At 46.4% G+C, this 144,179-nt stretch overlaps 2 protein-coding genes and 1 long non-coding RNA gene across 9 annotated transcripts; 2 read left to right on the top strand and 1 right to left on the bottom strand.

Annotated features, from left to right (window-relative positions):
* Positions 1–49,097: 49,097 nt before the first annotated feature.
* On the top strand, positions 49,098–50,409 carry LOC125098573 (uncharacterized). Its single transcript, XR_007126884.1, has 2 exons — positions 49,098–49,294; positions 50,133–50,409. It is a non-coding gene; the product is annotated as an uncharacterized LOC125098573 (long non-coding RNA).
* Positions 50,410–68,057: 17,648 nt separating this feature from the next.
* On the top strand, positions 68,058–68,769 carry LOC125097243 (serine/arginine repetitive matrix protein 3-like). Its single transcript, XM_047724869.1, is given in 2 exon segments — positions 68,058–68,425; positions 68,427–68,769. Coding segments are annotated over 2 exon segments (711 nt in total).
* Positions 68,770–82,685: 13,916 nt separating this feature from the next.
* AZIN1 (antizyme inhibitor 1) lies at positions 82,686–114,177 on the bottom strand. 7 transcript variants are annotated; one of them, XM_047726000.1, is made up of 14 exons: positions 113,825–114,177; positions 109,331–109,468; positions 101,998–102,143; positions 98,471–98,536; positions 96,495–96,693; positions 94,060–94,233; positions 93,457–93,629; positions 91,366–91,500; positions 90,118–90,199; positions 89,587–89,661; positions 88,537–88,699; positions 85,743–85,858; positions 85,225–85,439; positions 82,686–85,009 (listed from the first exon to the last, which is right to left on the bottom strand). In XM_047726000.1, exons 5-14 carry the CDS (start codon positions 96,594–96,596, stop codon positions 84,901–84,903), a joined length of 1,344 nt encoding a protein of 447 aa, XP_047581956.1. In that variant the 5' UTR covers positions 96,597–96,693; positions 98,471–98,536; positions 101,998–102,143; positions 109,331–109,468; positions 113,825–114,177; the 3' UTR covers positions 82,686–84,900. The 7 variants fall into 7 exon arrangements, with proteins under 7 accessions (XP_047581956.1, XP_047581954.1, XP_047581955.1 ...); XM_047725998.1 differs by lacking the exon at positions 98,471–98,536 and having other exon boundaries at positions 101,998–102,164; XM_047725999.1 differs by lacking the exon at positions 98,471–98,536 and having other exon boundaries at positions 101,986–102,143.
* Positions 114,178–144,179: the final 30,002 nt, after the last annotated feature.

The raw sequence follows: 144,179 nt of genomic DNA, 5'->3' as shown, positions 1-144,179 counted from the left end.
GTCAAGGGGGGTGGGGGTGGGGAGAAGAGAGACTTCCGTTTCCATTCGGCCTGAAGAAAGAGACTCTAGGAGTCCGCTGGTGGTGGGCTGATTTGGCTTCTAGCAGAGGGTGGTGACAGGGAGGGGACTAGCCAGCCACCACCCCTGCCCCCAGGGCCCCAGGATTGTGACGTTCCGAGTGGGCACACAGGAAGCCTCCCCAGGCCAGGCAAGGGCCCAATAGCTGTGGGACTTGGCCTCTTCCCAGCAGTGTCCTTCCCAGGGGTAGATACTTCGAGAAGGAGATTACCAGAAAAGCTCCACAGCCCTGCTTCTGGCTGACATCAGGGCCCTGGAAGATGTTGGGTTTGGGGGATTTCTACCTCAAAGGACGACTGGGAAAAGGGTTTCCCTCTCGCAAGTGCTCTGTCCCATTGCTCTAGGGCCCGGCTAAGTGGGAACAGTTGACAGTGTGTGGGAGGTAGGCATCTGAACTGGGAGACATGGAATAAGGACTTTGCCACCCTGGGACTGGGGTGCTTCCAGAGACCCTGGGGGCTTGTGCCCAGCTCCCTGAGGTTCCAGACCCCACCTCTTCACTCTGGCCCCTAGAAACCAGCCTCCTCAGCTTTCATGACACAGGAAAGACCCACCTGTACACTTGAGAGCATCTACCTTGACATTCATGAGGTTTCTTTGCCTTCTCCTCACCTCCAGGGTGGGGGAGGGAAGAGTCAGGGAACACCTCCCAGTAACTGGGATCTCCATTTTAGAAGTCTCAGAGGTCAAGCACCCTGCCCAAGGTCAACGCCCACACCAGGATCTGAACCCCCATTCTGTTTAATACCAAAGCTTTCTCTAATTAAGAGGGATGGGCAGTGATCCCCAGTTTAACCCCTGGCTATGTCCTGGTTTCCTGGGAAAAAATATATATGTATAAGTCAGTAGAACCTCTCTGATGGAAGGATGCTAATCCTGTTTTTTGTCTTTCTTAAGGGAAAAAAAAATGCAGAACCCTTGTACACATAGCTCTGTCAGCTGCCTCCGACCAGGACCTAACGGTTTTTCCAGGAGAATACCCCATCACCACCAGACAATTCAGACAGCCCCCCTCCTCTGGCTTCTGGGCTGCCCCCCAACACTCCCCTAGTCTCTTTTTCTAGCCAGGGTGGGGCCTCTGGGGCTTGTGGCCTTGGGCCCAGAACTCGCCTCGCCTCCTTTCTTGGCAGGGGCTAGGCATCTCCACAGTTTTTGGCCCAGTAAAACCATTTTTTGCCTGCCCAGGGGAGAGTTTTGATTCGCTTCAGCTGGGATGACCTCATCCTCTGCAGAATTTGGGGGTGTTCCCATTTTCCACTGCTCCGCCTTCATCCAAGGAGTTCCCTCTGGCCATCTTTTCTCTACAAGGCGCCCCCACCCCGACTTGCCTGGGATCTGGCCTCCCCCAGCCTTAGCTGAGAAGGCCAAGTATGTGCCCTGGATACCTGCTCTCCCCACAGACGGGTGCTCGGGGCTGTCTGGGCTGCCCCTCTGCTCTGCCCAAGCCCCTCCTGCGCTTTCCCTCCGCCCTCACAGCCTGCTTTCCCAGCCATGGGCCTCTGCTCTATTTCTGGGACACAGGGGAAGCTGCATTATTTTAAATAATCTCTTCACAATAATCCCGTGATATAAGGATTCCTCAGTTTGCTGATGAAGGAATCGGAGACTCAGGGAGTCAGTGTAGTGTGGATAGAGTCAGGAGCCACACACAGGCGTGTCCAGACCCAAAGCCACAACACCGTGCTTGTCACATGGAAGGACGCTGCTGGCTATGCCCACATGAGTGATCCTGCCAGCCACACACCTGACTTCCCTGGAAGGATCAACAACAAATCCCATGAGCTCTACCTTCCAAATATCTCCAAAAGGTGACCACTTGGAGCACAGCCTACGGCTAAGCCACCTCTGCCTCCCACACCTAGATTTGCCAAGATCCCCTTCTAAAGGGTCTCTGGCCCAGCCTTCACTCTTCCTGCTCATTCTCCACGCAGCACCTAGAGGGATTCTTTAAGCTGTTTCATTTGATCACATCTCTACTCTGCTCAGAGCCTGCCAATGGCTCATGTCTCACTCAGAGTCAAAGCCAAAATCCCCACAGTGGCCTAGAAGGCCCTTCATACCTGCAGTCCCATTATCCCCCTACAAAAGACTTCTGATTTCACGTCTTACTGTTCTCCTTTTCTGCTCCAGTTACACCAGCCACCTTGCTTGTCCTTCAACACAGTAAAGCTCCTGCCTCAGGGCCTTTGCACTTGCTGTTTCTGCTGTCTGAAAGGCTGATCCTCAAATAGCCTCATGACTCAGATCCTCACCTCCTTTAGGTTTTGCTCAGATATCACCTTTTCAACAGCCTTTCCCTATTCACTTTATTCTCTCTGTCCTGCCCAAACCCTCTCTACCCCCTGTTTTTCCCTCCCTCTGGTACTATCACCAAGTGACACAATTTTACTGATTTATTATTATCTGCTCCCCCTGCTAGAATGTAAATTTCACGAGCTTAAATATTTTTCTCTTTTTTTAAAATTGCTATATTTCTAATGTCTAGAACAGTACTTGGCACATGGTAGATTCTCAATAAATCTTTGTGGAAGAGAGGGAGGGAAAAAGATGTTGGTCAACTAATTTTGAGCAGTGCTGAACAGAAGGGAATCTGGACAGGCCTGTGAGCATCCTAGTCAGGTGTTGGCAAAGCTGTTTGCAGTCCAGTCCCCAGCTAGAGGAACAGCTGGACACTTGGTACCTCTCTTTGCAGCTTTAGGACCAAACTTTGACTTGAGTCTCTGATGAGGCCAGTCCCAGGGCAGGTTCCCAGAAAGCAGACTCTGAGACAGCACTGTACCTGGGGGCTCATGAGAGTTCACTCTTCAGAGCAACACCCACAGAAAGGCAGGGCAGGATGTCGGGGTGACTTGGAGAGGCTGAGCTCTGATTTAGGCCCAAGGGACAACCTCCGACGACACCAAGGGAATCTGCAACAAAATAGCACCTAAGCATTGCCCCATACTGCAACTCTGGATCTTTATACCCCAGCCTCAGAGGGTCACTGGTTGGGGGAGGAGGGGTCGGGGCGGGGGACAGGGCTGGCCTCTGGCCTAGTGATGCTCTGCACAGGGTAGGCACTCCCCACAGCTGGGGCAGCAAGTCCTTCCTGAAGGGGGGTCTGGGTGCACAGCCGTGCTACCCCAAGTCTCTCAGTGGGTCTGCCTTATTCAATGATGGCTTCATCTATCTTGAGGGGTCCCCGAGACCCCAGAAAGGGGTGATCTGATCCCAGTATTACCCAAGTGAGGTTTGGTGCACTGCTGTTCAGAGTTGATTGCCTTCTGGCGAGAGCACCAAGACAAAGTCTAACTGAGAGTCGTACTGATGGTACCCTCTAAATTAAAATTTTAAAAAATTAGCATGAAGGCGCAGGTACTCAAATCATAATGAATTGTGGAGCACTCTGCCTACCTTCCTTCCTCCGGCACCTCCTCCTTTGTGTCTGCCGTGTCCACGCTCTTCCCTGCTTGGCACACAGAGTGACAGGTGTAGGCTGTCACTTTGAGAACTGGAAAATGAGGGGTATCGTGCTCATTAGCGGGCAAACAGCAGCGGCTGCCTCTCTTCTCCAGAGGAAGGGCTGGGAGGGTCGGAGGTACACCAGTGGGAACAGGGCTTCCTGCAGAGGTGGTCGGTGGGGAAGCGGATAATCCTCGCTTAGAGCAAACATCCATCAGTATCTACGTGGGAAAAATACTTGTGCTGTCAGTAGGTTCCTCCAGAGCAAAGCACAGAAAATGCGAGATTATACTTAGGCAGTCCTCAAAAGTGGTAGGTGATCTCCACCACCTCTGGTCGCTGCTCCCCATGTGTCTGACTGATGGGGACCCCGGGAGACAGCCCAGTGGCCAGTCAGAGCCAGGTAGCCAGCAGCCTAGGGTTTGGCTAAGGGCTGGTGCCAGATTGTCTAGGTTTTGAATATTGGCTCTGTAACTTTTTTTTAAGATTTTTAAAAAATTTATTTATTTGACAGAGAGAGAGAGATCACAAGTAGGCAGAGAGGCAGGTGCGGGGTGGGGACGGGCAGGCTCCCTGCTGAGCAGAGAGTGCAATGCGGGGCTCGATCCCAGGCCCCTGAGATCATGACCTGAACGAAAGGCAGAGGCTTAACCCACTGAGCCACTCAGGCGCCCCATCTGTAACTCTTCAGAAGTGAGATTTTCGTTTCCACTTCTCTTCTCACCCCCCCCCCCCTCGAGAGAGAGGTCGTAAACCCCAGTACCAGAGAACGCAGTCTTGTTTGGAAATAGGATCTTTACAGATGTAATAGAGTTTAAAATGAGGTCATCAGAGTGCGCCCTAATCTGACAGGACTGCTGGCTTTATGAAAAGGGGAACTCTGGATACAGAGGCACACACCTGGGGAGAATGCCATCAAAGATGAAGGGAGAGATTGGGGTGATGTTGGCAGACATCAAAAGTTAGAGTAAGACATGCGTGGAACAGATCTCCCCCCCCCCCTACACACACAGAGCCTCCAGACCCAACCTTGTGGGCATCTTATTCTCAGACATCTAGCCCCCAGAACAGTGAGGCGATACATTGTTTAAGGCACCAAGTTTATACACTTTGTTGCAGCGGCCCTAGCAATCAAACATGCTCGAAGTTTTGGAAGCTCACTGATTCCGATTCTCTGCTTTCTTGTCTGTAGAATGGGGATGATACTACCTCTCACAGTTGCAACAATTCCATGCAATTAAACCATCTCTGTAGTAATTCCAGGCAGAGCGTGTCCTCCCTCATGTCCGTGGTCATGGGTCTTAGAAGTCGGAGCAGCTCATAGCAAGATCATGTCCTACACCTCATTTCCCAGCCATCTCTTACCACTGTCCCAGATGAAGAGAGCCCAGAGCAGAAGCCAGTTCTGAGCACTGAGCAAGTCACTTAGTTACCTAACAGGTACTGGCCAGGCTGCAGGGAGGGGAGGCCAGGCAGGCCTGTCTTCAGAGCCCGTACAACCAACCTGGAGTCTGCGTTAACCCTGTTGCTGATCCCTGCCTGCGGCTCAAAATCTACAGATGGAGGGGAAGGAGAGGATGCTAGGTCAGCCCTTCCAGATATTAAAATGACTTTCAAGAATAAAAATAAAAATAGGATAAAAATAAAAACAAAACAAAATGAAATAAACAAAATAAAATAGAAACAAAACAAAACAAAATAAAATAAAGTGACTTTTGGTCAAAGAGGCAGCATCATTATCAACTGCAAACAGAAACTTAAATCACACCCTTCACGCTCAGCACTGAGCTCTAAGCAATGATCTTAAACAATTCTCCTTGCTTCAGAGAAAGGAAAAGCATGAAATGGAACATTGCCCCACTTCCAAAGTGGAAAGTGAACAAAACTACTGTCCATTACATGTGTACTGTTTGTTGTAGCTAACCTACCATGCCTTGGGATGGTCTAAAAGTTGTGAAGTTGTGTATGTTGGCTCATATGTGATATGTATTCTTAAAAGTTCAGTGCAGGTTTTTAGAGAATCTATGTGATATGTAATTTTTGTAGAGCCTGGAAAATAATTTTACTTTCGGAATAACTGTGGAGATTTGTAGTTACTATGGCATTGGTTTTATGGTTTATTTCTGGCTAAATCTATGATTCATTTATTTGTTCAGGAACCTGCAATTATAACATTATTCCTTTTGGAAACTTTCTTCCTCCTTGACACCTTAAAGTTTATCTTTTTTTCCTCTTTGCTTCTATAGTTTGTGTTGTTAATTTTATATTTTAACAACATCTACCACAACTAAAAGCTTTTATGGGGGGGGTGGCAGGGATTGTAAATGTGATACTTGCCTTTTTTTTTTTTAGTTTTGGAAAAGACAGCAGAGTATAAAAAAGAAAGTAAAATCTCCCGGGATCAAAACCTCTTAGAATATTTCCTTCTTGTCTTTTTTCTGAGTCTGAACATAAGTCAGCAGTGCAAGAAGAACAGGTGGGAGTAGAGAGCTGTGTCTGTGGCCAACCTGGGACAAGTCTGGGCTTGCCTAGGGACATGATGGGACAGCTGTCAGGACTGATGCTACAGAAGGAGTGAGGAACCTTCTGGGTGAGAGCTCATCCCATGGGGAAAGAAGGTCAGACAGATGCCTTTGCCTCAGTGACTGGGCCTTCATTATCAAGGAGTGTTTCTGGATATAACCTGGGTCCACTCTGAGCTCAGAACCTGTGGAATCAATCTGAGTCATGGTGTTGTGTGGAGGGATGCGGTCCTGAGCCACTATGTCAGACACGGCAGAACTGTTTCCCTAAAAGCCCTGTAAGACACTGACAGCCCAGCTTTACAACTCCCTGACAAAGTACGACACTGGCAGGAGAGACACATGATCTGTGATGTCACCCAGGTCTAGGACCTGCTTCAACATCAGCTGTAGGAGCCCAACAGGGGTGCAGTACACAGTGCACCAGAACCGAGTAGGGAAGAGGGGAAAGCAATCATGGAAATTATGTGTTAGGAGCAATGTCCGGACTTAGACATGAGCCTACGTGAAACTTCTAGAAACACTTGGAGAGAACTTTCAGAAGCAGATGGGAGCAAGAACATGCAAAGCTCGGGTTCCTTTGACTGTGAGGACTTGCTCTATGACTCTCGCCAGACAGTGAGACCCCTGGGGTCATGTCATATTTAACTTTACTCCCATCACCTGGCTCACTGCCTGGCTTATAGTAAGTGCTCAGGGCATGAAATTTTTGCTGACTAAATATCATCTCAATCTGATTTATGACATGGTTTCCAGAAACATATTATGGTTAAAAATGGGACTCCCTGGACCGGAAAATGAAATCAGAGAGGCTGCTCACAAATTCAATATCAACAAAGCTTGATATTCTTCCCCCAAATTCTCTGGGCACCTGCAATCCATTATACTCAGAAGCATCTAGGTTAGAAAGATGGTGGAGTTCTCCGTCAATGAATGCCCTTGGGCTCGGACACTTCTCATTATTTAAATGGAACTGGGAGTAGAAGAGAGATCAGAACCAACCAAGCTACCTCCTTAGGTGAACAGGAGCCTGGAGATCTGGCCTTTGTTTTACTGGTAAACTGGGGGATGTTAACTGCGCACCAGTCGCGTGTGTGTGCTGTGTATCCTGGGGGTTCTAGACAAATGGATCTTGGTCCTTCCCCTTGGGGAGTTTGTCCCTAGTGAGAGAGATTAACAGTGCAAACACCTCTGTACACAGAGCTGTCTGGGGCAGTGTGCAATCAGGATGCAGTCGTGTAGAGGAGGTGGCCAGGAGGATCTAGCAAGACAGGGGCCCTGGCGGCCAAAGGAGAGGGCTTTGGGAAGAATGTGGCAACAAGTGAGCATGGAGTACAGTAGCGCCTTGAGGTTGAGAAGCAAGTCAACTAGCTGGGTTCCAGTCCAGCTCTACCCTGTCTAGCTGTGTGGCCTTAAGCTAGTCATGTCACCTTTCTAAGATTTAGCTTCTATAAAATAATTCCTACCTCACAGGGATGTCGAGGAGTAAACAATGCACATAAGGCACTTAACACAGTGCCAGGGACACAGTAAACACTCAATAAATAAAAGCCATTGCTTTTGTTATAGGGAAGAGTGGCACCGGGGTGGGGGGTGGTTTGGAGACGGTTAGAGACTGGGGAACCTGACTGGGATTCTGGAGTAGTTCTGTTCAACTGGAGAGGTGTTTACTAAACATCTACTATGTAACCAGGCTTCGTGCTTGGCTCCCAGTGGCAGAGACAGGGGCCCTGTCCTTAAAGAACTGACAGGCAAGTCGGGTTATAACAAGCAGGCACCATTCCCTACTGTATTCCCTACAGAAACGCAGGAAGGGTGTGGGGTCTGTGGCCTCACAGAGGAGGTCACGGGGCCAAGGCTACAGGTAGCCAGAGAGCCCTTTCCCAGGATATGTGCATCTCAGCTGAGATCTGGGTTTGAGCAGGAATTAGCCAGCGGGTAAAGGAGGGCTGGATGGGAGAAGAAAGGGAGAGTCTTAAGCAGAAGGAAGAACATTTCAATCATCTGGAAAGTTCAGTCCATTCAAGCCACTACAAGTCAGCTCAGTGTGTCTTGATCCAATTAGATGGGGAGGGAGTGAAACTGGTCATGAGGGCTCTGTCTGAGGCCAGTGGAGACTCTAAAAGGGAGTGCCACGGACTCATTTGTGCCTTCAAAGGATCGCCTGGATGCCCAGCGGGGGGGCGAGGGGGGGACAAGGCCAGAGGAGACTGGCCAAGATATTTTATGATCATCCAGGTGAGGGACTGGGGCCTCAGCTAGGGTGGAGGCGGGCATAGTGACAAGGGGACACATTCAAGAATTCCTTAAAAGCAAAAGTGAAGAAAGCTCTTTCTGCTCACAGTTCCTATCCCTGTGCTTTAATTAAAAACTCCTTTATGGGGCGGGGGCGGGGTTGTTGCTTAGTCAGTTGAGCCTCTGCCTTTGGCTTAGGTCATGATCCCAGGGTCCTGGGATCGAGTCCCACATCAGGCTCCTTGCTTGGCGGGGGAGCCTGCCTCTCCCTCTGCTGCCACTCTGCCTGCCTGTGCTCTCTCTCTCACACAAAAGATAAATAAAATCTTTAAAAAAGTTTTTTTAAAAAAAGCACCTTTTTTGCACTGGGGGAAAAAAAAGTAAAGAAAGTGACAGGAGCGAGTCCATCCACCTCACTTACAACAGGCATGTGAAAAACAGAGATGATGCAAGATGCCTAGCAATGGAGAGAACGCCTGGTACCGGGGGCCACAGGAAAGGGCTCAGCAAAGGTTGGCAGGTGGGCCCAGGCCAGAGGGAGGGGATAGTGGTGGCCTGGGAGCCATTGCACAGGGCGTGGTCTACCACTGGCCCTCCAGATCCCAGCTGGGTCGCACTTGATGGTCTGGGCTGTAGGGGCCTTTTGGGGGTCCCGAGAGGGAAGAAGGAAGTGGAAGTGGAGTCCACTTCCAGCAGTGTTCGAAGCAGCTGCTGGCAGGGTTCATTGGTATGGGGGTGGGGGGTAGCTGGAGCCCAGAAAGGCAGATGCACTGGTCTGGGCCCCGTGGGGGAAAGAGGAGGAGGAGTGAGGAGGAGGAACTTTGTAGGAAGTGACTGGGCCGACAGAGGGAAGGCTTCCACTGTGGCTCAGAGGATGAGAGGACAGCAGTGGCCCTGTCCAGACCCAGAACATCTAGCACTCCATAGAAGGTGGTCAGTGTAACGGCTCCCCTTTCCCGTGTGCCTCCTGTGGCTAGACCCGCATCCTGGAGACGTGCAGACATCATGATGTCATCTCACCCTCACCACTGCCACTGCCCATGGTGTCATTCCCCATGTGACAGAGGAGGCCACTGTGGGCCAGAGAGGCTAAGCAACTGGCCCAGGTGCCTAAGTGATGTGAAGCCATTCAGTCAGCGTAAACCTTCAACATGGACTGTGTGACTCAGGGTTGAACATGAAGTACATGAATGCATGTGGGGGGCACAGAACAGCGCCGGGGACCGAGCAAGCATTTTCCAGAGTGTTTCCCGTTATCATCATTGTGAGACACAGCATCAGGCCCTGGGGATACTGTGGTCAGCAAAACATGAGATTCCTGTCCCGTGGACCTTAGAGTCCTTTGAGGGAGCCGGACACAGAAGAAAGGTGCAAGGAAACAACACCGGAAGTGCCATGAAGGAAAATGGACTCCACGTCATGAAGCCCCCAGTCTGACCCCGAAGCCCAGGCCACTGGACCACAAAGGATCGAGGGATTTACCGTTGGAGACCTCGGTTCTCCAGCTGGTTCTACCAGTCACGGTGGTGCCTCTACACCAGGGTCTCCTCATGGGGAGAAACAGAGACAGACTAGTGCAGTGGGTACAAACTGTTTTAGCTGAGGAAGCTTTTTTGAAGAGATGATCTTAAGCAGAAGCCAACCCAATGTGTAAACCAATGAAACTCAGCTGCTCTGGCTGAGGGCACAACTGCTCCCAGCTCTGTATCCCCCTGTGCTTTCCTGTTCTCAACAGCCCCAGACGAGCTTCACAGAATTCCTAGTAGGAACACCATGGGACCTTAATAGGCCTTCACATTAAGGGAGCACTTACTAACAGCTATCCTCATCATGCTGCTAGCTCATTTCATTTTCTCAATGACCCTATGCAGTCATCATTTTATGAGGAATCTGAGCCTCAAAGGGGTTAATAATATCATTCAATCAATGGCTGCTTGAAAAGCTGTTTACCCATCATGGTTTGGCCCCTGTCCAGCTCTGCAGCCTCCTTGCTCCCACTCCCTCACACACACCTACACACACACAAACACCCCAACCACACCTTCTCTCTTTGAATCAGGGTACCCCTCCCGCATCCCTGGCCTTGGCACATGCTTTTCCATTCTTCAGCTGGTGTGTTAGTCCCTTACTGTTGCTGTAACAAATGATGACAAACAGTGGCTTAAAGCCCCACGCATTTATTATCTTACACTTCTGGGGGTCAGCAGTCCAAAATGGGCTAGCTGGACTTTGTTCCTTCTGGAGAGTCCAGGGAAGAATCAACTTCCTTGCCTTTTCCAGCTTCTAGAGGCTTCCTTGACACACGGCCCCCTTCCAGCAATGTCATCACTTGACCTCTGCTTCCATCTTCACATCTTCTCCGACTCTGACCCTCCTGCCTCCTTCTTATAAGGTGATTACCTTACGCCACCCAGAGAATACAGCAGACTCTCACATCTCACATCCTTAACCAATTCACAGCTGTCTTCCCACTAAGGTAACCTATTTCTAGGTTCTGGGGATTAGAACATAGACATCTTTGGGGGGGACCATTATTCAACCTGTCACACCTCATAACCCTACACTCATTCTTCACATCTGAGCTTAGAGATCATGTCCTCAAGGAAGCAGTCCCAGACCAACCAGGTAAGACCTTCTGGATAAGGGGTCCCACAGCAGCCTGTGTCTGTCCCTCACATGGCTTGTCATAGTCACGTTCGAACATCAGTTTGGACATTAATTGATTAATGCCATGCCTCTAAACTTCAAGAGTCAGGAGAGCCACTTGGTTTTTCCATTTGTGTTTTCAGCGGAGCCTGGCACATAGTAGAGGCTCAATTAACATTTTCTGAATAAATGGATGAACAAACAAAGGACCTTGCCCGAGGCAAGGAGCAGAGGCAGGATTTCCACGTGGGCAATGGGTTTACAGACCTGGGCTCCAAGCCTTACACCGACCGGATTGCATCTCATAGACCTGCAGTGGCTCAGGCAGACTGCCTCCGCCAGGACTGCCTCCTCCAGGACGTTCCACCGGGTAATGGGGTTGGCTGGCCGCAGGGTGCTGAACACCTGCAGGGGCACCAGTGTGACATCTAGTGATTCCGGACATGGGGCGGCGGTGGATTAAGAGTACAGTAAACCCCAGCCACCGGGACTGGGGCGGCGACAGTGGTGGGAGGCCGGGGGGGGGGGGCGGGGGGGGCGCTCCAGGGGAGCCCGTGGGCGCAGGGATGCAGAGCGAGCCAAGGGCAGCGCCTCGGGCAGGCCCACGGGGAGAGGCTGGGAGGGGGCGATGGCGGCGAGGAAACGAGCTGTCAGAAACTCGGGGGTGGCGTGGGAAAGTGCAGTGTCATGGAAACCAGGGGAGCGAGCAGGTCCATCCGGGAAGAGGCGGCTGTCGGAGCATCCGCGTGGGGCGGGAACGGGAGTGGGAGGCCCAGGGCCAGCTGTCCTTGCTGGGAGGGCCTGGTCTGTCGACCTTCAGCAGCGTGGTTTCAGCACAGTGCGGGGGAGGTGGAGGCCGAGGCGGAGGCGGAGGCCGAGGCGGAGGCTTCCAGGGCTCGGGAGGCAGCGGCCCAGCCAGCCTGCTTCCGGCTCTGGCAGGGGGGTGGGCGGAGGGTGGTTGCTAGGAGGGGCGGCGGCCGCGAGCACGCGTGGGCTGGCAGGCGCCGGGAAGAGCCTGGGAGGAAGCGGCGGAGGAGCCAGAAGGAGGGCACGTCGTGGGCGCGCACCCGGCTGGACGGGGAGAGTCTGAGCGTGAGTCAGCAGCTGCGGGACGCAGCCGGGGAGGCGGGAGACGCCCCGGCCCGCAGACCGGCTCGGGGCTCCCGCCCAGCTCCCCCGGGGCAGGGGAGCGACGCTTTCTCCCTTCAAATGAGCGCCCGGATTGCTTTAGAGAGGACCCCCACCCTCCCAGACCCGGGGCTCAGGCCACTGAGCGCAGAAGCACAGCACGCCTCCTGCCCAGGGGCCAGCTGTTCCCCAGGCTCTCAGAGACCTTGGAGGAACCCATGCCCTGGGGTGCAAGGGACTGGATGGGAGTGTGTAGCGCCTCTCCTGCCCCACTTCTCCAAAAGGTTCTACAGCTGCCTTCCCCATCCCAAGGGATCTGACAACCATAGTTTGAAGAGATGAGTCCTAGTTTTGTGCTTTGCACTCCTTTCACGGGCTGGTGAAGCCCATAGACATTTTTCTCAGAATAAATGCATAAAATACATCAAAATACTAACAACATTTCTCACAGAACTAGAACAAATCTGAAACGTGTATGGAACCACTAAAGACCTTGAATAGCAAAAGTGATCCTGAGAAAGAAGAACAGAGCTGGTGGTATCACAATTCCAATTGTTAAGATACACTATAAAACTGTGGTAATCAGAACAGCATGGCACAGGGCACGAAAGTGGACACATAGATCGATCGAACAGAATAGAGAGCCCAGAAATAAACCCTTGCTTATATGGTCAATTAATCCAGGACAAAGGAGGTAAGAATAAAAATGGGGGAAAATAATCTTTTTGATAAATGGTGTTGGGAAAACTGGACAGCTACATGCAAAAGAATGAAACCAGACTACTTTCTTATGCCGTATACAAAAGTAAACTCAAAATGGATTAAAGACTTAAATGTGAGACTCAAAACCATAAAAAATCTTAGAGGAAAACCCAGGCAGCAATTTCTTTGACATTGGCCCTAGAAACATTTTTCTAGAGATGGCACCTCAGGCAAGGTGAACAAAAGCAGAAATAAACTATTGGGACTACACCAAAATAAAAAGCTTTTGCACAACAAGGGAAACCATCAACAGAATGATAAGGCAACCAAGTGAATAGGAGAAGGTATTTGCAAATGATGTATCCTGTAAGGGGTTAATATCCGAAGTAGATAAAGAAATGATACAATTCAACACCAAGAAAACAACAACAACAACAACAAATAATCCTATTAAAAATGGTCAGAGGGCCTGAATAGCTAGAATCAAAAAGATAAGAAATGGATGTCAATCTCACCAACCGTTGTGCACCCACGGTGGGAATGCAAATTGGTGCAACCACTGCAGAAAACAGTATGGAGTTCCCTCAAAAAGTTAAAAATAGAGCTACCATATGCTAGTAATTCCACTACTGGGCATCTCCCCCAATAAAATGAAAACTCTAATTTGAAAGGATACATGCACCCCTATGTTTACGGCAGCATTATTTACAATAGCCAAGACATGGAAGCAACCCAAGTGTCCATTGATAGATGAATGCATAAAGATGTGAGATATACCTATATATAAAATGGAATGTTATATATATTATTACAATGTATGTTATATTATGTTACATTTGTATATGTGTGTGTGTGTGTGTGTGTGTGTGTGTGTGTGTATAATGGAATATATTGGAATAGTACTCAGCCACAAAAAAGAGAGATCTTGCTGTGGACAACTAGGATGAAGGTAGGAAGGTACAGGGCTAAGTGAAATAAAACAGAAAGACAAATACCATATGATTTCACTCATATGTGGAATTTAAGAAACAAACAAACAAAGAAAAAGAGGATGAACAAAAAAGCCAGACTCTTAAATACAGAGAACAAACTGGTGGTTGCCAGAGGGGAGGTGGGAGGGGGGGATGGTGAAACAGATAAAGGGGATTACGAGCGCACTCATCATGGTGAGCACTGAGTACTACATAGAACTGAATTATTATACTGTATACCAGAAACTAATATAACACTGTATATTAATTATATTTCAATTACAAAATACTCAAAATGCATAAAATACATGGGATTACAAATGAAACCAATTTTATTGAAAATCACATATTTTGAAAATCAAACTTCTATTTTATCCCAATTTATGTTCTTCTTTATCAAAGGCATTCAAAAATAAGATCTAGTGATAGGCTCTGACGTTAGAGTAGTGATAAACACAAATGACATTTGGAGACATCTGCAAAAAACAAACCCCCTAATGTGATAATGTGATAGGAAAATGTCTGTGATTTTTTCTGGTGACAAAGTCCCAGATCCCATTATTACTGTGGTCACTGTCTACAGTCATAATGGAAGGAAATGTTCAGTTTTAGGTAGAGGTTAGTGAAAATAAAGATATAATTCTTACCCACCCAACTTTTTGGACCCCCGTGAATTCTATCCATAACCTCTAAAATGGTGAGAGTTTCTATTCTGTAGCAAAAGTGCTTACAGGAGCCAGACAGGTGGCACCACAAAGCAGTAGGGGATGGCCGTGGACTTGGTGCCCAGGAGAACACACACCCCTTCTAGGGCAAGCAATACTGCTCAGCTCCTACTATTGCCCCTCTGTACATTTCTAAGAAATACCAAAACACCAATTTTTATGTGAGTTCTCCTAATTTTTAAATGTTAGCAAAAGTAGTCACGTTTTGGAGGATACTTTGGGAGCCAAACAGAACACAGCTGTTAGCCAGATGCTAGTGGAGACACTGGATTTTAGATCTCTACTGGGTGGGGTCTTCTGTGGGTCCTGGGCCTCACCCTCCAGGTCTACAGTCCTCCATAAGAGGCCCATTGGAGCCTACATAACCCATAGCTCTGGTCTAAAAGTGGGCTAAGCAATAACCCCAGTCCACACAAAGTCACCACATTCAAACTAGCAGTTGTCAACTATACTATCTCATGGGCTTTGCTTCCCTTCCTACCCCACTGAGCCCAGGGGCTGACAGTGTCAGAGCTCTGTTTCCATGTGCATTGCTCAACGAAGAGAACTGGACGGGAGCCAGAAGCCCTGAGTTTCGGTCTTAGCTCTGCCACTTATCAACCTGGTGACCTTGAGAAATTGTGACTCTCTTTCAGCCCCTACGAGCTCTCGCCTACAAAATGGTTTAATGAGTTAATGGCACATCCCGTGTTGCAGGATCCTGAACCCCATGCCAGGAGTTCTGGTTATTTCTATCCAGTTCCTTTTTGTCCTCTGCTCCAGTCAGCTGGGTCCCTGTGAGGTAAGCATGTAAGAAATGAGGGAAGCCATGTTTGTCCCCAGATGTTGCATAATGGACACTATCTGCTAAATGCCTAAAGCAAGAGCCTACCAACACCAGGTGAGGCAACTGTCTGACTCATTCCAACAATAATCACTCTGCAAGGGTCTAGCGATCGGGCAGTTCCCTCAGTTTTTTCTGGCATCCCTGAAATCTTTGCTTTGTAGATTCAAGAGGGGGAAAGAGAGGAGCTGCAGGCTTCAGGGATGCTGGCTGCTTTCATTTTGCACACACTGTCCTCATCTGGCTCCCGGGGGTCTCACTCTCATTTTCACACAGAGCAAAGGGATAGTCTGAGCAGCTCAGCAGCAGGTTCTCAGGGGCTGAGCTGTTAGGGGAGCTGGGCAACGAGATGCGATAAGATTCCTGCCACCACACTGTCACATCAGAGCTTTAAAAAAAAAAAGAAAAATGAAAAAAAAAAAAAAAAAAAAAAGAGGGCCCTGTGGCTCCATGGGAGTTTTGCCTGCGTTTTCCGGGTAATTGCCTTGCCTCTGCCCTCTGGGAGCTGGGCTGTGGCAGGCGCTCAGGCTGGAGTGGTGGCCAGCCGCCGCCTCTTTCCCTGCCATCGGCTGCGGGCCTGCCTGGGACGTGGCAGGCAGGCGGATGAGAAGAACTTAGGGCCCTAGGGAAGTGGGGCCACAGGGGGCCAATCCATCCTGGAGGCACAGAGGGAAACCAGGAGCCGCCCACAGGAGGCAGACCCAGGGAAGGCTCAGCGCCCATGTTCTGAAGGCGGGCTGCTGGGTCTGGTCCCAGCTGCGCCTTTGGGGTAGCTAGAACTCGAGCAGATGCTTCCATCTCTCAGTACCTCTGAACATCTCTCTGCCTCATGGGTTACTGTGAAGATTAACAAATTAATACAGGGAAAGCTTAAAAGGAAAAAAAAACCCTGTGTTTTCTTCTATACTCATGGGATACTCCTGACATCAAACGTGGGGAGCTTTTCCAGCTCTTCAGACACCAGCTGGGTGTTCTCTAATTCTGTTCTAACCCTAACTGCCCAGAGTTAGCATTGAGACCACAGTCCCGCAAGACGGCCCCCCACTTCAGAAGCCAGGCATACGTCCCAGGTTGTCACCCAGACTCCGAACAACTGCCTAGAGATGGGGGCTCCTGCAACCCACTCCTCGGGGTTGATGACCTGTTCTAATGGCGCACAGAACACAGGGAAACACCTTTTTATTTACATTTACTGGTTTATTATTGATTCCAAATGAACAGCCTGGTGAAGAGGCGCACAGGGCAAGGGATGGGGGAAGGGACCCAGAGCTTCCAGACCCTCTCGGGGCGCACCACCTGGCCAGCATCCCTTGTGTTCACCCACCCACTCTCCAAACCTCATACCGTAGGGATTTCTACGGAGGCTTCATCACATAGGCATGATCGTTATTCATTCCATCTCCAGCCCCTGTCCGCCCCCCACAGGACAGAGGGTAGGACTGAAATTTCCAAGCTTTAATGATGCTTGGTCTTGCTGGTGACCCCCGAAGAGTTGCCTCATCAGAGCAAAAGACATTCCCATAATCCCGGGAAAGCCCAAGGAATCTGGGACCCCGGGGTCAAACACTCCTATAACCCCTGTCACTCAGGAAATGACAGGAGATTTAGGAGCTCCATGTCAGGAACTGGGGTCAAAGACCAAATATCACAACAAAAGATGCCTCTAGCACTCCCATCACTAGGGACATCAAAAGAGTTTTAGGGACTCTATACCAGGAACCGAGGACAAGGACCAGATAGATGTCTTAGTACAGCACAGCGGTGCGTGCCAAACGCCCACCAAACAGTGGCTCCTATTATCCAAGCAGAAGCGTGCCTAACGGGCCCATGGAGACATCCCTGCACATCCAGGCAGACGCCTGTGTTCCCACCACCCTGTTTGGAACCTGGTAAACCTCTGCTTGTCTATAAAGACCCAGTTCGAATGTTCAAATGACACCTCGTCCGTGAAGCCCTTTTTCACGCTTATTTTTTTTTAATTTATTTATTTTAGAGAGAGTATACGTGTGCGTATGTGTGGGTGTCCTCATGCACGAGCAGGGGCAGGGACGGAGGGAAAGGGAGAGAGAATACTCAAGCAGACCCTCTACTCCGCATAGGGTCTGATGTGGGGCTTGATCTCATAACCCTGAGATCATGCCCTGAGCCAAAATCAAGAGTTGGCCACTTAACTGCCTAAGCCACCCAAGCGCCCCTTTTCATGCTTATTTATAAATACCTTTATTTATTTCATGCCTATTATTTTTACATTATTAAATAAATACATTATATTATCCTTTAAACGAGGATCTATGCTGAGCCCTCCGCATATGGTCTCCAGCAGAAGCAGATTCAGGTTTGTGGGGCCTGACACTTAAACAGTCTGGGAGGCTTTTCTTTTAAAAAAGAATGAAAAATGACCTCATTTTATAAAACAGAAAGGTTTTATAAAGTTTATAAAATGAAAAGCTTGTGAACACATGCTAGGGCCTTGGAAAAAGCCTGGGCAAGTAAGGGCCTTGATGCTTAAGCTTTGTCAGATTCATGGTAAACTCATCTCTGGTCTCAGGTAAACCCCACAATAGTCAAGTGAAGTGGTATGTATCGTTCCCATAAGTATCTCCACATCCAGATCTGGACAGCCAGACTTGGAGAAAAGTCATTCGCCTGAGATTGTGCCCTTGGCCATTGTACCTCGCTGGTATTCCCTGCTGTCCCTGATGGGTAGAGACTGACATCAGGCTCATCCCTCCATTACAGGGCGCCCCCCGTGAAGACAGGGCACTGTGAACACCAGCCATCCGGCGGTCTCCCCCATAATATCAGCATTCGCAGTGGCGGGGGTCAGTGGTCCACAGAAGGCAGTCAATAAAGGCATGTTGAATAGACACACACACTTCACCTTTTCTGTTTTGGGCCCTTGGTCTCCACCAACCGATCTGTTTCATGCTCATGGGTTCCCAGTCCTACTATAATATTTTGGATAGAGATACTAAGGAGCATGGGGTTTGGGGTGAGGGGGAAGAAACCTTTCTGTAGGATCTAACAGGGCTATGGAAGAAAATAGTCCATTTCTACCTTCAACAACTGTTTATTAGATACTATTCTTAAATATCTCTGCCTCCGAGAAGCCCACGTGCTACTGAGAGGAAATAGACTAGCAAAATAACTAATATCATAGTCTGACAGATGCTGATTTAAGTGCTACGGAGAAAAATAAGGCAGGAAAGGAGATCAGGTTTGCTAGGGGATGTGGAGTGTGTAGGAGGGCCACATGCAAAAAGTGACATATGAGAAGGCCCTGGAGAAGAGGAGGGAGTGAGTCATGTGGCTATTGGGGGAAGGGCCTTCCCAGCAGAAGGAACCGCCAGTGCAAAGGCCCTGAGGTAGGAGCATGCCTGACAAGTGAAAGGAACAGCAACAAGGCTATTGTGAGTAAGGGGAAAACATCTGAGAGGGATCAGAAAAGTGACAGGGGCCAGCTGAGAGGTACTGCGGGCCATCATGAAGAATTTGGATTCCACTCAGAGAGACCTGGGAGTCTAACTTATATCTTGGAAGGATCCTTTCATCTGCCACTTTGAGAATAAACTGTAGGAAGCAAGACTTGAACCAGAGAGACCAGTTAGAGATTATTTCAAGAATTCAGGTGGGAGGGGCACCTGGGTGGCTCAGTCTGTTAAGCATCTGCCTTTGGCTCAGGTCACGATCTTGGAGTCCTGGGATCCAGCCCCACATCAGGCTCCCTGCTCCACAGGAAGCCTGCTTCTCCCTCTCCCACTCCCCCTGCTTGTGTTCCCTCTCTTGCTGTGTCTCCCTCTATCAAATAAATAAATAAAATCTTAAAAAAAAAAAAAGAATTCAGGTGGGAGATGGTTGCAATGAGGACTGGGTTGGTGGCTGTGGAGGAATGAGAAGAGATGGTCTGTTTCCAGGTGATTTCGAAAACAAAGACAAAAGGAAGTAGGATGTGAGGGAAAGGGTAGAATAAGGAATAAGGATGACCTTGAGATCTCTGGCCTGAGTAACTGGAAAGATGGAGAAGTCTAGGGGAGAAGAAGCTCTTGGGGGTAAGATTACGATTTGGGATTTGGACATGTGAAACTTGAGACATTTCGTGAAGTCAAGTAGGCAACTGTGTACGCGAGACTATCTCTGGGGGAGACGTCCAGGTGAAGAAATAAAACTGGGAGTCATCCGCAGATGGTTGGTATTCAAGGCCATAAGACTGCATGAGATCACCAAGGGACTAGAAACATAAAAGGGGACCATGGTCTGACCTCCGGGGCTTGCCACTGCTAGGTCAGGGAGAAGGAGCCGCCCCAAGAGCAGAGGGAAACCCAGAGAGTGTGGTGTCCCAGAACCCAAGGAAAGGCGGTATTTCTAGGAGGAGGGAGTGATCACTGGATTAATGACATGAAGATCTTTGATGACCTTGTCACTAGAAGTTTCCACAGAGTGGTGGGGAAGGAAGGCTGACTGGGGTGGTCTGAGAGAGAAGCAGAGAAGAAGTGCGGACAGCAAGCACAGACCACTGTCCTGAGGAGTTTTGCTATGAAGGCAGACAAAGAAAAGGACAAAAGTTGGTAGGGGAAGTGGGGCCAAGAGAAGTTTCCTGAGGATGGGGAAACAAGGGTGTGTTTCCCTGTCACCGGGAACAATGCAGCAGGGAAGTGACGGCACAGGAAAGGAAGAGAGAGTGCGGGAGGGACAGCCTCCCATGGGTGGAGGGTGGGGATTTAGGGGAGCATTAGCATCAGAGTGGATCACCCAGTTGGGCAGCAAAGAAGGATTGGACCATAGACTCTAATACCAAGTGAAGGAGGATGGGGAGTTGGGGTATAAGAAGGAACTGAAGAGGGTTGGGTATGAGGTGTGACCATGAGGCAGGAACAGGCACGGTAAGAAGGTGATGGCTCCAGAGGGTCTGGGTCTGGGAGGGCAGGAGAATCATTGGAGACTGTGGAAGACCCCTGGTTGGCCCCCAATCCATTCTCCCCTTCATCCATAACTACAGAGTCCTGCTGTGCACACTCCTGCCCAGGGAAAAGGCATATTTCTCAGCCTCCCTTGCAGCTAGGCGTAGCCATGTGACTGAGTTCTGGCAGTGGAGGGTGACAAAAGTGAAATGTGTGAGTTCCAGATCACTTGCATGGAAGGAATGTGGTTGCCCCGCACCTGTACCCATCTCCCTTTCTGGAATGCTGGCATGCAGGGACCCAGTTTCAAGCAGTGGAGGGAACAACAACATGAGGCAGGGCCACTTGGGTGTTGGTCCTTGGACACCTTGGCCTGCCTGGAGGAGCCAATGGGTGCTTCTCAGAATAACGTTCTCAAATTCATGGAATAAACTCATTAAGATTACAAAGGAGAACAACTATATTGAAATATTACAAAAATATCAAAGACTATGATCTACTAGCTCATATTAATAACCACCCTGCTTTCAGAGTAATGCTAATGAGGATAAGTGGTATTTCACAACATCTGCAACAACTACAGGGGATACAAAAATCTCTGTGACTTCTGTTGGAGAGGAGGTCACGGGCGTTGCTAAGACTCCCATGCTTGTGGCCAGCTCTTATAATGGAAGGAAGTGCCAACTTTTAGGTAGACCTTGGTGGACATCGGGATATGATGTTCTCCCACGCAGGTTCAGAGAGCCCCTGGATTCTGGCCAACCCTGTTCAGGGCCCAGGTTTAGAATATCAGTCTTTGGGGATGGCAGAGCCACGAGCCTGGGAAAAAAACCACATTCAGGAATAAGGGCATGAGGCAGAGCTACCCTGTGGAGAGGGGGGCAGCCTGGCTGTCGCGTGACAGAGAGGGAAAGTCCTCCCTCATGGACATGATCGTCTTTTGGGGTTTTTTTGTTACGGCAACTTCCCCTGCACCCTAACACAGAGGTGGACGGTGACTAAGCACTTTTCAGTACGCAGCTGCCTGAGTCAGTCGATTGCCTCGTCCCAAAGCAACCTGAAACCCAGCTGAGGGCCTCTGAACTCCCCGGCCTGGGAACACAGAAGCGAGTCTTTCTCATCTGGCCCCGCACCTCCTCAAGCCCAGACATGGGCCTCTGCACGTCCCACCCCCATCTGGGCCTCGCCAAAGTCCACCTGTTTCCTGTTCTTGGCCTGGACAGGCTGGGCCCTGGCCTCACCCGCCAGGGACTGGTTGACAAAAGAGCAGCTGTCGGCGACTCCCCTCCCCCACGCCCTCCCTCGCAGGCGCAGACACACCCCGGACAGACCTCAGGCAGATCCCTGACTGCAGTGAACAGGAATGTTCGAGGAGGACTCGGGTTGGTCGGGGCTGTGATTGCTGGCAGGATCTCAGGACTCCGAGAGGGTCTGAACTGGAGTCCACAGCAGCTGGAGCAGCAGAAATGCCCTTAAAAAGGGAAGGGAGAGGGATGCCAAGGAGAGAGCTAACGCCTGTGCCAGGAACACAGAAATCTCAAGAGGTGGGTGGAGGGAACCGAGTCAACAGTCATAATGGCAAAAGCTACCATGGACCAAACACCTACCATAAGGACTGCTCTGGTGCTTTCCACAAGGGGCCCCCTGACCCTCACCAGTCTGTATTTCACTTTACCACTCTGCAGACTGAGGCTCAGAGAGGTTGAGGCACCTGCCCAGGGTCACAAAGCCAGTGAATTAGTAAGAGGTAAAGCCACCCCTTAATAATAAGGACAGGAGCAAAGCATAAAGTGCCTCTTCCTTCCCTGGAAGGAAGACCTTTCTGCTGATCCAGTAAATGTATGCCCTTTGCAGAAAAAGGCAAGTCTGCAGGGAAACCACTCTGCATCCTGGGGCGGAAAGGGACACCACATGGTAGCCATGCGGAGCCACGGGGTGATGACAGAGCCAGAGCTGGTAGCCTCAGCCTGGGCTTCAACCAGGCCTGGCCAGTCTGTCCGTCCTCGCCCCGGCCCAGGACAAGCCGGACAGGACCTCTGCCCTAGCAAAAGGCCACAGAGAAAGGCCTGTGGATTCCAGGAGGCAAGGAGTGAGATGGTTCCCGACTTTGTGAGAGGCCCTGATTTCTGGGGGAAGGGTGTGGCTAGGCAAGGACCCATAGAAAGCATTGCAGGGGGTGTCAGACAGACCCAGAATGTCCCAAGTGCGTGGAAGCATGTTTTTTCACCTACAAAGGACAGTCAGCATCACGGCAGCACCAGTGTCCACTGGATGAGGGAGGCTGTATGGTCTTTTTTATAAACAGACACTGAGGAGAGCACTGGGCACACAGTGATCTCTCCACGGCCACCCTAATCACTGAGTGAAAGTCAGGACATGGTGCGGCAGCTGTGCATCCTGAGAAACGGGTGAAGGCTCAGGGGAGATAGGCGAGCTGACTCACGCAGAGTGGGGCTCCCTGACCCACAGCCAAGGAAACACGAAGTCTATCTGCTCCCCTCAGTCCAGAGAGCATGTGGGACTGCGTGCGATGGGGACCTGCCACCCCCGGGTGCTCAGGGAAGGCTTCTCGAAGGAGGTAGTCTCTGAGCCAAGTCCAAGGGTTCAGCCAGACAAACATGGGAAGTACCTTGGGGTAAAGCACAGAATGACGCAAGAAGGTTATTAGAGGGAGCTTGGCATCACCTTAAAGATCCGCAAGGAATTCTGTGAGCAAGCTGTTAAGAGACGCCGTGAGGAGCAGGAACCAGGTCAACGGGGAACCACTGACGGGTTTTACGAAGGAGGAAATTGACTGAACCATTACTTTAGAACCAACCTCTGGCTGCAGCGGGAAGAACGGACGGGAGGACAAGACTGGAATCAGAATTAGGAGGCGGCTGCAGGAATCCAGGTGTGGGGCAGTGGCGGCTGGAACCAAGATGAAGGCAATGAGGGTGCGACCCAGGAAGGGCTGGTGAGCCGGCGTGGCTGAGAGGATGCGGGGTCAAGCAGAGAAGATGACTCCCAGACTTCTGTCCTGGGCTTCTGGGTAGATGGATGGTGGGGTTATTCTCAGGGATCCAAGAGAACAGGCTTGGACAGAAGGGCAGTGATGATCCCATTTGGGACTTGAGTGTAAGGTGCCTGTGGGACCGTAAGTGGAGGCAGTCCAGGGGACAGATGCATAGAAGACCCCCCTGGGGAGCAGGCCTAAAGGGAGCACATGGGTGAAAATGTCCAGGCTGCGAGGTTCAAGAGGAAGGGGAGACTCTGTGGGGAAAAGACAGGCAGAAGCCCGGCATGTTCATGCCCAGCTTGGCTGAGATAAAGCAAGACACACTTGGGAAACCAAAAGTGGTTCTGTGCAGCGGGGACAGGTTAGGGCAGGTAAGAGGGTTCCAGAACGATGGACCGCTGGAGAGCTGTACATACGGGAGGTTTATAAGCCACGTTACAAAACGTGGGCTTTATACTGATGGTAATGGGGAAACACTGAAATGTATTCACCTGGGCGGTTCCTTGCTCACAGACATTCTGCTCTCACCAGATTTCATGACTCGTGAAATGGGTGGGCAGAAACTAGTGGGCAGAACCCACTAGTTGCTCTCCAGGAACCACTCTTCCTTTCTTTCAGAAGGAAGAGTAATAGAGTTTGGGGCGGGAACGCGGTTGTCCAGCTAAGGACTACATTTCCCAGCCTCCCTTGAAGCTAGATGTGGTTATGTGACTGAGTGCTGGTGGGGGGAGGGGAGCAGGGGATAAAGGCAGAAGTCATTTCTGTTGTCGTGATTAGGTTAGTGCTCCTCTGACTCCCTTTCCCCCTTCTGTCAGCTGGGAGACCCCAAGAACTAAAGCAGCTTGGGAGCCAGCGGTCTATGCAAGGAGAATGGTAGGGTCTCCCCTAAAAGCTCTGGACCACTGACCTGCAGGCAAACAGACTCCTCTGTTTTGTCCGAGCTGCTGTGTTTGCCTGGCTCCTGCTACTGAGAGGAGCAGGGACGACAGATCCCAGTGGACTTCTGACTGCACCCATTCTGCACCCTTTCCTGGGGGGTATCAGTGTTGTAGGAAGACTTGGAGCAGCCTGTCCTCGAAGTAAGTAAGGCTGTTGCAGAGGTTTAAGGTTGGAGAGATGTGCAGAAATACTAAGCATACAATTTTCTCAAGTCCTTTCAGTACCAATGTGCCAGATGAAACCACATGGAATCATCATGGATCGCCCTTCGATTGTCCCTTTGAGATGGGAAGGGACTGCGGCTTATCCCTTTGCTAGCTTCTCCCTGAATTCCACCCTCTCCCTAATGGGGAGCCACACATCTAAAACAGCTGGAATTGGGGTGGCAGGGGAAGCAGAACACCCCAAAATCCAGAGCTGGGACACAGAGCTGCAGCCATTTGGGTTCATTCGCCCAGCAACCCACTATGGAGTGCCGACTGCTTGCCGGGCTCCAAGCTGAGCACGAGGGGTGAGCAGGCCTGCTGGTGTCTGCCCTCCGGAAGCTGGCTGCCTACGTGGGGACGTCCAAGGCCAGACAGAGAATCATGCAGCAGATACGTAATGCCAGAGAGATGAAGGGAAGGAAGGAAAAGATGACCGGGCCAAAGTCACCAGCAAGTTTGAGGCAGCGGGTTGGCCCCAGCTCTGGAACTGGGATGAACCTCTGGGAGTTGGAGAGATCAAGCAGGAATTGGTTCCCCCAACAGAAGACTTCAGAGTGCTGCTGACACAAGGAGGCCATCTGCGTGTACATTATGACCCACTCTGACCTCGCGTGCCGTGACTACGCCCAGAACAGGCCTAAGAATCTGTGTCCTGTGTCCTAAAAATCTGATGCAGACTTCCTCACAACTCCTTGGTTTTACCCCAAGATGATTATTTTCAAAACGTGTTTTAAAAAGAAAGAGCTCTGACTTCAGCTATTAACAAAAAGACTCCATTATGTTCTTACTAAAAAGGTGTTCTTTTTGTTTTGATTTTTAATGAGAGGGAGAGACAGCACAACGGGAGGGAGTGGCAGGCAGAGGGTGAAGCAGGTTGCCTGCTGAGCAAGGAGCCCAAAGTGGGACTCGATCCCAGGACATTTAGGACCATGACCTGAGGGAAGGCAGCAGCCACCCAACTGGCTGAGCCACCCAGGTGTCCCTAAAAACGTATGTTTTAATGATCCAACAACTCAGAGCCCACTTGCTGAGAGGCTAACTAGCCAGAACTGTGAGCAGGACCCCTTTCTCTCTGTGCCTTTCCTTGCAGCACAACCAGCCTTAGAAGTTTCTGGAAACCCGTTTGCTTTATCATTTAGAGATGGATTTGTCTGGGAGCCTCCCACTGATAAGCTAAGTCCCAAGGCCTGCACGTTGTCATTTCCCAGAGTTACTGTATTTGCTTTTGCAGTTCTCCAACATAACAAGGGAGTAAATAAGGTAGCTGTAGGTTTTATGAAAGAATTAGCAGTTTACACATTCCACATGCAAAACTCTGTCCGACCAGTCAACAGTTCAGGAGTGAGCTGCCAGCTATGGGGCACTTCTTGTGCATAGCAATGTTTAAATTGAACTATAATTGACATACACTGTTACATTAGTTTCAGGCATACAACAGCATGATTCACTATTTTTGAAATGCTCAGCTCCGTAGGTCCAGTTACCCTCTGTCACTATACAAAGTTGTTACAGTACAGTTGTCAGCCCAGACTCAGAGTTTGAATCCCTGTACAGGCATCAGCCTCTACCTATCTGGATAGTTACGGGGAGTCAGGGGGCTGCGGGTAAGGTTTCCTGGCGAGCGGTGATGCCACTTTTCTCTTCCACAGAAACCTGAGCCTCTGGTAGGAGAGAGGGAAGGAGTATACACGGAAAACATAAGCCTCTAGTTAGGCACATGGGGCGTGGGGTGTATCAGTGAGGCCAGGAGAAGGGGTCAGGTGGCGAGTGAGGGGATAGTAGCTATGGGAGTGACACAGAGTGAGGTCCACTTGGGAGCACTCCCAGGAATGGTCTATACTACATACAGAGTCACTGGAAGCAGACCCCACCTGTCAGCCCTGAGGACCGGAATACAAGGACTAGTGCGGGGTCTTCAGATGGGAGCCAGTCCCAGGCCTATCTGACTCCCTCACTTGAAGAAATCCTGGGGCTGACAGCATCCACAAGGGGACCAGCAGCCAAAGGGTCAGAGGAGTCTCCAAGTCTGTCTGCCCAGCAGCTGCCTGACCTGCGGGAAAGGAACCTGTGATGTCTCCCCCAGCAGCAGCCCTGGGACAAGGGAAACCCCAGCAAGCAAGCACATACACGCAGGTGCACACAGGAAACTCAGCTGAGGGCAATACATTCTACTCACGTGCTTCTAAAATTGAAAGCTGGGTTGGGATAGCTGTTTGGTAAAGGTTTCTCAATTGCATGGCCAAGGGCTACAGGATAGAAACAGTGGTCCTTTCCCACCCGGTTAAAGGAAAGAGAGGAGAGGATCCCAGGGGAGAAAAAGGAAGGAGGAGGGAAGGATGGGCTGAGATGAGATCAAATGAGAGAGAGGGAGCCCACAGAGCTTTGCTCATGCCTTGGTCACCATGCCCTGGCCTCCTTTCGTATGATGGAGGACCAACTATACGCGTATACTTCACTTCCAACATTGACTTTGACTTTCACAACAAACCTGGGAGTGTGACGAACCCCACTTGTAGATGGAATAGCTCAGGTTCGATTAAGTGGACAAAGCTATGCAGCGGATCCAGACCAGGAGCCAGGTCTGCCTGTCAGCCCAGCCCTCGCTCGCTCCCCCGCACCCTCCGCACACCGCCCTCACTGGCTTGGAGGCCAGCGCCTTCCTGGAGGCGCTCCTGGTCTCTCACCTGGGTCCGAACCTCCTGACGCCTGTCCTGGTGCCTGTGCCTGGAGACATGCGCAGTGAATGACAGAAGAGAGGGGGCGGGGGCTTGGGAGAGGGGAGGAGAGGAAAGCAGAAGTGACCGAGACAGGAACCCCATTGCCAAGGGGACTATTCTTTGGCCGCCCACGGGCTGGTTGGGAGACTGTGCTTGCGGCCTTGACGGTGGGCTTGCTCACTCTTGCCCTGCTCAACTCTGACGTGGGCTGCATTCAAGGGAAGCACAATGAGGAAATGGGAGGGAGGGAGGGGGCTGGCCAGGGTGCCAGGCCCGGCTGCGGGCGCAGATGCATTCCACCGGGCAGCCCTGGGCCTCTGCCCCAGCTGACTGCCCTCAGCAATCACCTGGGAAGTTGTGAAAACACCTGCAGCTTGGGCCCTACCCACAGACATTCTGCATTCATTGGTCTGGAAGGGGTCCTGGGCAGAATTTATTTACTTCTTTTTTAAGGATTTTATTTTTTTTTTAAAGATTTTATTTATTTATTTGACAGACAGAGACCAGAAGTGGGCAGAGAGGCAGGCAGGGAGAGAGAGAGGGGAAAGCAGGCTCCTGCGAGCAGAGAGCCCGAGCGGGGCTCGATCCCAGGGCCCTGAGATCACGACCCGAGCCGAAGGCAGAGGCTTTAACCCACTGAGCCACCCAGGCACCCCAAGGATTTTATTTATTGATTTGAGAGAGAGAGCGCACTAGCAGGGTGAGGGACAGAGGAAAAAAACAGACTGCTGAGCAAGAGAGCCCGATGTGGGGCTTGAACCTAGAACTCCAGGATCATGACCTGAGGCGAAGGCAGATGGCTCAGCTGACTGAACCCCCCAGTCACCCTAGTGAGCAGAATGTATCAAAAGCCCCCCAGGTGGCTCAAAGATACACTATGAGAACCACTGCAGAACCACCGAGGACCCAACCTACCACTTAAGGGGGAAGGAGGACAAAACTAATTTCTCAAGCCCCTCCTGTGTGCTGCCCACTGCCCCACAAGGTGACCTTAGGCCCACACTGCAGGTGACAAACCGAGTTGCTGGGACATTAAGGGACACAACAGTTAGCTCGCTCTGGGATTGTCACTCCCAAGAGGCAGAGGTGTGATGGGAATTCAGATCTCCCTTCAAAACCCAGCTTTCTCTATCCAACACACAAATGTTCACCATTTGGGATGAGCCCTGCCTGGCATCGCCCTGGCTTCCTTCTTCCCCCGGTCCACACGCCTGTGAGAGGCACAGTCCCCTCCTCAGTCAGGGAGGCCGGTGAGATTTCGTGCCATTCATGACAAAGCTCCATTTGCACAGCTCCGAGTGTCTCCAGAATTCTCCCACGCATTATCGATCCCATTTGGTCTTCACACCCACACCATGAGGTGAGCCTGACGAAATGACCATCAAGTCCACGCTACAGTGGACCGAACTGAAGCTCTGAGAAGCAAAGCTATTTACCCAAGATCACAGAGCTAATTAGCTGGCCCGTTGGGGGCGGGGGAGGGGTGGGCAGGACTCGAACCCAGCTCTTCTATCTCTAAGACCAGCCCTTTTTTCCTGCCTCCTTCCTGGATCAGAGTTGGACCATCTGGCATTGCTCAAGGGAGCCATAATTGGTGACAGAGCAGGCCACCCAGCTTAGCACGGTCAGGGACAGAGCTGTCCCTTAATGGCACAGAGCACTTTGAAAAATGCCCACGTGCAACTATTTATGAAAGTGTTGGTTATGATTATCATGATGTCGCACAGAAGTGTTGCGTGCCTTACTGAATCAAAAATCAAGAAATGCAGTCTGGCAAATTCAAGTCGTGGTGGGAAAATCATCTTTTTTGAAATCAAGATTGAGTTGGAGAAGTGTCCCCTCGGTTTCACAACGACCCTCTCTGGCCATCATCATTGGGGCACCAAGAGCAGGTCCTCTTAATGAGGTACTGTATATTGTCTAATTGAATTTAAATAAAAAATTGAAAGAAAAAAAAAAGGAGCAGGGCCCCAGCAGTATGATCTCAGCGCCTTCCTGCCTGATAGGAAATGTGTTCTCTGACCTTTGGCTGGTCCTGTGACCTTGGCACGGTGAGTCTGTCCTGTTGGAAGGGGCGTGGTTGGAAAGCAGCCTGGGTTATGGGTCTGACAGGGTGACTCGGCTGGTTGAGCTGGGTGTGGGCAGCATGTGACTCGGGGATACCCCCTGCTCACCACAGGTCCCGGGTACTTTTTGGCTCAACTGTCTTGGTCAAATGAGATGGTTAAGAAGCCTGAGAGAAAGGAGAAGAGGGAAGAATTAGAAAAGTGGGAGACCCATTCCCAGGATATCTGAGGCTGTTCTCGAGGCCTCTCCTCCCTGGAACAGTGCAGGGTGATGGCACAGGCCACCGCATGTCCTCGGCTGACCCAGCCAGAGCCGCTCTGAACTCCAGCAGAGGCTACAGTAGCCCAGTTGGCCCTTAGTGCAGCCCTAATCCTGGGCATAGCTGCTTGGATGCCATGAGAGCAGGAGAGGAAGCCAGGGGCAGGAGGGCAGGAGGAGGGTTTAGGCCACCATGGGGCCCAGACTCCCAGGTGAAACTTTGCCCCCTTCTGGAAGGTTAAAACCTTCCGCAGGGCCTCAGGGCCCCCCAAAGCCCTGAGATGCCCTGCACCCAATCTCTCTGGCTTAAGCTTTTTGAAGGCTTTTTTGGCAGGTTCCTATTTCCCAGTACAAGAATGAGTGTGTCCCCGGCGGGGAAACTGAATCCCACTACCGAACTCACTTTAACCAACACTGATTGAGGGATTAGGATTATGAGCTTGCTCAGGGAAGGACGCAGAGTGAGAGACACTCCCCCTCTGCACCAAGACCAGGCTCTCTACCTTCCCTTGCCTTCTTCCCATCTTCTGTGTAACCCCCGCACCCCTCCCCCTTGAACAGGCGTCCATGCTCTTCTTCCCTGCCTCTACCTCCCAAGGCTCCCAACCTCGAATAATTCGTGTTTCTTGAGGACTCACTAAGTAGTAGGCGCTCTGCTAAGCGTGTTGAATCATTTCCCCTTGTATGTTCAGAGCAGCCACACGCTGTTGGCATTATGAGCCCCCATTCTAAAGACACAGTAAATGAAGCCGGCACAGCTACTCACAGACGACTGTGTGTGCCAGGGCTGGGCTCCAAACCAGGGCTGCTTGAGTCCACACCTGTGTCATAACCAAACAGCCTCTAATGTGCCCCAGGAAGTGAAAGACTCATTGCACCCCGAGATGCAATTAATTAATGGACCCGAAAACAGAGTTCCCTCCTTGTCCATATACCTCACTCCAGTGCAACTACTGCTCATGACCGTTGCTCTGTGTAGAAACTTCTCCAGGGCAGGTGTTTCATATTGTCCAAGGCCTAGCAGGGTGCCTGGTGCACAGAGCGTAAGAAATGTTGACTAATGTTGAGTAAACGTCGAATGGATGAATAAAGATCAAATAGGCAAGGAACAATATGCTGGACAGACTATGGCAAATACTGGAAGAGGGAGCTGGACAACAATAGAGCAAGAAGTTTGGAGCAGGAAGTGGTTACGCCTGGGTGGGGAGTCAGGAAAGCTTTCTGAGGCAGGAGGAGGTGGCATGTGGTTTGAACCTTGGGCCTGGCTGGGTGTGAGCGCGTGGCATAGGGAGGAGGGTGGGAGGAGTCAGCCACTGGAAGAGCTCAGGCCTGGGAGCTTAAATGGCGGGTGTGCTAAGCTGTGGATTAGGGGGAAGTAACCGCATGCTGTGGAGTAGTGGGAGGAGAGGGTAAGTGGAATCTGACGGCATTTCCCCCAAAAGATGCAGAAATCCTAACCCCCAGTACTTGGGAGAGTGAGCTTGTCTGGAAACAGGGTCTTTGTAGATGATCGAGTTAATGAGGTCTTTAGAGTGGGCTCTGATCCAATAAGATGAATGTCCGTATAAAAAGGGGAAACACGGGCTGAGAGAGACATGCACACAGCATGCGAAGAGGAAGGTAGAGATCGGAATGATTGTTTCTGCAAGCCAAAGAACACCAGTGGTTGCCAGCAAACCACCGGAAGCTAGGTGGACAGGCACGGAACGCGGGGTGCCTGGCGGCCTCGGTCAGTTGAGGATCAGACTTTTGGTTTCCTCTCAGGTCACCATTTTCCAGTTGTGGGCTTTGCGCTCAGTGTAGTTTGCTCCAGACTCTCTCTCCCTCTCCTTCTCCCCTCACCCCGCTCTGGAGCAGTTGCCAGCCCTCAATCTCTCTCTCTTCCACTCTCTCTCTCTCAAATAAATAAAATCTTTAAAGAAAGAAAAGGCCTGGAACAGATTCTCCCTCACAGCTCCTAGAAGGAACCATGCCATCCACACCTCGATCTCGGACTTCTAGTCTCTAGAACTGGGAGAATACATTTCCGTTCTTGAAACCACTTGGTGGTACTTTGCTGCAGCAGCCCCGGAAAACTAGTACAGCTTGGGATGCTCTCCACAGGCCGGGGACTCGGCCCTTGCCAGCCAACAGGAATTCAGCATCGGCTTCCGGGCAGGAATGATCCCAGTCAGGTATCTTCCTCTTTGCTACCCAACAAAAGTAGAGGATTCTCTGGGTGGAAAGGTCATGGTAGGCCCTTGAAATAGAGTCAGGTTGAAAGAAACTGTCCCACCCATGTTAATGGATTGCAAGGCCTGGGCCCAGCTACCCCCACCTTGCTGAGCTAAGGGGCAGCGGCGGCCGTGAGCAGTGCGCAGCCCAAGTTTGGGGTCTCTGTGATCCCGTTTTGGAGGGAGGAAGGGTGTATGGCCAACCTGGGACAGCTCCAGACCACCTCCGGGCTCTGCTGGGTGTGGGGTGGCTTTACCAGCTCAGGCAGTTTGGGTTCCAAACTATAAAATACAATTCTAGGGGCGGCTGGGTGGCTCAGTGGGTTAAAGCTTCTTCCTTGGGCTCAGGTCATGATCCCAGGGTGCTGGGATCGAGTCCTGCATCGGGCTCTCTGCTCAGCGGGGAGCCTGCTTCCTCCTCTCTCTCTCTGCCTGCCTCTCTGCCTACTTGTGATCTGTCTCTCTGTCAAATAAATAAATAAAATCTTAAAAAAAAAATAAAAAATAAAAAAATAATAATAAAATACAATTCTAACTTGCGCAAAAAGGAGGAATTTATTGGTCACCTGTAATCAGTGTGAATAAAGGTTGAATCAATGGCGGTGAATTGTCAATGAAGGAAAGTGAGTCGGGAAGCAACATACACTAAAAGAACTCCTAAACAAAATGCCAGGAGGCAGGAATTGGTTACATCTGGCTGGGGGATCCAGAGCCACATCCTGAAGGACATTCACAGTTAAGAGGGAATGGCTGTGCTCAGGAAGGACAGGACCAGGCACTCTGGGGAGCAAGGTGGGCGCTCTGCTGGTGGCCTGTGATTGGCAGCTTGGGTGAAGGGACTAGTTCCTCAAAGGAAAAGAAGAGGGGTCATTCCCTAGCACGTGTTGGAAAAGCAAGGCAGGCCAACAACCGTCTGGACAGGAGGAACAACAGACACATGCGCAGAGAAGAGGAGGACCTGAGCTTGCAAAGAAAAGAGTTGGAATGAATCATGAATGAGACAGGGAGGACACGCCCCTGGCCAGAGCCCAGTGTGAGAGCAAAAGTAGCGGACACCTATTGGCTCATGGACACACCCCACACCCCTTCCCTCCTGAGACCTTTCTCCGCTCCTTCCCCGACCCCACCCACATCTCTGTGGTTGCTATGGAAGCCATTCTCCCATCCTGTCCTAGTGGATCCATCTGGGGGTGGCCCTGGACCCACCTTGGGCCAACCATGTATATTCTCAGCCCTCCATGCAAAACTCTTGCCTAGTAGGTCCCTGAGTTTGAATTGCGTTTCTAGTCCTTGAGGTGACCTAAACTTAGGGTCCTAGCTAATGTACAGTTCCTGCTCCCAGGGTGCTTACAAAGCAAGAGAGACCATTACAAACATAGCTAGAATTGAAGGTGAATATACTTAACCCATTTCAGTTGCTCCCCTAAGTGAGCACATAAATACACAGGTAAATCCTTACAAGTCATATTCATACATTCCCATACAGAAGTACTGGAAACACGGATGAAGACTGGTAGAGGAAGAGAGGCATTGCAGGGGAGAGAGCAGCCGGAGTGAAGAGAGTTTGCTGGAGCAAACTCCACAGTTGGGGAGAATTTAGGCCAGCACGGTGGGAGTGCCGGGTTCGTGACGGCCAGCGGCTGGAGGCAAGGGGAGGACTTGAGATGAGCCTCGCATGTGAGGTTCAATAGCGTGGACTCCATTCTTAGATGTGGGGAGACAAGAGAGCTAGGGTGAGAGCTGTGTTTTATGAACAGCACATGGTGGTGATATGGAGACGTGAACAGCGTTGGGGAACCTGGTGACCGGGCCTCCTCCTCTGTTGGGTGGGCAGGAAGAGAATGCAGAGCTCATGTAAGCACAGGGGGTGAATGGTCTCGACAGCCAGAGCTGTCAACCCCCACGGTGTCTGGAGACGTGCAGGTCAGAGCCAGCAGCTTCCAAACTGGGACATCAGTCCAAAGGGCTGATGGGAGTGGGTTGACCCGGAGTGGAGACCCAAAGGGGGTAGCCTGGCTGGAAGGGGAGTAGAGGTTGGAAGGAAGGGGAAAGCCAAAGGCAAGGCGTGGCCGAGCTGGTGAATAGGAAGTGAGCAGAAGCAATTCTGGAGTTAGCCCGGACTCCCACAGGCTCTCCATCACAGAACTTGGAGGAGCCCACTCGCCCCCCTCTCCAGGTCCATTTAAAGGGGCCTCAATGCTCGGGAGCTGAGCAAACAGCCATGGGAGCTCTTTTCATAGTTGAGGCAAGAGTTGGTAGGGATCTAGGGCAGTGGTGGTGGGGATTCAGGGGAGGAGAGAGCCCAGAAGCACTTTCAATTTAAATTTTAATAGAAAATGCATGCTCGTGGTTAAAAATAAAAAATATTAAAAAAGCATTCAGTACAAACTCTGTTCCTATCCTTGTCCTTCAATCCCCTGATAACTGACCTTTAGCTACATAATATAGTCCAGAGGATTTTTCCCTAATTTATCTACTTATTCTTCAATGAATATTTGTATTATTTCCAATTTTTCCTGTTACAAATTATGCCTTAATAAGCATCCTGGAACAAAGGTATTAGATTATATGAGCAAAAAAATATGCAAGATATATTTTTAGCAACAGTCAAAAGGTATGGATATTTTTGGTATGGTAGATATTGCCTAATTCTGCTCCCAAAAGGATATACTGATTTGCAGTATATCCTTGCAACAATGATATATGAAAGGGCCTATTTTCTTACCAACACTGGATATCACTGTGTCACTGTGATATTTCATTGTTCCTTTGTTGTTGTTGTTGTTGTTGTTCTAATCTGTCTTCCCTTGACTCTCAGGCTGACCATCTCTTCATCTGCTTCTTGGGCATTTATTTTTTTTCTTTTGCAAATTATCCATGCATATTGCTATCCACTTTTCTATATAGCTGTCTTTTTTATCAAGTTCTACAAGCCCTTCTCATGTAAAAAATTAGCACCTTTGACTGTCAAATGTATCACTGATATTTTTCCCAATTTGTTGCTCCCCCTTCCCGTGTGTGTGTGTCTTTTTTTTATTACTTAGGAGTTTAATTCTTCAGGGAAACCTATATATTGATCACTTCAAAATAATAACAATGCTCACCCAGAGTTTCTTCTAACACTTTAATTAATACTTTCATAATTCACACTTAAACTTTGATTCATTTGTAACTCATGTGATGCGTGGAATGAGGTAGGAATAAAAGTTTATTTACTCAAATGGCTATCTAGAGTTGTCCTAATAGCATCGAGTGAACTGTCCATTTTTCTCATTTGGTTTCAAATACCAGCTTTTTCATACACTCCATTTCACAAATAAGAAACAGAATCTCAAAGAGGTTAAGTAACTAGTTTGAGGTTGCACAGTAAGCGAGTTACTGAGCCCAAGTCTGAAAAACCAAAGTCTATACTGCTTTCAATACAACCCGCCTCCCACAAGGAGGGCAAGGAAAAATTAGCAAGATTCAGGGGCTGGCTGGAGGGAAAGCAGGAGGCTGCGTCAAAAGTAAGCCTGCTGATCAGGCCACTGGAAGTCGGGAAAGCTTGTCTTTTAAGACAGTTTTAAGAGAAAAGATGCATATTGTAGAGATAAATACAGTTTAGGATATATCAGAGTAGTTAGTAGCCAAGTAGAGGAGTACCTTGGTGGAAATTTCCAGAATTTGACTTTGGAAGAAGTGACAGAGCATGAGGAGTAAGAGAGGGAGGGGTTAAGGCTGATTTCCAGGTTTCTGGCTTAAGCACCATAGGGGCTGGAACTGCTGTCTCCCTCTCATGACAGGGTGAATCAGAGGAGAGACAGGCTGGCAGGGGGTGGGTTAGGGAGTTCACTTTGGGGCCCATCAAGCTTCCCATTCAGCAGTTAGATGCTCAGGCCGGGAGGTCAGCGTAGGCTCTTTACCAGGGGAAGGTAAAGGGGGGCAGGCCAAAAGGGAAGGAGGGAACCAAAAAGACAGTAGATAGGAAGTAGAAAAGGGAGCATTAACCGCCATAGGATAGAGCAGGGAGACTCAAACTCCTCATGAAATAGCCGAAAATGTAGGTGCCAATAGGTAAGGGCTTTAGCGGAAGGAAGGAAATCCAGAAGCTGACCCACCATAAGATGGCCCATCTTTGTTGTAAAGCTCTTCTTGTCACTCTCCTGGAGGCTAGTGGAGTTCATCATGCTATCCAAAGGAGAAAAAAGACAGCTGCCACGTTGCCTACTCATTTCTTGTACAGGGGTGGTGACAGGCAATCCCAGACAGATCACATGCTAGTCATGGTGGTACAGACCCTGTGGACAGGAGCCAGAGGAGAAAAGATATTGCTGAGGCTTGGAGTGATCACGTGTAGCCTCCGGAAGGCTGAGTCTTGATGGGTGGGTAGGATTCGAAGCCCTGTGAGCAAGTTCAATGAGGTGGAGTGAGGCCTGCCTAGGATACCTTGGAAACTCAGGCCAAATTCAGATCTGATGGGGTTAGGAAAGAGGGATCTGGGGAGGCTTTTCAGCCAAGGACTAACACTGAGAAGGTGGCATTCTAAGAAACATCGTCAATGCCAGACAGGAGAGGCAGGAAGCTGGGAGACACAGGGGTGGATTTTAAGGGGATGTTTATTTAAGAAACATGTCCTGGGAACCAAGTATACACCAGGTAGGAGGTGTAGACACAGAGATAAAGAGAAGAACAAAGATCTGGGAGAAGGATCTAGAAAGTCTTCCTAAAGGAGTTGGGTTTTGAAGGTTAAATACGAACTTACCAGTTAAATTCTCCACTGCTGGGAAATGCCTTAACTTATCTTTAGGAAGCTATATGAAAAAGTCAAGTGATACAGAGGGATACGGAGCAAAATACCTCTCCAACATAGTTTGGCCCTCAGTGCCCCGCTCCTGGAAAAGCCAGCCACTGCCGTTAGCTTCAAGCACAGAGTGGTGGCAGAATACATACATGTTGCCTGCATTTCAGTCACAGCCCCACTACTGGCAAGCTAGTCAGTTTGGGCCAACGGTTTAACTTTCTGCCTTAGTCTCAACGCATGAAGAGGGTGATGAGAATAGGACCTATCTCCAGGGTTGTGGGAAGCATTAAATGAGTTACGGATGTATAAAGAGTTCGCAACGGTGCCTGGAATGTAACGAGTGTACAGCACACATCCGCTTAATGTTTCTAGTATGCTCCAAGCGTGGAATGTGGTTGTGTATAATCACTTGGTACTGATAAGGATGAAATAAGATGACATATATCAAACGCTTAGTAAATGATCCAGAAAAAAAAAGAGAGAGAGAGATTGTTCAAAAAGGGCCAGTTGCTGCTGCTCTTGTCCTCATTCATGCAGCAGTGTGGCCAAATGGCCAATGAGAGCGAAAGGCCAGAGCCTCTACCTAGGAGGACTGCCTACATGCAAGTGTTGAACAAGGGAACGCATGAATGCGGGAATGAATCCTTCACCTTCTATCACAAGATGATCTAGATCCATCTAGATCAGTTCCATGCTGCTTGTCCTGATTTTAAGGAAAAGAAAAGTGCAAAAGAAGGAAGAGGAAGTTTCTCTCTTTGTACCAGCGCATCTCAGCATTCCCTACGTCCTACGTGTCCCCTCTGCGATGGATACCAAGAGCCTGATAATTACAGATCCCAGAATCCTTCGCTGTCAGGGATCTGGGTTCAAATGCAGTCATGAGAGGTGCCTATGCAAGATATGGAAGGAGGAACAGAAGAGTGAACATGAGAATTTGGAGTGGCCTCTTGGAATGTGCCTGAAAATCCCCTGCTGTGGTCTTTAGAGACCTGCAATCATTACTGCCATCTCCGCAGTCCCTGCTGACAGCCAACCCAACAGCTTGGGCTGGTTTGTCATTACTTTTGCTCCTCTGGCCTTTGCAGCCATCGCATAATCACTTAATTCCATGTCTTAAACTCCTGTCTGCTTGAAATACCCAGAATGTCCATCTTCCTGGCTGAACCATATACTAAACACATTTTTCCCCCCAGGGAAGAGAAACTTCCCTAGAAATCCACCATCAGACTTTTACTCACATCTGATTGGCTGGAGCTCGTCAAGTCCATTGATTGAAGATAAATGGGATTACCGTAACAGCTTTACCCCAGCCAGGATCCAGGCTCCCACCGCCTTCCAGGGTTGAGCACATCCCTGCCTCATGCTTGAACAAAGAGGGAAATGGCCATTGTGCTGGTACCTATAGTTTCTGCTTTGCAGGGTCCCTAATAAGACAAGTTGGACTGGGGGTGGGGTTGGTCTTCCAAGTCTGGCTGATGATAGAAATGAAGGTCTAGAGACCTGGGCTTCATGATCAGGCTGAGAACCCATCAGAAGAGAATCGGCTGTGTTTGGACTGATTTGAGGGGAACAAACATATTTTCTTCTCTCTCGAGGCTGGGCATTCTCGGGACATATTAAAAAACAAAAGCACAGCAAAGTAAAGCAGGAAGAAAAATTATTTGTATATTATCTATTGGAAGAATAAATAACGTGTCTCTCACAGCCATCCTATGTTTTAATAAAATCACAGTAATTACTTTCACAGCACTTAGAGTATGCCTGTTTCCCAAGTGACACTGAGTCATGTCACCCTCCCAATAATATGAAACGGGTGTCATAATTATTCCCCTTTACGGCGAGGATGCGGAGGCTGAGATGTGAAGCCCCACAGTCTGGGTCAGAGGTCATATTCAGGATGAATGAGTGAATGAGTGAATGAATGAATCCATCCTCTTGTAGGAGCTGGGTATGAGTTATACTGCTTCTGGAATGTTCGCAGCTACTGCGCCGTTAACAAACTATTAGTGCGTTACTGAGTTCGGCATGGCCTGTCGTCCTTATGTGCTCTGCTCATCAATACATGCTAAAAACCAATCACGGGCAGAGCCATGGCCTTCCCTCATGTTTGTATTTGCTCGCCATTGCTGCTGTAACAAATTACAAGTTCAGTGGCTCTAACCAACATACATTTGCTCTTTTACAGTTCTGGAAGTCAGAAGTCTAGAATCGACACGGCTGCATTCCCCCCGGGGAATCTGTTTCCTCGACTTTGCCAGCTTCCAGAGGTCGCCGGCCGTTCCTTGGCTCTTGGCCCGTTCTTCCATTTTCAAAGCCAGGAGGGTAGCATCTTCCCTCCTCTCTGACCTCTTGCCTCGCCCTTACAAGAACCTTTGTGATTACTTTGGGCCTGCCAGGTAATCCAGGAAAACCTTCCCACCTCAGAGTCCCTGACTGAATCAGACCTGCAAAGTCGACGTCACCTTGTAAGATTACATATTCCCAGGTTCCAGAGATCTGGACATGGCAGTCTTCAAGCGGGCAATGTTCAGACTCCCACGATGGTGTGAAAAGATCCTACCCGTGGAAAAGGTAGAAGAGGGCCCTACGTACATGAGTCCATCACACGGATAAGGAGGCCGCTGAGGTCCTCTCCGGAAGGCCCAGGCCCTTCTCTAACTCACGCCTGCACCTGACCAGTGGGCCCAGCTGGACTCCTGGGTCATGAGGAGAAAAGGGGAGAGAGCCCTGAGGGGCAAAGCAGCCGGTCTCCCAAGAGCGCCCCTGCTTTTGGCTCTACACAGCCAGCTTTGAGGGGCCTTTCCAGGGGAACTTTGCTTTTCCAGAAGAAAACGAACAGAGGCACAACAGTCCCGAAACAATAAGAATGAAGTAAGAGCTCTGAAGATATCCAGACATCCAGAGCTTTCCACTCCTCACACAGGGTCCCGTCCCTCAGACTTCAGCAGCCACGTGATGCCTGGTGTGGTTCCAGGAGAGGGGGGCAGAAAGCCGGCAGGAGAGGCTGCATTGTGTCCTCCTCGGGGCTTGGGGACAGGCTACAGTGGTCTGAGATACCATATGTTCAACAGGGTCCAGTCACACGGGGAGGGAGTGGGGGTGCTGCTCCCTGGCCTCTGAGGGAGCTCAGCCTTCTGCTCAGCCTTCTGCAGAGCTGTGGCTCAGGCTGTGGCTTCTCCTCCTCCCTGTTGTCCCTGACAACAGATATTATACACAGTTTTTTCCCCCAGAAGTCCTCAGAGTGGGAGTGAGGCAGTGGTTCCATGGGGGCAGTTGGGGAGGCCAGGGAGGTCGCTACCCACAGGCACCACTTTGGCTTCCTGCCCTCTGCAGCTTCCGGCCTATCTGAGGAAAGAGGTGTGAACACAGAGTGACCCCCGCGGGTCGGCCACACCACCGGAGTGTCGCCTGGCTTTCGGAACTCTCACTTGTACGTTGGAATTACAGAGAACCATTGTCTCTTGCTCTCTCTAGAGCTTGTTCCCAGACCCCCCAGCAAATCTGAACCTGCAGGAGCAGGCCCAAGAAAGCTCTTCTCCAGCGGCTTCCTGTCCTGCCAGCTGAAATAGGGAGTGCCCTGCTGTGCCCCTCTTCCTGGAGGCAGTGCTGAGTTGTTCACGCCTGCCAGGAAGTTGCCCCTCCAGCGTGCTGAGGAAGCCACCTCTGTCAAACCCCTGTTCAGAGCTGAGTGTCGCCTGCAAGCCCCTCTGGGCCAGCGCCCCACAGCTGTAGGCCACACACACTTTATTTTCATAGCAACCCTCTCTGTTCCTGACCACGACAGCCTGGAGCCCGAGTCCAGGGGACAGGGATGGCAGGGATCTGCCACTGTGACTTTGGTCCCCTTCACCCACAGCTGTCAGCTGGGCATGTCTGTCCCTGTCTCTTGTGAGTCTGAGTTTGGCTGATCAGACAAAGCAGAGGCCTAGGGCAGGCAGACCTGTGCCTGGGAACTCAGTCAGGGGGTGAGCAGGGTTACAGAAAACACGGGAGAAAAGAGAACACTGAGCGGGTGGACAGAGGCCTCCATTCCTCACGACGGTGGGCAGGGGCAACCTCAGCCTTGAGCCTGAAGGCCAAAGCCATAAGGGCACACCCTGGCTTACCTTCCTGAGTAAGGAATCCTGCTGTATGAGGGCAGGACGCGCCTGAAGGTGACGAAGACCAACCCTGCCATTTAATAGATGAAGAGACTAGGGCCCAGAGATGCTGAATGACATGCTCAAAATCAGAGAAGGGGGGCAAACCTAGGATTAGAACCTGGGACCTACGAAGGCAACAGCAGTGCCAATGGCCTTCAACCTCCACCCCCAACACACCTACACACACAGGCTGCAGATGACCCTTCTGTGACTTCCACACGCTAACGAGAATGCCTTTGACTCAAGTATGTTTGCATACAAATGTGGACTCAAGGGGTGCCTGGGACCCACTCCATGATGATTAGAGCAGCCCAGCTGTGTACCAAACATGGGCCCAAGCCCTGCCTGCATTAGCTCACATAATCCTTGCAGCCTCAGTGGAGTAAGGATGATTCCCAACTTACACAGGAGGAGCCTGGGCTTGGCAAGATCCCTCACTCACCCAAGTTACTCAGCTAGAAAGAGGCAGAGTCAAGGTTTGTGCCCAAGTCTGCTGACTCCAAACACATGCTCTTAGTATTCCAGGATCTGCCCCCACAGAGACAGGACCGGCTTCTATTGCTCCCACTAAAAGCCTCGAATAGGCTCTGGAATTCTCCCCTGGGCCTTCTCTTCAGGCAGCAGGCATAGTTTTTGGAAGCAGGGAAGGTCAAGGGTTGTAAAGTTTGATGAATATCAATCTAGACACAAACATGTAAGAAGCCCATGGACCCTCATGGGGGCCATGCCTCAAGTTTACCTGAACCCCGACAGCACAATAGCCTGAAGGAAGGGTAAGGGCAAGCCTGGGGCCGGGGTTGGAGGGAGACCGACCTCGCAATACATACCAACACATAACGGTAGGTCTATATATCTTTCAAATCTACCATCATGTGTGTATCTTGTCCTTTAAAAAACAAAACATGTTTTTTAAGAAGTTACCCAAATATATTCAGAAGGGGTTATGACCTCAAACCGACCCATAATGCAGGCTTTTTGTAGCACAAGCCCTTGGGACACCTGTCAGCCTCCAGAACCAGCCAAGCGTTTCGTGCTTTGGGGATTTATTGTGATAAATAATAACCTGTCACCGCCTTGGCTGAGTGGTACAAAAAGGTTCTCGAATCTCCTGGCCCAGTTCATGCTTTGACTAGCCCGAAAGTTCCACTTAGCGGAGGCCGAGTATCCTGGCCTCCTCCTTACTCAACCAGAAAGATGGGTAGAGATCGGGGAGATAGGGTGGCCATGAACCACTACTCACCCCACCCCCCAGCACGTCATCCCCTGTTATTCTCTTCAGAGCACTTAACACTACACGAGTCGACCCCCTTCAGGTATCTGTCCCCTGCTAATCGCATCTCTGCCCAGTGAGCGAGCACCATGGGGTCGGGGACTAGGTCCTGTTCCCAGCACCTAGCACAGTGCCTGGCACACAGCAGGCCTATTTTGAATAAATGACCACATAGACCTGTTGACTGTCAGTGGAGAACTGTGTCCCTGCCTTACACACCTGAACTGAGAGATGAGATGATCCAGGATACACGTAAGGCTCTTCTGAAGGAAAGTACTGTGCCTCGCACAATGTCCTGAACGTGGGAGCTTATGGACTGGCCCAGCCCAAATATTTAATTGAAGACAATTGAAGTAAAATGGCCTTCACTCACCTCAGGCTCTTTTAGAAAAGAGGAATGCTGTTCCTCCCTCTTTGGTTATGAGCCCAATCTGGAGATCTGCTAAATCAATGCCAAACCTCACCCGAGCCCCTGCCCCACCCGACAGCCCCCAAGAACATTCGGACCCCTGTAGACTGCCCTGTAGACCTCTCCCTGGGTATCACTGAAATAGCAAAGCAGACATGAGTCCCTCTCTCCCCACAGACTCTCTCTGCACAGACTCTCTCCCCACTGACTAACAGGGTTTAGAAAGATTGAGGCTGTAGTCCCAAGGACGACTGTCCCTAGAGAGTCATGAGTCTCTCTGTACTCTAGGCATTCCAGAATATTTCCAGGAGAGGCCCGGCTGCCTGGACAGGCTTTTCTACTGGGTTCCCTCAGGCTCCTGCTCTCCCAGGCTGGCTTCTACGTTGTTAGCTTATTAACCCTCATACCATCTCTATGCCACACACCAGGAGCTCAGCTCCCGTCGTGCTCTTTCAAATCAGATCGACCCCGGGAGCTGGCCTGGAGCTCCCGGGCTGCATTTGGGTTGGAGCGCCAACTGTCCAGCACTTGTCCTAAGATTGCCACTTTGGCCTCAGCATTCGCCTCTCAGTTTTGCTTGCTCCCCCACCTTGCCTCCTAGCGTGCCCCAAGCCCGGCAGAACACCCCCAGCCCTCCTGGAGGTCAGAGGTGGCAGCAGAGGGGAGGCTGGGAGAGAGGAAGTTCCTCCTGGGAGCTGTTATCTGTCCCTGCCTTTACCCTCTATGAGGGCCTCTGTGGTTCTAAGTATCCCGTGAGATGACGTGCACAAGGGCAGATTCCCAGCAAATCCCCACCGACTTGAGCTTCCCTTCTTTTTTGGTCTTCCCAGAAGTCCCCTCGTCCCTCTAATTCAGTTGCCTGGATGGTGGCGAGCACAAATCCTTCCTAGAGGCTAAGTAACTGAGTAAGACGACCGAGTCAGAGAGGAACTGGAACAAACATCCTGAGAGACTGTATTTTCTGCTTGCTCCTCCGTAAGCCAGCTTCACATCCGGTTTCCTGCAGGCACAGAGACCCGGGCAGGGGCAGGGCCTGGCTGCAGCCCAGGTGAACTCCCCGGAAGGAGGGGGCCTGGTTTCCAAATCGGAGGGAAGAAGTCTGTAAACAGGCCAAGTAGGCCAGAGGGCAGGGAGAGGAACCGCATTGATGCTACCCTTTCCAGATGTGGGAACAGGACAGTTCAGCCACGGATGGTGGGTGCCGGGGCCCTGCACGGCTGGGAGAAAACACTTCTGACTGGCATTTCCTGGCACACCTGAGTGGCTTGATAATTTTCTGCACCTGAGACATGTGGGTGCTTGGGAACATTTTAACCCAGAGGCAAGTAAGAGAAGGTTTTGTGTGGATCTAGGCTCTTCCAGCTGAAGTGACAGAAAATTCAGCTCAAGTACAAGTAATAATACGTAATGTTGTATAGCATTGACTGTGCATCAAGCTTTATCTTAAGTCCACCTTAAACACTATCCCTTTCAGCAGTTCTCTTCTTGTCCCCATCTGAGACAAGTCACCGAGGAACCTGCTCAAGATCACACAATGTGGCAAGCCAGGATTAAGCCTCAGAGATGTCGTTCCTCCTCACCCCTACCCTTTCCTGCCTCTTGAGACTGAACAGGAAGAGAGAGGTTTGTGCGAGCGCACGTCCCCTGGCCCACAGAGGCAGGATGCAGGTGGGCTTGGAGGACAGGTGACAGGAACAAGGTTGCCTCGGAACTCCCCTTCTCGGACTTTAGTTCCTGTTTTCCTGTAGGCCAGACTGATTCTCATCTACTGCAACTTGACTTCCTCTACCTGTAAAGGGGAACACGGCTTCTGGCAGCCCAGAGCTCCATTCAGTGCCCCAAAGAAAAACAAACTGCCCTCTCCCTGTGCTCCCAATTTGGAAACTTCCAGAAGAGGGTTCTGACTGGCTAGTCAACAGAGACCAAGGAGCAAGGGATCTCTAAGAAGATGGGAGTTTCTCTTCTAATTCTTGGTCAGAGCTGTGGGAGGGGCCAGTTCCAAGGAGAAGGGTGTAGAGAACTTTCTGGACCCATGTGCCCTCTGGGTACAACTGATGAGTGGAAAAACTTTCTGAATCCAGGCCCGCAGAACACTGTGGGCCAGAATCCTGGGGGGCTGACTGGGCATCAGGGTCGGGGCAGAGAGGAAATAAGCGGGGTTAGTTGGTCTTTTTGAAAGGAAATGAGGGTAGGTGGAGAGGGAAGAAGTCAAGAGTTGAAGCTGGCATGATGGACAGCGGTCCTTGAGACAGGCTGGGAGCCAACCAGTGAGTATGAAGGACAAATGCTCTTGGGTGGCATTACTTCCCGGGTTGAATGGTTTTGAGGATTAAATCTCACGGACTTGTAGATACTAAATGAAACATCCTAGTTATTTACTTAGTACTGAGCCTGGCCCAGAGAAAGTGCTCAGCAAATGTTAGCTCTGGTTACAGCTCATAGCCTCCACCAAGTCTGCTGTCTTATTACAGGTATTAAAACTACTATACAGGGGCGCCTGGGTGGCTCAGTGGGTTAAAGCCTCTGCCTTCAGCTCGGGTCATGATCCCAGGGTCCTGGGATCGAGCCCCGTATCAGGCTCTCTGCTCTGCGGAGGGCCTGCTTCCTCCTCTCTCTCTGCCTGCCTCCCTGCCTACTTGTGATCTCTCTCTCTGTCAAATGAATAAATAAAAAATCTTTAAAAAAAAAAAACTACTATACAGCCTTCGAGCAACTATGTTTTATGCTGATCGCAGTTCTTAACAACTAAAGATATTTGGTGAGAATTATCTAGGCAGAAGACTCAAAGCAGACCCGTTAGGGATAGACATGTACCCAGAAACATGTCTTATTAATTTGTTTCTTGTTATTTTCTGTTGGGGAAATCCAAATTTCTTCTTTAGCTGTAACATGGAAGTGAGCCTTCGCAGGCTGCTGGGGTGAATGGAATGGACCCCTCTGATAGTTATCCCTGGAAAGACAAACCCCATATTGATATTTTCCTTCATGTCACTCTACCAGCAAATGCATTTGCTCCTCCCATGTGCCCTGCCCTAGAGAGGTGACAGGGGACGTGGAGGGGGGGACAGAGCCTTTCCAGAGTTCTTGAACTGCAGGGCCCTTAAATATTGGGTGGGAACCCCAATCCCAGAGGGCCCGAGTCACCAGGTAAACCCTGTAAAGTGTCCTGACGGCTTCAGGACAAACACCTACAGAAGCCAGGTGGTTCCCAGCTGTTGAAGAGGAACCTGTGGATTTTCAGAGCAGACAACCCAGCCAGAGAACTGCCAGTTTTAACTGCGCTTGTGACAGTTAAGCAAGAGGCCTACAAACATATTGCTTAACACCCATCCATCAGCACGCAGCCAGTCCAGAGGCCTGGGCCTGCCTTCTCCCAAAACTTGACATCTCTATTTGGGCCGTCTCCCCACAAAAGGTTCCCATCCAGACAAAGTTCCCCAGGAAGCAAGAGGCATCGGGCTGGCAGTCACACTGCCCACTAGGGTAAAGGCCACCAGGACTGGCATTGAGCCATGCAGGGCAGTGGAGAGCCAGAGGGAGGCTGGGAGGGAGCTGGGGCATCCTCAGCCTGCAGGGCCCCTCTCTGCCTCTCCCTGCTCCTGGCACATAGAAGTACGTGCTCTGGACACCAGCGGCATGAGGAACCGGAGCCAGGCCATCAGTGCTCCAGGCCGGTGCAAACAGGGAACGTGATCCCGCCCGCCTAGACCGCCCCTCCGGCGGGAAGCTGCCTCTCCCATGACTCCGGATCTGTTGGGTGGCTCTCATACTCCCCTGGGCCTCAAACCCCCCTAGGGGGAAGGAGGGAGGGGATCCGAGGGGAGCAGAGAGGAGGCTCGTAAAGAAGGCAGATTCTCAAGTTCAGCCCCAGACCTTCAGCCTCTGTGAATGACATGCTGCACTTGAGAAAAGTACCCGTGTCAGAATCACATACTTCCAGAGAGCCCACTAGAACTGGCCCCCGGACAACGCTTTCGAAAACGACTGTGCCATCATCTATAAATTGGAAGCTTTTGTGTAAAAATCTCGTTTCCATTCTGCATGAGGCCCGACCCAGGTCTACACGACCACTTCGCAGTGAAAAAAACAAACAAAAAAACAGCTAGGCAGCCTCTTGCCTCCTCCCCCCTGCCCCTTCCTGACGTTCACCTTAGCACCCCACCCCCAGTATACCCACAGATGATTGTGCACTCACATACGGTCTCTCCCCTCTCACCTTTGACTGCAGCCTCTGCTCCATCCTGCCTGCGGGACCAGGGGTAGAGGAAGTCCAGAGAGCTAGCGTTTCTCCTTCCCCAGCTACAACCAAGTGATCATAATGTCTTCGCTGCCTCGTGGAGTTCTGTTTCCTGACTCCGTTCTCCTGTGTCATCCCCCTGCTCAGATGGAATTTCCACAAAAGCAGAGCCTTGTTCTGGTGTGCTCTCTGTACTGTCCCCAGCACTTAGCACAGTGGCTGGCACACAGAAGGGGGTCAGAAACACCTACCAGCAAATCAAAACCTCAGTGAGATACACTTCACACCCATGGGCATGGCTCTCACTAAAAAATGGAAACTAACAAGTGTTGGCAAGGATGTGAAGAAACTGGAGCCCTCGTCCATTGCTGATGGGAACACAAACCCGGGGAGCCACTGTGGGAAACTGTCTAGCAGTGCCTCAGAAAGTTAAACACAGAGTTACCATATAACCTAGCAATTCCACTTGTAGGTATATGTGCTAGAGAACTGAATGCAGGTGTTTAGACAAAAACTTGGACACAGATGCTCATAACAGTATTTGCAATAACCAAAAGGTGTAAACAACCCAAATGTCCATCAAGTGATGAATGGGTAAACAAAATGCCATACAGTCATACAACGGAATATTACTCAGCCACAAAAAGGGCTGTAGTATGGATACATGCTAGGACATGGGTGAACATTATCAGCTAAAGAAGCCAGACTCAGGGCCACCAGGGTGGCTCGGCTGGATGAGCATCCAACCTGGGTTGGTTTTGGTGCAGGTCGTGATCGCAGGGTTGTGAGATCGAGCCCCAACTTGGGCTCCACGATCAGCTAGGAATCTGCTTGGGATTCTCTCTCTCTCTCAAAAAATTATAAATAAGTAAATTAAAAAAAAAAAGCCAGACAAAAAAGGTCACATGTTGTATGATTTCATTTATGAAAATATCCAGAATAGGCAAATCCTTAGAGACAGGAAGTAAATCAATGGTTGCCAGCAGCCGGGAGGAGAAGGAATGAAGAGTAACTATGTACGAATGGAGGGGGGGTTCCCTTTGGGAGGGATGAAAATGTTCTGGAACTAGACAGTAATGACGGTTGTACAACATTGTGAATATATCAAATGCCACTGAATTGTACACTTTTAAATGGTTACGATGGCAAATTTTATGTTACATGTGTCTTACCACAATAAACAAAAATGAAGGAAGGAAGGAATTAGTTAGCCATGGCCGTGGTATTACAGCGCTGCCCGCCCCCCCGCCCCTCCCGCCAGAGGCAGACAACTCAGTCCTGGGCTGAGCCTCACTGAATATTCAGGCCAGAAGGTGAGCAAGGAGACCTATGATTTCAATGCAGAGGGAAAGCAAATGACCCAGGTGGAGAAAGGGTTTTCAGAAACAGTGAGCAGCTTACACGGAGGCAGGGGTGGGAGACAGCTTGGTGGTTTGGAAAACAGCTGACAGGTTGTTGGGTTGCCTGGAGAGCAAGGGAGAGGAAGGGGTTCCTGCAGTGGTAGTCAGGCCAGATTACAGAAGAGCTCAGGCACCCAAGCAAGGAGCTCCGACGTTATCCCATAGGCAGCCGGGAGTCGCTGAAGAATTTCAAGAAGGGGAGTTACACAATCAGATTTGCCGTTAGCGTGTCCTTGAACCTAAGGATGTTCCATGAGACCCCAAAAGCAGCTGTGATGCAATTTCCCCTTCACACCCCTTGGACCTTGTTCATTTTTCACTCACACATATATTAAGGGGTTTTCTCATAGGTCAGGTGCTCTGGAAACAGAGACTCTGGGGGAGCGGTTTGTATGTGGGGTGGCCTACTGGGGGGAGGTAGAGTAACACCCAGAGGGGAATAAAGGAAGCGAGACTGGGTAGAGGCAAAGGCTGAACTGGGGTGCATTTGCAACAGACACGTCGGCCCATCCCACAGAAAGCTCTGAAGCTGGAGTGTCCTTAATAAGGCAAAGGGCCCAGTCTTTGGTCCCCCATGGACCGGACAGTCATTGGATGCAGGCTGCGCTCCAGGAAGAGGCAGAGTCTTGAACGTAACATCTCCCTCCCTTCAGCGGGGCAGGGGGGTGGAGTGCACATCCTGGGGACGGACTGGGCGTGGGGTGCCGGGTTCTGAGGGGGATCTGGGCAGGGCCGCAGGACACCCACTGCCAGCCTCCTGGGCTCAGAGCTCTTTGCAGCCCAGTGTTCATAGAGCTACACCCCGTTAGAGAACCAGCCCTCAGCAGGGTTTCCCTCAAACGTTCCAGAACATCACCTAGAACATCGTTCCTAACTTCCCCTCTTCATGCCTCTCTGTCATCACCAGTTACCACCCCTGGAGCTGCTGAATTCCTCCCCTACCGCAACACCTGGCTGCCTGCTGGGGAACAGAGCTATGTGGTCTTTTCTGGCAAAAACCCCTCCCTTTTGTGACGCACTCCCCTAGAGGAGCCCTCAAGAACTCCTGTGCCTCAGTTTCCAGGGTTAGCTCTTTATTTGGCCCTTGCTGGGTTAGGGAATAAAAGCCTGGGAAGCTGCGGTTTTCAGCCCTGGCTGCCCAGTAGCATCCCGTGGGAAACTAAAAAATAAATAAATAAATAAATAAATAAAACACCAGCTTCTGGGCCCCACCCCAGACCAATGGAATCAGAAACTCAGAGGGCGGGGCCCAAGCACTGGGAGTGCTTTTCCAATCTCGCCAAAAATTCGGATATGCTCCCAGGGCTGAGAACCACTGACCTCGATTTTTATTTACAAAGATCAGTCAGGGAGTGTGGAGGACAGAGATGATTCAGGGGAGAGAAGTGAGGGCCTGACCTGGACCAGAGGGGACAGGAATGGAAAGAAGAGGGTAGAGATCACAGAAGCAGAAAGAGCAAGGGCCAGCCGGGTTGAGGCTGAAACGGAGGTGGGTTGTGAGGGGGCGGGGCGGGTTGGAGGAGTCACCCGAGGGGAGGAGCCAAGAAATGCCAGTACCTGGGCCCCACCCCCAGGGATCCTGATTTGATTGGTCCAAGTTGCTGAACGTGGCCCTTGTCGGGCCCGGGTGGGTGTCAAAGCCGCCCAGGTGGTTTTTTTTTTTTTTTTTTTTTTTTTAAGATTTTATGTATTTATTTGACAGAGATCACAGTAGGTAGAGAGGCAGGCAGAGAGAGGGGGAAGCAGGCTCCCTGCCGAGCAGAGAGCCCGATGCGGGGCTCGAGCCCAGGACCCCAGGACCATGACCTGAGCCGAAGGCAGAGGCTTTAGCACCCAGGTGCCCCTCGCCCAGGTGATTCTAATGGCAGGCCAGGCTGACAGCCGGAGCTCTGGGCCACGCCACAGCCTCTTGCCTTGGGAACCCCACCAAGCAGGTGTCCCAGGTGTCCAGGTGGCCGCCACCCATTGTTGACAAGGCTTCTTGCCGTCTGGACCCTGGACTGAGGTCTTGAGCAACTCGAGTTTCTATCCAATCTAAACTCTCACCCTGGCACGCCCAGCCTGCCTCCTGGGAGAATGTCTGAGTGGGGTAGCTTTGCAGATGTGGAGCTGGACAGCTGTTTAGGACTCTTGTTCCCCCGAGGGCAGGGGGCAGGGAGCTCAGCATTCTGGGCTGTCTGCCCTGCCCCCCAAATGCGCTGGCCTCTGGCTTATCCAGTTTAGCATTTTCTTACATAGGTGATTTGTTTTTCCCAGAAAGGAAATAGCTCTTTTTCCTAAGATAAATATAATACCTGATTGTTGTAAAGGAAAATTTTCCCCCCCAGAATATGAAGTAGAAAGTGAAAATCACCCTTAATTCCAACCCCTGGAAGTGCCCTGGTGGAGAAAGAGCAAAGCCCCTGACAGCTGGGAGCTCGCCTGCCCGCACAGCCAAGTCTCGGTCTGCTCCTGCCGGGAATGGCCAGCGTCACAGAACTACTGGATTGTGAAGGTCAAGACAAAAACAAGGCCATTCTGCAATCACGTCTGAAGGAGACAAAAACAAGAGCATTGTACAAACCGGAAAAATAACACACCATCCCCTCCATCCCGGCTAATGGATGACTGGTGTTTTTGTTTTCACCAATGATAGCCTAGTTCCATTTCTTTCTTCATTCTTATTGCTCCATTGACAAGAATTATTAAGCTCTCTCATCATAAAATTACCCCTCTTCTCAGCAGCATCAGACCCAGAACAAAGCCCAGCTTGCTCGAACCATCTCCCCAAAGCACCGAACACAATGGCAAACCTGGTACTAATTGGCTCTTAGCATCCTCGCTCTGAGATGCCCGGTGTTGCCCATGCTCTGTGCTCTCCCTCGCTACAACAGCAGAGAGACCCAACCACCCACGTATTCCCGGAGGCCCTTGGCAAAGAGCATTGAAATGGTAGATTTCGGAATATATCCTTCCAGATAGCATTTTCCCATGCATATAGTTATAATTTTACTTTAAAAATGAGAAAACACTATAATTCTAATTTGCACTCTACCTTTTGTTAAATCAACAATATCTTAAGAAAAACATCATTTTAAACAGCTGCATCTTACTGTATGGATGTTGTAGACTTGCTAATACCACTCTAATTGTGTGATGCTGTGTCTCTTTAAGCCTATGAGAGTAGGCTCGTATGCTTCTTTTTTTTTTTTTTAAGATTTTATTCATTTATTTGAGAGAGAAAGAGAGCACAAGCTTGGGGGAAGGGCAAGGGGAGAGCAAGAAGCAGACTCCCCGATAAGCAGGGAGCCCAGCACACAAGGCACTCAGGGCTCAATCCCAGGACCCCGGGATCATGAGCTGAGCCAAAGGCAAACGCCTAATGGACTGGAGCTGTCCAGGCGCCCCTCATATGCTTTTTTTTAACATCAGCCATGCTGGCTCTCTCCAAAAATCCTGAGAGGAGTCACCTCTTCTCCAGACGTTGGTGTGGGGAAGCCACAGGTGAGGATGGAGTTGGCACAACCAGTCTTCAGGGGGCAGAGCACAGGTCCTCCCAGGTGAGACAGGAAAGTGGCCAGAGGTAGAGCCAAGCTTCAGAGTTGGCCCCAGAAGGAGGTTCTTGCTCCCTACCCTACTCCAAGTGTCACTCGCCCAAAGATCAGGGACACAGAACACGTTTGACCCTCAGCTTTCAGAACTTCTCCTTTAGAAGGGATTCTCCTTTAGACTTCCTTTAGAAGGAGTCCATTTGGGATACTCAAGCTTGGACGCCATTTTGGTAGACTTATGTTTCAGAGGAAGTTTCTCCAGGGCGGCGAAGCCAACAAAATTCTTAAACAGCAACGTCAGTTCAGCTCTGAACTAATTAAGGCAACCCCATTAAATCAATGCCAGGAAACGGGCCTTGTTCTAGCTCAATGCTTCTCTAGTTTTGCTGTGCTCTCCAATCACCTCCAATCACCTGCCGATCCTTACAACCCAATCTGGAGTTCACAGGTCTGGGGCCAGGACTAAGAGCCTGCCTTTCTGACGAGCTCCCGGGTGATCCTGAGGCTGCCAGAGTAGACAGGTCCCCACTGTCATGCTGGGACTGAGCCCTAAAAACCCGGTAAGCCTGTTGCTTACCAACATGCAACAGAATGCGATGACCACCAAGGGGCCCATTAGACCTCTCTGCGCACCTCTGAGAAGTCTCCACGTCCCTCCGAGGGATAAAGCCACGGCCGGGTGTATGTCCTGCTCTACGGCAGCTAAGCCACGAGTTTTGACACCACGTCCTGCCCACACGCAGCTGCACGTGGGCAACAACCGGGAGGCATGGCCGGGGTGGGCTCCCAACCTTCCCACCACAGACGGAGCTGGGAGCTTAAACAGACCTGCTCCCAAAGAGCCTGCTTTCAAAAAAAGGAATGACCCTGAGGCCCAGGAACCCCTAAACTGGCACCCCCTGTCCATCTCTACGATTATTCCCATATGAAATTTCATCAGTCCTCGGGGCATCTGCCTGGCTTAGTCAGAAAAGCATGCGACTTTTGATTTCGGGGTCATGAGTTTGAGCCCCACCTTGGGTATAGAGATGACTTAAGTAAATAAAAACTTAAAAAAAGGAGTTCATTATCCCAAATTGAGGGTTGAAAATAAAAATAGGTTCAAGAGCTTAGCTTACTTCATGACTGACAGATTCATAAATGGTACTAAGGGATACAGGGAGTCAGCAAATTGGAGAGGTGACTCTTACCCCCTCAAGCAACCCTTTCTCTCTCCCTCCTTCTGCTTTTGGGTCCTTGCACCCATGCAGGGCTGAGCAATTCTCATGCTCTCTGGCATGCCTTGATGCCTACCACCCCCTCTCCACCATCCCCTTGGTCTCTGCTTGACACCCTCACCCCTATTCAACAAGGAGTGCATTTGTGGAGGGGCCTCTGAACAATATCAGTGGATAGTGGCAATGTGTTTGGTGACCAAATTTTGCATCAAGCTGTGATCAGTTTCCAGTTTCCTGTCCTAGAGCTGTGTGTCCAACATGGTAGCTGTCAGCAACATGTGAGCAATTATTTTCATATTAATTAAAATTAAATAAATTTTAATATTCAGCTCCTCAGTTGCACAAGCCACATTCTAAGTGCTCAAGAGCCGTGTGTGACTAGTGGCTACTGTATTGAATGGTGCAGATATACAGTGCTTTCTAGATTTTCTCACCAACATCTTAGAAGGCCGTAGGGTGCATTTGTGTGGTTTAGAAAAAGGTACCCCTTCCTCAAGACACCTCACTGACCCTTGTAGGAACAAGAGAGCAATAAATATTCAAACTACAACTGTACTATAAATGGCACCCCCACTGTTGTGCAGTGTACAACCTGCACCACCACATGCAGCCACCTTGATGAAAGTCCTTCACCAATCTTTTGAGTTTCACTACTCTCTGTCTTTCCCACTTCAGACCATGGCCTCTTATCTTTTCCCTTCTGGAAGCTTTTTTCAGTTGGCTTCTGTATTCATGCCCTAGAGCTGTAGTAACAAATTACCACAAATGGGGTGGCTTAAAACAACAGAAATGTATTCTCTCAAAGAAATTCAAAGCGCGGGTGTCAGTAGGGCTACACTCCCTCCAAAGTCTTCCTTCCTGGCCTCTTCTAGCTTCTGGTGGTTCCAGGCTCTCTTTGGCTTGCAGCCACATCACTCCAATCTCCAGTCCCACCTCCACACGGTCTTCTCATCTGTGTCCGTGAATCCTTCTATTCTGCTCAAAGGACACTTGGTCCTTGGAGTTAGTACACCCCTGGGCAATCCAAGATGCTCTCAGCTCAGGATCCCTAATCACATCCGCAAAGATGGTTTTTCAAAATAAGGTCATATTCACTCACAGGTTTGGGGCATTGGCCCTTAGACATATCTTCTGGGAAGCCACCAATCAACCCACACAAGTCCTGTGGTGTGAGTGGCTTGATTGCCCCCTCTGGTCATACTCGGCAGACTTCTGCCTGATGAGTTTTCCTCTAAACCAGCCTGGACCTAAAGTGGAAGTTGTCTCTCATGGCCAGGAGACACACCTCCCGTGCATGCCCCTGGCCCCTCATGCTTCCAGCGCAGAGGAGGCCGGTGTGCCTTTCCACCTCAGGGTCATCTGCAGGGTTCCCCACACCTGCTTAAACACCTGGCCCAGGTTCACTGCCCTGGGAGCGTCTGCAGGTTTCCAATGCCCCCACACCGGCCTCTGAGGAAGGCTCCCGCTCAGCCAGCCTGCCAAGGCTTCAGGAGGACAGTGGGTTAATAAAGGGGTGTGGGACAAAAGGGAAAGGGAGAGAGAAAATTCCTAATAGTAACAATAAGGAAGCCACCAACTCTTACATGGCGCCAGCCGTGGACCAAGACGACTTCCGGTCTTTGACGACTGTTAACACAATAATCCTCACAACAAGCCTAGGCAGTCAATGCTCTTATCCCACATCAGAGACAAGGGATCTTGGGCAGAGAGGGATTAAGTCACGTGCCCCAGTCTGAGAAGTCTCAGAGCCAGAATTAGAACTCAGGCAGTCTGGTTCCAAAATCTACACTGCAACCAAGAGAAGACATGGTGTAGGCTGGATGTTTCTAGAAACATGGAAGAGCTGCAAATGTGAAAGAAGAGTTGAGCCTCAGGGGAAGAGGCACAAGGAGAGCTTGCAAGTCCATTTTCATGACTTCACATTGACAGACGGTGAGCCTCTCTGAGCAGACTGTGAGCAGAGAGCTAGGCTGTGTGGGCCCTGGCTGGGATTTTCACGCCCAGCCTCCAACTCCTGCAGTGTTTCCCCACCCAGCCAACATATGGGCAGGGGCAAAAAAATGAACACACGAGTGAAGTTCATGATTGGGAGAATCCCAGCTCACCCTCCTAGAGCCTCCCCCACTTCTCCCCACAGCACTCAGAACAGGAAGTCTTCACCATCTTACTGCTGTGAGGGGCTGGCAGGGAGGGATAGCGATGCCAGGTGGCAGGAGTGTCCAAGAGCACTAGAAACACTCAAAGCCAAAAGGGGAAGACAAGGAAGGCTTGACCCCGCTGTGTGCAGAGAGATCTGAGGAGGGCTGATGGCAGAGACAGCACCTAGCATCCCTTGGTGGCGGGGGGGGACACCATGGGGGCCTATGTCCACAGTCTAACTGAACTCAACCAATCATACCGGCTAGATTTATGAATTTGATCACCAGGGAGCATGGTTTCCTGTCTCAGAATCTCTAGGTAAAGTGTACAGGGCAGGGGCTGGGGACAATTCCCTGCGTGCTGTGACCACCACAGCCTAACCCTGAGCACCCACTGGGCTCTGCGGGAGGTGTGTGCACAGAAGCACAGCTGTTTCCTTTTAGCATTATTTTCTAGTGCAAATTTCAATTACAGCCAAGTGTTGGAGGTGACAAGGCAGGCAGAAAGCTGTAAGAGCAGAGTAACAGAGTTGCTGGTAGGTATTTCCTCCCGAGCTAGAATTTTCATGGGCAGCAAAGTGGACTAGGACAGCCCAGGTTTCAGAGCCAGAGTGGTCTGGGTAGGATTTCTGACCCCACCACTTATCAATTGTGTGACCTAGGGAAAGTTCCATAACCTCTCCTGGCCTGCTTCATCTTCTGTAAAAATGGGATTAAAAGCACGTCACCAGATTATCAGAGAGATGTTCTGCTCCTAGGCTGTTCTTCCTTCCTTTCTCGGCCCTCCAGTGAATGTTCTGGTCCAACATACAAACTGAAACTTCCCAGGGCAGGCCTGCCCCTTCTCCCTCCCTCTCCCATCCCGTTCACTGGGAAAGGACACAGGAGCAGCTCCCACACAGCCCTGGGAGGAAGGCCCTGAGGAGGGCCTGAGCTTCATCCCTGCTAGCCTAGCAGGGGGGCTGGGAGGGGGTGGGCTGCAGCTCTCAGGCCGGAGAGCCCCACTGGCCTCTGGAAGAGACTGCTGGATTCTCACCCAGTGGTTTCTCCAGGGCCCTTAGGCACAGGTGCCCACACTTCCCTTTCCCAGGCTACCTTTGGGCAGTACACAATAACTCACCCGGCTAATGCCCCGGATTGGCACTCCAACCTTGCAGGAAAGGCCTGGGGAGATTCAGTGACTTCAGCCCCAGAGAATGTGGGGGAATTCAGCATGAGGCAGGGCCAACACAGCCAGACCTGAAGGGGAGGTCCTGGCAGGCTACGGAATTTACAGGGTCAGCTGAGGTGTGGGGCCCTGTTTCTATACCCCTGGGAGTCAGGGTGACCCCTCAAGCCCATGGAAGACAAACCAACCTGCTGCACTTACATGTTACCCATTGCCACCCTGAGCCCATCTTCTCCGTTGGCAGCTGCCCAGAGAAGCCCGAATTGCTTTCAGGCTGACTTCAAGGCTTCCTTCTGCAGCTGCTGGGCCCTGCCTCTTCCCTCTAGGGACACAGAGCTCCGAGAAGAGGTCCAGAGTTTTTTCCCAGCACCCCCCTGCCCCCCGCCCACTGTGGCCACTGTAGAGCCAGACGCCTGGCCTCCCCAGAGTCCCCATGACCTGGCCTAGTCTTACCAGCCTCCCTTCCAGAACTACCCCCTCTCTCTTCCCCTTGGAGGCCTACCCAAGGTTGCCAGATGGAGCAAATAAAAATACACAATGAATAGTTAAATCTGAATTTCAGAGAAACAATGAATATTTATTGTAGTATAGATATGTACTATCCAATATTTGGAACATATCTCTCCTAACGAAATATTTGTTGTTGTATCTGGCTTCCGATTTAATAGGTCATCTTGTATTTCATCTTATAACCCTGGCCCTACCTCATTCTTTAAATTCTAAGAATGTCCTTTTTCTCTGTACTTTATCTGTGGGGAGACAACTGGACAGTAGCGTACGTGCAAGGCATTAGTGTTTTTCATGTTATTACGGATACTAATCTGGTCTTAAAACTCTGGAACTCTACTGATGTTTGCTAACACTTCTTAAACTGAACTTTTTATTAACTACATATTTTGTAGTCACTTATTAAAATAAAAATTTCCAGTGGATAATTTTTTCCTTTGTTTTTCTTATTTTTGTTACCCATATGTGTTTTGGATATGCCCTGCTAGTACGTAGGAAACCATTCTTACCCTATTATCAATGTTTTTAGAAGAAAATACTATTTTACCTTTCTTCTGTTCTTTTTTTTAGATTTATTTATTTGTTTGAGAGAGAGAGAGTAAGGGCAGGGGGGTGTGCACACAGGGAGAGAGAAACCCAAGCAGAGTCTACACTGAGCACAGAGCCCGACGCAGGGCTCGATTTCATGAACCTGAGACCACAACCAGAGCCAAGACCAAAAGTCGGGCACTTAACCCACTGTGCCAGCCAGGCACCCCTCTTCAGTTCTTTTTAAGAAAATCCCAGCCACCATGTACCCTGTTTCCCTTTGGAAGGGGAAGCTACCAGGTGGGTCCCAGCTTTCTCGAAGGGGTGCTCACTGGTGAATGGCAAACACTCCTGGTATATGCACATTCTTGAAATTGTGCTCTGGACTTGGAGTATGTGAGACCCGAGGCCCAGTGCAAATGGCCAGGGCCACAGGGGAGTCTCCCTTTGGGCATGCTTGGGGTTATAAGAATGTCTCCCTTCTAGGTTTGCTGCCTTCTGCAAAAAGGTAACTGAAATAGCAATGTTCCAACGTCCAGGCTCACAAGAGTAGGGAGTGGCAAGGGCTCCTCCAGGACAGGCACAGAGCTCCCTGCTCTCAGCCTCAGGGCACGTGGCAACTACCTGAGCTACATTTGCCATGTCTGAGGTGTTCTAGTGCCCCTCAGCTTGGAGGGTCTGACCTGGCAGCCACCACGCCCCTCCGAGGTCAACTCCAGGTCACAGGGGAAGAATTCTTGGAAATACGCTGGCCCTCTCCGGGCAGTACCCTGGCAGGGGACCAGCTTGGTCCCTCCCTACCCTGGCAGGGGAGCCAGGCTTCCAGCTGCCCAGCCCCGCCGAGTCTAGAAGCTAGCAGCCAGACCTGGGACGCAGGCCTTCCTCAGCCACACCAGGCAGGGCCTCCTGGGTTGAACCCGCAGGGCTCCAGCTGCAGGTTCCCCCCTCCCCCCCCTCCCTCCCCTTCCCACGCCTCCTTCCCAGGATTCCCGAGGACTTTGTCAGTGTGCCTCACGCCAACATCACACCCACCCTGACTCAGAGCCCGTGAGACAATATACATGCCACTCAGAGCTCACAGCACGTACCCGCCTTCCCGGAGCACTGGCTGGGGAGGTCTTTCTCCTGCCTCTCATCTCCTTCCACCTGTTAGGAAGCACCATGGTTAAGCACTCAGTCACAGATTGAAATTGCTGGGTTCAAATCCTGGCTTTCCCACTTTCTAGGTTAGGTCACTTAACCTCTCTGTGCCTCAGTTTCCTCATCTGCAAAAGGTGGCCAATCATGATCCCTGCCTCGTAAAGCTGTCCTAAGGATTAAATGAGGCAATGCATAAAAAGAGCTTAGAGAAATGCCTGGCACGTTGTGAACATTGGCTAAATATTACTTACTGGCCATTATCGAGACTTGGCAGGTGTCCTCCATAGTCATCGGCATGGTGAGCGGTGGGCACACAATGCTAGGCCCTGAAGGGAAGGCATACAGAAGGAAAGCTGTGGTCTCCATTCTCAGCTCCGGTGTGCCCTTGGAGAAAACCTGAGAGCACCTGCCTGGTAGATTTCTGTTGTGCTTTGTGACCACCTTTATACAAATCCTTCGAATGTTCTACCTGTGTTTGGGGAAAATCCCGCAGTCCAGGTCCATGCCCCTCTCAAGGCAGAAGCCAGAAACTCGATCTCCCAGCATCCTTTGCAGGGGAGAACAGGCTCCACCAATCAGATGTGTTCACGTGAGACCTTGCAGAAGCAGGAGACCTTGGGCCCCTCAAGGGCAGACAACTCTCCTCCATGCTTTCCTCTGCTTTTCTGTAGGGGGTGTTATAAACTGAATGTTGTCCACCGCCCAAAGATACGTTAGAATTCTAAACCCTCGGTTCCTCAGAATGTGGGCTTTTTGGGAGATGGAATCTTTTCCGAGATAATCAAGTTAATGAAGTCATTAGGTGAGCTCTAATCCAATATGACTGATGTCCTTATGAAAAGGGGGGAATTTGGACCCAGAAACATGCACATAGGGAGAAGGCCATAGGAAGCTGAAGGCAGAGACGGGGTGCCGCCTCTCTAGGCCAAGGAAGGCCAAACATGGCCAGCGACTGTCCAGCAGCTGGGGAGAGGCATGGAGGCACGGAAGCCACCAGGAGGAACCACGCTGCTGAGACCTTGATCACAGATTTCTAGCTTCCAGAACTGTGGGAGGATACATTTCTGTTGTTTAAGGCTCCCAGTTTGTGATGATTTGGGATAGCAGCCCTAGAAAATGAATACAGAGGGGAAGTTCCAGTGCTTCTGTGTCAAATGGAAACTCCTAAGAACAGGCAATTTCATTTGTTTTACTTACTAGCACATAGAGGGCCCCGAAGAAATGCATGTTCAGTAAATGAGTGTCTTCTTCACAGTTCACAGCACAGGGCCTACAGGACAGAGAAAGGTCCGACAGTCACAGGGCCGGGGGGCTCTTATCTATTACCATCCAGCTCAGCTGTGGTCCAGGAGGGAAAGTACCTGCCAGATATCCGAAGGGCCCCCGATGCAACAGGGTCTCCGGCCTGTGTGGGCGGCCACAGGGCCTTGCACCTTCACCGGAGACACCTTAGAAATCCCATTTGAACTCTCTCATTTTAAAACCCACAAAGCCCATGGAGGCTCTAAGTGACTTCCTGACCCACGTCTTTCCATGTCGTGGCACTGCAACTCAGGGAATCCTCAAGGTCAGCCAGAACACACATCAACATGGACCCTTTCAATCAATCTGTCTTCCGTGCTATTTTGCTTTCCCCGAAGTTTCCTTCCTTCCTCCCTCCCTTCCTTCCTTTCTTCTTTCTTTTCTTTGCTTTCCTTTTTTTCATGCATAGAGCATGGGGCATAGAGCAGGGGCTTTTTTCATGCATAGCAAGGTCATAATGAGAAATCACTTCGTGGCAGGGAGAGACTCTGAGTTCCAGGAGAAAATGATAATCTTGCCTGCGGCCAGTGCAGTGGTTCCTGCTGCATATTTCCTAGTCTGATTTCTTCTGATTTCTTTGGACCTAAGCTAATACCTCTGCGACAATGGCTTGGGGATCGGGGCAAAGATCTGCACAGCATAGCGGACTAGTCTGAGTATGACTGGAGACCTTCTCTCATTTGGACTGAGTGTATGAGTGAGTGCATAGGACTGTGTCTGTATGAGAAAGAGTTGGGTGGTTTGGGGGGAGATGGAGCTAGGAAGGCCCTTTCCCAGAGGAAGAAGAGCGGCTGTCCCATGTCCTGTGATGCCAAGCTGCCTGGCCAGCTCTCTCTCCATCTTCATTTGCGAACCACATCATAATGAGGACTAAAGTCACCCAGATGGGTCACGGGGAGTCCACAGGGCCCTGCCCAGGAGGATTCAGCCTATGGGCCACACGGGGGCCTGTCTGGGAGTAGGCCTCCCTGTGGTAAGAAACGTGAGCCTCCCCATTGCAACTGCATAGGGGCTGGGCCTGTCCCTCACAGAGAGCCCTTTGTGCCTGAGAAAGGACTGGCAGACTTCCAGGCGCGGCCCACCTGCAGCCACCCCGCCCCGCCCCGCCCCGGAGCTCCCCACCTTTCCTCTCCAGCTAGGCCTCCCTTCCTCACAGAGTGCAGCCGCCACCATACCGAGGGCAGAACACTGGGGAGGAGGCCTGGGCTTTTCCAGAAGCGTGACCCTGGGAGCCCCTGGCTAGAGACCAGGGCGACTCCAAGGACTGCTGCCCTCATGCTGCAGCAGGCGGATGGAGCAGGGGCTGATGACAGGCTCACCTGGGGAGCCAGGGGCAAGAGAGAGCCCGCCATGGGGTGGAGGAGAGAGCTCTGAGGCAGAAAAGCCTTTCCTGCTCTCGTCCTGCCCCGATAAGGGTGAGATACAGTATCATCTGGTTTGCTGCTGGGGAGACACCATCACTGAAGGTCCATGATTACAATGGCAACTGTTCATGTTCCTTTAAAATATTAAATTTTTTAAAACCCTACAAGAAATCTCATGGGCTTGTCAGAGCCTTCCTCCCCCGCTGTCGGCTCCCATTATGAATCCGAGGCATCTTCCGCAGAGAGTTAATTACATGTTGTGTGAAAGATACAGGGCTTCCTTTTACATTTTTTTTTTTTTCTCCTTGATGGGTCCTAACCCTTTCAGCTGCCTGCCTCTGCCTCCTCCCTGTGCTGCAGGGAGGAGGGGCACGGAGGGAGGAGGAGGAGCAGGCCTGCCATCCAGGAGGCCCAGCAGGGGCGCCTGGCTCCCAGCCGCAGATGGCTCAGGGACAGCCCTACCCATCTAGGTGTCATGCTCCGCCACGGGGAGATCCTGCGCGCCCGCGATCATGACTGAGCGGATGGAAGATGGAAGGTGTTAATTTAGGGACCCAGCCCTTGGCCCCTCCCCTCCTCGATCTCTCTCCTTTTCCTCTCCTTCCCTCACCAACAGGGCGAAGGGCGGAAGGCAGCGTGAGAACAGCATCCCGAAGTCTGAGGGAAGGCACGGAAAGGGAACAGGACCCCTTCCAGGAAGCCTGATGCAGAGTTTCACAGCCTATATTCTTAGTTCCTTTTTCTGATTGTTCCCACCTGTAGCCCGATAGTTCATTCCTGAGATGGTTCATCTTTTCTCTTAAGAGGCGATGACCAACTCCAGAAGCAACAAGTGTGGACTACTACCTTGAATTACTGCCTCTTTGAGGTGTTGAATTTCACCTCCTGATGAGAAGGTTCCCAGCACAACTGTGGGGCCCTCTCTGGGCAAGCTACAGCTCCCCTGGGCTTGACAAGTCACAGCATCCAAGGGCCAGGGCCCTCTTAGCCATCCCCTGCCCCAAGCCAAACCACACCTTAAAGTGGAGAACCTTCTACCATCCTCCAATATCGCTCCAGTAAACCAGCAATAAAGGAAACCTCAAGGTTGTGAGTTAAAAGTAATCAGGTCTATAATTACGATTCTCAACTAACTGCCCACAGATTAACCGCTTTTTAATGGGGCAAACCTTTCATTGTGGACTGCTGTCCTCCTGCAACTATACCCTTCCTAATTCCAAATTAGGGCAGAGTCTGGGAATGTTAATTCATTTTAATTATTAGCCTAGCCTACTTTAAGAAACACAATCTGTTGCTCCTGGATTCCAAAATAAAATACGAATATGAATTTTTCTATTCTTTTGGATATCGTGTTTTACAGCTGCCCGTCTTAGTTGTCGGACAACCAAGAGTGGACTCAAAATAAATAAATAAACAGATAAATAAATAAACAAATAACTCCTCTGTGAATTCGGCTTGATTCTTCAAAGCACAGTGTAGGCCCAGAGGGCATAACTGACTGGTGTGACAAAGCACACTGGACTACTGATGAGTGGGTTGTCCATGGCCTCTAAGGCAGTTGGGGGTGAGGGGGGGGCAGGGAATTCAGCTCAAATGTGTAGAGCCTGTGAGAATGCTAATTCCCAGGCCCTGCGCCCAGACATCCTGATTTAATAGGTCTGGGGTGGGGCCTAGAATTCTTCATTTTTTTAAAGATTTATTTATTTGTTTATTTATTTGACAGACAGAGACACAGGAGAGGCAGGCAGTGAGAGAGGCCCAACCCACTGAGCCACCCAGGCGCCCCTAGAATTCTGCATTTATAACTAAGCATCATGGGTAATTCTGATGCAAGTAGCCCCCCAACTTCATGTTGAAAAACTCCAGAGGGGTTATAGCTGCGGCTTATAAGTGTAACAATCAGCCAGACAGCCAGCAGCTGCTATTCCTCTCCCAGCCATAACTTACCTGGAACGTATATTCCAGGAAACTATTTATGTATCTATTTTTTAAATAACATCATTTTTCCACCTTGATTATAAAGGTATTGCAGAGGGGTGCCTGGGTGGCTCAGTGGGTTAAGCCTCTGCCTTCAGCTCAGGTCATGATCCGAGGGTCCAGGGATCAAGCCCCACATCCTGCTCCCTGCTCCTCAGGGAGTCTGCTTCTCCCTCTCCCTCCTGCTCATGCTCACTCTCTCTCTCTCTCAAATAAATAAAATCTCAAATAAATAAAGCTATTGCAGAGAACTTATATAACGCCATAATTAAACAATAAATCACTCATAATCCCTCCATAAGGGGTGGCACTATTAACATTATGTTGTGTTCTTCCCCTCTGTATATTTTTTATAAAGCTGACAACATACTGAATATATCATGCCATTTTCACTCCCTGCATGTTACTATTTCTTTTCTGAATTATTATTTCTAAGGCTATATAATGTCCCCCTCGTTGGATGTGACTTATCTTAATATCCATCCTTAAGTGTTAGATGTTGAAGTTGTTCCCAGTAATTAATTATTATGAACAATATTGAGATGGATATCTCTATGCATAAAGTTTATCAAAATTTTGGCTGACTTTGGTAGCTGGATTCCTAGAAGTAAATCACTGGATTAAAGGATAGGAACATTTTTTTTTTAAAGATTTTATTTACTTATTTGACAGACAGAGATCACAAGTAGGCAGAGAGGCAGGCAGAGAGAGCGGGGGAAAGCAGGCTCCCAAGCAGGGAGCCCGATGCGGGGCTCGATCCCAGGACCCTGGGACCATGCCCTAAGCCGAAGGCAGAGGCTCCAACCCACTGAGCCACCCAGGCACCCAAGGATAGGAACATTTTAATTGATAAAAAGACTACCAACTTGCTGTTCCAGCTTGTCCCCTTGCCAGCATACAGAAGAATGCCCCTGGGCTGACCACCCGCTCAGCCTGAGCTACAGCCTGATAGCAACACACTCTTAACCGTATGTTATGGGTTGAATTATTTTCCCTAAAAAAGATTGCAGAATCCTAACCCCCACTACCTGTGACCTTATTGGGAAACGGTCTCTGTGGGTGTAATCAAGTTAAGAGGAGGTAATCAGGGTGGGCCTTTGTCTGATATGACGGATGTCCTTATTAAGAGGAGAGTGCCATGAGAAGACACAGACACACGGGGAGAATGACACGTGCCCATGAAGGCAGAGACTGGAGTGACATGGCTGCATGCCAAGGAACGACACCTGAACTAGGAAGCAGAGGAAGGCTTCTACCTAGAGTCTCAGAGGGAGCATGACCCTGCTGACACCTTGATTTCAGATCTCTAGCCTCCAGAACTCGGAGCTAATAAATTTCTGTGGTGCTTGGTTATGCATTCCTAGGAAATGAATATACATACGTTCTCCGGATTGGTGTCTGCTGGGCCAGAAATGGCTGAGGTGTAAAGGACAGTTCCCGCTCCCTTTCCGAAGGGTACTCTGTGCAGCCAGTTAATCTGTCCTTCCTGGGAGCATTTCCTGCTCCCGTGCAGGGGAGCAAGTGTCCAGGGCCCAGCTGGGACCCTGGGGACCATCAACCATCGGAGCATCTGTTGGCAGGTCTAGCTTACTGTTTTCCCTCAGTCACATCTCGCATAGTAGAGGGGCAAAGAAAACAAACTTTGCATTTTTCTTCAAACTCTTGGATTTGACTGAATGGAGTAAGTTATTTATTAGGCTCTTTCAACACTTCCTGGATTAAAACCTTGTTCAGCAGCTCAGTCATGCCTAGTGTCTGGGCAAAGGTCATCTTTGTCACTGATAGGCCTCAAAGTGAGTCTTGATCAGGTTTCTCTCAGATCCTTAACCCAGGATTGGTTGGTAGATTACACCGCTAGTACATTCTTTACCTCTCCTAGAATTGTTGGTCTTTCCTCCAGTGGCTTCTGGAAAAGAGCTCATTTCTCCCTTAAGCAGACCTTCTTGACCGTGGACAGAACCTGGACCTAAAGAATCCCCAATGGAGAAAATCGTACACAGGAAGAAAATTATATCAGGAAGGTTTTACCCCTACAGTTAGAAAGTCTAAAACACTTGAAGCTGCTCCTTATTGAGCGCCCTTTACTGAGCGGCTCCTCCTTCTTCTGGTCCTCACAAGGGCACTAAGATGTAGATGCAATGATCTCTATTTTACAGAGAGGTAAAACCCAGGCTCAGGCAGATCAGCAGGTGTCCCAAGGTCGCAGAGCTCAGCCGTGGCTTAGCCAGAGGTAGAACCAAGATTTTCCTACAGTGTCCTGGGCTCTCTGCTCTATTACGTGCCCAAGGATGGCTTAGAGGAGCTTCACTTCTCAGTGGAGTGATAAATGCCATCATTTATCCAGGATGCCGGATGTTTTGAGGAGTTATGCCAAACTTTTGGAGGCAGATATTTCTAAGTTAGCTCAGTTTCATGTCCAAATTTTCTGGTATCTGCAGTAATAGAGAATTTTGTTACATGATCCCTGAAAATAGTCTAACCTCTGCTAATTCATCTCTTGATCTTATACCTACTTTCAACGTATCTTTTCCCCCAAAGTTGGAAAAAAAAAAAAAGTAACCCCTCTAAATGCATACGAGGAATCTTACATTTAATGGTCTTTGAAAAAATTTTGTGAAGAAGCCTAGCCCCTCGGGGGGGAAAAAAGAAAAGAGAGAGAGAGAGAGAGAGAGAGCCCCTAATATTTTTTGTATTTTGTATGAATGTATTTACACATGACATGTTAGCTTTGATGACGTCCATCTGTCTTCTTGAGTGTGGATGTACACACAATGGGCTAGCTTTAGTGAGTTGCACTTAAATTCCATTGACCCTCTGCCCTCGTTCCAACTGCTAAGGGAAGGAGCAAAGACTTTCTGCTGAGTGGCCTCTGGAATCAGCGAGGAAGATGAACCTGGGGCCCTGGGGCTGGGCTAAACCATCAAGCAAGGAGCAGGCTGGGTCAATACCCGAGATGAGGCTCTCATGGAAGTAAAGACAGCAAGCAGGAAGCCCAGTCAGACACAAAGGAAGACTATGAGGCCACACATGGGGCAGAGGAGGGCAGAGTTGACAGCTCATTCATTTCCTCAGGAGCTCCACCAAGGGGGGGGGGGCTGCAAAGATGAAACTCTGGGCCTCCCAGCGGGCCTCTGGGTGGAGAGGGAAGTTGAATTCAGCAAAACCTCTGAGGCCATACAAAGCGAAGTAAGAGTTCCTTGGATGCATGGGCTGGGTGCACTCAGACGGTGGGGCAGGAGAAAGGAGCTTCCCAAAGAAGATGGCAACTGAATTGGGCCCAAACCAGAAACATAAGAAATCAGAATGTGAAATGCTGGAGAAGGTAACCCTTACCAAGGCAGTTCTCAGCCTGAAAAAAAAAAAAAAAAAAAAAAACAAATGTGGAAGTTGGGGGTGGCAGCGTTTGTGGCTTAAATATCCGGTCACAGCCCTCCTCCTGCACCTGGCCTTGGCTCCCAAGATAATCTCCACTGGTCCAGCCCTCCAGCTTACCCAAAGGGCAACTACACGGGGCCCAGGACCTTCCACCACCAACACTTTCCTTGCCAATCCCTGGTCACTCTTTCTGCCCTCCGATGTCACAGGCCTCTGCATCCTGACCCATCTCAGCAAATTACACCCCTTGATTTCCTAAGAGGATCATTTTTAACTCTTTTCTACAGAGGCCTGTAGCACAGAGCTTCCCAGAAGTCTGGTTCAGTGCTATTTTGAGTTGGACTGGATTGGCAGAGATGAGCCGCCCACCCGCACACTCGGGAAAAGGCTGCCCAAGGAGAAGGGGGCCAGGAGCTCCCGCTCTACGTGAGCTGGAATGAGGGTCATATGGGGCGAGAAGCAGCTCACATGGTCCCTGTCGAGGCTGTGCTGACAAATAGCTCTGGAGAGATCCGGGCGGGTTTTGTTCACCCAGCTGTTGTGCTACTTCTGCCTGCAAGATGAGACACGGACACCCCCCTCCCCGGGCTGGCATCACTTGTTGAGCCGTGGCTTTGGAAAGAACATCGAGTTAAATCCCGGAAAGAGCCCGAGAATGAAATCCAGCTGGAGGCCCACCAAGGACAGTTGTGTCTTGCTCATCCTGGCGGGCCGCAGCCCCCCTCCGGCACCTGGCCTTAGCTCCCAGGATAACTGCCACTGATGCCGCCCACCAGCGTCTGAGAACGACCATCACACAAGGCCCAGGACGGCGGGGTGAGGTGGGATGGGGTGGGAGTGGAAGAAACAGTCTGCTGCCCTGCTGTCCTGGCTCCTCTGCCTTCCTTCCTGTCAGCCACGGGGCGGGGAAGCCTATCAGGGCCAAAGCAACTTCCGGGTGCCTCTTAGGCCACTGCAGGTGGTGCTTTTTAAAGGGTGCTTTTGCCCTCCTTGAGCGTCCTAGAACCACAGGACGCAGCCTCTCCAAGTGGTTACTGAACAGGGCCCAGACTCCTTCACGTGTCTCATTACTGCCTGCCAAAAGCCCATCGTCTGTCTTCAGGAGGCTTGGGCCTAAATTCTCAGGTCGTAAGAAATCACCTGCTCTTAAACTACTTCTTTCCTCTTTTTATGCGGCTTTCTTCCATCTTCCTACCACCATCCCCTTCACTCAGCCGCCACCCACCCTCTGGTTACAGAGGTTCTGGAAACCCTGGGACGTACATCCCCTTTGAAGAGTGCGGGGTGGGGAGGGGGGTGGTCGGTGGTCTGCAGCCTGCACTCCATCCCACCGCGGTCAGGGGAGGAAATTAGGTTAAGGCAGTGCATTTCTTCAGGCTGGGCCAGAGCTGCCCCCATCGAAGGGAACTGGCCCTCCTACTTAAGATACACCGTGCCCCGGGGCCGAGGGTGTCCACTCGGGGGTCCCCCCCACCCCCGCAAGTTGCCCGGCGGCCTTTCTCAGCACGCCCCCCTTCCGGGAGCGGCTCGGGGCCGGCCGCCACCCACCCAGCGCCGGCTTCAGCACGTGGCTCTGGGGCGGCAGGCTTCCTCCCCGCCCCCGCAGCACCGCAGGGTGGTTTTCACCCTCTTTCGCCCCTACCCCCCCCCCCCACCGTGACTTCTTGTAAAGAGCTGCGCCCGTCCCCACCCACCTCCGCCCTCCCGCGGCTGCCAGACCCGGCCGGCCCCCCCACCGCCTCCCCCGGAGGCAGCGCTTTCTCCGCCCCTGGCAGCGGGCTCCGCTTCGGAAACTGTTGACTCAGAGGGTGGCCGGGCGGCCAGCGTCTGATGTCAGCTTGGAGCCGGGCCAGGGGAGAGCGGGCGGGAGCGCGGGGCGGGGAGGAGAGGCGCGGGGCAGCCGGCCCGGGAGCGCCCGGCCTCGGCGGGGGGGCTGTGCGGCGCGCTCGGCGGCGGCGGCTGCGGCGGCCCGGGCGCCCGTGAGTCACGGTGCGTCACCGGAGCAGATGCCCGGGGCGGCCGGAGGCTCCCGGGCTCCCGCTGACTCATCACAAAGTCCTGCCGCGCGGCCCGGGAGGCGGGGGGGGGGGGGGAGGGGAGAGGCCCTTGGCGGGCGGCGGCCGAGGTCGTCTGAGGCGCGCGCAGCCGGAAAACCCCAAGAAGGCGGCCGCGAAGGGGGCGCTGGGGCCGGCTGGCAGCTGCCGGGGTCGCCTGAAGCGCGGGGCCGACGACAGGCGACGGGGAGGGAACCTCGCCCCCAGCAGCCGGCGCGCCGCGTCAGGGGCCTACCCGCCCCCCTTCCGCAGTCGTGCAGTGCCTCGCCGGCCCCCGCCGGGGTGAGGTGGGGGCGAGGGCCGCGGGAGGCTCCCCCCACCCGGCCCGTGTCGCACGCGCCCAGCTATCGGGAGAGGACGGGTCCCAAATACCAGCGCTGGCCTCGGGGGCGCCCGAGGTCGCGGGGCTCTTCCCCCTCCCTTTAAGACTTGCGGTGTGTCTGGGAAGAGACCAAACCAGCTTCCAGGGCCAGGACGCCCGCAGTCCCGGTCTCACTCTTGGTATCCGCCCCCCTCTCTAGCGGCCTCTGCCCTGGTGCTGTCGCTCCCACGTGCTGGGTCAAGGCCTGGCCCAGGCGCTTTCCTGTCACTGCTGGCTAACCTCAAGGCCCTGTGCTCTCAGAGATGCAACAGAGGGACCAGAGAGCTTCAGGAAGGCGCATGAGCAGAGAGAATTTCTCTGCGTGACTGTCCACCCTGTCCTGCAACAGGGGACGAATTCTTTAGCATTCAAGAAATATGTGAGACTCTTCTATCCCAGGTGCTCCCCATCCCCAGTGACAGGTGGGGGAGGAGGAGGCCCAGAACAGTCTATTGGTCCTCACGCTGCAGATAACAAGCCCGCCAGGGAAGCAACCATGGGCACACCTTGTGCAGGAGAAGAAGGGTAACAAGCACATACAGAGGTCCTGGTGGAGCTGGCATTAGGGTAGGGACCTTAAAGAGGAATGATTTGAACAGATGGGGAAAGGACATTCCAGACAGAAACAAATGCCTGGAACCAAAACCTAGAGGCGGAAAGAGCGAGGTGAGTTCTGGGAATGGCAAGCAATCTAGTCGGACCGGAAAAGCTGAGGCTCCCAAGAGCAGCAGCAGCTTGGCCTAGCAGACAGATGTGGATCTCAGAAGCAGGCACAGTGGCCCAGAGGGACCTGGAACCACAGGGTTCCGCCCTCTGCCCCAGGGCACTGCGTCATGCCAGTTCCCAGACAGATGGATTCCTTCCAAGAATTCCGCAGTCCTTCTGTCACAGCTGCTGGAGCCTCCCTGCCTTGGATGGCTTTTATTAGTCGGTGTCTAATGCAAATCCTCTTTTGTTCAGATTTCAAGTACTTTCCTCCTCTGTCCTTTGTTCATTATCTATTTAGGTCTCCCTCAGGGTTTCTCAACCCCAGCAGCAGGGCAGAATTACCTGGAGGTGCTTTATAAAACACAAATTTTGGTGCATGGGCCCCCTCCCTTAAATCTGACTTCTTCGGCCTGGGGTGGAGCCCAGGCATCAGCATTCTTTCACTGGGCTGCCAGGGATGAGAAGCCCTGATGTAGATGTCACCGCTGAGTGCGTCCAGGTCAGGCCCACACTCAGAGAGGGGCCTCCTGGCCTTCAGACTCTCTAACTCCAGTAAACCCTGAGCACGGCCTTGGCAGATCTCCAGGAACAGTTGGACTCCCTGAGGCTGGAGCTGAAATGTGTTTCCCAGGCATCCACTCTGTAGCAGAGGCCAAAGTTTCCAACAGGAAGGGAGGGTGAGGCTTCTGTTTGCTTCCCAAGAGCCAACTGGCCTTTCAAGCCAGTGATAGCCACCATAAGCCCCACCGGCAGGAGAACAGGAGTTGGTGAGAACTACAGGCATTTCCCACGGACTGCACGTGCCTCGGTGGAGATGGCACCAGCTCCTGCATCCCTGGCCCTCAGAAGTGGAGGAGGGCCGCGCTAGGACAGATTGGGGACCTGGCCTCCAGGTCCTCTTTTACTGCAAAATGGAGGTGAGGATTCTGGCCTCCTCCTGTTTGCTAGTAACTTTCACAAATTTAGGGGACATCTTCAAATCTTTGCCTTACAACTCCCTCCCTGTCTGTCCACCGCCACCTCCCTAATCCAGGGCTTTGGGGGAGGTCCTTGAAGCCATATCTGAGGCCCTGCCTTAGGAAGGTCAGGCTGAAGAACTTGGCAGTGGCCTCCCTGCTGCAAGGGAAATGACGTGGATTAACAAGAGGGTAACCAGCCAACCTTCCCTGGGACTGACTAGGAAGAAGAAATATGGCCTTGAGCCCAGGGAGGATTCAGACTATAGGAAGAATTTCCTGACAAATGACAGTGTTGCCTAAAGGACTCATGAGAGTCTGTGAAAGGTGGAGATTCGTCCTGGGCACCTGACCCTATCACCACCAGCAGCGTTGTTCCCATTTGACAGATGAGAAAACTGAGGCTTAGAGACATTCAGTAACTTGGGGAAGCGGTCACATCGAGGCAGGGCAGGGGTTGGAATTTGAAAGACCAGCAGTTAAAAGCAGTGGGCAATGTCTGCCTGCCTTTTGACTCTAATATCCTAAGATTTTGTGTTTTTTATCTTAAGCCTTGCAGCAAGAACCTTAGAGAAGCCACACTTAATCCTAGAGTTTGGACATTAAACCCAAGGGGCAAATGTCCTTGAAATGCTGTGCATTCTTCTTCCTTTGAATCCCCATCATGTTAGAGGAAACTCTACGAAGGTAACCAGTGTTTACTGCAAGGTCTTTCCTGGCCCAAATCAGGGCAGGCTAGAGACTGCCCAAGGTCTCAAGAAGTACAGCAGAGGGAGAGGTGCCCCGAGATGGTCCTTTCTTGCCTTTAGGCATGGACAATTCTCCCTTGGGATTCTCCCGGCACCTCTCCTTGGACTGTCACCAGATTCCTGGCGTGAAAGCTACGTTTTACAGACTAGGAACTTGAGGCTGGACAGAAGTCTCACTCACTGGGAAAGCACTGTGTCTGGATCGGACTCCCTAAGTTCTGTCCCCCGCCGCGTCGCAGAGGCAGGCCTGACCACCCAGTGCGGACCGGAGCGGTAACCCGGCCGCACTCCCGGGCCACCCCTCCCCCCGCTGCTGGGCGGCCCGCGCCGCGGCGGGGCACACAGGAGGCACCGTCCCGGTGCGCGCGCACACACGCCTGAGCCCAGCGCCAGGCCCCCGAGCGCCTGGGAGGAGCCCACTTCCCTTCCCCCGCCCCTGGGAAGCCGCCTCCGGGGGAGGGGGCGGCCGCTGCCCTCCCCACCCGGAGCGGCCGCCAGGTGCGCAGAAACCCGGCCTCCCCCCTCCCGCCCCCACGCCTGTTCCCGGCGCGGCCGCGTCTCGCCGGTCACGTCTCCCCAATCGGATCCAAAGTGAGAGTCCGCCGCTGCCCGGTCGACCCCGCCGAGGCGGGGTCGGGAGGGACCGGGGAAGGGCAGAGGCCGGAGCGGGCGGGGCCCTGCGCGGGCCCCCCAACCCCGCCCGCTCTCCCTCCGGCCCGGCGCGGGGCGCGTCTGCAGGGGCCGGACCCCGCCCGCCGCGCCCCAGTCAGCCCGGGCCCACAGGGCGAGGCGCGGGCGAGGCAGCAGCAGCGCGGCTGCCGCCCCAGCGGGCCGCTCAGCGGGCGGGGGAAGGGAGGCCCCGCCGGGGAAGCTGCGAGGCCGCGCTTCTCCAGCTGCGCGCCGGCCGGTGTTGCTGGGGAGAAAAGCGCCGCCGCGGCCCCGCCCCGCCCCCGCGGGCGCTGCTCCCCCTGCTGGTCTGGCCTCGTAACTGCATGCGGACCCTGTCTGCCCTTACAGCGACGAACTGAGTCTGGTCAGTAGAAACTACTGGTAACTTAAAAATCATCATTCTTTTTCAAAGGAAAAAAACATTCAAAATCGAGTCCTGGACAGTGCAGGAAATGTGGAAATGGGAGGAAAAAAATCAGTGTGCCTGTATCTGGAAACGAACACTGTTAAGAGTTTTAGTGTCTACCCTTCCAGTGCTTCATATCGACAAATTTGTGTGAGTTTATACTTTATAGAATAAAAAATACAGGGGCGCCTGGGTGGCTCAGGTCATGATCCCAGGGTCGGGGAGCCTGCTTCTCCCTCTCCCTCTACTGCTCCCCCTGCTTATGCTCTCTTACTCTGTCAAATAAATAAATAAAATCTTTTTAAAAAAATAAAAATACTATATTGTACGCTTTGTGAATGCTGAGGCCTTATTTTATTCATTGCTCGCTCCTCGGTGTCTAGAACACTGGCAGTATTCTAGATAATCAGAAACCCTTTATTTCTTTCTCCATGGGATCATGACTGTTCTCATGCTTAAATTTTCTCTTATGATCCGTTGACCCCAAAGATGTATGTAAGAGATGGGTGGTAAAATGGTCCACTAGCTCCCTTAGCTAGAATCTGAAAGCAGGTGTGTTTGGGATTCAGAATAATCCACAGTTCACCTATAAGCTACCCCACACACATACCCAGAGTCTGGACAGCACACTGTAATCGAACACACCAGCTTCCTGCAGCAAAGCACGTGGCTCTTCACACCAAGTAGGACAAACACCGTAAACAGCGGCAGGTCAGTGTAGTAAACTTTTGAGGTCAAAGTTTTCACCAAACTGGGGCGCCTGGGTGGCTCAGTGGGTTAAAGCCTCTGCCTTCGGCTCAGGTCATGATCCCAGGGTCCTGGGATCGAGCCCCGCATCGGGCTCTCTGTTCAGCAGGAAGCCTGCTTCTCCCTCTCTCTCTCTGCCTGCCTCTCTGCCTACTTGTGATTTCTGTCTGTCAAATAAATAAATAAAAAATCTTTAAAAAAAAAAAAAGTTTTCACCAAACTAAACTCGAAACTTGGATTTCCAGAGAATTTTGAATTCTGAATTTGTAGTGACTGTGGACTTGCACTAACTTCTGGTCACACCTGAGGGTGTGACCCTCTGCTACGCTCCCCTATTTGCCTGTCTCTTGCACACTTGATATGCACAGTAACTCCAGTAACTGAGGTGCCAACTGATTCAATGTGATTGAATGTGGGGTGCGGGGTGTGAAGGGGTAGGATTTCGTTGGGTTAGATCTTTGGATGTGGTCGTACCTCCTTCCCTACTCCCAGCTGCCACCTTCAGGCCAGTAGACTTGAGCACCTGGTGTTTGCATCTTCTTCCCGGACTCTCTTCCGGGACCCAGCTTGTCCCCAGGGACCCCACTGGGGATTTTGAAAACGAGGAGCCAAATGTCCCAGAAACACTCCCCCTACCCTCCCAGAGCACTAACTACCATGACAAAAGGGACACTACCTTAACTTCTCAAGAAGGGTATGGGAACCACGACATTCATATATGTAGTCTTTGTGCTGGGTCTCTCTCTGAGCTCCAGACTGAGTATCCAACCTCCTCCTGATATCCCCACTCAATTCCTACTCCAAATTTACCTCAAATGCAACATATCCGAGACCACACTCGCAAACCTCCCCTCAAAACCTGGTCCTCTTCTGTTGTGACCCATGTCAGTGCTCGAGCCAGTCATCCACGTAGTTACAGGAGCTCAACTCAGGCACCTTCCGCCTCCTCCTCCTCCGTCCTTAACCGACTCATCCCATGTCTTGCCCAGTTACCTCTGAAACAGCCGTCCAACCCTTCCCTGCTCTTCACCTCCACTGCCATCGATGCAAGAGCCTAACCGGCCTCCACTTCCAACTCGTGCTCTACTCAGGTCCTTTTTCCACAATGAAGTTGGATGAATCCCTTTGAATCAGAGACTGTTGTGCCACACAGACACACATCCCCGGGCCACCAGGAGCAGCTGCCCAGGTTTATGACCTCACCTAGGATTCTGCGGTGCGTGACCTGCAAAGTCATTTGACAGCTCTAAAACACCTCCCCCCACCACACACTCTTAGCTGTAAAGATGGTAATTTTCCATTTCTCCGAGGATAAAAATGGAAATCCATGCAAAGGCCTGCGGAGCTCTGCCTGGTGTGGCTCTGTCCTGCATGGTCCTTGCATTATGAGCCTCTGTGTTCCAGGGGATACTGGCCTTTTTCCTCAGTCCCTTGAGTTTCCATCCCAGGGCCTTTCTCTGCACATGTTGTGCCCCTTATGAGGACCATTCTCCCTCCATCTTTTCACCTATTTAACTCCCGCTGTCCAGTCACACCTCAGCGCAACTGTTCTTTCCCCAGGAAATCTTCCAGGTCATGCCAAATGCCCCGTCCTAGGCCCTTCAGCACCATGTGCTGCTACCCCACAGCTGTGACTCTCATGTTTTGTTTTGTTTTAAGAATTTATTTGAGGGGTGCCTGGATGGCTCAGTGGGTTAAGCCTCTGCCTTCAGCTCAGGTCATGATTCCAGGGTCCTGGGATTGAGCCCCACATTGGGCTCCCTGCTCACAGGGAGCCTGCTTCTCCCTCTCCCTCTACCTGCTGCTCTGCCTACTTGTGATCTCTCTGTCAAATAAATAAATCTTTAAAAAAATTTATTTATTTGAGGGGTGCCTGCATGGCTCAGTGGGTTAAAGCCTCTGCCTTTGGCTCAGGGTGTGATCCCAGGGTCCTAGGATTGAGCCCCGCATAGGGCTTCCTGCTCAGCGGGGAGCCTGCTTCCCCCCTTTCCCCCCTACCTCTCTGCCTACTTGTGATCTCTGTCAAATAAATAAAATCTTTAAAAGAAAAAAAATTATTTATTTGAGAGAGAGAGAATGAATGAGAGGGAGGTGGGGCAGAGGGAGAAGCCAACTCCCTGAGGAGCAGGGAGCCTGATGCGGGGCTCAATCCCAGGACCCTGGGATCATGACGTGAGCCCAAGGCAGATGCTTGACAGACTGAGCCACCCAGGCGCCTGTGTGACTCTAGTAGTCTTAGCTGTATCTGCTGGTCCAACCCATGCCTGTCTCCCTCAGGATACTGTCGCGTCTGGGTTGCCTACAGCGGTGTTGCCAGCCCCTGGCCAGAGCCTGGAGAACGTGCTTCATCAACGTGCGAGTGAACGAACGTCTGCTCGCCTCGGTTCACCCATCTCAGGACAAATCCAGGAAGTTAACCAGAAGCAGAGAAAGGAGGGGGTGTTTGCGAGTTCCAACAAAGAGCATCTGTTCCGTGCAGGGATCTGGGGACGGGAAAAGATGCAGCCCTGTCCTCAGAAGCTACTGAAACAAGGCAGCCTGAGGAACCAATTCACAGCCTTCCAGATCTTCATGTTTAAAATCACAAAAATTAACCCATGCATCTAGCAAAGCCACAACCGCACAGGGACCTTTTCCCTACAGGTAAAAGGTCCCATCTTGGAGTCTGAACCAAGCAGCAAAAATCCCCTTTCTCTCAACCAACCAGACCTTATGGCACCCTGCTTTGTGAGGGCCTCAACCACCTGACCCTTCAAACCCCATTGAAACCCTCTCAGATCGAGAGTCTCTGGAGGCTCACATGGTGTGGGAGTTCCTCAAATGTATCAAGCTAAGTAAACTTGGCTTTGTGTGGCCACAGGCATGTCCTTGGTGGGTCTGACAGTCCCAAAGGAGCTCATACTCCACCTGGGAAAAGCCCACACTCCAAGTGTAACCACCACACATCCCTTAAATACCCAGGTTTTCTAGCCTTTCATGACTTCGTCTCACACCTGGAAACAGCGGTTCACATCGGGCTCAGGGTTCCAGAAGTTGTCACAGCACGTGGAAGCTGTGCCTTGTTTGGGATTTGTAGTGGCAAAGGGGGGCGCCAGGCAAGTGAGGCAGGAATCCCCGTTCCGTCCTAGCTCCTCCCCACTTCAAAAGCCACTGTAGCCGTGCAAAGGACAGAGAGGCGGGGGCACTTGTGAGGTTCAGAAACATGAGAACCTGAGAATTTAATGCTAAGTGAAATCAGCTTAAGCGTCCCAGAAAAGACGGTTTGCGGTAACTTCCGAAGCACTAAGCATAAAGGTAATCCACGGGCGCCATCTAGTGGGAACATGTCACTGCCGCCCACACCCGGAGCTCTTCCTTACACTGCCGCGCACAGTGTGAGCTACCCAAGAGCGGGCCGCCTGTGCCCTTGTCCGAGACAACTTTTTGAGCTTAATTACCCCTCCCGCGATGCTCTGAGCTGTCAAAAGAAAGCCAAGAAAATCTCACTCATAACCTATAGATGTTTCGATTTTTATGAAATTTTTTAAAAACTTGAATTCAACGTGTTTCCCTTTAACCTGGCCGCTAGGAGCCTCAGTGCTAAAATGGGGGGGGGGGGCAATATTTAACAGGACCTTATAATGATCATTTTTGCACTAACCTCACCTACGTTTTATATAATTTTTAAAGCCCCTCCCCCCGGTTGCCCCCATTCTAGTTTCTATCTTATATGAAACCCATTTTTCCAAATTTGAGGGAAAGGTGGAGTCATCAGTTACTTCACATGGGGTCTCCATTAGCTTCCTAAATATCTTATCCAGGAGTCTTCAGGAGTGAGAGGGTTCAAAGCCTCAGGATGCAGCAAGCTAAACTCCAGTGAGCAGGAACCTGGGAGACATAATGTCTATCATGTATTGAACCTTTCCTATATGCTGGACACTTCCTTTGCTCTAAATGTAAAATGCATTGCATTCTTACAATCCAATTTCTATACGTGAGGAAATAAAGCTCAGAGGCTTGGGGCAATTTTCTATACACCAATAACTAATATGTACTTTTATGGAAGAGGTGACTGAGGCTCAGAGAGGTTAAGTGATTCATCCAAGGTCACACAGCTAGTAAGTGGTAGAAATGGAGTTAGGATGCCCCAAGTCCATGTTCTTAATCACTACTCTACTGAGTTTTCATGAGCTCTGAGTCTGGCATCAGCCAAAGCCAGAGTGGGAAAAGCAGGGCTCCAAGTTTCAGTGTCACAGGCTGGAAGAGGAAGTTGCCCACAGAGGAGCTGTGTGAATCAACTGCAGTTGCCTGTTACATGACTGGGGTTGTGGCGGACAAGACAGTTTACTCGTGTGGAGCCCAGCATCCTGGATAAGTGATGTGGGCATGCACAGGATCAGACCACTTCCTATGCCCAGTCTAAAGATCAAGGGGGAGCTGGTGTGTCTGTCAGACGTTGTCTGGGAGTCAGCCGAAAGTGTCTAGTTAGCTCCCTGGAATGAAGTGCCATGTGGGCGGAGATTTAGGGCTATTTTGTTTACTGTCCTACTGTTAAAATAGTGCCTGGCCTCTAATATCAAAAGATACTTGGAGAGTGAACAATCCAATGAATGAATACATGATAAAGTTGAGCCCACCCTCGGGCTTTGCTGTGAAGGAACCGAGCTGAGAGGTGCTGAGGAATCGCACAGGACGGGCAGCAAACCAGTGCCTGAGGCCAGCCAAGGCCTGCCTAGAAAGCAGACTCCAAACGGAACTGCAGAAAAACTGTAGATTCATCATTCAATCAGAACAGTTTCAGCAGCTCACTTTGCAGCCATAAGGATGGTGGCCTGAGGGGGGGGGGGGGGGGTTCCTGGTAGCAAAGAGACCAGTTAGAAACTATTGAAATAGTCCAGTTAAGAGACAGTATGTCAAGGGCTCCTGGGTGACTCAGTCGGTTGAGCATCTGCCCTCAGCTTGGGTCATGATCCCAGGGTCCCAGTCACGCATTGGGCTCCCTGCTCTGTGGGGAGCCTGCTTCTCCTTCTACTTCTCTGTCTCTCATGAATAAATAAAATCTTTAAAAAGGGAGAACAGGAAGTCAAACTGGCAAGTCTCATTTTTTTTTAAGAGGGGCAGGGAGGGGTAGAGAGAGAGACAGAGAATCCTAAGCAGGCTCCACACCCAGTGCAGAGCCCGATCCCGGGCTAGATTTCTTAGAGGGTAAGATCATGACCGGAGCCAGAATCAAGAGTCGGACGCTCAACCGAGCCACCCAGGTGCCCCCAAACTGGCAAGTCTCTAGACCCAGGCATGACTTCTGGTGTGCCCTTTGCCCGTGTCTAGGTAGGTTTGATGCTGTGTATACTCTGGGTCGTGCGTGTGGCGGTTTGCAGGCTGAAGCTGGGAGTGGTGAGTGAGGTACAAGGAAATGGGGGAGGGCCTTCTCAGCGGCTGGTCTGGGGCCTGAGTTATGGGGAGAGGAAGGTTTAACATGTTGAGAATAAGAAGGGGCTGCTCAGATTGAGGAAACTAGTTCTTGGACATGCTCTCATATCCTCAGTTGCCCTCTGGGATAGGCCATGGAAGTCTGAATTGGGGGCTTCACTCTCCCCTAGAGAGCCATCTGGAGAGTTGCAAAGTAGCGACGCTCCTTTGGTACAATTTGAATCGACTGCTTCCAGACTCCTGAATCACCATGCAGGTGTACCTGGCAACTCACCTGAGCGGGGGCTGACTTCAGATGGTCTCCCTGGGTTTCCTTGAGTCACAGTCCGCCTGTATTACTCAAAGGCAGTTCCTTGCTCTAGGTGAGAAAAAAATGGGAAGTGGCAGAAGTAAAAGGCTGGCACTCATGTTAATGAAGTCAGACTTCTCCAGGTTGGAATGTTGGAATGAAAACAGAGGTGTCTAGAAGGCAGTGCTACAGAATATTAAAAGCCCCTGTGGAAAGTTTTCAGGTGATTTTTAAAAACTGCCTTCTTTATAACTTTTCTGTGTTACTGGAATCTTTATAACAAAATAATTTCATAATAGGAAAAAACAAAGATCTCTCTGTGGGTAAAAAGAAAGAAAAAGAAGGAAAGCTGGAGCATGTAATAAGCAAAGAAAGGGAGGGGACAGAAAGGAGCAGCCACTGAGAGGGAAGGAGTGGATAGGCAGGAACCACCGAGATGGTCAGGCCAGGGGTCCAGGGTCAAGACCTTGCCCCATCTGAATGGCAGCGTACCTGTCGTTACGGGTTTTGTCCCACCCAAGTTCATACTGAAGTCCTAATGCTCGGTACCTCAGAATATGACCTTATTTTTAAACAGGGCCATTGCCGATGAATTAAAGCTAACATGAGGTCATTAGGGTGCAGCCTAATCCAATAGAACTGGTGTCCTTATAAAAGGGGAGATTTGGGCACAGACACATACAGGGGGAACCCCATGCATCCATGAAAATGGCCATCTACAAGGCAAGGCGAGAAGGAAAAGATCCTGCCCTCACAGCCCTCACAAGTAACTAACCCTTATTAACACCTTGATTTTGCATTTCTCCCTTCTGGAAGACCATAAACTGCTGAAGCTCTGGTCTGTGGTACTTTGTTACCGCAGCCCTAGCAACTAACACACATTTTAGCAAAATCTGTGGCTCTGACCTGACATTCAACACGGTAGAGCCTTAAAAATAAAAATAGTCAGGGAGCCTGGGTGGCTCAGTGGGTTAAAGCCTCTGCCTTCAGCTCAGGTCATGACCCCAGGGTCCTGGGATGGAGCCCCACATTGGGCTCTCTGCTCAGCAGGGAGCCTGCTTCCTCCTCTCTCTGCCTGCCTCTCTGCCTACTTGTGATCTCGGTCTGTCAAATAAGTAAATAAAATCTTTAAAAATAAATAAATAAAACATAGTAAACCCTTTTTCTTTCCAGGACTGGGCGCTGGGGTACTCTTGCAAGGTTTCCTGTGGGGCTGAGCACATCCAACCAACATTCTGCATGCAGCTGCGTCCAGGAAACCCAAGCGAAGACAATGGACACAGGCTTATCCAGTGTTGTGCTCGAATCCCTGCTCTAACCTGTTCTAGCCATCAATTCTTGGGCAAATTCCTTAACTTATCCGGTTGTCCATTTCACTGAATGCCAAACAAGGAAATTAGAAAAGAATCTCTGGGACACTTACACCTCATTTGTGAGTCACAGCAGTGCCGTGAGGCTGTGGAGAAGTGAAGAAGTGACGTGGCTTAAGGCTAGGCTTTATTTCCAATGTCTGTGTCCCGTTTAATTTGCTCAACTGCCATCAAATGGCTATCACTGGAGAGTGGGGTTGCTGATAATGAAGGCTTGAATGAAATCCTTTATTACTGGCACTTTTCAACCCTACTCCCTCCTGACAGAGGGACGTAAGCTCTACTATGTTCTGGAACCACTTTGTTCCAAGGTGATTGGTTTTATTTGACACCAATGTTAACATAACATGAACTTCGTGGTACTTAGTATTTATGTCTTCTAGAAACGCTAGTGAAAGCAGAATGTGACACCCAGTTCAATCAGGCTTAGGGTTATACAAAAATGCACATTCCCAAACATCTATCTAGCAGCCACCTCGGCTCACCAAGTGTTAGGAGCTACTAACACTTCAACTGGTGATTACAACTTTCCAATTTCAGATAACCCTTCTTCCATTACTTCACAAGTTTGCAATCCTCCCACTCACACAAACCTTGGGTCTTTCTCCAATTGGTAGTTTGTTCTACTTGTGTATTTAACTAATGTGTAAAACTGTACTTGAGATTTTAATTGGTTACTATCCATATTACAATGTTGCACTGACAGTGCTGTGCTCTGAACCCAACATTCCCCCCCCCCCACAGCCTATGGTGCAATTTCAAAGTTTAAGCGTTTTTAAGGAAGCAGATCCAATTAGCAACAATTAACAAAATAGCAACACTGTACATAAAAGGTAGGGGAAAGAACATCATGTTACTTGGGGATATTTTCCTTCTCAATGTGAACTTCTCACGTTCTGCTCCAATGCCCTACCCCTTCAGTCTAACTCTAAACCCAGTTCTTATCCAGGCAACATGAAGGCAACATTCGTACATCTTTAAATGATTCTTTTCTTTGGGGAACCAAAAAAGTGCCCCTCCCTCTCCCGGCAAGTTGTTGCATCCTTGTAGAATTAGTATTTTTCAATCTTGAAAAATACTCTTGCTTCATTTCTGTCGAGAAGCGTAAGGAAGAGTATCTTAAGAGGGTAGGTTTAAGTCATGAAGAATTAATGCTGAGGGACAGTCTCAGAGATAAGACACTGCGCCCTTAAGCTTGGAAATTGAGTTGCCACCAGTGAAAAACAGACTTGGAATACAGAGTGGAGAAACCCCCAGAAAGCAATTTAAGACACAGGATAGATGGAAATCAATGAAATCCAGAGAAAATTCCTAACCTTTAGTCAAGTGACCCCTCTTCTACACACTGCTGCTAAAAACTGAGTGGTGGCAAAGTTGTAGGCACAGGCACACACCAGATAGTCTGGCACCACCATTTAGGAAAAGCTTTAATTTCCCTGGGCCTAAATTTAATCTGAGTAATATCCTAACTAGTTTACTGCAATTACTGCAAGATTTCCTTTTGCACTCTTGTACAATGCTGGGAGGAGGGGAGGCATTGCATGATCATCTGTCAATTGCAGATTCTTAACTTTTCAGATTTCTATAAATTGATCCAGTGGTAATCTCAAACTAGGCCATCAGCTGCACAGGGTTTTGATAGGCATAAGCAGTATGATAATAGGATCAGGATTTGAAAGACCACTCAAAAATGGAATTGCTTTTGAAGCTGTAGTTAGGTCAAGGAATTCAGGAGCACAAAACGAGCATATTGGGTAAAATTAAGCCTTCTAGTCACAGCCATTTTTAAGAAGTTTGCCCAGTCTGTTTTCAACAGATAAAACCCAAATCCTTCAACCATGTAACACTGGACAGAGTGTGCCTGGAGCTGATCTGTGTTCCCCTATCTATACTCCATTCTAGGTGAAGATCTCAACTATGATTAAGATACATGTAGTACCCACAAATTTCCCCAGTAACCTTTAAGGTCAGGCACGGCTACTTTTCAGGTTAACTTCAACTGGCTGAAATGGATGATCATCCATTATCAGAATTTCTTTAAAACTAAAAATGCTTTTCTATTTCAATACTTTCTCCTGTCCTGAATTAGCAACGAAGATCTAGGAGGAAAAAGTAAAAAAAGAACAAAAAATCAAACCCACACTATCCTTGATTCAAATTTGACTGCAGTCCCAGCAGAGTAAAAGGTTCCAGAAATCATAACTTGTCATCAAAACACAGCCACGTTAGAGTTAGCAGCTTATTAAGTAGGTATAGATTAGCCTCCAGCAGTGCCAGGGAAGACCAGAACTGGTTTTCATTTCTTATTCCTAGGTTAGGTTTACTCCCATTATGAAACCCTGAATCTGCAAATATACCACTCTCTTTATTTTGCCTTCAGGATGGACAAGACAGGAATTGAAGTATTTGGAGGATTTATTCACAACTTGAAGGTGGAAGACTACTAATTCTTTTCTGATCTTATACTCTAAAGCCAACTAAGCAAGTATTTTTACTATATTGTTGGTCAAGTTGCTAATATCTACAGTATGAAAATACAAAGTCCCCAACAAGGGACAAAAAAGATTTGACAGTGGTTTTTTAAACACAGTATTTGCATCGAATGTTACAGTGTCCACAATTTCTTGGAATACCTACCTTAACTTATATAAATCAATTTTATTTAGTCTTAAGTTTAAAATTTAAGAGGCTGGTAAAATTAGTGGGTCTAGAAAACATGGCCCTGGAAAGAGAGATCATCTTCATGCTCACATGTACTGAACTTTATCAAAATCTTTCATATGTAATACCCAGCATTATTTTACCAGATTTACTACTTTATAAAAGATTCCGAAAGAATGCTTTTAAGTTAAAACATATACAAAGTTGATATGCAGAATTAACTCTTTCACAATAGAAGCCAAAGTAAAACATAAGGAGGAATAAAAACATTTTATCTTGTGTATTCAGAATCACACACAAATTACCTTTACAGTTCAATTTACTATATAGAAATCATTCGGGTTTTATATTTTCAGTTAAATTCTGAACTGAGATTACAATATTATAAAAAAAAGTATTACATTAATTCAGTACTTTTTAGCATACCAAATTGAAATACATAAGTTCAAACTTCAGATTTATGTGAACAGTCTTCAAATACAATACAGACATTTCTTAAGGTTACCATCTCATTCACATGTGAAATTTGCAACTCTGAGCTGTTATACATAGAACAACTCTCCTATGAATATGGCAGAGCGGACATGCCATGAAGCTCAAAGCTGTATAGTCAAGCCAAGGACTCAAAGTCGTACCATCTTCTAAAAGGTCTGCCATGTCTGGACCACAAAACACAACATGTAAAGAAGGCTGGGAATAACTCCTCCTCTTTATTATGGTTAAAAAAAGTTCCATGTAGCTTGTAACTTTGCATAAAACCCCATATTACACCTTGGTAAAGTCCAAGGATAATTATAGATGACAATGGATTAGGGTCTTAAATTTAATTATTAGAACCCATGAAATTCAAATGGGCATCAATCAAATCAAAAAATATTAAGCACCTACTGGTTTAGATTGAAATTTATTAGAGATTCATGATCAATTACTTTCCACCTTGAAATCAAGGTGTAAAAACCAGCTATTAAGTGCATTCCAAACTTCTCCTATGTAGCACAGGTAGAATTTTCTGTCCATTGGCACCAAAGTGAAGTCACATTTCCTCTTGGGAGACAGAAATTCCACATCTGAACATAGAGTAAGTTAGGAAAAAATGACCCCTGTTGTTTATTACTATGGTGATTCTGAGATCTAGGATTACTAATACACTAGCAGTGAACAACGCAAACTCCTGGCGACAACCGTCAGAGGTCAGTAACACTAACTCCCTTCCCCCAGTCACAAAATTTTAGTATGAAAAGAATTAAAATTACTAAGCTGAACAAATGGGAAACAAGAAACTAAGCATAACTAAAACAAAACAAACTCCTACTAAAGTCTGAAATCACTGCAATTAAGAAATTGAGAACAGGTGTGCTTCACCCCACCCCTTACAACTCTGAATTTAAATAATATTCCGTGCAAAAGAGCATCAGGTTTCTGGATATAGATGTAGCCCTTCTTTATGTTTTAGTGCGCTGCAGAATTTTCTGCGATTTTATTTCCCTCCCCCCACAGGTTTATTCAAAGTATTTAATAGAATCTTCCATTTCAGCCGAAAGATTTGTAATTCAAAGATTTACTAAGGTATTCATTCTATGCATTCTATCTATACAGAAACACCTATTAATTATTACAATTGATTTATGCAGAATTAACATTTTTGGTGTTAAAATTGTTAAACATCATGCTTACTGCACATCAACTCTCCATAATGAATCTGAACTTCACAATGATTTACCAAACATTTTACTTAAATTACTATTTAAATAACTGAAAAAAATGTACTGAGCCAAACTAAACTTAAATGGGCTATAAAGGGGGGGGGGAAACCTTCAAAACAGTCCATATACACATCTATTTCAAAACTACCTTTGCTAGCTAGCCCCTTTCCCAAAGTTTTAGCCTGAAAAAACAGTAAAATCTACACAAAATTTTATTGCAATCATACAAGGGTTACATTAGGTCAAATACAACAAATACTATGATGCAATTTTACATTTATTAAACTACAGTTCAAAGCACAAATTTACACATTCTAAATACACTAAACATATCTAATGAAGTCACACTGGTCTTCCACTGACATTTGATATATCTGGGTGAAAGACCTTTAACTTTACAAGACTTTTTAACATGAATCCTTAGTATAAAAACTGTGTACTTGTATGTAAACGATTTAATGGGGAACCCAATTAATGGGCTTCCATCTCCACTAAGTCATCCATTTTGTTGCATATTTTATTTTAAACGCTTAAGGGGTAGGACAAACTGGTAAGTTTAAATCTGGATACATTATCTAAATCTCCCAATTACCCCCCAATGAATTATAGATGAGAGCTGATTTTGTCTGGTCCCAAATAGCTATTACTAATAGATTTTGTTTCCAAGAGAATTAACAGAGTAAGATTGTTTGAATTTGTTTCACACGGAATGTAGACCAGACAAGCTTAACCTGCAACTTCAGATCTAAAGAAGCATTAACGCCTGTTTAAGCTTCAGAAGAAAAGCTATCTTCTTGGCTCAGCTGAATGCAAGAAGGCACAAAGAAGTTCTTCATCATTGTGTCTGAAGTAATTCCAGCATCTTGCATCTCATACCTTTCAAAAAACCAAACACAAAACCGTAATTCTAAGTTTAAGCACAAAGACTACACTAACACAAAACAAATGGACAAAGAATTAAGATTATAAAATAAAGAATCTTCCAATAACCCTTAACAGAGGAGCATTTTGCTATGACTTGTAAGTTAGGCATTTGTTACAGAATTATCAAATATCCAATAACCTTTTTAAAAATGAAAATAATTCCTTACCAATCACTAAATGACATCATGTAGTAAATAGCTGGCCTCTGAAAATCATTAAAAGCAGATGGTTCATGAAGAGAATCTGCTCCCATGTTATCAAAGATAAGCCAATCTCCCACATTTAGCTCAGGAAGAAGACAGCTTTCCACAATTTGATCAAGCTCATCACAGGATGGACCCCAAAGGCTGCTTGTAAACAGAGGCTCATCTTCCTTGTATTTCTGTCAGGAGGAAAGAAACTTTTTAAATTTTTACTCATGTTCATGCAGGTATTGAATTTGAGGGTGGCTGAGAACATTTTTCATTAGATCAGATTCAATATTCCTATGAAAGGCAGGCCTAGAAGCAAGGGCAATGATGCTCCTTCTGAACTCTAAGGAAGGCAAACCCTCAGAAAATGGCAATATTCCCTATCCTAAAGTATTCCTCCAAAAATTGGGATGTACCTTCAAAAAAAGAAAAGAAAAAAAAAAAGGTTAATAAACTGCCAAATAAGCAGTTCTGTTATTTGTAATACAACTTGCCTTGTGAACCTCTGGAATGGTATTTAAGTCCTCAGACAGTTTACTTGCAAAAGAACCATAAACACCATCATTCATATAATACATGAAGGTTGGTTCATCACTTCCGGTTTTTTCTACTGAAATAAAGCAGAAAAAATGAAGATGAATTTACATTAAAATGTCTAATATAGTTAAAAACTATGCAAAGCATAGCAGACTGAAAATTTATAGAATACTTTGTTTTCACATTTCCCAAACTATTTAAATTAACTTTAAAAAAACCTGATAGATACTGATATACCTTAAAACTGTTAGCCTAAAATAACTGAAAACATACTTCACAAAGGAAGATGATCAATGTACACATGAAAAAGGTGCTCTACAGAAGTCACCAGGTAAATGCAAATTAAAACTACAATGAGCTGGGACGCCTGGGTGGCTCAGTGGGTTAAGCTGCTGCCTTCGGCTCAGGTCATGATCCTAGAGTCCTGGGATCGAGTCCCGTATCGGGCTCCTTGCTCAGTAGGGAGCCTGCCTCTGCCTGCCTCTCTGCCTGCTTGTGTGCTTTCTCTCTCTTTCTGACAAAAAAAAAAAAAAAACAAAAAAACAAAAAAACTACAATGAGCTTCCACTACCACATAATACTGAATGGATAAAATTAAAAAGTGACAATACAAAAAAAAAAAAAAAAAATCAGTAAAAGTGGGGAACAATCAGAACTTGCACATATACACCACCACCAGTGGGAGGGTAAAATACCACTTTGTAATCTTTTAAAACATCCACTCTGTGACCCAGCAATTCTATTCTTGGTCATTTCTCCAATGCAATGAAAAATGTCCACAAGACTTACACAAAAATAAGTTTTATTTTTAATAGCCCATAACTGGAAACAACCAAACATTCATCAGCAAAGATAATAAATCATCTATTCAGTGGAATATTAGCAATAAACATGAAACAAAGTAGTTTGATCAGGCATTATATTGAGCTATCCTAAAATACATGCTAGATGATTCCATTTATATGAAATTTGAGGGCAGCCCAAACTACTCAATGATGCAAAAACCATCCCAATAGTGACTGTCTGGCAAAGGAACAAACCTAGGAAGAGAAGACTTTGATATGACATTTCTGTTTTTTTAGTGATGTCAGTATATGCTTTCTATTAACTTGCCCAATTATATACTTAAGTTTTTATATAGGGAGTATATAATCTTTTATCAAAAACCAACCTGAAATGGATAGCAAACCTCAGGTTCAGTGGTTTGGCTGTTTGTGGTGGTTATGAGTTAGCTATTCGGGAACACCTTCTGTATCTGCCATACTTCAGGAAATATGTGTATGTGTGGGATAATGGGAGCTAGTTTTTCACCGTTAGTTAAGGGAGTTGCAATATGTAAGGAGAAAAACAGAAAGCACCATGTAGTATACTACGTGCGCAGCTTTTGATGATATACACTTACGTCTGCTCTGTGTGTGTGTGTGTGTGTGTGTGTGTATGCACGTACACACACACACCCATTTTCTGGTTCTGTTCAGTGAGAAAGCCCAGATGAAATGATCCGTCAGTAGTAGTGAATACAACCAATACTCACTCCTTCCTTGGTTTTTAAACTACCACTCTCCATTAAAATGAACTAGAGGCTCCTTGGAAAAATCACCAATTCTTGGACTGAGGCAGGTAAAGAACCTGGAACATCTGGATGTACCATGAAGTAAAAAGCACTCGGGGAACGATGAGGACATGTCAGAAGGACCCCAATTTTGGACAGCAAATAAAAATAATCGATTACATCATCTGCTGAATAAGTATCTAGGAGTCTAAACTACTATAAATAAATAGAAGGGAAAACTCAGATTAAGTAGGAGTCAGAAATTCACTGATGTTATTAAAACTAACTGGGTAAAGTACCAAAAGAAAAAGGTTATTTACAAACTATCTTTCCACTTCATAATGAAGAAACCCACCTGACACCACCTTAACTGGGTGATCAAAATGGGAAGTCCCTTCTATTCTTACTGCAGCTCTTCAACTTTGAGATATTTTAAAAACTCAGAAGAAAAAATTTATTCTTCCTGCTAACTTAAGGGGGAAAAAAAACTATAGGAACAAATCTTCTTAATGTAGAAGAGTACTTTCTACATTTTTTAAGTGGTATTTGTCAGCAAGACAGACTGTCTAGTGTCTCTGTTGGTTTGACTAGAGACAGATTTAGACTCTGCTGGCCCTTGTTATGTAAAAAAGTATAAAGCAGATCCTCCCTGTGACCCATCTGACTAAGAGGAACATAATGAAAGACATTATAATAAAACACTGGCTCTTGACAAGATAGGAGAATCAATCACCTGGGGAAGTTTATCTACAACATGACTAACTAGGGGCATCTGGGTGGCTCTGTCGGTTAAGCAACTTACTCACTCCAGATATTGGCTCCGGTCATGATCTCAAGGTCATGAGATTGAGCCCTGCCTGGGTCTCTGCACTGGGCAAGGAGTGCTTAAGATGTTCCCTCCCCCCGGCCCACCCCACATGCATGTGGGGTATCTAAAAAAAATAATAATAAATAAAAATGCATATCTAAACATCAAAACCAAGAATAAGATTTCAGAAGTCTTACGGAGTGATAACTTCACTAGGGCATTTTAAAAAACTCCCTAGCTGTCTACAGCTGATGGAAGATCGCCCACAACCTCATGATCCATAAATGTCCATGTCCTACAGTATTTTATACTTGACTAGTATCAGACAATTTCAGTTAGTTTGAAGATGAATTTATCTAACAGAAACAAAATTATAAACTTTGTAACTTACCTCCAGAGGAAAATTTATCATTCTCAACAACTTTCTTTGCAATGATATTAACTGCAAGTGTAAATGCAGAAGACACATAGTAGCTTCCAGGTTCTGAGATTATCTTAATGCCAGATCCTTCAGGAAAGTAGACATCCAACAAAGGGCTGATAACATGATTAACCTATGAATTTTAAACCCATTATGATTTCAATACTGAATTAGATAATTCACATTAAGAGATTGACTGGCTTCCTAGACAACTTAAAACCAAAGTAGTTCCAATTGCAGACCAGAAAGCTTAGCTATTTAGCAATTATCTTCAAGCAATTAAGCAGGCTTTGAGACATCTAAGTTTACATTATCAGAATGGCATTAATTTTAAAAATTTTGTAATTCCCATGGCAAACAGCTACTGGTGATTGTTTAAAATCATGTTTCTATACTCCTTAACACTAACAATGAAGGAGCAAATCATCAAATCAGTTTCTAGATATTACAGAATGAGGGATGGAAGGGACAGCAGGAAGGTGAGTAGTAATGTACATCAGATAAAACAGCTTAAACTGTCCAAACTATAAATTCATTTGTACCATCTAGTATACTCCATTAGAACAGAAACAACTGAATACAGACTTTTGTAAGTTACGCTATAGACTTCATTGAATTTTATTAAGCTTTTCAAAGTTAGCTAGGTCTTCTCACTGCCTCTTCATCTTCTTGGAATCAAATTTTAAACAGATGTTTCTTATTGGTTTATCTCTTGCCATTATTAAACCCTTGTCTATGGGGTGCCTGGGTGGCTCAGTGGGTTAAAGCCTCTGCCCCCGGCTCAGCTCATGATCTCAGGGTCCTGGGATTGAGCCCCACATTGGAATCTCTTCTCAGGAGACGGCCTGCTTCAGCCTCTCTCTCTGCCTACCCGTGATCTTTCTCTCTGTGAAATAAATAAATAAAATCTTAAAAAATTTTTAAAAATAAATTAAAAAATACACCCTCGTTTATATCTACTAGTTAAGTAGCAAAGTAATGAGATTACTCCTGTATATCCATCTGCTGAATTAAATTTACCTCTTCCAACTGAAATTCAGTTCCTGTGAAGCCTCCGCCAATATCTAACATGTTCATCGTGAAGCCAAATTCTCCCTAGAGATGGAAAAAAATACTTTAAATGCTTATCCAAATTGTTATGGCTACAGAACATTTCAAAAACCCCTTCCCAAGGAGGTAAATAATAACTGTTACTAATCCTTTATGGCAATGGCTTTGGTCTCTACCAACAGAAACAGATTTATTCAGTGTTGTGTATGTATATTGTGTATGTATATACTGTCTTCCTGATGATGTCTGTACTGTCTTGCAGATATATGCAAGTAAATTACTATTTTTATCCCTTTACCTACTTAAAAAATAAGACCGTATGGAACTCTTGCTGCACAGAGTCTGCTTATCCCCCGCCTTCCTCTCAGGTCTGTGCATTTGTGCACACATGTTCTCTCTCTCAAATAAATGGATAAATCATTGAAGAGAAAAAAGATGAAGAAAAAAGCAAAAATAAGATCCTGCCTAAAAATATCGAAATAATTTAAGGAAAAAACTTACAGCCATGTCAAACACACATCGAGCATCAGACAGAGCATGTACATATACTTGAGATTCTTTGCAAGCATTTGAAACATGAAATCTGGAAGAAAGAGATTAATAAATTTAAAGCAACAGTAAATTTTAGAAGCCCTTCCTATCATTCTTTTCAGTTCTCATTCACCATACTGACACAGTATTCACAGTAATCTTATCAAATATTTAAAGAATTGGAGGCACAAGCCTCTAATTATCCAAGTTATAATACAGGATTTCAGAAAAGACAATGTTTGAGTTAATACTGTAACTTCTTAAAGAATTTTTAACGAGTTTTCAGACAGGCTTTATAACACACAAGCACATGCTTTTATGTATACATAGTAAAGTAACAAACTCCAACAATATAATTAGATCATAAAATCTTTAATTTGAATGTACAACTTCATCTGACAAAATAAAAATGTCTACTGTGAAATACAAATGAACATTAATTCAGCTGAGTATTACTAACACTTGTTAGTATTACTTAAGAGATACTTATCAGAGATTCAGAACAGAATACTAAAATTTAATTGAAATACGGTTCTGTATCCTGACTGTGGCAATCTTTAAACAAAACTGTTAAATTTATATGAAGTATAAACCCAAAAAGTCAATTTTACTGTATATTAACTTTAAAAATAGAAATACGAAAACTCTCAAATACTTGTCAGTATCTGTCACCTAAGACAGAATTAAACTTATCAGGGGTGATTCTTTATCCATCTTTTTGAATAATTTAAAAAGCAAGACCTAGTACTGCAGTAATATTAGCAGTGGACTGGCATCTCAAAAACGTTGGAGCTCTGTGTTCCAAATTTGACTCAGATCATAGTTCTGAGACTATGATCAAATCATTAAATCTCTCTGGGTATCCATTTCTGCACAGGTAAAAATCAAGAAGGTAATAGAACGTTTTATTGGCATGCCCAGGGGATTAAAAAGAGAGGGAATACAATTTAAAGATGGAGTTAAAAAAAAAAAAAGACAACTCTGATGAATGTCGTTCTGGTATTTTTATTTACTATTTTACCTCTTAATTAGGGAAGGGAGAGGTATGTGTATAAAATTATATGAAGGATAAAACGTATGTCCTTCCTAGACTAAAAAAATATATATATTAAACTGAAAGTTCAATCTATTAGACGTCATACAAATGAAGTGTTAAAAGATCATCAGAAAAACAAAGACTTATCACCATAAAATGGAAGTTTCAAATGAAATACTCACTTAACACCAATAATTTGGACATCAAGTTCCTTAGCACATTCCAAGAGATGCCTACAGTTCTTCAGGGTAGTGCCAAACTTCATGTTACCCTCTTCGCCTCCAATATTATCTTCTGTTGCAATATGTAGTAAGACCCTAAGAGAAGGGGAAGATGATTGGGGCAGAGTTGGTTTACATCATCATCAGCACATGTGAAGCCTGAAGTTGTAGGAAGTATGTTGATTATGTTGCCAGTGCTCCCAAATCCAGCGACGGTTGAATCAAGTGAACCTAATGAAAAACAATCCTGTATAGAGAAAAAACTAGCCATTAGGGCCTAAAGCATGAAGCTTACAAGGATGGGAATTTGGAAAATGCAGGAAGTTAAGACTCTGTTGTAGCAGCAAGAGTCAGTGGGCTCTGTAATGAAAGACGACATTACTTTCAAATGAAGTCCATCAGTCCATAAAACCACCTAGAAAGACTAAATTGAATAGCAATGCCATCACTGTCTTTCAGTTAAGAGTTATCAGGGCTTTTACGTGTTTCAAGTTTCCTAAACTGTTCCAGCTAGTTAACCTTCTACCACTTATTTTGAAAATTCCTATTAATCTCTTCCATCTTACAAAAAAAAATTGGCAAGCTTGGAGTTATTTAATGCGTCTAAACAGTAGCCTTTTAGATACTGATTGAAATCTACTTGGTATTTTCTTCCAAATTATGACAACCAAGACAAAATGAGACTGTCTCAAGAGATACTCAAGTAATTACCAACCACTAAAACCCTCAAATATGCAAATGATGTTTGGAAAACTGTTTTCCCAAGGAAGTCCTGATGAATGACTGCTGATCAGAAGGGGTTAAGTCTCATAGAAGCAAATTATTCTTCCTCTGTGCAGAATCAGCTCTATTAAGAATGCACCATCCACTTTACAGTTAATACAGTAACCCCAGCTCAGGGCTTATCTTCAGAAGATCATTGAACAGAAAAATTTTTCTAGAGATAAGTGGTTCACTAAAATTCCCCCCCAAAGGCCTTATCCAAACAAAAGTTTTTAGGGTAATCAATCCTGTCAGGACACCTAACAATACCATCAAAGTTGTTAGAAAATTACAAATATACAAGGAAAATATGGATATGATACCTATACACTTTCAGGACCACACATACTAACCCTATAAAAGCTATCAACTTTGTACTAATATAAATTTTAGTAGATCCTAAAATCTTGAAATACCAGTTCATGACAACATTAAATCTGCCTTTTTGCTTTTAAAAAGTGAACTTTTTAATTAAAAAAAAAAAAAATCTTCGGATACATGCAGTTACAAGTTAAAAAATATGTATTAAACTTCCTATTCAAAGAGAAGAGTGGGTCTTTAAAAAAGAAACACCTGGGCGCCTTGGTGGCTCAGTGGGTTGGGCCTCTGCCTTCGGCTCGGGTCATGATCCCAGGGTACTGGGATCGAGCCCCACATCGGGATCTCTGCTCAGCAGGGGGCCTGCTTCCCACCCCCCCGTCTCTGCCTGCCTCTCTGCCTCCTTGTGATCTCTGTCAAATACATAAATAAAATCTTTAAAAAATAATAATAATAATAAAATAAAAAAGAAACAACTGCATCTACAGACTAGGCTCCTAAGATACTGTCACTAAGGACAAACATTTAGGAACTACAGCCTAAGGCAGATTAAACCCCCAGCCAACCAGGAAAAAAAGCGGACAATCCTGTTCCCAACATGACAAATAACCACTAGTAGGGTTGATGTGATTATGAAAATACATCTGTGGCCCTCATTTTATTATTCCAACAACCACATTTTCTTGCTTGAATTCAATACTATAAATTCCTATTCCAAACTGCCCTTATCTTATCCCAGCTCTATAAAAAGGACCCAGAAGTGGGCACCAATAAAATGCCAGTAGCATCTTCCATGTCATGAAAGTTAATTTAAAATTAACTTTTAAATTAAAATACACAATTAAAAAATTAAAATATTTTAAATTAAAATACACAGCACTGCTCTACATAAATGTCCTTTTCCCAGGCCAAAGACAAACCCAAACCCTAGGCCATAAGGTAATATTCCCATGTACTTGGTTTTACACTTACTTGGCATTTGGGTGATTACGTGCAATTTTCTTCAACTCAACTTCATTGTCACATGTCATGATATTCACTCCAATCTTTGCTGCGTACTTTATTTGAGACACTTGCTTGCAAGGACTTATGTAAATGATGTTTTCTGGAGACACACCCAATTCTTGCACTAAAGCCATTTCAGTCTATAAAAACACATTTTAAAGTGTCATCTAAAAGGCAACATTTCTATTACTTTTCATTTAATTACTATTTTATACTATCTTTGTTAAAATCCTTCAAAAAGGTATAACTACCATCAGAGAAATCTCATGGTTTAGAATTATTTTGCTTTCATCAGAAGTTAACAGTCTAGCTAGCTCCAGCCTAAGAATGAGGAACAAAAAGTTCTTGATTAAAGATTTAAAAAAAAAAAAAAGCTTTTTAAAGTCTCATCTCACCGAAACTTTCCTTTCACTGGTACACCTGATAAGTTTGTACATTTCCATTAGGCTGCGAATTTACAAAAGAACTTAAAAACATCCGCAAGTGAAACTTCCTTGCAATTTTTCTAACTAAGTTAAAGTGAGTTCTAAAATGTTGCATTTCAGTGACAAAATAATGAAAAATACTTACTTTACTGGAGCAAGCAAATCCAGTCCCAAGAGCTGCCAAAATCTCAAGTACAGCTGGAGCGGAGTTGCACTTTACTGTGTAGAATGGCTTGATCTGAGCCACTATGTTCTGCCACTGACTGTGTTTCTTCACAATCTTTCCAAGATCTCCCACAAAAAATGCATTTTTCCCCGTCTGTTGTGATCGTGGAAAAAAAAAAAAAAATCAAAGAACTATTAAAAATAAAGTACCATAAGTAGTAAAGAACTCCCTTTTTTCTCCACAAATGAGCCAAGATACACCTGAAATACACTTCCACATTGAAGGCTTAATAGCCATTAAGACAGATTCAGCAAACACAGGAAAATCCAAACACCTTTCTTTTTAAACTTTGACTTTTTGCTGTGCTAAGCTGGCACATAAAATATTCTTTACTTTGCTTTTTTTAAAAACGTTATCAATTATAGGGACTTTCTACTTTATAACTGCCTCCATTTGGGGGGACTGTAGGAGGAAGAGACCACCTGTTTCCTTCCATGCTTTGCTAAGCCGTTTATTCACTTTGGTAGTTCAGTATCTAATTTCCTATTAAAGTGAGTAGAATCAGGAATGTTAAACAAAATAAGCTATATATCTCCATTATAAATTGCACTAATGACAGGATGGTAAAACAACAAAGCAACACAACTTAAACAATGTTTAAGGAGTCAAAGTTGGTAGAGAAGACAAAGAGAATGACAAAATTGTATTTAAAAAATACAGAAGCACACTGAATGTCAAATAAACCTGAGTAAGGATACTCTTCCCTCAAAAATAAAAACAGATTTTTAGGGGCGCCTGGGTGGCTCAGTAGGTTAAAGCCTCTGCCTTCGGCTCAGGTCATGATCCCAGGGTCCTGGGATTGAGCCCCACATCGGGCTCCCTGCTCCTGTCTCTCTGCCTGCTTCTCTGCCTACTTGTGATCTCTATCTGTCAAATAAATAAATAAAATCTTTAAAAATAAAAAAAATAAAAAAAAATAAAAACAGATTTTTATTAGGGATCTGGGGAGATCAGTAATGATTTTAACAGGGTTACTCTAGGGGTCAAAGGATTGTAACATGTCAGGCAAAGTGTAAGTCACTCAATGTTGGATGGCAGACAATAATCTTATTTATAAGACACAACACCTAAATATTGTTTGAAAAGCCATGAAGACAGTATTACTGCTTTCAATTCTTTAATACACACTTGAAAATGTACACTACTGGAACATACTGACCAGGAAACAGGATTGGAAATCATGGTTTTTGCGTGGCAGATATGGGACAGTTATATTCAAGTTACTCCATCCTTTCAAGATACGCCATTCCCAATATATTAGAGACAGAAAATTTATTTTCACTTTAATACCAAAAAAAAGAAGAAGAAGAAGAGGAGGAGGCCATTATGGCTACCAGCAAGAGAATTGGGACTTAAAAACAACCCACAAGATGTTCAGTTGTAATCACTTTTGAGCCATATAATTAGATGACAATGCTAGGAGAGCACAGGATTTCAGACTAACCCTTACTAAATGCTACTGAATGTTGGATAATTCAAGATTGTGGGACAAGAATGAATGAAAGGAGTATTTCAAAGATCATTATCTGGCCCACAAATAATGTTGCAAAAATTAGATTAAGAGAGAGCTCAGCATTACTTCCACTAGGAGGTTCTCTAGTGACAGGAGAGAACTATAAAATGGTTTGGTTATACAATAGACTGAACAGTATGGCAAGTGTCACTCCCCCGCCCCATCCCAGATTTTGATGGCAGTGGAAAGAAAAAGGGATTTTGCTGAGATGTGGGGAGATTTGAGCACATCTATAAAGGTTAAGAAGTTTTTTGGTATTCTATGACTGAATACCAGTAACATGAAAACAATTCTTCAACAAGTTGGAGGAATATGGGAAATCAGCCCCAACAAAGAAACAAATTTTATCAGTAAGGCAATAAAGATAATTCTATCACTAAGTACAAAACAAAAATAATCTTAAGTAACAGTGAACAGGAGTCTGTAGAAGCAGACACTTGGTGTAGTAGAGAGTAAACATTCTGTATAAGTCATCAAATTCTCATCCAAGATTATCTGAAATATAAATTATTATCTACTCAAGTAGATAGCTGAGGAAAAGAAGAAGCCAATTAGTGACTAGGAGGACAGCAACATAACAAAAAAATAGAACATACAAGAGTTGGGTGCTAAAAGGCAGAGCAGAGAAAGAGCTATAAGGAAGCCTTTGTTTTAACATGGGCTAGAAAGAAAACCTCATCACTACTCAAGCTTAGTGGGGGCATAAAATTAAGACAACTTGAATAAGTTAACATCTGAAAAAAGTACTTTTATCAGACTAACTTCTTGGAAATAGAGCAATGTTTTAGAATTCAGAAATTTATAAACACTGTATCTGAGAAATATGATATGGCACACTTACCAGGGTATGTTCATAAACATAGTTATCAATAACATTTCCAAGGTTTGTTCCTTCATCCAACAGGCCAACGGAGTAGTTTGCATCGTCAAGAAATCCTTTCATCTCAGCCGTATTCCACAAAGCCGAAAGTCATAAACCAGGAAAAACAAGAAGACGGGCCACCAAGCCTTATGTCTGGGTCCTTAGAATATGCAACAAACTGTCAAAATAGAAGTTTTTTCAAAATCTGTATTATTTCACTAGTTAACCTTAGCGTAGTTGTCAATGCAAGTGTGCTAAATGCCTAATTAAGTGAGGAATCTGTGATCACTTAACACTTGCACACTGGTTCATTTGAGATCTTGTAGTGCCCACTTTGAAGTGAATGTGTATTTTATACATTTAAAAAAACTGAGCTCAATATGACAATTTAAGATAATCCACACATGTGCAGTTTATTCCCAGTCAATACAGTCACCTTATTTACGCAGAGTTGTAGACCTAGTCTGTTATTATTTATCTTGCTTTTTTTCATAACACATAAGAAATTTCAGGAAAAATTCATTCTAAGTAAATAAAACTAGTGAAATACCTATCTGCAGCCAAGAAATTAAAATACTGGGGCGCCTGTGTGGCTCAGTGGGTTAAAGCCTCTGCCTTCGGCTCCGGTCATGGTCTCAGGGTCCTGGGATCGAGCCCCGCATCGAGCCCCACATTGGGCTCTCTGCTCAGCAGGGAGCCTGCTTCCTCCTCTCTCTGCCTGCCTCTCTGCCTACTTGTGATCTCTGTCAAATAAAATCTTTAAAAAAATAAAAAATAAAATACTGGTCTAAGCTTCAGTACACTGCCAGCCACATCCCATGGCATGCTAACAGGTAACTACAGATACAGGTCTTCTAAATTCTACAGCAGGCGAGAAAGTAAAGTAACAGCAATGGGTGGGGGTAGAGTGACTTTAGCAGACCAACTATAGCTTTGATATAGACTGCGCAGCTCTCACCTCAAGCTGAAAATGGTACCAGCTACACCAGGTTAGCAATGTTAAAGTTTCTTATGAAGTAAGCGGAAATCCTTATTGGACTACAAGTCAGAAAGACTCACATGGTTGTGGCTCTATCATTTAATAATTACATGATCCTAGCTCAATTTCTCTAAACTTCAATTAATTATATTAACTACTTCCATCAAAAGGCTGCTGTAAATATATTTTTTATATATATATGGCGCATATGAATAAAAAATACTTAAGTGTTGCTTCAGAACAGAGCTAAAATTAAATTGCCAATTGCCAGAAAACACAGAAATGCCACCATAATTTAAAACTAGGTACAAGCTAGGCACTTGGTACATCCTAAGCCATTTAGTAAGAACTCTAAAAAGTCAGGCTAAATCTAACGTCTTTCCTATGAAGAAATCTTTCCCTTCCCCCAGATCACCCATTCTCCTCTAGGTAGCATATACTGTTCTATCTTCTTTGCTGAATTCACTAGTCCTTAAAGGCTGGTTTAGGCAAGAATGTCTTTTAACATAAATAAAAAGTCCATTACCAAAACAAGTCCTCCAGACATGATACTACTCCCGTCTGGTACTTATTTCTGATTGCTACATTAATAATGCGCACAGGCCATCTCTTGGCCATCTATTTTAAAACTTGCACAGCCTTTCCTGTCATTCTTGATTCTCCCTTTCCCTCCCTCCAAGTCTGCTGTATGTGTTCACCTTTGGTGATGGCCCTCCTCTGAAAGGTATACTCCATTTCAGTGGTTCTCAAAGGGTCAGATTTTTGAATGCACCAAAACAAACTCCTCAATAAGCCATAATATTAATCAAATTCCATGACAACCAATACTTAGCTTTTAACTTTAACAACTTCATTTCCAAAAAGTCAACTACATTCAGTTTAGCTCACAAAACCTCTTTCAAGCAACAGCAGGAACAGAAAAATTAAGGATATTTTACAAAAGGAGTTAACTTAGGCATATCCAAGTGAGACTTATTATTTATGAAGTAAAACTGTAGCCTGGACCTTCTCTAAAGGTTGTTTTATCAGGAGTGATGTAAACCTGTGCCCAGAAAGCAGACATTTTAGGCCCGAGGATACATTATTTATTTTAAACAACCTTTAATAATTAAGGGGAATATCCAACTATGCACTAAGGGAGAGAGAAAAGATAAAGGTTACTTATTTTAAAAAAATAAATAAATTCAAAGGTCGGTATAAGAAAGTACAGCAGCAACTTTCAGTTGGGTTTAGCATTACAAAATCTTTATGGTCAAACACCTCTCATTTATATTATCAATAATAAAAAATACGTAAGACCTTCAGCCCAATATTTCAGTTACGTATTTAACTGGGAACCTTAGGTTATTAATCATGGACCTCCAAGGCAAATGCTGCCAAACAAAAAGTCTAGTTTAAAGTCAAAAAGATATGTACCTCAATTTCCGATAGCTGCAGTCCTTATAGAAAGGGTGATTCTCCTCTATCATCAGGATTCTCAGTACTTAAAAACATCAGACCCCTTCCATCCAGTCTTGCTTACCTGCTGAATGCCTACATTCTTAACAGCAAACATTTTTTAGGGCAACGTGCCAGGCACTGTTTTAAGTACTTTATACATATTTTCTCAATCCTTAAAACCATAATAACGGTATTACCACCATTTTAGAGTGAAGACACTGAGGAACAGAACAATTAGCTCTAGAGATGCCGATGATCAAATTATGTTTAAAGCGAAAAAAATCTGGGATGCCTGGGTGGCTCAGTCATTAAGCATCTGCCTCTGGCTCGGGTCATGATCCCAGCATCCTGGGATCAAGCCCCGTGTCAGGCTCCCTGCTCGGCAAGGAGCCTGCTTCTCCCTCTCTAGCTCCCCTGTGCTTCTGTTCACTCTTCAAGCTATCTCTGTTATAAATAAATTTAAAAATCTTTAAAAAAAAAAAAAAGCTAAAAAATTTGTCTCCCAAGCACCCCCACCCTTAGAAAAGAGGTTTCCTTTTTTTAGAAACCCAACAGTAACTCTCAGTCTGATAGAGCTTTATCGTATTTCCATAATCAAGTAACCATTTCTCAGATATATAAATTCCCATAGTTCTAATAATAAACTAAATTCACATACGGTATGAAAATATCCTATTACACCTACCCATATCCTTTTAGCCTTTATAATTATTTTCTAGATTTTTAACTTTGTTGTTCCTTCTGCATCTTTTGTCTAATTCTCAGGTAAACCCCAAAAGTGAAATTATTTTTTCCGGGGACACCTGGGTGGCTCAGTCGGTTAAGCGTCTGCCTTTGGCTTAGATCATGAACCCAGGGTCCCCAGATCAAGTCCCAGATCGGGCTCCTTGTTCAGCAGGGAGCCTGCTTTTCCTGCTTTGTGCTCTCTCTCTGACAAATAAATAAAATCTCTGAAATTACTTTTTCTTTTAACCCATTTTATCAACTGTCTATTTACATGAAACAATGTGCACCCATATTAACAAATGTATACACCTCCATAACCACTTGTATGAACTTGAGTTCCCTTATGTTCCTTTTGCAGTGAATCCCCAAATCTACTTTAGCTAACCACTGAGCTGTCACTATAGATCAAACTTTTGTAGAGGTGAAATAATTTTAAAATACAACCCAGAACTAAAACAGGTGACAAATAATGAAAGACATGAATAAAAATATTGGAAAGCGCACCCTGCTCTGAGGAATGGTTGTGAAATTGTTGTATTATCACTGAAATGCAACTCTCACTTCAAACGTAACCATAGTGTTAGTTCACCAACCCCTTAACTCACAAAAGGACCCTGATGGAAAAATAAAATTCACTTACTATATTGGCAGTACTTAACAAAAACAATGAAGGGACTAACACACCCAAACCACAAAAACAGATGTAGTATGTGTAACATTATTTGATTTCCTTAATTTTACTGAGCATTGCAGTAAAATTGTTAAACCAGCACAACAAAGCCTATACACATAAAAGACAGTGGATGTAAGTGAGCTCTATCTCCCTTTACCTTGGATGGTCCCTGAGGGTTTTTTCATGCTCTAGTAATTCCCAGCTCAGAATAGGTGCTCACAAACAGGTGGACAAAGGTGTCACAACTCTTAGGAATGGGGAGTTCTTAAGCTTAGGATGGGCTTGTGACAGAGAACTCCTTCAAAGTGTTGAAAAAGATGGTCCATTGTTCACTTTTTTTTTTCATCATTCACATTGTTAAAAGGAGCCCCAAAACAGTGACCCACATATAAATGCAAAGCTCAACTTTGCATTTGTCAGTTACTGTTAAAAACTGAAAGTCATCCCCAGGAAAAACTATTACCTCTAAAGCATATGCAAAACGTAAAGACCTTCAGGTGAGAAATTGTCTAACACATTCTGAGCTAACAGACCCTTTGTTCAAATGAAATGTCACTTGGAAGCCCAAGATTTCTAACAACTAAAAAGACTGAAGTAGATGGTTAAGGGAAGGCTGGTTCTTTCTTTCCTACCCCCTGTATTTACCCCAATCTCACTGAAAGAAAGAGTCCTAAAAATAGTTCATAATCGTACCTCCAGGAGCCTTTGCCTACCTTTCTTAACAGGTTTGCAAAAAATATTTTAAAGCTCCACTATCTCAAAAAGGTTTATGTTCTACATTTCTGCCTCAAAGCACTAAAGAAGTGTTTTGCTAGTTTTCCAAGAGGCATTTGAAGTTACTTGATGTTAAACCAAAAATCTAGGACATATACAGCATGTCCTACAGAACCAGAATGAAAATGTAAATGCATATGTGTTGTGGGTGAGCAGTTTATATATCAGATCTGCCAACTTAATCCACCTCAATTTTAAATCCCACAGGCAATTTCCAGACACCTCACCATTAAGGATGCCCTCAAACCCAGGTAATGCCAAACTTCACCCCAATCCTCCAGTCCTGAGTGTTCGTTTCCAAAAGACACTGCACCATTTTTGATGGCTTATAAATCAGAAATGGGACTGATTTACTGGCTCCAACACATTAGGACACATTATGTGGTCAGCGCTAGACACTGAACTGTTTAAACTTCAGAAATATCTACTCTATGTAAATCTTGGATTTCCAAATGGAGCAAATTCATCTCATAAAACCTATGAAGTTTATTTTTTATCAACAAACACTAGGAAGTATTCTCTACTTACAAGCCTTCAAGCCATGTTCACAAACACCTTACCAATGTACGGTGAAAGCAAGCTCAGCTTCCTTCACACTAACAATTGCTGTAATCACAACACTACTTCTGTAAGCAATTTCCTCTTAGATACTGTAGCTGGGGAGAAAAAAGAGTGTTTAACATTCCTTATTTACGCCTTCACATTGGTGCTTTCTGATAACACTTTTTTTTTTTTTTTTTAATGAAGAGCTGCCAAAGAAACAAAAGGCTTCAAAGAACTGCGCACTGCTCCCTGGAGCCTTCCATGAGGCCGCTGAGTCCTCATGTTCACTGAGAGTGTAGCTCCAAGAGTAGTGGCTGCAGCAGCTGGGCACTTGCCTTGTTACACACCTGCTACAAAGGCTTCTATAGTTGATTGTACTTCAGAAGAAACTGATACATCTCTCAAATAATCACAAGATAATTCTGGCAGCAACAGCCCACTTGACACCAAGCTGGATGAATATGAGTCTTGGATTTCTGAAGTGAAGACCTCCCTGGAAGTAGAACAGGGAGAGCTGAAAGGTTGAGAGTACTGTTTTAGATACATGTAAGCAGGAAACCCAACCTTAATATATCAACCACTTTTCTAAAAGGACGTTTACTCATTAGAGAATGAGAACTTGAGATATTTTGAAATTATAACCACTACTGTAAAGAAGACTAAAAGCATTTTTTTGGTTGTTTTTTAATATATAATTTGAGGACTTAAAACTCAGCTCACAGCTTTAACAATAGATACAATGCTGTCGAAGTCACCTCTGCATTCTAACTCTGAGAGAGATGTTACTTACCACATAGAATGCCTTTGGGCAAAAGAACATTAGAAGAGGAGTCTCAAAGATGACTTTGGCATTATAGATGCGAGGCCTGGAGAAGGTTCGAACTACCAGAAACAGTGACAGGAAGCTATCTAATGGAGATGGTACAAACTTCCAATAAATTGTGAGGACCGTTAAGACCATGTGGATTTTTGCCATACTGGACTGAAAGTAAGTGATGGATAACAACAATAACCTATACTGAGTACTCGGAGGCTGCTTCAATCAACAGTAAGTGGAAAGCCAGTAATGGCAATTAACACCCTTAAAAATTTACTCTTCAGGTGATGAGGTTAAAAAAAAAAGAAAGAAAGAAACAAAACAAAACCCTGACTAACCCTAGAGGAAGATTATTAAAGGTTACTGCTGAAGAATTATTTTAAAAGAGCAAGAATAGGAGACACATTAAGGGTGGGGAAAAAAAAAAAAAAAACAATAAACAAAAGAAATGAACCCAACAGGCTAAGTTTCAAGTGTCTAGGTAAAAGCTGACCCATGACATATCTCAAGATTCTAAAAATACATCTTAATGAGAAAACAAAAACACAGGATTTTAATACCCATATACTTTTACACGTGGAATTGAAAGATTAAGCTCCCTTTAAAAAATGTGTCTTGACTATTTGATGTGAAGGCTAATTTTTTCTTGAATAAGTAAAAATATTTAAATCCCTCTTGGTAATTAAGATGCAGTATCATTAAAGAAAACTACTGTAATACAACATGAACAGGAAATATATAGCTGTATTAATCTTAAGCTTTCTGAGCTTTATTGATGTAGTATAGGGAATAACTCTTTAAACAAATAGACTTAATTACTATTTTGATTACCTTATAGGGCAGATCTCACTGTCACTTCTCCAAGAAGATTATATATAAAACTTATGTGCAATATAATGACTACAGCAAATACAAGTTAAGAAACAGAATACCGGGGCACCTGGGTGGCTCAGTGGGTTAAGCCTCTGCCTTCAGCTCAGGTCATGATCTCAGGGTTCTGGGATCGAGCCCCGCATCAGGCTCTCTGCTCAGCGGGAAGCCTGCTTCTCCCTCTCTCTCTCTTCCTGCCTTTCTACCTACTTGTGATCTCTCTCTGTCAAATAAATAAAATATTAAAAAAAAAAAAAAAAGAAAGAAACAGAATACCTTACAAGCCTATACATCTTTCCCAGGTGGCAGTGGTTGCATGTCCCCTAAGCATGTTCATGCTTTTCTAATCATCATTTCCTTGTGCTTTAATAGTTTTATTGTTCTATATGCCCCTAAAACATTGGCTTTACTGGTTCTGAACTAAAAATGGCATCCCTGTTGTTCTTCTACCACAACTGACTTTTGTTCAACTTTATAGTGCAGACAGATATGACCAAAGTCCATCAATTTTCACTGCTGTGTTGTATTTTGTGTAGATATACCATTTATTTACCTCATCTGGGTCTATGGGTTATTTCCCACATTACTTATAATACTATTTATGACATAATTTCTATTTTTTTTTTTTAAAGATTTTATTTACTTATTTGACAGACAGAAATCACAAGTAGGCAGAGAGGCAGGCAGAGAGAAAGAGGGAGAAGCAGGCTTCCCGCTGAGGAGAGAGCCCGATGCGGGGCTCGATCCCAGGACCCTGGGATCATGACCTGAGCCGAAGGCAGAGGCTTTAACCCACTGAGCCACCCAGGCGCCCCCATAATTTCTATTTTTTATGTACCTAAGAGGCAGTGCTATTCAAACTATGTTCTTCAAACTAGCTGATCCAGAAGTTAAGAACCAAGCAGTACACTACTTTACGCTGTGGTACAAGACACTAGCTTGCTGAGTGGCAGCTTAGGTAGCACTGGTCTAGGGCTACATATAACTGCTAGGTTTTTAGTGAAAAAACGGTCTTCAACTCTTGCTCATTTTTCCTTTTTTAGGTCTTTTTTTGTGCTTTTTACTTGTGGGAGCTCTTCATGAATTTAGGATAGCAAATACCTCATTTGGAGAATTATTTAGGGATCATTTTTTTTACAGTGTCCATGTTGAACATACTAAGACCCCTTCCTACTTTTTGGTCATGCCCAACAGAACACCATGTTGACCAGCTGACCATGTTGAACCTAGATAAGAAGATACAACACTTATTTAGGAGCTCTTTATAAACTGTCATCAGAGGATCCTTGCAGCAAAAAGCAAGAAATAGATGAAAAGAGGCATGTATTCAACATAAACCTAATAATGTCTGCATAAGCAAATAAATCATAGTAGGGAATTCTATCCTAACAGCATGGTAAAGAATTCAACAAATTAGGAAAAAAAAAATCAGCTAAAATATAAAACTGAAAAACCATTACAAGTTAGTTTTTTATTAAATATAAGAGAACATCTATTTCTTATGGTTCTTACTAATTTATGTTTTAAGATTACAGGTATTCATGTTCACAGTAACACTACCTTAGAGAAACACTGTCCAAGAATTTTCTGTGATAACTGAAATTTTATCTTTGCCCAAAACAACAGCATTAGCCCCATAGAGCTCCCCAGCACTCACAATGTGGCTCATGCAACTGAGAACTGAATTTTGTATTTTATCTAGTTTTAACTTTTAAAATTTAAATAACCACCTGGCTAGTGGCTACTGTACTGAAGAGAGCAGTGCTAGAGGATGCTATTTTCACAAGAAATTTTAGATCAGGTCCACACACATCACAGATTAAAACCACCCCACCTCCAAATAACTTTGTTCAAGGTAACAAAGATCAATTCACAAGTTTACAAAGTTAAACTGTAGGGGCACAGAAAGTAACAAACTCCACAGCAAGTTCAGAAGAGAGATTTAAAATGTGTTTACATAAGATAATGAAGAAAAGGCAAAAAGTTCAGAGAGGAGGCATTTGAAAATAATTGGTTATCTTGGGCCCTTCTTCAAGTCAAGTAGTTATAGGCATTTAAGACCTTATTGTGGCCGAGTATGGCCCAGACAGGCTGAACATCAGTCTAATCCTTGTAACTCAGTATGCTGCACAAATATTTTCTATTCATGCCATAACGTTCCTCACATTACTCAGTGGAATAGAGGAAAGGATGGCTAAATCTTCGCTTCAGTTAGCTTGTGACAAATTGCTTAAGCATGCAAGGATGACCCTGGAATGGAGGTGAAGGACAAAAAAATACTGGTTTCTTTTCCTAAGCACCTCCCCTGCAACAGCCTCCTTAGGGTTCTCTGAACAATGGCCAGCACAGAATAGCCTATTTACCTATATTTTATAGTTTACAAGGTACAAATGCCTTATTCACTCCTAACTGGAATTAAGTGTCTCAAAATTTCAGGGGGAGAGGGGAAGTCTCAAAAACACTGAAATAAGACTATGTAAAGGGAGCATAATGGAACACAAAAATTGGTAGCCATTATTAATTCTCCTGGCTCAACTGTCTTTTGTAATAAATGCAAGAACCATTTTATCCCCTTTAAAAACTGATCTATACTGCCTTCCAGTCTTTTTGGCCCTCACAGAAAAGATCCTAAATTTGCCTAAGGAAAAAAAGCCACATTCCCCAAACACTGTTTTATTCATTAACGTATCTTCACATTGTGCTTGTACAGAATACTTTCCTGCTAATTTACACCAGCAGTGAGGAACCATCAAGTACTATCTTATGTATGCCAAGTGATACACATACTTTAAAAATTGTGTGTTTCAAGGATAGCAGTTTTATTCAGGGTTTTTTTTTTTTTTTTGTCAAAGAGCACCAACAACCATTAATGAATGTTCTGTTGAATTTGTTTGCATCACAGAATCTGTAAATTACCCAAACTAAATGGTTAAATAGTTAAAATAATTCCAATTTAGTTATAGTAGATCTTATTAAGGCATATGTAAATATCACCAGGAGACAAAAAGGGAGTATTTAAAATGCTGAGGATTCTCATGAAGTTTCTATTTGAACATGGTCAACTACTGAAAACCACGTAAAATATCTTAGACAAATTTTAAGAGCCCATTCAAACCACTCAATTAACTGAAACCTATTTCTAGATTTAGATATAACTTTTAAAAAGTATGTGGTAATGATTAATTCAATCTGACTTCATTACCAGTTCTGCTAGTAAAAGTAGCTGGTTAGAAGAGAATTTAGTTTTCTGGTATGCCTGGGTGGCTCAGTCAAAGCGGCTGCCTTCAGCTCAAGTCATGATCCTAGAGTTCTAGGATCAAATCTTGCATTGGGCTTCTCCCTCTGCCTGCTCTGCCCGCTGTTCCTCTTGCTTGTGTGCACGCGCGCACTCTCTCTGTTAAATAAATAAATAAACTCTTAAAAAAAGAGAATTTAGTTTTCTGGAAAGGACTATTTAAAATTTTTCCATTAGGCTACTTTATTAATTATAAAACAGTGACAGCTAAAATAACTTGAGAATCTCCCCACAGGAAAAAAACACACCAGCATAAAGCCCTGAAGAACTTTTTTAAAGGCATTAAACTTTGAAGGGAAATCCTAGAGCTTAGACCATTTGTATAGAACTAGTGGAGTATTACACTGTTCAGAGAGAGTTCACATAGCTATATGCTTTGCAATGCCAAGTTATTTTCCACAAAAGCCAGTGTGTTAAGCCCTTTTAATGACTTCTGGTTTTCCAAACAGTACTATTGCTCCCCAGGATTTTAATGTCTAGTATAACTGCTATCTAAGGACATTTCTGAAATGCAGAACTTTCTCTTGCCATTTCTACTAATTCTAGTCAAGAACCTTCGGAGTCACATCTTTTCTGAATTTAAAATTTCTCAGATTTTAGAATGGTACTATAGTACACGTGTACACGTACACACACACACACACACACACACACAAACAAACATTCTCTAGGAGGCCAAGCTAACAAACTCTAATCACAGTATTTCTACAACAAAATTTAGGAATATCGGCACTAAATGGAATAAGATAAAAACAGCACCAGCTCAGCTCAAGGTTTTGTTCCCAAATCAGTTTAGGTTGCTTCTAGAAGGCTATAAAAAAATTTTTTTCAAGTAACTTTTAGACTTCAGAATTATATACATGAAGGATTATGGACCTGTAACTTTATAGCAAAGCTTCAAGTACAGTTTTGTTCAATAGTATACATTGTACCTGGACATAATAAATCAGTTACTCTGGCTGCCAGAAACTGCAGAATAAATATCTTTCTTTAGTATATTCTACCTGTGTTCATCCACCCCCAAAAGGAGTAAACTATGGACTTTCCCAATACTACATTAATTATTTTAAATAAAAACTACTTTCCTAGATTTGGCAGAATCATTTATTAACCTCGTATCAGTTCACAGATACAAGCTTAAGAGGAAACATCGCTAAAAATATGAATACATTCTATTTACATTAAAGAGACTTCAATTAAATGCCTGCCTACTAGATGCCAACTAGACCCCACCCCAGAAAAGTTAAATCTCCAAGCCAATGAGGGTGAAATATTAGACATTTTGGAAACAGAATAGATGACTAATAGCAATTAAGAAATAACTGACTTGGTACTGAGATGGCAGTAACAGCGCTTCTCTCTACCATGCATGCAAGCCACCTGGTTAACACGCAGCTTGAGTCTGGTTTGGGTAGGGTGGAGATTCTGCATGTTACAGATGATACTATAATCCCAAAACCCACATTACATTAACAAGGGGTGCTTAATACACTCAAAAATGAAAAATCATTGTTACCAGTTTAGGGCTAAAGGAACTGTTCTAGTTATAGCTATGATTTAAAAAATAAGCAGTTTGCTCAAAATCACATAGTTAGGAGAAAGCCAGTATGAGAAATCCTCTAGTGAGGTTTTTGTCTGTAGAACTTTCAAGAAATCCTACCATTTAAACTGTTTATTTCCCCCTCTCTTTAGCTTTGCAAATTTGTTGAGAAGGTCTAATTTAACTTAATGTAATTAGATAGAACATTTTTATTGGATAGAATCTATTTAACATTAGACTACAGAAACACTAAATTGATACCCTAAAGCTTACTGAAAACTTCAATTATTTCCTCCAAGTCTCCGGACAACCTAGAAACAAACCTTAAAACCTAAATGTCAATAGTAAGAAACCTATAATAAATTTTAAAAAAACTATACAAATCTAGCGGCACAAATTAAAAGAACATTTTTCTGTAGTATTATATTTTGCACCAAGTTTTAAGTAGAGTCCAAATTTATCCAAGAAAACTTCAGAAAGTGACATGCTGGGAGACATACATTTATCATCTCTCAGTAAGTCCTCTAAAAACAACCAATTTTTCCCCACAAGCTGAGTATTACATAAAGTCATTTTATAAAACAATTATAAACTCAGGTAATCACATTATACCTGGGGCAAGATGCTCAAACTATTAAAACAAGAAGATTCACCTCTTATATCTCACGCTGTGGGGACACATAGCTTCAGTGAGTGGTATGAAGAACAGAATCTTTTGCTCTATTTAAATATGTCTCTCTTTTCCAATTAAGCCCAAATACTTAAAAGTTCACGAAGTTTAACAGTTGAATGATAGAACAAACCACTGCCTACACCTTAAATTAAAAACAAACAAGAATACAAAATCTCTCCAACTTATATTAAAACCTGGATTTCCTAAAACTTGGGCTTGTGGTAAATACTTAAGTATAGTAATACTTGTTACATACTCAAAATAAATTAAGTGATCCAATCACTGGTAAACAATGCATACAAAATTGAATCAGTATACCCTGTAATTGTCAAGCCTTTATTTTTAGAACTTTTAAAAAAGATCTTTAAAAGTTACTTCACTTTAAGAGATAAGAACACTTTCAAGTTTTGAAAAAAACTGAGCAACAAGAACTCTCCTTTACTTCAATCTTACAAGACCCCTAGCTTAGATGTGAAAATACTTACATGGACAAGTTAGGAGATGGAACCCCCCTATCATCAGCTAGGTTCCCAAGGTGGCTCAGCGTTGAAGTCGAACTGCTCTCTATACAGCACTTCTCCTAGGCCCTCTGGGTAGTTGTATACTTGGTCAGAAAGTTCGCCCTAAAGAATGAAATAGAAGCAGTAGTAAATAGTCCTAATTAAAAAAGAAAAAGGTTGTGCTTCAGCAGATTAAATTGACTTAAAAATTAACTGTAGGAATAAGTTTGTTTTAGAAGAGCGTTTCACTAATCACATTGCACAAATAATGTTTTCAAAGGGTTTACCAAAGCACTTTTCCCTGTAGTAAAAATTTCCACACTGCTACAGTACAAAATTCACAAAGCCAGATGTCATGATCCACTTCCCAACTTGGTATATCTACCTACTCAGTTTCCAGACTTCATCTAATTTCATTGTCACTTTTATTTATCCTCTAAAAACCCAAATTTCTAAGTGACCTAAAATTGAAAATTTCCAAGTACCCTTATTAACCTGATGTACAATGTTCTGGCATGATCCATAATTTGGATCTACTCAGAACATTTCTTACTCTCCAAATTCCAAATTTTTTTAAAGTGTAAAATCTTACTACATACCAAAAAGATCTATGACTTAGCTGGATACATCATGTATGTGAAATAACACTTGATACCTGCTTTGTACATTAGACAAGTAACTTGAAGTATACACCTCTCTTCCTTATACCTTAACCTACCTAGACTTAAGTCTACAATCACTAGAACATACGAATGTTTAAAGTGCTTAGCATGTTACAAAATGCTAAGTTTTAGCAATGGTTATTACCTATTACAGTTTCCTTAGATGGACTTTCTCACCTCTAAACTGCTATAGTCTGTACTTCTAATCATAATCAGGTGGTTGCTACTTTAAAGCAATATATCCTGACAGTATTTGCTAGAAAGGGTGGTAAGGAGGAAACCAGAAAATGAAACTAGAAATTAGCATGTTAAGGATCAGAGAAATTTCAAAAGTACTCTAGACATCTCTAAAACATCACAAAAAAATAAATATTTTAAAAATAAAAAAAATAAAGCATCTCTCATCTCCACCAGGATAGTTGCATCCCGTGGTTCTTTCAGCCTACTAAGAGAATCTGCTCACACACATAGATGAATCAAGAACCCATATCAACATGTAACAGGGGTTAGATTAGATTCCAAATAATATATTCCCAACAAAATAAAGATTTTTGATTCTTCGCACACCAAGATAATTTTAAAAATAAATTAAAAGCCGACACATGCTAGAGACAGAGACAGTTTATTCTCAAGTATCCTAAGGAATAGGATAAATATCTCATCTCCATCCCTCCCCCAAGTATCCACACAGCTATTTTGCTTAATGCAACCCAAGAGCAGTGACGTATGATGTTAAAGATTTTAAACTTCAGACATTCAAAAATGTTCTTCAGCATGATCTCTAAAACATTCCCATCTAATAAAAAGAAGGAAATGAAGGCCCTAAAATATGAAAGACACATTTTAGTAAAATAAAAGGGGTACACAGGGTAAGAGAGCCATTTACATAGAGAATAAATAGAGTATTTGTATAATTAAACCAAAAAGAAATTAAATGAAAATGTGGAGAAAAGGAGGTATAGGAAAAGATAATTATTCTCATTTAGAATGGAACGTGTAATCAGTTGTATGATGAACAAGACTACTATCTAGTTCTTTAACTGAAGAAAATGTCTCTTGTTACTTCTGGATAAGCAAGTACAGGGAGAACTAGTCTTTAACTAGTCAGCAGGTTACTAACCCCCTCTAACACACACAAAACCCAAAACCCTCCCAACACCTTTATAGTAATTATCCCAAAGCCTAGTGGCCCCAAATTATCAGTATTTCTCTGAATGACACATAGCAATTGCCTTTACCAATGACTTTTAAAGGTATTCTTTCCAACCCCCCACCAAACTCCAGTCTAATTATGAGAAAAATACTGGACAAGCCAAACAGGAGAGCATTCTACTGGATATCTGGCCAATACTTCTCTAGGCTGTCAAGGACAGGACAAACAAGGTTAAGAAACAGTCATACAGATCAGAGAGAACTGGGGAAGACATGACAACTGAACATAATGTGGTACCACGGGTTATCCTGGAACAGAAAAAGAACATTAAAAACTGATGAAATTCAAATAAAATCTGCAGTTAACAGTAATTCATCAAAGTCTCCTTTAGTTTTCACAGATGTACCACAGTAAGATGCTAATTAATAATGTGAACTCAGTGAGAGAAGTACACAGCTCTGTACTACCTGTGCAACTTTTCTATAAATCTAAAATTATTCCAAAATAGTTTATTTTATAAGATCAGGCAAAGTATTCACATAATGGACTACCACTGAGAAATAAAAGTAACAACCTACTGATTTATGTACCATGGATGAATATAAAAAAACCTGCTGAGGGGCGCCTGAGTGGATCAGTGAATTAAAGTCTCTGCCTTAGGCTCAGGTCATGATCTCAGGGTCCTGGGATTGAGCCCTGCATCAGGCTCTCTCCTCAGCAGGGAGCCTGCTTCCCCCTCTCTCTGCCTCTCTGCCTACTTGTGATCTCTGTCAAAAAAAATAAATAAAATCTTAAAAAAAAAAATCTGCTGAGTTAAAGCCTTTTACACAAAATAATGCTTAACAGTTTAATTCCATTTACATGGAAGTTCTAGAGCAGACAAAACTAATCTATGGTTTAAAAAAAATCAGAATCCTGGTTGCCTCTGGAAAGGACAGTGTGCGGCATTTGAAGGCACAAGGAAGTTTCTGGGGTGAGGGCAAAGTTCGATTATCTTGACAGGTTTGGATCACACAACTCTATTTTTTTTGGTCAAAACTCATAAAATGATAGACTTAAATCTGTGCATTTTACGGTTACATGAATTTTATCCGAAGCTTTTTTTAAAGGAATAAACTGTATTAAACTATGATATGTGCTTATGAACTGAAGTTAGAGGGGTGGCGTATCCTGGCATCTCCAACTTTGAAATACACGGAAAAATGAGATGAGTTGATGAAAAGGACAGCAGGATGGCAAATAAAATGCTGTTAAATGCATCTAGGAGAAGGTACAATTCTTCTGCCTTCTATGTTCGGAAGAAAACATAAATTAAACCTGAGTGGCAAAAAAAGAAGACACTGATTACTTGATTACTGTACCTAACTGTCTCATATTTCATCATTAGGAGCCTATCTTTCCTACTAAATGTAAACTCCTCAGGGCTTGTCTTCCATGACCAGCACCTACACTCTCACATTTGTAAAAGAAATTAAAGATTAGGGCCCGCCCGACAATCACTGGCTATATTTCTGCCAGGTTCGTTCCATCAACTCCTCCCCATCATAGAGCACTTCTCTCTCTCCCTTAAGAGTCCTCAGGTTCCCACCTAAGCTGGGGCTTAAAGGTGGAAACGCCACAGAACAGAAAACATCTTAACAGATCCCAGGTGCCACTAAGAAACCCAGGTAATCTGAACATCATGGGTGTAAACTGTGTACCCGACCTCAGGTTTCCGAGCCAGCAGTGTAGCCCAAGAAACATACACGCTCAAGAAATATTTTGGGCCAGTTAAAACACGTCACCATCATTCCGGCTGGCAGTCAAAATAGTACTTGATAAGCCACCCAAGCCTACCGTTCTCCTTCTCACTGCCGGGGAATCGTGGCGCGGACGGGAAAACGAAGCCATGGTGACTAATCCTCAGGCTCCAAGAGGTGACTGAGGTGAGTGAAGGCGACTTGGCCCAATCAGGAGCGCCGCAGGGGGCGGAGCAGCACCCGCGAGGCTTCCAGAAGGGGCCAAAGGCCTCTCCCTCGCTACCTGACACCGGGGCTTCCCTGCCTCCGGCCCCGAGTGGCGTCAACTTTCCTCCACCAGAGGGGGGCCGCACTCCCCGCACCCCCAAGAACCCGTTCTCCTCCGGCAGCTGTCATAGGAGGCCGCCGCCAGACCCGCCCCACTCCATTCATAAGGCCCCAACCGTAGCAGCCCTTCGCGCCGCCTGCGGGGATACCGGAGGCGACCGCGCGACCGGGCTCCGGGCCGGGGTTGCTAGACCAGGGCCCCTCAGGACTGCGGCCCGGCCCCCTCCCCGGAAACAGCAATGCACCACGGGAGAGGGGTGGGGGCCGCACGCCGCCAGGAGACGACGCCGACCCCCGGCAGAGACCCCCGCGAGCGCCCCCACACGCACACGCCCCCTCGCTTAAACCGCGGCGGCTCCAGCTCGGTCGAGCGGCAGGCGGCCGCCTGAGGGCCCCTAAGCGCGCCCGCCACCCCAGCCCACCGCGCCGCCGCCGCGGAGGGACCGACCGCCACACACACCGCCGTCCGCCATGTTCGAGGCAGCTGGCCGCGGGGCGCTGCGGGGCCGCCGGCTGGGCGGCGGGGCCCAGCCGGCAGGTACCCGGCAGCTTCCCGCGGCCGGCCCCGCGCCCCGGAGCCCCTCAGGTCGGTACTCACGTGAGATAACGGCCCAAAGAGTCGGGTAAAGCGTCTTCTCTTTTTCGGCGGAATTTTTAAAGAGGGATGTGGTTACCTTGAGCAGAAATACCCAAGGCGGCCTGGGCCATAGGCTGCGGGGACGACGTGGGGGGAAAAGCGCGGCACCGACACCAGCTGTGCAGCAGTGGCGGCGGCGGCCGAAGGGAGAAATAGAACAACGCGGGTAAAAGAATGGCGAGGACTGGGTGGGGAGAGAATTCGGCCTCGTCACACTGCAGAGCCGAAGAACGAGAAAGGATGAGAAGAGGCAGAGAAGGAGAGAAAAAAAAGAAACACCGCAGCCGAGCTAAAAGCCGGAGTGTGGGAAGGCGGCGCCGGCGACGCCAGTATTTATAGTAAGGGGGCGGGGTCTGATGACGTCACAGCCGGCCCGGCGGCCGCGCGAGCTGGGCGGAGCCGGACTGCAGCCCTGGGCAAAGGGAGGGAGCGGAAGAGAAAGGCGTGAGACTAGGACGCGGCTGAGCGGGGGCGAAAGGGGGCGGGGCAGGACGGGCGACCCCGGGTGCAGGTGCTGACCGCCTGGTGGCTTCCCGCCCTGTCGCGGTCCGCGGTTCCTTTGCCCGCGGAGCTCCTGGCGCGCGGATGGGGGCGGTCGAGGGAAAAGAACGCGCCTGGGTCGGAGCGCAGCGTCGCCCCGCGCCTCCACCCCTTAGGCGCTTACGCTCACGCTTGTCGCTGGCCCCCGCGCACTGTGAGTTGGGCCCGGTTCTCTGGCGGCCACGACGCGGGGGGTTGTCCCGGGCCATGGGCGGCTGCACGCGTGCACTGCCTGAAGAGGCTGTAAGGGAGGCCTGTGAAGGCCTTCGTCCGAACTCCCCCCTCGAAAGCACTACGCTATTTGAGGGTTCCCCGGGCATAGCCTCCCAGGGTGAGGTTTCAGCACCGCTCTCCTTAATGGCTGGGATGGGTGGGCCCAGTGCTGGTGAAGTTACAGAGCCTTGTGCTCGCGTGAAAATGTCCCCAGTGCTAGTATGTTACAATATGGTGCTTTAGTTTTTTTTAAGGAGTGTGGCCTCTGTGTCCTCATTTAAAGGGTTGGTGCAGTCACACCCAGTCCTTATTAATGAAGGACCCGTGTTGGAGAGAGCATTACTGATGTTGGAAACGCACAATACTTTAATCCTCCACCTCGTTTTCGCATTTTAATTTTACTACTTAATAATAGATTTTTTTTTTAACTGGGGACCTGGTACGACCAACATAACTTTTATTCTCATCTTTCAAGAATGCCTTCAGATTAGCCATCAGGAACTTTGAGTCCTCTCATGCTAAATCCTTGGGACTCAGAGTCAGTAACACAAATGAAATAATGTATTACACATCCCTCCCAAGTTAACATCTATGAGATTAAGACCTTTATTTTTCTTTCGTTCTTCCCCAGCTTCAGTTTATTTTGTGAGTAGCACTGTAGTTTATTAATAAAATGTAAATTAGGAAGAAAGAGAGAGAGCTTTCCTGCATGGAAAAGTAGCAAAGCTGAAATGTGGGCTTTTGGAGGAAAGTATTAGGTAAAACTCGGGAACTGTGGACTCTTCTTAACTAAGTTTTTCCATATTTCATTTTGCTGTATCTTGACTTTCCCTTTCATCCTTTAAAAATTCTTTTTGATTCAGAACATTTATAAATAGCACTTTACTAGACCTCCTGGTGGAAGGAGTAGGCTAGAGATGAACAGGCTACTTGAAATCTTGCTTACAAGCCAGCAGGAGAAGTAAGACAACTACACAAAATAATTGGATTGTTTACAGATAAATAAGTAATATGCTGCATACACTCTAGTAGAGGGAGAAAATGATTGCAGCTAAGTGAGAGAAAGGCTTCTGGGGAAAGTTGGTGATAAATTTTGAGAGTAGATGTTCCAGACATTGGGAAAAAGTGATTTTGAGAGCAGATATTCTAGACAAGGGAACCAAGTGAGAGAAGGCACAGAAATTGGCCAGTTTAGAGTACTCTGAGTGGGCTTTCTGGCTCCAACATAGGGGCCTGGCTGCTAGTGAGATTGAAAAGGTAGGTTAGGGCAAGATCAAGAAGTGATCAGAGCTTGGACTTTATTCTGGAACCATTTAAGCAGGGACACAATATACTCAAAGATTTTTTTTGTTTTTGTTTTTGTTTTTTTTTTAAGATTTTTTATTTATTTGTCAGAGAGAGGGAGAGAGAGCAAGCATAGGCAGACAGAATGGCAGGCAGAGGCAGAGGGAGAAGCAGGCTCCCCGCCAAGCAAGGAGCCCGATGTGGGACTCGATCCCAGGATGCTGGGATCATGACCTGAGCGGAAGGCAGCCACTTAACCAACTGAGCCACCCAGGCATCCCTCAAAGATGTTTTTAAAAGATTATTCTGGCATCAGTTGTCTTGAAAATAGAAAGCTTGGAAAACACAGTAAAGGATACTCTTACAAAAGTTAAGAATACTAAGGGGTTCAGAATGGATGGGAGGGAAAAGGCATTGAAAGAAGAGAAGGTAATCTTGAATGTCAAGAGGGATAACAAGGTGTCAAATGATTTGGGTATACTAAGCTAATCAACAGGGAGAATTCTGGAATCATGAACACGGGTAGAAATAGAAGGACCCAGTTTGGAGGGTAGACTATGAGCCTGCTTTGAGCATAGCTGAAGGTGTTGATATAATATCCATGTAAAAAGGGCCCAAAGGCCCTTGGAAATTGGGAGATCTGGAGCCCTTTCAGCTATGAATTTGGGAACCTCTCCTATAGACATGATGATTAAGGAAATGTTGAGGTCTGTAGGAAAAGGGATATAAGCAAAGGAACCTGAAAAATGCCAGAGAGGAGAAGCCGGCAGAGAAAACCAAGAGGACCAGCCAGAGAAGTAGAAGGAGACATAGTACTTAGTACTTAGACATAGTATAATGTCAAGCCATGCAAGAAGGAAGGTGTTCCGAGAGGGAACAAGTGATCAAGATGTCCGTCCCATCCCTCAAACAGGATGGGGAGAGGGTTCTGATTCTGGCAAATGGCAAATCATTGGTAAACTCTGAGCTCATGTTAGGTTTGGCTTTTTGTCCCGAAGTTTCAATCATGGGAGTGTTCTGAATTTTAGAAAAAGGAAAACATGAGGATGGGGAAAAGAAAGGCTTTGAGCACATGGCAGAGAGAACCCTTGGAAAACTATTGTAGTGATCCATTGAGAATGATAAGGGCCTGAAAAGAAATTATCTGTGACTTTCACTGAGTAATTTCTGTGGAGTGGGAGGCACAGAAGTGAAGTTTGAGGAGTAGCTGAAGTGAAGTCATTGGATGTTGACCACTCTTTCAAGTGGAAGGTACTGGACCTGAGCCTAATTCAACATCATTTGTACCATGAAGCTATTCAACAACCTATTATTCAAACTATGTGCCCTCATGATTAGTGCTTGTGCATTCAAAACTAAAGAATAATGCAGCTAGCACTATTGTATTTATTGTATTTGTTGAATATAGTAGAACCTTAAAAACTGTGCTTCAGTGGACTAGCCAACGTAATATGTAACTTTAACAGAACGATAGCTTCCTAATGAGAACAGCATATTTAATTGTGTTTGGGGTTTGAGGTTTTATTTTTTTTGAGGTATTATTTTTTTGCCAAATCAGGTTACTCATATAGAAAAACACAGGTAGTGCCAGGGGAAGTATTATTATTATTAAACAGAGAGCCCTAAGATAAAGCCATACAGTACCATTCACACTTAGATCATCCTGGTCTATTGATTCAAACTCATTTGCTTTCATGCCAATAGATGTAAAAGTTGGAATGAATTAGATTGCTGATAAAGACAAGTGACTCAAAAACAATAGGTACACCTAAAAACACCAGCCTACAATAGAACTATCTTGTTATCACATGTATAAATGTGACAATTGTAGAGTCCAGTTGTAATCGAGAGTAAAAACACAATGGGAATGTTTAAAGACAGCTTAGCAAGCAGCTTTATTGCTAAAGTACATTCTTAGAATACTCTTTATTATATAGAAAACTAAAATACATATTTTGTTTTGGGGTTTTTTGAGACTTTTAAAGTTTTAATGTTAAGTTTCATCGGAAATGGTAATGCTCTTTGAAATTCAAGCATTTTATTTTTTTTTTTTTTTTTAAGATTTTATTTATTTGTCAGAGAGAGAGAGAGAGCGAGCACAGGCAGACAGAGTGGCAGTCAGAGGCAGAGGGAGAAGCAGGCTCCCCATAGAACAAGGAGCCCGATGTGGGACTCGATCCCAGGACGCTGGGATCATGACCCGAGCTGAAGGCAGCGGCTTAACCAACTGAGCCACCCAGGCGTCCCAAAATTCAAGCATTTTAAAGAATACTTTGTAAAAATGACATTTTCAAACTGATACACAGTAGAGGAAACATGACAGATTATTAATTTTTAGCCATATTTCCACATTTCAAATTTTCACATAGGCAAAATATATATAGCTTTTGAATAGTTTAAACATTCACATTTTTTAAAAGGTTTAAGTAATCTCTACACCAAACATGAGGCTTGAACTCACAACCCCAAGATCAAGAGGCATATGCTGTTCCAAATGAGTCACCCAGGCACCCCAAACATTCACTTTTTTTTTTTTTTTTTTTTGGTGGGCAGCAAAGCCAAGTTTATTGGGTATTAGTAAAGTGATAGCACAAAGCTCCCAAAGAGGGAGGGGACCCCAGAGGGTTGCCCTAAACATTCACATTTTAAAACTCAGTATTTCAGTTGTCTACCATATATTTTGGTGAACTCATAATCTTCTAAAAAGCTAACCTGCTTCACAAGAACCTGGTGCTATGGCTTTTATGAACTAGTAAAAATGCATAAGAGTGTTTCCAAATTACTTTGCAGGGTTCAGAACACAGATTATATACCATTCTTTCCTTGAACGAGATGGATCTAAGGTGCTGTCCTTTATTTGTTAAATATCTGTTAAAAATCTTTTAGAGCTGTAATTCCTTTACCTAGGTTGATTTTCACCTCAAATGGGAAATCTCTTAATTTGAGAGAGAGTTTTTGTTATCATGTTCATTTTTTTTTCTCACAAAATTTAGGTCCCAGAGCAGTAGATTTCCGTGACCCTGCATCCCAGCACTGACTTGAAGTTGTTCATGTCCATTACCCGTCTTTGTCCACAGGGTAATCTAATCTGCAGAAAGGTATGCCTGGCAAGCAAAGGATGGCAGAGCCCAGATTCAAACCCTGGTGTAAGGAAGTTTTTTTTTCTACTGAAATGGTAGCTGTGTATGTCATTAAATGTGGGTCAGCATTTTGCCTCTCTCAAGTGACTTGGATGCTTTCTGTGATAAGCAGATCATAGGCAATACACTGATGTCTCATATTACGAATAAAAGATGTAACAAGTTACTGTTAATTTAAGAGGACTGCTTCAGAAACCTATGTAAGTAGCCAAAACAATAATCCAGTTTTACGAATCAAATATAACATACATGTCTAGAATAATCAGTAGACATGATCCATGAGTTTGCTCTCTTATATCTTCATCTAATCCCTGGAAATGAGGAAATCCCTGGAAAGTTAATTTCATGGTCACTTTGCTGCAAGGCATTGTCTGATAACAAGTGTTTTATTGGTTGGGTAATATATAGTAAGGCTTCTATTTCTTTGTCTCAAAACAGCTGCTTGGCAGATATTCCTAAACTTTTTGGTTATAGGCATAGGACATAGGAGCTCTGAAATCTATTCTTGTCCAGTTTCATTTATGGTTTGCTTTATTGTCTTTAACAAAGAACCTAGCCAAGGTACTGTCACATGAGCACCTGCATGATTGTTAATAACAGTAACTATAGGCTACATTGTATTTAACAAGAATCTTTAAATTACTTTGTCATTTAACCTGAAGTTTTACAAATCCTCTTGTAAACATTTATATCATTCCGAATTTGCTTTATCTAATTATTTTATTTTATTTTATTTTAAATTTTTAAAAGATTTTATTTATTTATTTGACAGACAGAGATCACAAGTAGGCAGAGAGGCAGGCAGAGAAAGAGTGGGGGTGGGGAGAAGCAGGCTCCCTGCCAAGCAGAGAGCCCGACATGGGGCTTGATCCCAGGACTAGGACCCTGGGATCACGGCCTGAGCCGAAGGCAGAGGCTTTAACCTGCTGAGCCACCCAGGCACCCCTACTTTAACTAATTTTAACTGGAAGGAGAGGAGTCCATGCAAAAAATACAATGAAAGATTGCCATGGGATGTCTCACAGAGCAGAAAGCTATCTTGCCACTGGGTTTGCTCAGAGGTACAGAGGAGATTTCTGCCCTGGGAGAATGTTGGACCAGAGGGACCTCTTAAACACTTTCCCTCCTTAACCATAATGTAGAGGTGAAACACACTCATTGCTATTCATTATATACTATTTTTTTAAAACAGAATTTGACATTACCAACCGTAAATATGATGGGTGTACGTTAAAATACAAAGAAGTTTTCTTTATAATTCTTTACTTGCTTATACTAAAGTTAGGATGCTTTTTATCTGCAATTGGCCATTTTCTCAAGTCCTCCTCTTCCCACAGAAATCAGTACCCTACAATAGAAAAAAAGAGAGAGAAAAGAAAAGAAAATGTGTCTAATTTGAGAGGGAGAATAGCATTTTTCAAATAAATTTTAAATTGGAGTCATGAAAATGGGAATGAACTGTGAAACAAAAAGTGGGATGTTTCATATATTTGTGTACCTAGTTGCCAACAAAAGAGTGTTTGCTATTCAAAGAAAGTGAATGAATAGAAAATGAGGGACACTATACTAGTACAACATCAAGAATGCTTTTCTTTAAAAAGCCAGTCATTGTTCTTTGTACACAAAAACAATGGTTCTTAACAGCGAATTGACTCCTAAATCAAAGATCCAGCTGCCAGCAGCAGCCCTCGAGTGGGAGTTGATTTAATGCAGAGGGTGTGTGTTGTGGCATGCCTCCTGCTTCCCAGGCACCGTACCCTCTGGCAGCAGAGTTACACGACTTTCGAGCACTGGGATCCAACACGGTCTTGCTAACCCCACAGTAAAATGATGAACTAAACCTTTTCCTTGTTAGAGAACAATGGTCAGAAAAGCAAAATCCATATTCTTGCAAAACCATGAGCTGGCATTGCTTAGGGCCTCCTACCAATGCTTCATCTGCCCTCTGGTTGCTTGGATCCCAGGGAGACAGATCAGATTGGGCCAAAGCCTGGGTGATCAGACAGCCCCAGAGACTAATGCAGACTTGCAGGGAAAAACCTAGGGCAACTAATTCTATAGTGGGAGCCTTAGTTCTGAGGAGAGAAGCCCTTGGAAAACCCAGTTCATGTTCTGCCATGTGTGCCACTTTGGGAAATTGCCAAATGAGCTTATTTCAAAATTCAGCCATACTCTTAAACTAGCATCCAGAATCTGTAGGTGAAGAAAGCAAGAAAGTGCTAGAATCTGGGTCAAGTATGGAGGTATACAAAGCTCACAGAATTAATCAAATTAACAATGAAAAACAAAACTAGAATATCAGCTTTATCATAATAGAGTGATAGCCTTGAAATAGGAGAACAGCCTTTATGTTTTTCCTAGATACATCTGAATTGTAATCTTAAATTTCTGAATAATTTCATCCAAGTTTTTAGTTAGTGTACTCATAAAAATATTTTTAGAAAAAGAGATGGAACTTAGGACCACTGATTTATTAAAATGGCTATCAAGATCCAGTAGACTAAGTTAAACTATTAGGATTTCTGAAGATATATTTGAAATCTTGATAAAATTCTATGAATCAATATTTCATATTTCATATTTGAATTTTCATATTCAAAATCTCCATGGTTGGAGATTTTTCAAATTCTGAAATATTTTCTTCATGCTTGCCATATTTCCAGCTTTAAAGTTAGTACATAAGAACTCCATAGTCCAGGAGCACCTGGGCGGCTCAACTGGTTGAGCATCTGACTTGATTTTAGCTTGGGTTTGATATCAGAGTTGTGGGATAGAGCCCCTTAGCAGGCTCCAGGCTCAGCAAGGAGTCTTACTTAAGATTCTCTCTCTCTGCCCCTCCCCCCACTCATATGCACTCTCTCTCCCTCTCCCTTTCTCTGAAATAAACAAATCTTAAAAAAAAAAAAAAAAAAAAAAACTCCACAGTCCAAATTATAATCATAAAGCTTTTTTTTTTTTTTTTAAGGTTTTATTTTAGAGAGAGAAAGGAGAGAACAAACAAGCCCCTGGCAGGGAGGGGGAGAAGGGAGTGGTCCTAGGGGCAGGGAGGGCGGCAGTTGGGGAGAGGGACCAAGAGAGAAGGAGAGAAACAGACATACCCCTGAGTGGGGAGCCCAATATAGGGTTTGATTCCCAAGACCCCGAGATCATGACCTGAGCCAAGATCAAGAGCTGGACACTTAACCAACTGAGCCACCCAGGTGCCCTTAATCATTAATCTTTTAACTCGGCCATCTTGTCTCCTGATAAACCACTGTTTATTCTTTAATTAGGAATCAATGCCAGCATAATTTTCCTCTCTGGAAATTTCTATGACTTTTCCCTCTGAGTAAAACTGGTTTTTGTCTTCTTTGTGCCCCAATTGTGTCTGTGCCCAGCTCAGTGGATGCAATATTTATTAACTTGCCCAGTTTAGGTAAAGTAGCTGCAAAAATAAATGAGTATGAGCATCTGTGAATGTGTTACCTGCTAAAATGGCCCCCAGTAACCCTGTCTTCTCTTGTTCATACCCTTGTGTAATCCTTTCCCCTCAAATGTGGGCTATACTTATTGACTTGTTTCTTTTTTTATTATTATTAAAGATTTTATTTATTTGAGAGAGAGACAGAGAAAGCGAGCATGAGCAGGGGGAGGGGCAGAGGAAGAAGGAAAAATAGACTCCCTGCTGAACAGAGAACCCAATGTGGGACTCCATCCCAGGACCCCGGGATCGTGACCTGAGCAGATGCTTAACCAACTGAGCCACCCAGGCGCCCCATATTGACTCGTTTCTAATGAACGGAGTTTGGCAAAAGGGAAATATTACTTCTGAGATCAGGTTATAAGAAGACTGGGGCATCATCTTAAGCACCTTCTTTCCCTCACTCACTTGCCCAGAGAGAAGCCAGCTGCCATGTTGTGAGTGCCCTTATGGAGAGGCCCACACAGTAACATACTGATGAGTCCAGCCAACAGCCAGCAGAGATCAGAGGCCAAAGAGTGAGCTTGGAAGCAGACCTTCCCCGATACCCACCAAGCCTTGATAAGACTGCAGCCTGAGACCCAGAGGAAGTTAGTAAATTGTCAAATTCCTAGAGCTATCCAATAGCAAAGTCCAAATTCCTGTCTCTTTTCTACTTCTTGATTCAATACTCTGCTATCTTCTATGTCCTCTGTCTTCTCCCCTTGCTCTATATTTTTTTCCCTTAGATAATTCCTTCATTCTTACAGAATTGTTTGACGAAACTATTCATGACTCAAAAATTGGTATCACTAGTTTTGTTCTGTCACTAAAATGCAGCTATAAATGGCCAGCTGCCTTTAGGATATCTTTTCTTCTTTTCTTTTTTTTTTTTTTTTAAAGTTTTACTTAAGTTATCTCTACACCCAATGTGGGGCTCAAACTTATGACCCTAAGATCAAGAATCGCATGCTGTACCAACTGAGCCAGCCAGGAGCCCCTTGGACACCTTCTCTAGGATGTCCTGTGTCATCTCAAACTCAAGATTTCTTCGTGTATAAAATGTGATCGTTGTTCCACATGGCCAGTTGTAAAAGTCTCTTTTATCTGTAAGATTCAAACAAATGTAGGTCCCAAACTAAATCCGTCACTGTCTACCCTTTCCCCATCAACTGATCCTATTCCTTTTTTCTCTCAATCAGCCAGGTTCAAGTATTGAAAAATTTTAATCCTGTCTTTCCATCACCTTATCCATATATAAAACAAGGGCTACTTATTTGTTTGTTTTTTTAATTATCTTCACCTTCCTAGTCTAATCCTATACCTCATCGTGCTTAGACAGAAAAGAATGTAGCAAGTCCAATTTTTCCAGCCCCTATTCACTTTGCATGGACATTTCTCGCACTAATCTTCCTTAAATGCTGCTTTCATCTGCCCTCCATGGGCAAAAACCTGTAATGAACCTCTGTTTTTTATAAATCATGTCTCGACTCCTCTGCTGACTTATAAATCTCTCCAGAACCCAGCCCCACCCTTGGGAGATAGCATTCTAATCCCAACCTAAACCTTCAGCTTTAGTCTGGTTTGCTCAAGGGCCCTCAAGCGATCTGCTACTGTCTGCTTCTGTGAGTCTGTACTGATATTTTATTGCGGACCCAGATTCTACCACCCAGTGTCCCAGCTCAAGTCAAACATCTTGTTCAGATCCCAGGAGGCCTGTTGCTCTGTTACTAAACTTGACCTCACAGGTCTCTCTGGGCCCTTCAGGCTGCTATTTCTCACCAAACCACCCTATTTGCATACTGTATAAGTGCCTAAAATGTAAATGTCTCCAACCATCCATCTTATCCTATACACTGGATTCCAGACTTCCCTGTGCCTTCCTACATTCTTTCCCCTGCCGCTCCTTTCTTTCTCATGCCCTTCTGCTGCTTCCTTTGGACCCCCATTTCAAGGTGGACATCCACATCCCAAGACTGTCTCCCATTGCTTGTCTTAACAGAAACCTGGTTATTTTATTTAAAAAAAAAAAACACACACACACACACACACACACAAAACATAGCTTCCCCTGCCTCAGTTTTGAATCGAGGGGTATTTGCTCTACCAAACCTCATATACTTCAGGGGCGGGAAGCAGAGTTGGCCTTTTCCCAGCTCCTCAGTCCTATGGCCAGACCATTACTCTGAAACTAAATAACAGATTAAGCCAGCTGGCATGCCCACTCCCTACCCATGCCTGTTTCATGTAACACGTTCTTGCCACTCCCATGATAATTTAAGGGAAAAAAAGGCATCTAGTTCATTATCTTCTTTTTCCTAAAGTAAAGTTCCTATATTACAGCTTTAAGACAATCTTCATTATTCTTTCTCTTTAAGACGATACAGTAATAGTAAAATTCCCCTATAATCCCATCTATCTCCACTGCATTCCATTATTCCGCCTCACTTATATCATTCTGAAACTGCATTCTTGAATCTCCTTGTAAAAAAATACCTCCGGAGCACCTTGGGCTCCCAGCATTTTTACTGCTCAACTCCAGAGACCTTCACCTACCCTCTGCATTAGAGTTCTTCAACCCCTTCCAGCCACCTCTTGCCACCCCCATACCCTCTTTTCAGGTATAATTGCCCATTTTTTTTTTTTAATGGACCTGAAATTCACACAACATACAATTAACTATTTTAAAGTATACAATTCAGTGGCATTTCGTGTATTCAAAATGTTATTTAAATACTACCCAAAGTAATTTACAGATTCACATGTAATTGCTATCAAAATCTAATGGCTTTTTTTTTTTTTTTTTGCAGAAATAGAAAATAGAATTCCTAAAATTCATATGGAATCTCAAGGGCCCCCACATAGCCAAAATAACCTTGAAAAAAAAATTTCAGGGACTTACACCTCCTGATTTCAAAATGTATTACGCCATAGTAATCAAAACAGTGTGGTATTGGCATAGGACAGAATATAGATCAATGAAAGAAATAGCCCAGAAATAAACCCTCAATTATATGATTTTCAAATGATTTTTAAAAGAGTGCCAACACTATGCAGTGAGGGAAAGAGAGTCTTTTCAACAAATGGTGCTGGGGAAATGTATATCCACATGGAAAAGAATGAAGATGGACCCTTACTTGATATCACAGACAAAAATTAACTTGAATGGATCAAAGACCTAACCAGAAGACCTAAAACTGTAAAAGTCTTATCAAAGAAATAGGGGAATAGCTTCATTACATTGGATTTGGCAGTGATTTCTTAGCTATGAAACCAGAGCACAGGCAGAAGACGTAAATAAATAGACTAATTTGATTTTATGAATATCAAATACTGTGTGCATCAAAAGACACTATGAACAGAACAAAATGACAACTCTCAGAATGGGAGAAAATCTTTGCCAATTACATTCCTGATAAGAGATTAATATTTAGAATATAGAGATAATTTTTAAAAGAAGAATGTCCTCTTACTATTTTTTTTTTAAGATTTTTATTTATTTGACAGACAGAGATCACAAGTAGGCAGAGAGGCAGACAGATAGAGAGGGGGAAGCAGTCTCCCTGCAGAGCACAGAGCCCGATGTGGGGCTCGATCCCAGGACACTGGGACCATGACCTGAGCCGAAGGCAGAGGCTTTAACCCACTGAGCCACCCAGGTGCCCCCCTCTTACTATTTTTGTGAGCTAAAAGATAATTAAAATATAAAAGTTTACTATTGTCATATATGTGTAATGTGTGTATTATCAAATAAAAGTATATATAAAGATCTATATTATATGCATACACATAAAGAGAGACTGTAAACTTCGTGAGATTTAGGATGGTGTCTGGCATGTACAACAGTTTTTCCTAAGGCCTGGTGAAAGGTCTTGGCCCAGAGTAAGTATTATGTGTATGTATTTTACAGAGAGGGACAGAGTGAGAGTACTCATGTGTGGGGGAGGAGTGGGAGAGAGAACCTCAAGCAGACTCCACGCTGAGCTCAGGGCCCAACAGAGCTCATTCTCACAACTCTGAGATCACGATCCCTGAGATCATGACCTGAGCCAAAACCAAGAATCAGACACTTAACTGACTGAGCCACCCAGGTGCGCCTTGGTATATATTTTTAATTAAATGAATGAAGGAGAGAGAAAAATACTCTTATTTAATCCCCCACATTACCACCGGCATTATTTTTCTATAATTCAGATCTGAGCGTGCTGTTCATGCTCAGAATTCTTTTTTTTGTCTTGTTTTTAGTCTCTTCTTTTTTAGTGTATCGGGTGACTCCCCAAAGAGATTATTCTTTTACTATGGCATTCTGCCCCCTGCCCCCACATTAGGGAATGGAGAAAGAGGGAGCATCAGGGACTGGCAGACAGATGGGGCATCTTGAGGTCTGAGAAGGATGGGTTTTCAAGTTTGTGGGTTAGGAACACTTTTCTGTAATGTGTTACTCCTGACAGTCTGGTCTCTGTTCTTTGCTTAGAATTCTTGCATGACTTCCTGCCCAGTGGCTTCAGAATCAAATGGGGATTTGGTGATTTTTTTTTTTTTTTTTTGGTCTTTTGGTGTTTTAAGATTTTGAGTCATCACCACACCCAGCGAGGGGCTCGAACTTACAACCCCCAGATCAGAAGTCTCACATGCTACCGACTGAGCCAGCTAGCCACACCTCATGTGGGCTGGTTACAGAACAGGAAGACCTCCTTCCATCTGCCCTCGGCCACCCTCCACACCTCTCCTCATCATGGTACAGGGGAGGGAATGGCCTCAGCCTTTGCACACTTGATGAAATGGGGACAATATGTGCCATCTGGAGGATTGTTGACAGGACTGAACAGGGCGCATGTGGAAACATCCAGCATATACCTGAGGCAGTCAGTTCCTGGTGGTTTCTTTTCCTCCCTTTGCACCCTGCTCTTCAGCCACACTGTAGTTTTTTTGCCCTCTCAGAGCCATAAGTTAACTTCACTCCCATTTTTTTGCTCATTCTTTTCCCACTACTTCACGTGTGTCCTGCCGATCTCCCACTTCTCTCTCTAAACGCTAAGTGAATACTTCAAGACAAACCTCAAATTGCACTTACTCGGCGAAACTGCTCTTCTCCCCCAGGAGATGTAATCCTTTTTTATGCTTCCATATCATTTTGTAAGACAGCTTTTAAGAAACTTCACGGACTGTCTTATATTACGGTTATTTGTGAACATGTCTTATAGATGTATGTGTCTATCTTCAGAGCCCAACACAATATTTATTAACTTGATTTGATTTTTTTGACCAGGAAATTTGGGTCTTCCATTTCATAACTGAAATACATCATAAAATCATTCCAAGTACACTCCACCTATAAATAGTTCCTCTCTGTATGTGATAACAACCAGAGTGGTAGTTAGTACCCTTGCCACCCCCACAGCTCTCTAGAAGCTGCACAAGATAATGTGAGATAATGTTATTTGTAGAGATGAGTGGTGGTGATGGTGGGGGTGGAGAAGCTCCCAGCTGACTGGACCAGGTGGGCACACACCTGACCCAGGAGGAACCAATCACTTGCTCAGAAATGACTCCCATGACCCAGGCTAATTCCCTCGTCCCCGGAGAATTTCAGTGTGTGTTGCTGATTGTGGATAGGTGCTGGAGCTTGGTGGTCATGGGGTAGGTCCCGGATGAGCAGTCATGTTGTGTGTCTCACAGGATGAACGAGTGGAAGAAGGCAGGCAAGATGGAGGAAAGGCCGAGCTGACTCAGAATCAGAGACAGACACAGCGAAGAGCCACCCGGTTCCTGAGGGCTTCCCCCTCTCTGGCCAATCTGAATGAAGCCCAACACTTTGTTGTCCATCCTTGAATCCTGTGAGATCTGCACAGACTCTCAGGAAGTAACCTGTCACATGTTGATGTGACAGGTCTCTTACAGTCACATGCATCCTGACTGCAAAAAAGAAATTGTTTTTGCTGAATCAGCTCCAGCTGTAATGGGTCCGGTCACCTGAATTTATGTCTCATCTTTGGCCCTCCCTTACTGGCTAATTATGACTTTGGGCAAATGCTTTGTTCACTCTATGTCTTGGTTTCTTTAACAGGTAAAACACAGGAATTTCCTATAGTACTTTACCACTTGCCATTGATGCACTTTCCATACGTTATCTCAGGTGAATTTTTTTAAGCTTCTTAGAATATAGGCAAAGAATTTTCGCCCACATCTTACCAACTTTCCCATGATCTCACAATTAAGTCCTAGTGAAAATGGGACTCAAACACCAGTCTTCCCAACTTTCTACCCAGATCACCATCAGCTGTACCTCAGAGAATATAAATAGTTTCTCAAAAGGATGATAGATTGCAGACTGACTGAATGAAAGACTAAACAAACAAGGGAATAAACTAAGATTTCCCTCCTGAGAATTTTTGTTGAAGTCTTCCAAGTCATCAGGAGTAACAGTGACTTCATATTTACAGGAGTCCTATTTCAAAATATATTGCTACTGAGTTCAATAGTCAGACCACTAGATGGAAGACCTATGATTGTGATAAAGGGTTCTATTTCTAAAAATATGCATAATATTCCCACCCGTGCTTCATGAGGATTCCCGTTAACGTCTAGAAGTTTAAGTGCAAGGCTGTGGGCTCAAGACCGCAGGTAGACCCATGGGCACTACCTGACACTTCCCCACTTCAAAACGCGCTAGCTCAGGTCACAAAAAAAACTTCCAGGAATAAGGAGATGCCTCCTGGTTCAGTGCCCCAGACCTTCTTCACACTGTCCCCAAGCCCTTTCCTCGCTTCCTTTCCTTCCCGTCGCCCAGGGTTGCCTGTGGGGCTGATTTTGCTCGGAGCACGCCGCTCCCTCGTGGCTCGGGCCGTGGCGGTGGCCGGGAGGAGGCTGATGTCTGCCGCTGCTCAGAGCTGCCTGCACCGTTCCGCGCGCGCACAGCGCTGCTGAGTCACCGCTCTTCCTTCCCAGCTGCGGCCACCAGACCACGTGGCTCCTTTCTCAATTCAACCCGAAAGCACAGAGCACGTTATGCAAACGAGGTGCCAGCCGGGGTTCCCGCAGCCCCTTCCCTCCCTCCCACCGAAAAACACCCTGGGGGTTCCTTGCGTAACGTAGGGATTGGCCAACGCTGGGCTTGCTTCAGCAGCACGTCTACTTAAAAAAAGGAGAGGGAGGATTGGCCAACACAGAATGTTGTAATGCGCCTGTGTGAGAAGGAGATGGAGGGAAACGTCAGGCTGGGGGCTGGTTCCCTGCGGAAAGGGCTGACCCTCCGCTGACCTGGTCAGTACCACTCAGAGAAAAGCATGGATTGTGTAGGTTGGAGAGATCATAACGTTATAAGCTCTTGGGCTGTAATGATGATAGCTACCATTACAGTGATCTATAATGATATTAGTGACACTGATGTCTTTCCACCAGACCTCATATTAATTCCTTTCTGTGCTCTGTATATATTCTATATATGTGCTCTATATAATACACGTAGAGCCTTTAACACAGTACCTGACACCGAGTGAGTGCTCAGTGAATGGCAGGTAGAGCAGTAGTATTATCTTACTTATCCCGAAAACCCCCAAATCTTTGCTAAGCCTTTGCTCTTTCATCAGGCATTTCCACAGGAAAGGTTACCGAGCACCTACTATGTAACAAGCCCTATATTAGGCCCCAGGGGCACACAGAAGACTAGGTCCATGCTCTTCCAGACCTGGGTTCCAATTTGGCCTAACCACTATCTTTCTGGGTGACATTGGGCATTCTCCTTAAGCTTTCTGATCTTGAGGGGAGCCTGGGTGGCTCAGTCCTTAGGTGTCTGCCTTCAGCTCAGGTCATGATCTCAGGGTCCTGGATGGAGCCCCGCCTCGGACTCCCTGCTTAGTTGAGAGCCTACTTCTCCCTCTCTTACTCCCCCTGCTCGTGTTCCTTCTCTCTCACTGTCTCTCTCTCTCTCTCTCTCTGTCAATTAAATAAATAAATAAAAATCTTTTAAAAATAAAAAATCATAAAGTAAAAAACTTTTTAAAAAAAGCTTTCTGAGCTTGAGTTTGTTCAACTGTTAAATGAGTACACTAATTTCTATGTCATAGGTTATTGATAGGATTCGAAATCCTAGTCAGGGAGCTTAGCCCAGCACGTTACTCCTACAAAGAGAGGCTCCTAATATAATCTTAGCATCATTTAATATAGAGCTTGTATATGTCATTCTTGGAAAAGAATACTAAGAGAAAATCACTTTTCAGGCTTATGCAGTAATTAGCAGGACCTGGGATTTGAGCCCTAGGCTACTCGTAAGCCACATGATGGGCCAATGCAATTCAAAATTTGAAATCAGGATTTCTCGGAGACACACTGGTGTGTCTAGATTCCACATCTCCCCCGGATGGATGAAGTACCAATGTACATGGAAAGGAGATGTTTAAAAATTGAGGAATCTGACTCAAGCGTAACTTTGAATCCTTTAGAAATCTTGATACGCTTGGCATGGCATGAAGTTAAATACAACAGCAGCCCTGTTGATAAAAAAAAAAAAAAAAGTCAATAGCTGTAGAGCCAAAAGAACCTCAATAAAACCTCCTGAAAAGCAACATTTTTTGTTGTTGATTACCATCCAGAGATAACATTTTTTGGAAACTTTGAACAGAATTAGTTTGCAAGAATGAAACCCTCGCTCTACCTAACCCTCCTCCCCTTTTCCGGATCTTGTACTCTGAGAACATTAAAGTCTTTGAATGATTTGCAGTCCCAACAAAGAAACTAAAATCAAAACTGATTTGGGGAAAAGCTGTAACTTTCTGACCTCTTTGTACTCACTCTTCAGGGAATTTTTGTATCCTTGTTTATTTTCTTAATGTCTCTTAGTTATGGGTTGTTGTTTTTTTTTCTTGTTTTGGTCTTATATGTGAAATGTTCCATCTGTGTATTCATTTTCTGGATTTATTCCCTAGAATTTTGTGTACAAGAATGTTTAGAGCTGTGTTTCTCAGACTCTTTCCCCCCTCCAATCCACAGTAAGAAGTATATTTTATATTTTAACCTAAAGACACACATATTTACATATATATCTAGAACAAAAGTTTCAGGGTGCTTGGGTGACTCAGTCGGCTAAGCATCCAGCTCTTGGTTTCGGCTTGAGTCATGATCTTAGGGTTGTGGGATCGAGCCCCGTGTTGGGCTCTGTGCTGGGAGTGGAACCTGCTTGAGATTCTCTCTCTGCTATGATAATATATGCACTATGATTTTTAAAATTCTATTCTTATATATTAAAAAATTGAGCCAGAGGTCCAAGAGGAGCAGGGGAGGAATGTACAGCACATTTCGAGGACACTGAGACTATTCTGTATGGTAGGATAGTGTTGGGCACATCCCATAATGCATTTGTCAAAACCCATAGAATTATACAACACAAATAGTGACCCTGAAATAAACTGTGGACTTTCATTAGTAACCATGTATCAATATTGGTTCAGCCCTTGTAACATACTTACCTTCTGTGCAATTTTTATATTAACCAAAATACACTCTGAAGAATGAAGTCTATTAAAAGGATCTTTTTAAATCAAATAAAATTAAAAATAGGTAAGAGCCTGTGACATTGATTTCACTACTCATTAATGGCTCGCCCTCCACACTTGGAAAACATATGGCTTAGAGGGAATGCTCTGGCTTTCTAACCAGCTCAGTCAGTCCTTAGAGCCTGGCCTTAGACAAACCACATGATACTGCATCTCACCTTTCTCATCTGAAGAATGAAGGATTCAATCAGATAAACACCAAAGTTCTTCCCAGCTCCAAAATATTATAAATTCCCATTTCAAAATGTCTTGGAATGAAAGAAAAGTTTATTAAGCATGAATTGTAAAATTATGTATATGCCGTTTAGGCCAACTCTATTTTTATAGGCATTTCATGGGCACTCTTATCTCTCCGATTTAAGATAAAATGAGGGCACCTGGGTGGCTCAGTGGGTTGAGCCGCTGCCTTCGGCTCGGGTCATGATCTCAGGGTCCTGGGATCGAGTCCCGCGTCGGGCTCTCTGCTCGGCAGGGAGCCTGCTTCCCTTCCTCTCTCTCTGCCTGCCTGCTTGTGATCTCTGTCTGTCGGATAAATAAATAAAATCTTAAAAAAAAAAAAAGATAAAGGGCGCCTGGGTGGCTCAGAGGGTTAAAGCCTCTGCCTTCGGCTCAGGTCATGATCCCAGGGTCCTGGGATCGAGCCCCACATCGGGCTCTTTCCTTGGTGGGGAGCCTGCTTCCTCCTCTCTCTCTCTGCCTGCCTCTCTGCCTACTTGTGATCTCTCTCTGTCCAATAAACAAATAAAATCTTTAAAAAAAAAAAAAGATAAATAAAATGAGGGGCACCTGTAGGGTTCAGTCGGTAAAGGGTCCAACTCTTGACTTTGGCTCAGGTCATGATCTAATGGGTAGTGAGATCAAGACGCATAGACAGGCCTCTGTGCTCACTGGGAGTCTGCCTGAGATTCTCTCTCTCTCTCTCTCTCCCCACCTCCATCCCTTCCCCCACTCACTCATGTGCTCACACATGCACTCTCTAGCTCCCAAATCAATCAATCAATCAATCAGTAGAGTGAAAAGTAATGGTTTCTGCACAAAATATATAATTACACTTCTCCCTGGGTTCCTGACTCAAGATCCCCGTGGAACAAGCAAATAAAGGGCATTTGAGAATGATGCAAATGGTACTTCCTGCCCTACTGCCATGGTCTGGCAAGAGCTCATCTGAACTCAGTTCTCATTGGCTCCATTTGATGTTTGCCAAGAGCCTACCATGGGCCAGGCCCTATGCTGGGGGTGAGCCCCAGTGGCCCCACTGCCTGTAGCTTGGGTCAGGACATGTAAATCAGGCTACCTCATCTCAGATCTTTCTTGCTTTCCTTACCCCAGGACCACCTTGGGGAACACAGCAAGCTGGGAAGAATGCATGCAGGCTCCGACTCAGGCAGACCGGGAGTAAATCCCAGCGCTCAGTGCGGCTTCTCAACAGCTACTGAACCCCATGTAAGTTACCTCACCACTCCCTTCAGTTTTCCCAACTGAAAATGGAGTAATAAAACCCCATCTCATAGGACTTTCTGAGGATGAAGTAGGGAATGGAGCAGACATCCGGGTCCTGCCCAATACTGCAAAGCAGATGAACACAGTGGAACCCCTTTCCCACCTTTCTTATTTGCTCTGTACGCTTTGCACTGCACCCCCACTTTCTGCAACCAATGATGTGATAGCCCCTTCCCAAACACCGAGTGCTTCCCCCACCCATTTGATTTATTTGCCTTATTTTCGAAGAACAGGTGACCCTAAGTGAGTGTGGATCAAATCACCTTGTGTGTTTCCCCTCCTATGCCAAGAAGTCCCCCACAGGAACTCAACTGACATTGAACTTCAGGGTCAGCCTAGGAGAGAAAAGCATATCACAATCAGATGCAGCTCTCTGGGAGGTGTAGTCCCAGTCTTCCAGCTTGGTTTGAGTGGGACTGCTTGGAGGCTGACTGCATGACTAATCATGACGATAGCATCTGAGTTATTATTTAACGAAAGTCCGTAATATCTGCGCATGCGCTAAACAGTGTACACAAATACCCCTGTGCCTCACAACCATCTTGAAAAAGACTAGGTTTTCTTTTTACAGATGCAGAAATTGAGTCTCAGATTCATTTATTCGTTGAGCAAAAAAAAAATTTTTTTAGATTTTATTTATTTGAGAGAGAGACTGAGTGAAAGAGAGAGAGAGAGCACAAGCCGGGGCAGAGGGAGAGGGAGAAACAGATTCTCTGCAGAGCAGGGAGCGGGACATATGTGGGACTCGATCCCAGGACACTGGGACCCTCAGATCATGATCTGAGCAGAAGGCAGACACACTAACTGAGCCCTCCAGGCACCCCCAGGGAAAATTTTTAATGAATGCTTATTATGTGACAAACATGAGGTCAGACACTGGGGATAGAAAGCTGATTAACATGGAGTCCTTGTCCTTAGGAGGCTGATGGTCTGGAGAATCTGGCAGATCAATAGACAACTGTCATCCTGGAGTCACCTAGGAAAGGTCAGAAAACTCAGAGGGTGGCACCTGACCAGACTGTGGTTGGCAGGGAAGGTGAGGATAGAAGCCCCAGGTCTTTTCTTAAGCCCAGTTGATCTGAAGTCTCTCCCCTCTTTCATCCCCTTTCTGCCTGCCCTTTTTGCCCCCCACCAAAGGAACAAACCTAGAGCCATACCCTCCCATAAGGACTTTACTGTACCTTGGACTAGGGAATACAAGTGCCCAGGGATCATGGGCTCTTCATGGGAGTCCCCCAGAGAACATACTGAAACTAGGAGGACCAGATACTTTATGCCCAAACCAAGACACTCTTGAGAATGAAAGGGACCCTGTTAACAAGTGTCCAGGGTTAACAGGTGTACGCTGGGTGTGTCCTAGCAACTGGGAGCACAGGTTTAGGTTAAATACAACCTAAAATAATGCCTGTAAAAAAGAGGATCTCAGGCTGGAAGGTTGATCAGTGGGGAAGATATTTGGGGTGGTAGTTCTCTGATGTTCCTTGAGCCCTTCCACTAAGCAATGATATGGGCCCAAGTTTTGGGTTTATTTCCCTGAGCTCAGGGAGGCACTGCCTGGCTGGGTGTGGGGGTAGGGCATGATTGCTTTAGCAACAATCACAGAAGTCCCTGGGGAACAGTTACCAGGGTGAGGGTACCAGCTAGGGGAATACCCAAGAAGGAGCAGCCCCCGGCAGGGCGGCCCCCCCTCCCACACTGGTAACTGGAATCCAGCAATCCCACTGATCAGCAGTGGTGAGCCAAACCCACGTCGAGCCTTGCTGATGCATGGCTGGGCTGAAGAAAGAGCTCATTGAATTGTTCATGGAAAAGAGCGGTGCCCAGAAGGCCAGGGCTGGAGAATGCAGCCGCCTCGAGCCCAGTGCTTGGCAGGACATCAGGGCTGAAAGGTACAGCAAAGGCCTCCCAGAATCAGTTCTCCTGGCACAGTTTTGCGTCACAAGCTGGTCATGGCAGGCACAGAAGGGATCTCGCAGTTCTGGTCTGTGATTCGCTGCTGCTGAAGGTGTCAGATAGCGTTTGCACTGCAGCTTAGCCTTCGTGTGAAAGAGAAAACCTAGACCTGGGTGAGCCAGAGACCCCTGAAGCAGGAGAGGCAAGGGCATGCCCCGGGGCTTGGTCAGCAGCTCTCTGCTTCTTGCTTCCTAGAAGTTACCCACACTGCCGGGAGCCAGAGGCCCTGGAGGCCAGATAACTTGGATCTAATCTTCAGATCTGATCTTGGCTCCATAGCCTCTGAGCTGGATGGACAAGGTCGCAGTGATAAAATGCAGTTTACTACAAGCCCGGCACTGATCGCAGCACTTGGTGTCTCTTACCGTCCCCATTTTACAGATGAGGAAACTGAGGCATGGGATAGTTGGGGAGTTTGCTTACAGTCCCATGGCCAGATAGCGGTGGAGTGAGGATTTGAACCTCAAGGTGTGACTCTAGGAACGGAGCGTTGGGCCGCTATCCTACACTGATTGATGAATTGTCACATGGGGTTGGATGGGATGCCTCCTTCCTATGGTGTTGTGACATTAAAGTGGGATGATCAGCATACAGCATGGGCATGGTGCCTGCATGCAAACGGGGTGAGCTACCATTGGTGTGACTCGTCCCCACCTCTCTGCCAGCCTGCAGCTCTGGTACTTCTCAGCCCCCTTCAGACAACTTTCTGAAGGGACTTTGCAAGACTTGCAGCTTCCTGGGTCAGGACACATTGTCTGCTGGGCGTGTGTGGAGGGGCTGTGCCACCAGGATCAAAAACCCTGTGGGGGGGCACCTGGGTGGCTCAGTAGGTTGACCCTCTTGCCTCTGCTCAGGTCATGATCTCAGGGTCCTGGGATCCAGCCCCGCATCGGGCTCTCTGCTCAGCGGGGAGCCTACTTCCCCCTGTCTCTGCCTGCCTCTTTGCCTACCTGTGATCTCTCTCTCTCTGTCAAATAAATAAATAAAGTCTTTAAACAAACCAACCAACCAACAAACAAAAACCCCTGTGGGATAGGTGGGGGATTCTCTGCTCACCTAAACAGTATTGCAGGACTCCTTCAAGGACTGAGGGTTATGCTGACCCCTCCAAGCAACAAGTTTCGAGATTCTTCTACAATTTGAACTGTTTAGAAGAAAAAAAAATCTCCATAGCAATAACAACCCTCCTGGGTCTGTTTTTTTCCATGGCTCCCTTGCACACAAGAAAGAACAAAGAACAGATCAGCTAACACCATTTATGTCCAAGGCTCCCATATGCAAGGGAAGGAAAGCTTTTTCCTTCTTGGGCAGAGGCAGCTCTGTAGAGGCGGGGGCCGGTTTCCCACCGACCTGGTGCCTCCCTTCAATTCCAAAGCTGAGGTAAAACTGAGTGACCCAAGGGAAGCCCCAGGGAGAGTCCAGATCTGGCCTCCCTGCATACCAAATGGACTCTGGCATCTCCTCTCAAGGGAGGCGGCCCCTTGATGCAGCCCGGCCCCTCTGCGAGGAGAATTTCCTGCTCACCCACCTCATCAAAGAAGGAAACTAGGAGCTTGTAGAAGAGACTTGGGGGTTCCTTTTTTTGGTTTTTGTTTCCTTTTCCAGTCCTTTGGGGCTTAGATGTGTTTTTGGTCATTAGGGAGCTGCAGGGCCCAGGACCTCATCTGCTCATACTTGGTTTTACCGCTCGGGTGTTCACGTTAGCACTTCAGGACACTCCGGTGGCTGCAGACCCCTGTGGGAGGGATGGGACAGAGAGGGCTGGGACAAGGGGGCCACTTCTGAGATCCCCCCGAGAGACCTGCAGCTCTGGTGGGCATGAGGATTAAAGACAAGAAGAGAGTCTACCAGTCAGTGACTCAAGACTTCTCCGGCTGTTCTGGGACAGCTCTGTTCAGAGGCACCAGCTGCTAGAGGATTCTGTGCAAGACTGGAAAGCTGTGGCACTGTTTGCTGGTCCCACCGTCCCGACTTCCATTTTCAAGCTCTGCAGGGACTGACAGAGCTGATGTGCCTTCCTCCAGAAATGTCCAGAGAGGAGAAGGAGGAGCTAGGGAAAATGAGGGGAAAGGGAGAGGAGGAGAAAAACCAACTGCAAGTATTCTCGTAGGAGATTTTTTCAGGGAATTTTAATCTGCACCCCCCAAAAAACCACAAGTTTTGTCTTTAGAGCAGATAACATATCTGTGTGTGTATCATTACAGCCCCACTTAGAAATGCCACAGGGAACTCTGCGTTTTCCTAGTTGTCCCATTTCCCTTTCATTCACCAGAAGGTTCTAGTCTGGACTGCACAAAGTCAACAGAGAAGGACTATGGAGTCTCTCTGGCCACATTACTTCAGTTTTCTTTCACGAAGCCAGGAGGACAGCGCGTGATCCTTCCTGATAGAAAGATGGACCTCTGGGGGCCTTGGGGCCCCAAGGGCAGCAGCCCCAGGGAACTCCAGAAGGATCTGGTTCCCTGAAATGCCTGTCTTAAAAGCTTGCTTTCGGCAAAGAAAGCCTGGATTTGGCCAAGAGATAAGCCTGGGCACGTTTGACCCTTTTGTGTCCTTCATTTGATATTAATATAACCAGACAAGAAGGGAGGAGGCTGACCTCAAAGAGATAAAGACTGTTTTCCTTTCAGCCAAAGGACCCAAGATCTCTTTGTTCTGTTTCTCTCTGGAAGACACTTTGAGCTCATTCCAGCGCTGTAAAAGGTCATCCATACCTCTCGTAGTAACTCTGCAAACTCCTTCAGAGGACAACAGCCTGCTTAATATTAGCCAAAGACACCTGGGTTTGTTGCTGTTTGTTTTGTTTTTGTTTTGCAAGAGTGGGTATAACAAGCACTTTAGAGTCTGGTTACCCCGGGGCCAAAGACAAATCCTAGTACCTCCTGCTTCTGGCTCAGTTGTCCCCAGCCCTTGCTTGTCACCCAGTTAGAACACAGAGAACAGAGGGACTGACTTCCCCCTTCCTGTGGGTGGGCTCCATTAGAATTCTTCCCAGATCAGAGCACAACAGAGCCCACTATCTGGGACCCCACCCTGGGACCCCACCCTGATGCACCCTGATGCACCACCTGCTTTCCTCACTCCCACCCCCAATTCAAATTACTTCACAAAACAGCCACACTTAACTGCCTGGGGCAAAGGGTGCCCCACAATCCGGACAGCTGGAACAGTTGGTCCCAAACTGGCTTGTACTTTTATTCCTTCTCATGGACATATTTTTGGGTTTGTGATTTTAGATATATACCTGCACCCCACTCTGTTTTCAACACGTTAGTAATTATCCTGCTCCTTAAACTGGGAGACTGGGAAGAGGGAGGGAGCAGGGATTCCCGAGAGCAGCTGCAGGGCCTAGCTGTGCTTTCCTCTGCGGGCTAATAATAGCTCCCAGTTATCCAGCACCAGCCCTGCCCTAGTATGCGCTAAGCACGGCTCACTTATCGCCTGTAATCCTCACAGCAGCTCTGGAAGGCGCAAGTGAGCCCCATCTTGACGACGGGGAAACTAAGGCCCTAAGAGATGGAGTGATCAGCCTCCACTCCTGCAGCCGGGAAGTACTGAAAGCGGGTAAAACGGCCCAGATTCTGCGCTTTGAAGCGTCGGGCTGTACGCCTGCTTCAAGCGGATGAATTTAACGGGAGTGGGTGCCAGGAAATGCCAGTGGAGCCAGGAAGGGAGCTATTGCCAAAATGCCAAACCAAGAGGAGTTTGAAACCTGAGAATTGGCAGTTAACTCCTAGGAAACCGCAGGGCCAGTGGAGGTGTTTCTGGGACACCAAGTTGGGGGGGCCCACGGCAGCCCCCGCATGCCTGTCTAGAAGCACCCTTGGGTGGCGCCTGAGTGACTCAGTGGGTTAAGCCGCTGCCTGCGGCTCAGGTCATGATCCCAGGGTCCTGAGATTGAGGCCCCCATCGGGCTCCTTGCTCAGCAGGGAGCCTGCTTCTCCCTTTCCCTCTGCTGCTCCCCCTGCTCGAGCTCATTCTTTCTCCAACAAATAAAATCTTTAAGGAAAAAAAAATAGAAGCACCCTTGGCCTGATACTAACCCACTTTGCAAATTGCAGAGGTATAGAGAGCCATGGAAAGGGTTTACAACTTATTTTTATGTAATCTCACAGCTAAGGGCTGGTGGAAAAAAAAAATAATGAAGCTGGTGTTGCTTAAATCATATGCAAATATAAACTGGTCGTCTTCCAAGAGATTTTGAATAGAATGAATGCCCCTCCCCTCGGTACCTCCCAATACCTAGCCCCAAAAAAGCCCCCGTGAGGCTTCTTCATCCTTCATTTCAGCTTCCTCTCCCCACCCCGCTGGCTACAGGTGTCTCTGTGCGATAATGAGGGCAGCCACTCCAGTGAGTGCCAACACCAAGGGAAGGCAACAAGCTATCTTCTCCCTCACCATATAGCCTGACATGCTGCTTGGAGGACCTGGGGTCACCCTCTCCATCTGTCTCTCTTTGATATCCATTACTGTGTGTTCGCTCACTGGTTGATGAATCCAGAGTGTTACACGTATTTTTAAGAGAAGGCTTCCTCTATGCCAAGCACTGTTCCGAGTCCTATACATGTATTAGTTCTTTTTAGCCTCACAAAATAGCGTGAAGTGGACAGTACCATTACCCCCATTTTACAGGTGATAATAGTTGAGGCCCAGAGAGGTTAAGCGACTTGCCCATGCTACACAGTAGATGTATAGCCGAGCCAGGGGGCTGGATGGGGGGGCGGGTGTTGAGGACTCCTGACTCTAGTACTCACACTCTTAGCTGCTCTGCCATGGGGATCTTGGCCTGAGCCAGGAGTTCATTCATGCGTCTCTTCCTCGGTGTTCCATGGTTGGGTTTCCGGTGCCCTAAATGATGCTCGGCTGCAGCAGCAAATTGATAACCACATTCCCAGGAGAATGCAGCAGGATTTTTGGTAGTCAAGGAAAATATCACACAGTGTTGTCGGTGCTCTCTGTAGCATGGTTCTGAGTGATTCACCTTCCTCTGGGACAAATGCCTCTTCTCTTTGTTATCTGAGCACTGTGACTCAGTTTCTAATGTTATTGACTATGATGCTGGACATCGTTGGCTGCATCATTACCTATTCGTAGACCATGCAGTCAGCCACCTGGGAAAGGCATCCAGTAGAACCGCAGAGGAGGAGCAACGTGTGGGGTCACTCGCGGGTACGTGCCAATTCCAGAACTTAAGAAGCACCTTGGATGCAGGGAAGATAATAATAGCTAATGCTTATGAAGCCCTCACAACGTGCCATCCCTGGTCTAAGCACATTCCAGGAAGTATCTCATTTAATCCTCACCACAGCCCTCTGATGTGGATCCTATTATTATCCCTGTTTGGCAGATGAAACAAATGAGACACAGAGAAGTGATTTCCCAAGATCACAGGGCTCGTAAACAGGGGATCCAGGATCCAGACACAGCCAATGGCTTCAAACACAGAGCTCGACCATGGGGCTCCAGCCAATGCCCCTTTGTTTTGTTTTGTTTTTAAGATTTTATTTATTTATTTGACAGAGATCACAAGCAGGCAGAGAGGCAGGCAGAAAGAGAGGGTGAAGCAGGCTCCCCACTGAGCAGAGAGCCCGATGTGGGGCTCGATCCCAGGACCCTGAGATCATGACCCGAGCTGAAGGCAGAGGCTTTAACCCACTGAGCCACCCAGGTGCCCGCCGATGCCTCTTTCTTAACCACAGCTCTGTTTCGGGGAGATGGGAACTTTCAGCCATCTTCTAATCAGCTGCATTGTCAGCCTTGAATGAATGAGGCCCCAGAAACAAAGTGAAAAGAAAGCCTGGCCTAAAATAACATGGGACTCTCAGTTGGGGATCAGGGTCGGGAAGGGAGAAGTTGGGGCAGGATATCCTCAGGTGGGCACTGGGAGGAGGAATCAGAAGAGGCTTTCTTAGTCAACATCTGAGGCAGCTGTGGAGATGGGGAGGGGCAACTCTGGGGTCTTTCCCTTGACCCTCTGAATTCTGGTCATCCTTCCCCTTGTGCCTTGACCCCACTGGGCTCTCATTCTTGCCACCTTTTGCTGTTGGTTGCTTGCCCCCAGTTCTTAGGTGCTGACAGGAAGGGATTGAGGCTCCCAGCTGGCAACATAGTTTTCATTTTAGCATTCAGAAGGCTGGGCATCACCACTTTGATGGCTACTGAATATAACATTACTGCTCCCTTCTGAATGGAGTTTAAAAATTATCTCTGCAAATCATTTATCTGATAAAGGATTAGTATCCAGAATATATTAGGAACTCCTACACCTCAACAAGAAAAAGATAACCTGATTAAAACATGAGGCAAGAGGGCACGTGGGTAGCTCAGTAGGTTAAGAATCTGCCTTGGGCTCAGGTCATGATCCCAGGGTCCTGGGATCGAGTCCCACCTGTGTCCAGCTTCCTGCTCAGCAGGGAGTCTTCTTCTCTCTCCTTCTCTGTCCCTCCTCCCCACTCATGCTCTCTCTCTCTCAATAAATAAAATTCTTAAAAACAAACAAACAAACCATGAAGCAAGGACTTGAACCCCAGACATTTCTCCAAAGAGCTATAAGTGGCCAGTAAGCACGTGAAAAAGCTGCTCATCACTAGTCATTAGGGAAATGTAAATGGAAACTACAAAACCCATTAGGATGGTTATTTCAAAAAAAAAAAAAAAAAAGCAGGGGGGTGGAATAAATGTTGGTAAGGGTGCAGAGAAAGTGAACTCTTGTGCATTGTTCGTGGGAATGTGAATTGGTGGAGCGGCTGTAGAAAAACCTTCCACTTCTAGGTATATACCCCAAAAGAATGAACAGCAGGGACTCACTTACTCGTACACCATTGTTCATAGCATCATTTTTCACAATAGCCAAAAGGTGGAAACCATCCAAATGTCTACCAGTGGGTGGACAGAGGAACAAAATGTGGTATACCTATACAATGACATATTACCCAGCCATAAAAAGGAATGACAGTCTGGCACCTGCTACAACATGGATGAACGTTGAAAATATTACACTAAGTGAAATAAGCCAAAAACAAAAGGACAAATACTGTATAACTGCACTTGTAGGAGGTACCTAGAGGAGGCAAATTCATAGAGAGAGGAAGTAGAATGGAGGTTATCAGGAACTGGAGGGAGGGGGGAAATCAGACATGGAGTAGAGACAAAGCTTCTGTTTAGGATAATGAACAAGTCGAAATGGACAGTGGCTGTGCAACATTGTAAATGTAGTCAATGCCATTGAAGCTTACTCCCTAAATGGTTACAATGGCAAATTCTGTATATTTTACCAGAGTGAAAAAGAAATCACAAAAAAAGTGTTCTACACAAAGTTCCGTGGGGTTTAGTTTTTCAGCAGTTTAGATTTCCATTAACATTCACCTCCCCTACCCTACGGAGAGAAGTACCATGTGAGAATCACACTTGGCTCTCCAAGCTGGAACTAAAAACACCCTACTCTACTCCTTGGAGTTCCCCCAAAGTGAATCTGTCCACACATGGTTGCTCTTGGACCTTACCTGTTGCTACAGTATCACTGTGCTGTTACTAAGGAATGTGACACGTCCCGACTTTCCAAAGCATTCACGTGGTGCCTAAAACCACACTGCTCCTTGGTATCAGGCCACATCTCCTTCAAGTACTTAATCACTAAGGGAAAAAAAAGTAAGCTAAGGATTTATCTGGCTACAGTTTAAACTCCAGCCATTGTTTAGTCAGGGACAGAGCCAACTGTAGTGTTTAAACTTCATTATTATTTAGACAGGAACAGAGCCAAGTTTACGGAATTCTGGAAGGCAAGTTTAACCTTAGGGTACCTTCCGCAGTTGCTCTCTGTGGCCAATCCTGGGAATGTCTTTTGGAGAAAACTGTTCATCCATTTACAACCCAATTTTCTTCTGTGTATTGGAAGTATAAGATAAATAGAAAAGTACAGCATAGGGAATATAGTCAATAATATTGTAATGACATTGTATGGTGGGGGCACCTGGCCAGCTCAGTCAGGAGAGCGTGCGATTCTCAAACTTGTCCATTTGAGCCACATGTTGGGCGTAGAGATTACTTAATATCTTTTAAAAATATATAATGTTGTGGGACGCCTGGGTGACTCAGACAGTTGAACGTCTGCCTTCGTCTCAGGTAATGATCCCAGGGTCCTGGGATCGAGCCCCACATCAGGCTCCTTGCTTAGTGGGGAGCCTGCTTCTCCCTCTGCCTCTTGTTCCCCCTGCCTGTTCATGCTCTTTCTCTCTCTGGCAAATAAATAAAGTCCTTAAAATGTATATGTAATGTTATATGGTGACTGACAGATGGTAACTACCTTGTCACAGTAAGCATTGAGTAATGTATAGAACCATCAGATCACTATGTTGTACACCTGAAACTAGTATAACATTGTGCATAAACTGTACTTAAACAATAAAAAAGTATTTAAGATGAATTAAGGCGTGACTCCTGCTCTTATGAGGCTGAGAGTCTAATGAAACTATAGAAATAGAGCTAAGAGAACGAAGTAAAAGTTAATAGGCATGTGTCCAAAGTGTTGTGGGGTGATGGGTCAGGGTTGGGGATGAGAAAAGGGGCCATGATGGGTCACAGAGAAGATGGCATTTGAACCAAATCCTGACAGAAGAATGGAGCTTTCCAGGGTGACAAAACATGAAGGGGGACTTCAGGGTGAAGGAATGGCATATGCAAAGCCACAGAGCATGACA

The sequence above is a fragment of the Lutra lutra genome, chromosome 4, assembly GCF_902655055.1.
Source record: "Lutra lutra chromosome 4, mLutLut1.2, whole genome shotgun sequence".
Lineage (NCBI taxonomy): Eukaryota > Metazoa > Chordata > Mammalia > Carnivora > Mustelidae > Lutra > Lutra lutra.
This window is presented reverse-complemented; position numbering and strand designations above follow the sequence as displayed.

Bases quoted from the DNA above. Each gene is read 5' to 3' on its own strand.
- AZIN1 (XM_047725998.1), bottom strand. From the start codon at position 96,596: ATGAAAGGATTTCTTGACGATGCAAACTACTCCGTTGGCCTGTTGGAT. The intron at 93,630-94,059 runs GTAAGTATTTTT...GTGTTTTTATAG, and splicing joins GATTTGCTTGCTCCAGTAAA to ACTGAAATGGCTTTAGTGCA. The intron at 85,859-88,536 runs GTAAGTTACAAA...GCTTTATTTCAG, and splicing joins TGATAAATTTTCCTCTGGAG to TAGAAAAAACCGGAAGTGAT.